We start from the raw sequence: 144179 nt of genomic DNA on the forward strand, positions 1-144179 counted from the left end.
AAAAATTTGAAGGCTAATGCCATAGAATGTCATAACCATAGAGTCTTAATATAAGGACTTAGATTTACCATAAAGGTGATGCACTATTATTGCATTGATCAAGGGATGAAGGGACTTTCCCAAGAATTGACAAATATGCCTTAGCTTTTGCCGAAATGCAGATCCCTCAAAGGGTGAGATATGACTTTGCTAGAAAAACTAACAAGATCTACCAAAGAGAATAGAAGAGAGATCAAGGATTTTGCTATTGATCAAGATGATATGTCAAACAATGTCCTCCCTTTGACTAGGTTGAAAAAATTATATTAGGATTGTTTGTAAAGGAGTTTAGAATTTTAGATAAGCATTCAATGATTGCCATCAAGTTTAGAAACAACAAGGTTGGGAGTGAGTATTTCGTCATTTATGGGACATCCACCATTCTAAGCTCACCTTTGAGGGAAATTCTAAGTACTCAAATTCGAGCCAATAAACAAGGAAAAATACAAGAAAATGGAGCAAAAACTTAAGAAAAATCTCGATTGCATATCTAGAGCCACATACACTCCCAAAAGTGCCAAAAATTATACCCAAGTCTCTTTGTAGTACCATTATCGGTAATATGGTGCATAGTAACCACTCCTTACAATGCCAAAAGTATATTTTCCTATGTACCATTAAAATCCACATATAGGTCCAAATTTTTTAGCATTCATGTGGTCGAGGGTTTAGGGTTTAGTTCTTGGTATTATTTATATTATCCCAGCATGCTAGGGAGTACCAAAATTGAAGCTCAATTGCATAGCTAGAGTCACTTAAAGTCCCAAAAGTGCCAAAAATTGTACACAAGACTCTATGTAGTACAATGATAGGTATGCTACATTTAAAAACTCTGTACATTGCCAAAGTACATAAATATTTCTTAGGAATTCCCATATAACATTGGACTCCACATAGATGTAAAAATGTTAGCCTTCGTATGGTAGAGGGTCGAGGTCTTAGTTTTGGTACTTGCCAAAACATGGGACTTGAGGGCTAGATGGTTAAGAGCCTAGAAGCAAGGCTTGGTAGATAAGAGCTATGTGAATAGTGCCTAGTATAGAGTGCTCCCAAAAATAGGTTGCCATGGATGCCTAAGAAGATGGTTGGGTAGAGATTCCAAGCACAAGTTCCTTTATTCTCTCAATGGTATTAGAGCTAGGCTGGGAGTCACAAAAGTGCCAATCAATTTTTTTTTTGTAAGAGTGATTATTTTGAAAATATACCCATGTGAGATGCAAAAAATAGCGCTTTGTGTCATTTTGCCTCTCATGTGCATCGAGTAATTCTGCACCATTTGGAAAATATTTGCATTTTTGCATAGCGGCAGGAAGAAGGAATGCTTCCTTTCTCTCTTCCTCTCTTATCAAGGATCCCAAGTTCTACCAAGGACTTTACAAAAGTGTGGCAGTGATGTCACAACACTTTTATGACAACATTAAATGTCTTGGATTTCAAGTTCTTGCTATACCCATTCCAAAATGGTAACCATATATTTTTCTATCTATGAGACAACTTAATGGAATTGATTTTAGAGATTGTGGACAATTTTTTTTTGGGTATTTGTGAGTAAATATTGGAGTTTGGCTCTTCATCATCTTGATATTTGTGGCAATTCTCACTATTTGGAGCTTTTTACGAGTTTGCAATAAAGATATAAGTGCTTTGAGACATGGCAAGTATAGGTAAAACCACCTATTATGTTCTAACTCTTATACAAAATTATTGCTATATGTAGGCATGACATCATGCAAGTATGCAACATGATGCAAAGCATGCATGATTACATATGATGCATACACAAACATATAGATAATATGTATGCACCTATACAAGACATACATGAAAGCTTCAAAATCATACATGGTACATCCACAATTTGACAAGCAAGGCTCGCTTCACATTAATTTAGCTATCAGTCATGGTATTAAAAATTTTCAAAAAACTCCAAAGCTTTTGATGTATCACACTATAGTTTTTTTCTCATCATGAATGTCCACTCCAATGTTTGGTTTGAAGGTTATCTTTAATTGCTATGCACATGGTTGCAAATCTGGTGAAACACACAATGTTTTCTCATCACATGCACAAAATGTTGAATATTTTTGGCACATGGATTCCAATAGATCTAACAAAACAAGCATCTCATATCCATTATAGCATCTATTTTGGTTGGTCTTTTTTGGAACATGGACTCCAAAAGATCTGACAAACAAGCATCTCATATCCATTATGGTTGGTCTATTTTACCCAATCAATGATCATGATTTTCCATGGTATTTATGTTATTGTTTTATGTTTTTGATGCTCCTTTATGATTGAGCTTATCTTTGGCTATTTTTAGATATTTAGTAACAATTTTTGGCACTTTTTTGAATATTTTATGATTTGATGCGAGGCATCTATCTTCTATGGCAATTTAGTTATGTCATTATTTTCTTCCTTGATGGATTTTATGCAAGGCATCTCCTATCAATAATGATTAAGTTATGTCACTTTTATTTTAACCGATGATAGTTATTATACTTCAATTTGACATCTCACTACATAAATATTTGTCAATCATGATCTGAAACGCTGCAATTTCTCTTAAACAAAAGTTGTTCATCTAATTATTTTCTTGACGTTTCTAGTGAAAATTTGTTGTTTGCTCATATGCCTTAAACACAATTTTAAGGAAAGTGTCCTTAGGAGCCAAGGCTAGGAATTGAGGACAAGTCAAATACAACTCTAATTCATAGAATTTCAGTGCAAAAAAGCTTAAATTCAAGGAATTTTAAATTGGAATAATTTATGAGATTCTTCTAACTCTTGTTGTTGTAGAGTGTTCGTGTATCTTTCACACACTAGTACTTAATTATACTAATGGATGTTGCAATTTTTCCATCCATGTTAAGGACATATTGCACAATGGAAATGGAGATATTTGAGAATGACATTGGCAACTTTCTTCTAATTATGTGTCGCAAAAAAATCTTTTTGTGCTAGTCAATATATCTCTACAACCATAGTTCTTGTATTTGACCAATTATACTGACCAACAATGATCAAATACACAAACTTATTAATGTAACATATAGATATAACTTCTAATGGAGAGTTGTAGACGTATTTCTATATTTCACAAACTAGGATGAGTGTTTGTTGATGCATGGATATGTGTATAGGTTCTAGTGCAATAAAAAAGCTCTTATCCAAGGTGGCATGAGAAAGCAACACTTCTTTATCTACTATTTCAAAACTGAAACCATCTTTTTGTAGATGCACATATGCAAGGAGCATGGCTCAAGTTTTGAACAAATATGCTAAGAGTATAGCTTAAGTGCTATGCCTAAATACTAAAGTGTTAAGCTAAGAGCATGCAAGATATGCTACAAGCAAATGCAACCTTATGATGCTAAGTTATTTATCTTGAATCTCTTTATTATGAGGAATCAAGTTTTCTCAATTTAATATTCAAGGACAAAAAATCTTCTCCAAGGGAGGAGTAATGCCAAGAAATGGGTCTTGAGGGCTAGGAGCTACATGGCTAAGATCCTAGATGCAAGGCTCTACATCTAAGAGCCATGTGAATAGTGCCTAAATAAAATTGGTCCTAGGAATAGGTTTCCATGGGTGCCTATATAAGGAGATGGTTGGATGGAGAGTCTAGGAACTAGTTCCCTTGTCATCTCATACTCTTGATATTATCCTAGCATGTAGATGGGTAGTATGATTGCACAGTAATCATTCCATACATTGCCAAAAGTACAAAAATATTCCTTTGGTTTTCCCTTATCACATGTACATTATGTCCTCTTGTTCCTCGCACCAATTTTGTAGAATGAGTGACTTTGTGGGTGATGGGATGCTATATATGTAGAGGCTCAAGCCCAATATCATGCCTAGTTTTCTCCACTAGGTTTTAGCTATTTAGGAGAGGCAAATCCATATGATGTCGAGGCCACCTTGCATGCATGGTGTCATAGGTTAAGTATTTTGGAGAGTAGAACTGGTTAGGCACCAGGCCCATTGCTATGAGATATATGAGATGAGTAAAGTACATAATAGATACAAGATATTGAGACAATTGTAGACCTAAAACATTTATCATTGATTAATTTGACAACTTATTACAACTTCTTGTATACACCCTTTCAGTGTCTCTGTGAACTTAATATCTATGGTACACACTAGAGATGATTACAGCTCCCTATGTAGCTCAATAATGGCATGCACCCAAGAATCAATACCCTTATACACCAAGAAACTTTTAGATATGTCTTGTTCCTTGGTTCCTTGATCCCCTTTTGTAGCATCCATTGGTACTAACTTATAACCTTCATAATCCTCAAAATCATATTTCATTGTATCGTCCCAATATTTCCCAATATTCATTAATATTAACAACATATTAATCATACATGTGTCCTTCATGAATGTCTTGGATACTATCTTAAAAGTCTTTGATAACCATCCTCTTGAAATTGTCAAACATTATTTTCTTCATGATCTCCTCATAACATTCTACATATCTTTTGGGATCATATCCATCAAATACGTTGCATGTGTCATAAACTGATTGAATAGAACTTCCTATGATTTCTTGAATCATGTTTACTTTTTTATTCTTTTTGTATACTCTAAGAAATATATTTTTTTGAGTGCCTCCTTGAAGTCATGCCAAGAGACTTCATATTGTTGTATCATTTGTTGCATAGCCACTTCTCAAGGTGTTTCCATCTTTAGTCCTTCACCTAGCTCCAAGGTTTTGCATCAAGTTCACCAAAGATGTCACGAATTAAGCAATTTGGAGAGAGTGGAGTTGGTTGGGCACTGGTCCCCTTGCTATGAGCAATGCAAGATGAGCATAGTAAATGAAAAATATTGATGTATCATTTGTTGCATAGCCACTTCCTAAGGTGCTGCCATCTTCAATCCTTCCCCTGGCTCCAAGGTTTTGCATCAAGTTCACCAAAGATGTCACGAGTTAAGTAATTTGGAGAGAGTGGAGTTGGTAAGGCACTGGGCCCCTTGCTATGAGCGATGCAAGATGAGCATAGTAAATGAAAAATGCAAGATACTAATATAATTTGTACCCAAAACCTTTATCCTTGAATATTTTGAAGACTTATTACAACTTCTTGGATACACCCTTTTGATCTTTATGTGCACTCAAAATCTATGGTACACACTAGAGATTATTACAACTCCCTAATATACCTCAACGATGTCATAAACTTGAGAATCGATACCATTATACACCAAGAAACTTGTAGATATGTCTATTCCCTTGCTTTATTTTGTTTCTTGACCCCCTTCTTTGTGGATATTCTTGTTGGGATATCCTCTAGGCTTACCATGGAGTTATTTTTATGTTTCTCTTCTTTACTTTTCTTTCTTTCCTTTTGTTTTTTTGCTCTTCTTCAATTTTCTTTTCAAAAACTCAAAAATATCTCAAAACAAAGCCAAAATAGTGATAGCACATGAGAGACAAAAAGATGCAAAATGTGCTTTTTAGGGTCCTTTATGCACAAATCCATAAAAATAGCTTATTCATAAAAAGTTTCATGATTAGGAAATTTGTGTATGTAAAAAAAATGTATTAAAAATTAAAACTTAATATCTATTTCCTAATTATCCTTATCACAAAATTTAATTCTTTCTCTTGTCACCCTCGCTAACTATTATTCAAAATATCTAAAACCTATGTGATTGAATATAGTTCTCTTTGCACTTGCAAAGTGGCACAATAATAGGTAGAGTGAGAACGGACCACAATGTTGTTGTTTGGATGGTCAAAATATCTAAAACCTATTGTTAGAAATCAAGCTCACCGTCAGTGTGTCTTCATCTATGACCGACATCTATGACAGCTAGTGTGTACAGCTATCTACATGTGACTACATTAAATAAGTCGGGTTAGTAGTCAGTCAGTGACCTGACTAGAGTTAGTCAGTCTAATCTACATTTACACTAGGTCACTTTATCTTGTAGTGTGGGTGTGTGCTTTTCAACAGAGTGTGTGGAAATGAAGGAATGAGCTTGAGAGCCTGAAGGCTCATGGATATGGAGTCTTTCCCTTTCTCTCTCTCCACTCTTTGAACATGGTATCAGAGCTTCATCCATGAGGCTGTGGGAGAATGGGCATGACAACCTGCAGTGCAAAGGAGATGGAAGTAAGGAATGAGGGAAAAGCTGGACACTTGCAAATGAAGCCATAATCAAAGGAAGGAATCAGCGTGGACTGCCTTCTGAAAATCGTGGACTGCCTCCTGAAACCTGTGTCTGAAAATCGTGGACTGCTTCCTGAAACCTGTGTCTTGAAATCGTGGACTGCAACCTGTGTTTGAAAATCGTGGACTGCCTTCTAAAAAATAGCAACCTGTATCTGAAAATCTGCGCCTGCTGATCTAAATGGACAACAACCTGTATCTGAAAATCTGCGCCTGCTGATCTGAGTGGACAGCAACTTGTCAATCTTCAGTGGGACACCTGGACAAGGTTCATAGAGCATGTATGCTCACTATTGAAGGTATTTGAAGTGTGCAAGGAGTAAATGCTTGTGTGGGAGCTTTGTTATGAGCTGGAGTAACAGACACAGACCTGTAATCATTTTTGAACTACTGTAAACATGAATGGACAGCATGCATTCAGTCATTACTGTCACACAGGAGCCTTGTACTATACTCAGAGGCATCTTTGGAGCACAAGAATGTAATAAAGCATGTATACATTGGATCAAATGTCTTGGAGCTCAGATCTCTTGCTCAGAATACTCAGATCTGAAAATCAATGACAGGCTGAAAACTGTCATACACAGTTGCTCAGAATACTCAGATCTGAAAATCAATGACAGGCTGAAAATTATCATACACACTCAATGACAAGTACTGTGCATTACTGAAGCAATACAGGTCATCTTGGGGGTTCCATCATCTATGTGAACTGGCCTATACATGCTGAATGCATGGAGAATTGAAGCAAGCAATGAGCATCATTGAAAACTAAATTTTGAAGCTGAAGTAAATGCAGTTACACTGTCCTGGTTAATTACAAACAGCTCATGTATTGAACTTGCCACTACAAAGTAAATGTATGACATGATTACCACTCAGTTTTGGATTTGAAATTGCTGCTGGTTACTCACAGTTTACAGTTTTCAAAATGCATGTATGTATCCTGGCGCAGTGAGGTTACATAAGCTTAAGCTGAAGCAAACACATAGCTTATGTATTGACAGTTATATCTACAGGTGAGACCACTTGTTTGAGGGTTGTTTTGGGGTGTCAGTGGGCTGAAATACCGTGGTTTTTTTCTGCAGTTTAGTGCAGAAAACTGTCATAAACTATTATAGACTGAACTTAGTCAGTCATACTTATTGGACTGCAGGGAGTCAGGCACTTGATAGACAGTCTATTGCATCATGGCTAATGCACATGGGACTGACAATATCACTCAGATAGTTGGAGAGAAGTTGGATAATAAGAACTTTACATTATGGAAATTCAGAATGAAAAACTTTCTGGTTGGCAGAGGTTATTGGGATTTATGTACAGGAGATGAAGTTGCTCCTGAATTGCCTGCACACAATCCAACAAATGAACAGAAAAGAGCCTACAGGCTATGGAATGAAAGAGCATGCAAGGTGCTGCATTGGTTTTCCTTATGTATATCTGATGCTATGGTAATTCAAATCACTGGATGTGAGACTCCAAAGGATGCTTGGGACATACTGATGAAAAATTATGGAACCATGACACATGCAAGAAAGATCCAATTGAAACAACAATTCAACAACATGTCTAGGAATGGCAAGAGCATCCAGATGTATACCACGGAGATTAAGACCATAGCTAATCAACTTGCTACTATTGGCTCAAGTGTATCAGAAGATGATATGATTGCTGTTGCTTTGAATGGCTTAGGCAAAAAGTACAAAGCTTTTGACACTTCCATTTCTGTCAGAGAAGAGCCCCCTAGCTGGCAAGAGCTAGTTGCTTTGTTGCTGCATGAGGAAGTCAAACTTGGTTTGAATATAGGTTCTAGTGCATCTCAGAGTAGAGACACTGTGTTGTACTCTAGCCAGCGTGGCAGAGGATCTAGAGGTCGTGGTTCATTTCGAGGTCGTGGTGACACTCGTAATGCCTATGGACAGCAACAACAGCAAGGAAATTGTCATGGTGCCTATACACAAGGCCAGCGAGGATCTGGTGGTTTTAGAGGCAAGGGGAGATCACCCCGAGGTAGAGGAGGTGGATCTAGATCTTGGCAGTCTACTGATCAGTCCAACAAGGACAAGGACTGTCATTATTGTGGACGGTATGGGCATATTGCAAAATATTGTTACAAGAAGCAAGGAGATATGAAGGCAAAGGGCAGACAGCATGGGCACTATGCATCTTCCAGTGGTGCTCATGATGAGTCAGTTGATAGACTCTTTGCCATGCAGCATGTATCTAAAAATGCATCGAGACATGATAGAGATGACAGATGGTATATTGACTCTGGAGCGTCAAACCACATGACCCCGCATGGAGAGTGGTTTGATGAGATGGTTGCAGGTACACATGGTCATGTATGTACTGGGGATGATACCCAACATGACATAAAGAATAAAGGGATTGTTCCATTGATGATGCCTGATGGCAAGAAGAAAGGCCTGCATGATGTCTTACATGTACCGACCATAACAAAGAATTTGTTGTCTGTGGGTCAAATGGTAGAATAGAATCTGCAAGTGAGGTTTAACAAGGATGGATGTTTCATTGAGGAGTATGGAAATGGATGCAAGCTAATTGCCAAGGGCAGAAGGGATGGCAGTATGTTTACTTTGGAAGCAACCATTCCTGAACTTAAAGCAGCTATGTTTGCTCATGATGAGAGTGCCATCAGAGATGTAGAGATTTGGCACAAGCAGATCGGACATGTCAATGTACAAAAGCTGAAATCTATGCAGCAGAAAGAAGTAGTACTTGGATTACCTAAATTCAAGTATAATGATTTTGGTCATGTATGCCCTGCATGTCAGTTTGGGAAGCAGGCACGGTTTCCTTTCATGAGACATGTAAAAAATAGCACTAGGCCTTTATAGTTGGTACATTCTGATGTCTGGGGTCCTTCACATAATGCTTCTTTTGGCGATGCACGATATTATGTCTCATTTATTGATGATTTCAGCAGGTACACTTGGCTTTATATCTTGAAACATAAGGATGATGTGTTTGATGCATTCAAAGACTTCAAGAAACATGCTGAAAATGAATTGAGCTGTTACATATCATGTTTGAGATCAGATGGAGGAGGTGAATATGTCTCAAACTACTTTGACAGGTATCTTGCTAAACATGGGATCAGAAGACAGCTCACATGTAGTTATACACCGTAGCAAAACGGTGTTGCAGAGAGGAAAAACAGGGTTTTGATGGAGTCAGCTAGAGCTATGCTGAATGAAAAATGTCTGCCAAATGGTTATTGGGCTGAAGCAGTGGTGACTGCTGTATATGTGCTGAATCAAACCCCTACAGTAGGGATTCACGATGTCACTCCGTATGAACGGCTGTATGGTCATAAACCTGATATTTCACACTTGAAGGTATTTGGCAGCATTGCATAAGTGCATATACCGGATGAGAAGAGGAAGAAATTGGATGCTAAGGCAGTGAAAAGTGTGTTTATTGGATATGCACAGGAACGGAAAGCTTATAAGTGTTATGTACCTTCTGCGCATGAGACACTCATAAGCAGATATGTGGTATTTGATGAGTTAGCATCTTGGTATGGGAATCCTGTTGCAGTGCCTACTGATGGCTCACCCAATATGAGTCATACTAAAAATACTCCTGCAGAGAGTACTTCCATGACTGGTCAGAAAGGTGATGTATCATCTACAGTGAGTCCTTGGACAGGACGATTACGGAGTCGCACTACTGCATCCACTGACACAGATATGTCAGTGAGGGGGAGAACAGATAAGGGAAAGAAAAGGTTTTTGATCTATCTCACGATCACTAGACCTGACTTGAGTTATGCTGTGGGGCTGATCAGTCAGTTCATGTAGAAGCCTCGCAAACCACACTTGGATGCAGTCAGAAGAATTGTGAGATATGTAAAGGGTACCACAGATCATGGGCTGTTTTATGCATATGGAAAAACCCTTGACTTGATGGGGTACACTGATGCTGACTGGGCTGGTTGCACATATGACAGGAGGTCAACCAGTGGCGATGCATTTGGATTGGGTAGTAGCATGATCAGTTGGGCAGAGTAAGAAACAGCCTACAGTTGTTTTGTCCAGTATGGAAGCAAAGTATCGTGGTGCGGCCTTAGCGGCCTGTGAAGCTAAGTGGTTTACAGAAGTTACTGAATGACTTGGGAGTACACTTGGACAGCAAAGTCAAGCTGTATTGTGACAATTTGAGCAGTGTTATGTTAGCAAGCAATCATGTTTATCATGCAAGATCAAAACACATTGAGGTTCACTACCATTTCATTAGGGAAATGGTTTTAGCAGATCAGATTGACTTGGAGCATGTGAAGACTGAAGACCAGGTAGCAGACATCTTTACCAAATCACTTGGTAAAGATAAGTTCATTCACTTTAGACAGCTACTTGGAGTGATGCAGATTATTTGAGTTTTGTTTTTGAGCTTGAGGGGGAGTGTTAGAAATCAAGCTCACCATCAGTGTGTCTTCATCTATGACCGACATCTATGACAGCTAGTGTGTACAGCTGTCTACATGTGACTACATTAAATAAGTCGGGTTAGTAGTCTGACTAGAGTTAGTCAATCTAGTCTACATTTACACTAGGTCACTTTATCTTGTAGTGTGGGTGTGTGCTTTTCAGCAGAGTGTGTGGAAATGAAGGAATGAGCTTGAGAGCCTGAAGGCTCATGGATATGGAGTCTTTCCCTTTCTCTCTCTCCACTCTTTGAACACCTATGTGATTGAATATAGTTCTCTTTGTGCACGCATAGTGGGAATGGACCATGATGTTGTTGTTTGGATGATACACTCTCGAGCAGCTTATGGCCTATGGTTTCTACCCTGCACATCCCTACAGTGGCTCTTCATATGGGATCATGCCTCTCATCTGGAGTGTGCCACCATTAGCATCATCCTTCATGCTCCCCTCACATCAATCGCCTCTTTGCCCTCATAGACCCCCTCTACATTTCCCTCACATTGACCCTTGTCATTGCCCTCACAAGCTCCCTCTCCATTTCCCTTGAAGTGACCCTCTGTCACGGTTTTAGCTCAAACATCTCCTAGATGTGGATTCTTCTTAGAGGAATATCAATGCTCAATTGGCACAGTGGTGGTGGCTTCTCTAGTGGCAAGGAGGCATTCATGCTACTCTAGTAGCTCATGTTGTTTTAGTACAGGATTATCAACTCTCCTTCTTGCCCAACACTCCCCATTTTTATAGAACATAATAATGCCAAAGTTGGATACACAAGGCCTCTACAATCATATCCACCAAGGCAGAGGTGGATCTAGCTAATTCTAATAGCAGGCAGGGGGCTATGCACATACCTAAATAATCTGATACATTCAATGTATCAAAATTCTTTTAGCAAATTCAAGAGCTAAGATGTAAGTCTCCTTGACTACATCAAGAATTGCATGTACATTTTCTATTAATATTCACCATATCATCAATTCTCATGGTAGTATCTCAAAGAGCATGTGAAGCTTTTCCTCAAAAACTAGAAGTCTAGTGTGCAACAGATGGTGGGAAAATAGGTGGATGATCCAAAAACTAGAAGTCTAGTGTGCCTTTGAGGTCAAACCAAAACACTTTTAAAAATACCAATCTTTCTCTCTCAGCTATTCTCTTTCAGAACTCATGGGTGCTTACACTGCTCATAGCCTTGAAGTTTGGCCTTTGCTCAAAATTCTCCTCACTTATGTGACTATACCTAGAGGACTGAGAACCATGGGATGACCTTGATGAGTGTGAACATCTTGAGGAGCCTCTTGAGCATGTTGAGTGACTAGGACACCAAGATAGTCTCACGTTGAGACTCTACATCATCAAAAAATCATTAGAGAATTCATTGAACACTTATGCAATTAAGTATTTTACATACTACAAGTACAAGATGAGGCCACACAATGATATATACTTTAAACACACTAGATTTCTATAGAATAAGCATCACAGAAAGACAATGCTGAAAATACACCAAGAAAATTATTGTTCTTCATTCCCTGTCTAAGGTAATGACTAACTTCCCAAAACACCTTCTTGATGTTTCTAACTTCCATGGAGATTCCAAAAGACACTTAAGTGCTTACAGTAAGACTTCCTAAAAATAACAAAACATAATACTCCTTAAATGACCCCTAAACACTTGGCACAACTTGGTGGCTTGAGCCCCCAAGCTGACCTTGGACTCACAATCCCTTAATATTTCATCCAAAAATCTTCTACACAAGTACTTTCTCCACAATATCTGCAACAAAAACATCCTTACTTTTATAGACTTTGGCTCTCTAGCTAACTCGTTCATCAACATCCTCTTGTAGTTCCACCGTCCATGCTACTTCTTTAATTGTGCATTCTCTTGCTTTAGCTTTTGAGTTGAAATTACTTTAAACCAAATATTAAATTTATCAATCAAAACTGTCATATGCTCAGTCCACATCCTAGTTGCATGTTCCCTCAACATCTAAACATACTCAAAGACTTCCTTATGCAATACCTCAACATTAGCTTCAACCATTAATCCTCTAGACATAGATTGATCTTCCAAAGCCACGTTGTCCAACTTGATGTGAGTGGAGTCAACCTGTTTGGCAAAAAATATTCTCATAAATTACTTGAAAAATATGTTCTTCAATTTCCATAAATCGGGCATCCGTTGCTACTTTAAATCATTTTCCCATCTTCCAAACCCTTTAACTGCATTTAGTACTTCCACATTTTGAGTATGGGCTTTAGCTTGCAATCTTCAACACATCCTCTTGCAACTTGTTGAATTTGCAACTTTTGAACTTTCTTTTCCAAAATTTCATCATGCTTAGAATCTTCCTTATCTTGCAGCACACTAATCAAAGGTTTTTAACTATTCAAAACTTAGTCAGCTCACTCATACTTTCCATTGCTTCCTAAATAGAAAAAATACCCACGACATTGCAATACTTTAACTTCCACTCTTGGCTAATGACTTCTAAGACACAAATCTCGGAGTTTGCTCCACTGACATCTCATGTTTTTTCTTAAGAAAAATCATGATCTTTTTCACTTTGTTGCAATTTTTGTGCTTATGGAAAAAAGAAAAATTGACTAGCATATTTCAACTTCTTGGGCTAAATAAATTCATATGAACTATTAGAAATACACATAGCCAACTGTTGCTTCTCTAATGCAAAAATCTCAAATGCCAATTTGTGTTTCATCACTTCCTTTTTTGGTAATATTTCCATGGCTTGAATATCCTCAACCATGGGTACCACAAGCATTGTTGACACATTTAGTACATACTCAAATATGGCTACCAAATGTGATGCAATTTAGGCACTAATGGTGATTCCCGCTTATCTTTGGTTTCACTCACTTGCAACCTATAAATAAATGTAGCCCAATCCACTTTAAGACCACATTCCACATGATGTAATGGTGCAAAAGCCTCTTTTGACATATAGGGTGTCTTTGCCAACAACCATACCCGTTCCAAGTATCAAAACAAGTTGATACTTCTCAGCCTACCTGCATTCCTAATCATGTAATAGCACCTAGTACACTCTTCTGTAGGCCCAAACTCCACCTTCATTTGCACATCCAAAAGTTTCCTCAACTTGATAGGTGATAAGAGATATGACACCTTAAACACTTTTGCCACCAATTTTGGTGTAATTGGCATATCCTTAGTAATGTATCCACCTTTCTTTCTCAGGTGAGACAATTGTTGCTTTGCAAACTTGTTTTGCTCCCAAATTGCCCACGGCAAACATGAGAACTCAAAAAGACCAATTTTCTTGCATTTCCTCCTCTTGGGCATCAAAGTCCCCTTCTACATTATAGTCCCTATGATTTCTATTGCTTGCTAATTCAACTTCCTCACTATCCTCCAATAACTACATAATAACTTGTTTTGGCCTCAACAACTCTTCCATAGCTGTCTTCATTGATCTAACCTACATCATGAATTTTGGCGTGAGATGGTAGACTTCATAAACTTCCTCTTCAAACTCTCAGAAAACATACTAGCATATGCAAAACAAAAATGCCCCCAACTTGTGAAGTAAAAAATGTGTCAATGTGAGATGATGGTCCCCTACATATAAGATCATGCATAATGACCTTTTAAAGCATTTGCCATGCATGAAAAAATCCTTTCATTCTAACTAATGGTAGTGCCTTGACTTGCATGCCCCCACTCATGGGTATGTATCTACCAATTCTGCCTTTTTGACTCCCTAGATAACTCAATGAAAAATGAGTTTGACAATTTGAGTGACAACTACATGGCCCCTGATAGTTTCTTGCACAAACTAACTATTGATGAATGTCATAATCCTAATTTACCACTTTGGATTCTTCTTGGCAATAACATTCATCACACAATACAACTTTATGTACAAAAACTAAATCAACTACTACACATCTTATTACAAGATCCTCATCCTTATATAGCATCCACTTTAGAATTTCAAGAACCGTCCCAAAAAAATTCTTCAATATAAACCCATTAACATATTTTGAAATTGGAGTTCCAAATGCATCTTTCAATTGAAATGTTCTATGGCCTAACTCTACCACAATCTAATGTGGTCCAAAGTACCTTAGCTTTAACTTTCCTAGATGTAATTGTACAAAATAACTCAATATCCTTTGTAGAAGATTTTAAACTTAACTTATCTAGCCATCCAAACTTTTCTTCAATGTTGAGCAACCTCTGTTCACATGGCAAATTCTATCATCCTCCAATTTCAAAAAGTCCCTTTGCCTATGCAAAATTGAATCCTTTGGGCTTAATCAATGATGAACTACTAATCTTAATCTGTGTATCACATACCTCATGGGGACCATTACTAATCTCAAATTGGGCATCACATACTCCATGGGGACCACTGCTTCAATCCCATACACAAGTTTGAAAGGTGTCATCCTAGTTGCCACTTTATATGCCATTTGAAATGACCAAAGAGCAAAATCCAACTTGTCATTGCAATCACTCCTGTTTTTGGTAACAATCTTCTTCAAAATCCTAAATAACACCTTATTTGTACTTTCAGCCTTTGCCCATTTGCTTGTGGGTGATATGGAGTAGATTTTTTATGAAGAATCATATGCCTAAATGTCAACTCTTCAATGATTGAATTCAAAAAATGCACACCTTTGTTAGACTTAACTCAGAGTCCGAGGCCATCGCCTAGACTGGACCCTAAAATTGTGTGTGCGCGGACGAGGGCCAAGCTGGCCAAGGTTCGCAGCTCGGGGGCAAGGAAGTGTTGAAGGGTCGGAGTGAGAGGAGAGACTAGCTCATCCTTTTTTGGGTGGGAATCCTCTCTATTCTAGGCCCCCCCTTTTTGACAATTCAAGGCTATAAGGTTGGGTGGAGAGAAAGCCACACACGACCATTTGTTCATTATCTTCTTAGTGGAAGGGGAATGTTGGTGGTGAAGTAGGAGAGCTGAGCGTGTAGGGTTCTCTAGATAAGCAAGTTTAAAGAGGGTTTTCATCTAACAATGGTATCAGATCTCCTCTTTCAAGGGCCTAAGATAGCATGTATGACCCTCCCTCCCCCACCACCGATGGGGGGGGGGGGGGGGGTCAAATTAGGCATCACATACTCCATGGGGACCAATGCTTCAATCCCATACACAAGTTTGAAAGGTGTCATCCTAGTTTCCATGGGGACCATTGCTAATCTCAAATTGGGCATCACATACTCCATGGGGACCACTGCTTCAATCCCATACACAAGTTTGAAAGGTGTCATCCTAGTTGCAACTTTATATGCTGTTTGAAATGACCAAAGAGAAAAATCCAACTTGTCATTGCAATCACTCCTGTTTTTGGTAACAATCTTCTTCAAAATCCTAAATAACACCTTATTTGTACTTTCAGCCTTTGCCCATTTGCTTGTGGGTGATATGGAGTAGATTTTTTATGAAGAATCATTTGCCTAAATGTCAACTCTTCAATGATTGAATTGAAAAAATGCACACCTTTGTTAGACTTAACTCAGAGTCCGAGGCTATCGCCTAGACCGGACCCTAAAATTGTGTGTGCGTGGATGAGGGCCAAGCCGGCCAAGGTTCGCAGCTGGGGGGCAAGGAAGTGTTGAAGGGTCAGAGTGAGAGGAGAGACTAGCTCATCCTTTTTTGGGTGGGAATCTTCTCTATTCTAGGCCCCCCCTTTTTGGCAATTTATACCCCTTCTCTTTATCCTCCCACAAACTCTATGGGATGAATCCCCTTCACTTGAACCACTCCACCTCTTCACCACTTTCTTAAAACTGAAGTTTGGAGGTCCAGACTCATCCAAATTGAGTGCCGGTCGAAGCTAGAGGATCGCGGCGTCGAACACTACAAGAACAAGCCTTTAATCTTGACCCGGCGAGAAATTTTCCAGCGAGTGAAATCATCCTCCATTTGGCTCCAGATGAGTTTGTGTGGTTGCTAGACATGCTTGCGTTGATTTTTGGCATGCTAGGAATCTCGTTTGTGCATAAATAGTTGTGCAGTAGTTCGTTTACTAGTGCTCATAGTTTGCCAGTAAGTTTTGGAGTGTAAACATAGTGTGTATAAACAAGCTTGAGAGTGGGATTTCAATTTTAAAAAAAAAAACAAAAAACAAAATAGAAAATTTGAAAACTTCTCAAAAATGGAGACCAAAACCTTTTCACCACATAGTTATGATGATCCTATGTTGTCTGAGACCGAACCCTAAAATTGTGTGTGCGCGGACGAGGGCCAAGGCGGCCAAGGTTCGCAACTCGGGGGATAGCAAGGAAGTGTTGAAGGGACGGAGTGACAGGAGAGACTAGCTTATCCATTTTTGGGTGGGAATCCTCTCTATTCTAGGCCCCCCCTTTTGGCAATTCAAAAGGCTATAAGGTTGGGTGGAGAGAAAGCCACACACTACCATTTATTCATTATCTTCTTCTGAGTGGAAGGGGAATGTCGGTGGTGAAGTAGGAGAGCTAAGTGTGTAGGGTGCTCTGGATAAGCAAGTTTAAAAGAGGGTTTTTGTCTAACAACCTTGCTCTGATACCAGTTCAATTAGACATCCAAATCTAGCCATAATATTTTTATTAAGGAATCTAGCCACACTTGCTAATTTGCTATTTCTCCAGGCAACTGCTTCCACCCGCTTTGTGGAAAAATCAATTGCAACCAGGATGTATCTTGCTCCTAATCTTCTAGCTCTTGGCTTAATATGCCCAACAAAATCCAATTCTCATTTTTGAAATGGCTCTAGTGGTAACATTGGGTGATCTTGCATTTGATCCATCTGTGTTGGTTGACCCATTCTTTGGCATTGAACACATTCTCTAGAAAATTTTGAGCATCTCTCAATAGCAATGACCACCATAGACCTGCTTGCAAGATCTTTTGCCCTGTTATTTCTCCTAGAAATGGTCCTCTAGATGTTCCGTAGTACGCTTCTTGCAAAATTGCCTTCTACTCATTATCTAGAACACACGTGCAAATGATTTGATATGCTCCTCTTTTATGTAGTGCTCTAGAAATTATAAAAAATGGCCTACTTCTCAAGGCAAATTTCTTCTTCTAATCTATTGTCATTTTGGAACATCTATCAAAGATTGCAACATTTGGTCATCACATTTTTTATATGATTGTCCTTCCACCAAAATCAATTCTACATTTGGCAATTGATTTGACACACCTAGTGCCTCCCACAAATTCTCCAACCTACTGAGATAATCTACCATCACATGCTGATTTCTAGGAGTATGTTGTATAGCGTAATCAAACTCCTATAGTAGCAAGAGCGCGCACCCTACAAATCTCTCTCCCAGCTTACGTTTCTTCACCAAAAATAGTAGCACTTGATTATCAATATGAAAAATGACTTTGTTTCCTAAAAAATAATACTAAAACTTTTCCAATGCAAAAATCATCCCCAAAGCTTTCCTTTTTGCGATAGTGCAATTCTTTTTAGCTACTTTTGGCATCATGCTAGCATAATACACCATTCAAAACCATCCTCAAATCTTCTCTTGCATCAAAAATGTTCCTACTGCCATATTGGATGCATCTACATATACATGAAATGCAATTTCCAATCTGGTGGGCTGAAGGATAGGTGACACTACCAACATCTTCTTGATATTTTGAAAAGTTTTTTCTTGTTCTTCTCCCCATACAAATTCTACATCCTTCTTTGTTAAATGACTAAGAGGTGCCATCACATCTACCAAGCTCCTCAAAAATTGAATGTGCCTTTTCGTTTGACCTAAAAATTGAATAATTGCTTTCAAATTGTCACGTATCATTGCTCTCTAAAATGGCAATAATCTTGTTGACATCAATCAATATACCTTCGTTTGAAACAATATGGCCCAACACTTTACCTTTCTAAACCACAGTAGCAAATATGTGCTAATTAGAAGACATCCTAAACATCATGCATCTTTCCAAACATTTCTCATATATTCTCGATGCTTCACTTTGTCCCCAAATACTAAAAAATCATCTCATAAAAGTTGTCAAATAGGGCACAACATTTTTAACAGATGCTTTTGGAAATGAAGGTGGCACATTCTTCAATCCAAAGGTCATCATTGTTGCATATGCAAAAGCTCCCCATTCGGCTATATAGGATTTTTTTTTGTATATCCTCCACTGCCATTTGTATTCATTTATACCCTAAAAATCCATCCAAAAAACTATACATCTCATGCCCTGCAACATCATCCAAGATTGAATCAATGAGCAGTAATGGGAATGGATCTGCAATAGTTGCTTCATTTAGCTTCCTATAATCCATGTAGACACAAAGTTTGCATGACTTCTTTGGCACAATGACAATTAGTGATAACCACTCTGCCTGGTCCACTAATATAATAAAACTTGCATTCAAAAGTTTATCCAACTCCTCCTTCACCCGTTTGTCATAATTAGGATTCATAAGGTACCTTTGTTGAATTATTGGCATTGCATCTTCCTTCAAATTGATTTTATGCTTGTAACCTCAGGATCCATGCCCTTTAATTTAGAATAATCCTAAGAAAACACATCTATGAACTCCTATAATAATAATTGCAAATTCACTTTAAATGCTTCCTCTAAATTGACATTTATTTTAAGAACTTTGAATTTTTTGTGGTTCCCAAATTAAAATCTTGAAATTCATCCTCTTTGACCCTTGAAACCTTTCCCATCAACTTATCATATAAAAACTAAGCTAGCCAAATTGCCTCCTATGGTGCAATATCAGCATCCCTATCAGCCAAATCTTTTGTCACTTTTGTTGCATCTTCTTTGACTTGTGAGTTTGCAAATTGAGATGACACCTTTACATGTCCATTATTCAAAACATATCTATCCATAATGCATATCAAATCCACTTCAAATATAGGAACAATAGTTGAATTTGCATCCAAAAACAAGCCTCTTCATCATCCTTAATGCCATCTACAAAATTTATTGTTTGCAACAACATTGGCTTCACAGATCTTGACAACTTTTTTTGCCCCATTGATATTGTTACCACCTTCTTTCCATTTTCTAATATCACTTCATTTTTCCCCCAATCATGCTTTAACTTTGGAATGTTTAACCATGATCTACCCAACAACATTGTATAGGTAGGCATCACTTGCATCCTACATCCATAAAATGACAAAATTAACCTAGGATTGCAATCAATGCACCATGGAAAATTGACGTCATAGCATCCCAATTGGTTGAACCCTCTTCTAATCTGCCATCCTCACTTTAAATAGTGTTGGCTCCAATTTAGCATTTTTCATCTTAACACATTTAGATTCTAACAAAATGTTGATACCCGATCCACTATCTAATAAGACATTGGAAATTATCCGACCATCAAACTGCAACTAAACTATTGGGATAGTAAAATTTACATCTTGAAGGCTAACTTGATGACTTTTTGCACTTTGTTCCAGATCATCCCTACTTACTGTAGCTTTTAACTTCCCCATTTCCAAATATAATCAATCCCTAAATATTGGAACCCAAGGAGGAAAATGAACCGATGAAAAATGCATTGGGGTCTCCAGTAGCTCTCAAAACAATGCATTTGACTTTTTCTTAGTATAATAAACCTTCTTCACCAACTTTTGCTTACTCTTCTAGATTTTCTCTTTGCCTTGTACCTTCAAAATTTTCTCTTCTACCTCATCATGAATATCATTCTAGTTTGTTCAATCCAATGGTGGTTTTAATTTTGCTTTCACCCTAATAACCACCATCACCTCCAAATTTTGCATGCTACATTGAGAAAAATCACATTCAAGAGGGCAATTTGACACTACAACATTTATGTCATGTCTCTAGGAAACTTCCACATCTATCAAATTACTCTTTTGCAATGCTCTATTTGCTGAACAAGTGGTGCGGGCAACTTAGATAAATGCTCCATAGGCACTGGTTTATTCCACCCTTGTAGATTCCAATCAAATGGTTGTTGCCAATTTTGTTGTTGTGGCTAACACTGTAGCTGAACCCAATTTCCTCCTCATGGTGGTCTAGAATTTTGCCAATCGTTAAAACTTGGTCATCCACCTTGATTGAAATTTCCTCTAAAAGATGGTCCTCCTTGATTAAATATAGTGGTCTCTAGTTTGAATACTACTGGTTCTGCCATCCTTGATTATTAAATGGCTTTGATGCTCGTGATAACTCCAAAAAATTTCATGAGCCTATGTCATGTTTTGCTATATTTTATTGTACTCTTTTAGGAACCACTCCCCTATAATTTGGAATATACCAAAAATATTTTGTTACATGACCATTCTTCTCAGTTCATAATGAGCTAACTTATCACCTCATTCTTTCTAAATTCCCAACTTTTTCAATTGCTTTTCTGCCATCCTTTCAACTTCACTATCCTTCTCTTTTTCCTTTTATTGCTTAATTAACTTTTTCTTATGCTTCTTTTTCATGTTATCTTCATCATCCAAATTTGAATCAGTATCCAAAAGCATCATCATTATTAGATTTTGAATCTCTATTCATATCCATATGTGAATCATTATCTCTTGACCTCTTCTTTTTCTTTCCTTTTGATTTTTTCTTCTTCTTATCTGTAGAATGCTTCTTTGATGATCCCAAATGTGCCACTCCAAACCTCTTTTTTGCTCTTGTGGCTGTATTGACCAATGCATCCAATTTAGTTGCAACATCTACACCTTCTATACTACATTTTGTAACTCCTTTCTCAACCCCTTTAAGAAATATTTGCCAACATTTCATCTGTAGGTCGCTATGCCATCACGAGCCTATGTACATGCTAATTGAATTTTTGAGCATAGTCTTCCACAAACATCCTTCTTTGTTTCACTGAATTAAGTCTAAGAAATACATTATTTAGAGTCTTCTCCTTTCAAAATTGATTTAAAAATCCAACCCTTAATGCCTCATGACTTGCACAACACCTTGCAAGAAAATTGCTAAACCATTGCAAAACTTTGTGCTCCAATGTTGGCTCAACTTGGTGCCTCTTTACTTGAGCATCATATACTCCAACAAATCCTCTAGCCTACCATCTCGTCTCAAATTGAGCTACATGGAAATCAGGGTCTTTCTTTAGAATTTCCTAAAAAGGCCTTAAATTTGATGTGTAAATCTGCTCTAGCCAATGCCATGATTAGAAGTGCGCTTGGGGATACTTACCTTGGTGGTCCTCTTCCTCTTAATACAGGATCAAAGTGCAACCTCCTTCTAGGCCGTAATGCTCCTTGCACCACTATTACTGCAAGCAATTGTGCTAATATCTCCAAATTAACCTCTATCGCATCATTCTTTGGTTCCACCACATAATCCTTTTCTTCATCTAAATTCTTTGCATTGTGATCTAAATCCTCTTCTAAACTATCACTTTGCATTCCACATTCAACACCTTGAAATCTTTGATTTTGGTCATTTTCCCTTGGCAAACCTAAACACCATTCTATTGATCTTGTAAAATACAAATATGATGAATCTCCTAGCTCCTTTAGACTAAAAAAAAACTTGTATCAACATAACATTCTTGATTTACAAATCTTGAACATTCACCATCAACAACCACATCATTGTCTTCTACAGCACTCATCCTTCTAATAGGAGGAAATCTATGAGACCATGACATTTTGTCACAAACATTGCGATCATTAGTGTTTATTATTTGCCTCCATTGCTAGCAAAACTGCCAAACTATCAAAATGTCAACACTCATGACTTCTAAATTAGACTACATTCGTGTAGAACAAGCATCACAAAAATACAACACTAAAAATACACCAAGAAAATTGTTGTTCTTCATTCCTTGTTTGATTCTTACATACGCACAAAAAAGGTAACAACTAACTTCCCAAAACACCTTCTTGATGTTTCTAACTTCCATGTAGATTCCAAAATACACTCAAGTGCTTTCAATGAGACTTCCTAAAAATGACAAAACATAATAAATTAAAGGATGATACCACTTCAATAAACCTTGCACCTGATTAGGTTGAAATATTGCAAGCAAATCAAGCTATTGAGGCCACAAGAAAAAGGTCTCTTCTTAACATCAAGATAGTGGTGTCCCATCAAATGAGATACCCACAATAGTGGATAAGGACTTGGAGGAGATGATTGAGGCTTTAGTGTAGGATGTGGTGCTAGAAAGTGAGATTTGCAAGAAGACTAGTGATAAGATGGGTGAATTTGTGAGATAGACATGCAAAGTGCCACTCTTTAATGGATCAAAAGTAATTGAGGTCAATGCTTTCAATTCTTAACCTACAAGCAAATTTGGGATGATCTAATGCAAGAATAATAGCTTTGTTTTGTTTGCTACATGAAACGTTGCCTGAAGGAAACTCAATGCCAAAATATCAAACAAAAGCAAGGAAGCTCCTAGCAAGTTTTGGGGGATTAACTACAATAATATTCATGTTTATCCCAAGGATTTCATCTTGTATTATAGTGAGTTTTCCCCCCTTGAAGAGTATCCAAAATGTGGTGTTCCTAGGGCATCGTCAAGAGCTGCAAGGAAACACAATCCCATGCAATGTACTCGTGCATTTTTCCCTAATTTCTCATCTAAAACACACTTTTTGATACAAGTCAATGGAAAATTTGATGACATGGCATGCAACAACTTGCTCTTGTGATGAAAAGGTAGGGATCCCATGCAATTCAAGTTCTTGGAGACACATATATGCAATATGGCCTCCTAATTTTGGGAATGAACCAAGAAACTTGTGATTAGAAATTGCATATGATGGAATCAATGCTTATAGCCAAATGTCAACAACTTGGTCCACATGGCCAGTGACGCTTGTCAACGACGATATGCCACCATGGACTACCCTTAAACAGCTTCAAACATTTACAAAAGTCATATATGAGGAACACAAGGTGTATTTTGATGAAGATGATCCTAAACAACATCACCATAGAGGCTATGCATTGAAGGTATGGAGAGCATGATATTGGCTTGAAAATTAGAGGGCAAATTCCAATGATGGAAGAGGAGTTAAGACAAGGAAAAGGTCCCAATATTGAAATGCCTAAATGTTTTTCATGCCTTTCCATATTGGCATCAGCTCATGATCAACCATCTCCTATAATCAATTCATATTTTTAAGAATGTGGGAGAATTACTATGGGAACATCTAGTGGGAAAATGTGAGAAATTGGGTGCAAGAAAAAAGTTGCAAATAGTCAAAAACATATGCCATCTCTATGGGTGGGTTCACATGGCACAATGCCCTCTATCCATTTCTTAATAGTGTTGAGTTAAAAAGTGAAGCAAAACATGGAGGATTTCAAGACACTAAACTAGTATGATGTGCTCATTAAAGGGATGCATCACTTTGGTTGACAGCTTATCTAGATAAAGACAAACAATTAGCATGAAATATTGCAAGTAAGGATGAAACACACTTGTATTTAAACTCAATATCTGTTGCTTGGCTCTCATACCACTCTCTTTTATAGTTTTTTTGCCAGCCCTGGCAATCAAAGATTGCTTGTTGATGCCAAATATTTTGAAGGTGCATATTCAAGCTCAATGAGTTTCAGAGGTAGACTTCTTGGAGCACTTCATGAAAGTTCTTAAGGGTCTTGTTAGATAGAATGTAAGGCGTGAAGGATCAGTCATCAAAGGTTGGCTAGTGCAAGAGTCATGCATTTTTATCACAAAATAAACAAGGCAGCCTCAATTATGGAGCACTAGAAATGATCAAAGGGTGGTGGAGGAGATGCCCTAGGGGAATAATGTGAGGATGCAATTCACACATTTTTATCACAAAATAAACAAGGCAACCTCAATTATGGAACACTGGAAATGAGGGTGGTGGAGGAGATGCCCTAGGGGAATAATGTGAGGATGCAATTCATACATGAAAATATGCTCCAAGGTTCACGAATATTGCTTGACAAACTCTCCAAAGATGGCCAAGTGTGGATATCAAGGTACAAGTGTCTGAGAACAAATGCAAGAGATGGTGAGGATTGGATGAAGTGTAGACCACAAGCTCCTTGAAGGAGCTTCCCTAGAGACTAGCTCAGGTGCAGAATTTTAGAGGCTTATGCCAATGACACCCCCATAAGCAAAATTGAGTGTACAAATTTGCATATGGTCTTGGTTGGTACATAAGTATGGATTTTATCAATGTATCATGGCAACCTTTTCTCAAGAGAAGAGAAGAGTGAGATAGATAGTACCGAGCTCCACATCAAATACTATGGCATGATATAAGACATAATTGAAGCCAACTATAGGGTGGCATCCTTCAAATTTTTTTAATGTAAATGGTCTCAGAGAGCTAAAATATGATGTGTGAGGAATTGTTTTTGTTACCCTTGATTCCATGTCAATGTGAGCAGCAGATAATCTAGTCATATTACTTTGTGTGGTAAATTTTTATTCCACATGGTATTTTTTCTAATCAAGGCTATTTGATGCTTGACAAGGTGTGTTCCTTCCAACACAAGGAAATCCATAGTGGTGGATATGTAGTTCAGGTGGAACATAGATCATATCAAGTTCTAGATGGTGAGATAGAATATCTAAATCTAGGAACTCATATAGTGTAAGATGCACCCATGTTTCCTCCAGAGAGCACTAAAAAGCTACATGGGGAAGCTTCAATGTCATCCTCACTGGGAGCAAGATCCTAAAGCTTCAAAGATGGCATAGATTTAAGCAAGAGATTTAAGCAACAATACATCAGCTAGTGATAATAACTTTAGATATCAACCCCAAGGTGATGCTAGGCATGTTGGGGAAAAGGCCATTAATGTGCGACCCTCTTATATGTACACTCACTAACCCTATACTAACATTAACCTATCTTTTTATTATTAGAGACTAGCGTTCCTGGCGCGCTTCGTACAAGGAACACTATCCCGCTTCGCGGCAGCTTCGCTGCCGCGAAGCGAGGGAAGTGAAGCTGCCGTTATCGCACGGCAGCTTCACTTCCCTTTCGCACAGTGGATAATGCTATCACAAAAACATCACATGCTTTACTCTCCTCTACTCACAATCCCTCTATCTCCCATCCCATTTACACCTCCCCTGTTTGTATCCACACTCACTCAATCACTCACACACACACACACACACACACACACACACACTCTCTCTCTCTCTCTCTCTCTCTCTCTCTCTCTCTCTCTCTCTCTCTCTCCAATTCTCTCTCTGTCTCACACACACACCAAACTTAAAACTAAAAGTAATTTGAAACCAATGTAACACAAAATGCCAGACATAGAAACAATCTCTTCAATGCACCATACTTACAAACATTCCTCTCGACATCAATGTAAGCAATCATATGCTTGCACACGTGACAATTAGAAACAACAACGTAATATTGAAAACGAAGCCACAAAGGCCAAGTATAAGGTACGCAAGTGTTTTTAAACACCATAAGTAAATGGCCGATGCCAACAAAAAAAGACAATGTCTCGAAGATGCCTAATAGAAACAAAGCTTTTTGAGTAATCATTAACAAAATCTTCCTCGTTGAGAAAAACATGAGAAGGCAAAGCCGGGAATGATTCCATAGTTTCCAATGGTAATCACATGGGCAATGCAACGATATAAGTATGTGGAACAACAATGTTACACTAAAGAGGGTCATAATTGAGGCAAAGACCAAGCACCACAAAATAATTTCTATAAGAGACCTAGTCAAAATGAAGCCACAAAGGCCAAGCATAAGGCATCGACGTGTTTCCAAGTACCATAGGCAAATGACCGATGCCTACAAAAAAAGACAATGTCTCGAAGACGCCTAATGGAAAGAAATCTTCATTTTCTTCGAGGAATCATTAACAAAATCTTCCTCCTTTAGCAAAATATGTGAAGGTGAAGCAGGGAACGATCCCATTGTTTCCATTGGTAATCGCATGGGCGATGCAACGGTCCTACCTCTCTCTTCGCCACCTGCATTAGAACAAAAATTACAATATAAGTACATGGAACAACTAACAAAGATCATTCCATCCCAACAATAATAATACCTGGTCGAACATTTGTGAACCACTCCGTAGGTACTGACAAACGTTGATGCAACGTCACAAAACAACCCAAATCTTTGAATCCATACTTGAACCAATGCCTCGGTATCTTATCAGTATGGGAGCGTTTAAATCTCTTCTTATGGTCAACCTCGTACATATGCACCCGAAAACATTGTGTGTATCCACAATGTACAACTTCAATAAAAACTGGAAGCTTGATGTTGATATTAACATCATCATATAAAGGCTCGATGGCCCTTGCAAGTGTCCTTCTTATAATATCATCAGGAGCTATAGTGAGTAATGTGCATTGCAGCTCCTTTTGATAGTGAGAAGCTGGGTAATAGTGCCACTCTAGGGTAGGCATCTGCAAAAATTAAATGAATAGTAAAATATGAAAAAAGTATATTTCCAAGAGTATATGCCAACCAAACAGGGCATAGAGAGCAATTCACACATATGAAAAACCAACGTCCCTGCATGGTCATCAATAACTGTATCTCCACAAAGAAAGCAACAGAGAGTAATTCACATATATGCAAAACCAATGTTCCTACATGGTCGTCAATAACTACATCTCCGCAAAGAAAGTAATGTACACTACTGCACCTTTCGGAGAACATCCTTGTATACAATGTTTGTGGTCATACCCCCATCCTCTTCACCCAATAACACTTTCACACCATGTGAAGATTTTACCGTTGAAAATGCAACATACAGCTGACCATGTGTAAATACTGGTGCCTTTAGATAAAGCCCAACAATGAACAAAGTCTGCCCCTGTGACTTGTTGATTGTCATAGCGAATGCCAACCGAATGGGAAACTGTCTCCACTTCATAGTAAATGGCAAATGTATAGCATTCGAAACAAAAGTAATCCGGGGAATAAAAACTCGTTCGCCCGCATTTGCCCCTGTTATTATCTAAGCATCTATCACTTTCCTATTAAAAGCTCTACATATCAATCGCGTACCATTACACATATCCCTTCCTGGATTTAGGTTTCTAAGAAGAATAATAGGTGCATTTATCTTCAGCAGCAATAAATGAGGAGGAAATCCACCTCCAAGGTCCAATGTATTTAAATACTCAACAGAGTACAAAAATGAGTCGTCGGTCTCTGCAATTGAATCTGCACTATAATACTGCCTGACCTCCCCTGGAATTAGTTGCAATGCATGATCATTCAAAGTAGCCACCTCTGTATTCCACGAGGTAAGTATAGCTCGCTCACTAAAATACGACGTGTAGTCACCCACATTGGACACGTCACTGTAGACACTATCAATCAGTGTTTCGATAGAGTGCCCTTTTAATATCATGCCAGGTGGGACACACAACTTATCACAACTTTCGGTAACACCCACTCCATCCCCTATTCCTTGAATCCAACAGATGAACCCATTGTCCACCACACTACCAGCTGTCGACACTCGCATATTGCCAGATAGCCTTAACACCCTTATGTAACACCACAAATCAGAGTAACACAATGCAGCATTAACAATATCCTCACGTGTTCCCTTTACCACAACCGGCAAGACCTGTCTAAAATCCCCCCCAAACAAAACAACTTTTCCACCAAATGGCTTATCACAGCTCATAACATCTCTTAGAGTTCTATCAACCGCTTTGAAAGCATATCGATGGGCCATAGGAGCCTCATCCCACAAAATAAGACTTGTTTGTCTCAATAACCGAGCAAGGTCACTTTGAACAGGAATATTGCAAGTGGATCGATTATTTAGTTCTACTGGGATTTTAAACCACGAGTGAGCTGTACGACCACCTGGCAAAAGCAAGGCAGTAATGCCACATGATGCTGTTGCCAACGCTATGTGACCACCACTACGCACCTTTGCAAGTAAACATTTGTATAGAAAAGTTTTCCCAGACCCACCAGGACCATCCAAAAAGAATACATCCCCAGTATTTGTATCAATAGCATCCATGACTGCACCAAAGGCAATTCTTTGTCCTTCATTCAACATTCCCTCCATGGATTTAGAAACCCTATGTTGTTCTGATATGTTGTATGCATATTCATCTTGCAAAAGAGGGTTAGCATGCAGTTGTGATTTTGGTTGATGAGATTCAGGGAACCCATCAAAATCACAAAGTCTTCGTCCTACATGACGTAAAAGGTCTTGCAGATGCAACAAAGCCATGTTAGATGCCTCATGCTGCAGAACACCGAGAGAGGCATTCACGTGCTGTAGCTGCAATCTATACATGATATCCTCTACCATTGGCACCAAAAATCTTTCCCATAGATGGCCAAGCCGAGCTGGCTCATAAAAGACCAAAATTGCAACAAATAAAGTTCGGAGTTGAGCACCAGTTTGCACAGAGGTAGCTTCTTCTAAACACTCAACATATTCATCATCGCTCTCCAACATGCCCCTTGCAATGCAAGCATCCCTAAAAGTATCATAGATCACGCTATCAACAGTACGCAAATCTTCAAAAGAAGTACATCCCCGACACTCTGTTAAAAGCATCCGCAAATAATAGAGCTCACCACAGGTAGGCGCCACAAAATACATCCGACCACATTTATTCCCACGCTTCCTTCTAGTCCACATCTTATGTCGTGCATTCCACACCCAATACACTGGAAAGTCTTGATAGCGAATAGTCCTAGCCTCTGGATGAATGCGGTTGCACACAAACCATTCAGTAAGAGTAGTTTTCTGGAGGTCTTCATTCTGCACAACATCTGGTATACTATCTGTATCCCGAAACACCACATAGTTCTCACCAGGTAAGTGTACCTGCAAACGTTGTATATCAGGCTTTTCATCATGCAATGCATAATCATAGATCCGCCAATACGCCTCAGAGGCAGAAACATATCGTGCATCCAAATAACTTTGTATCTCGTACCTCGTGAGCATCGCCACCATTCCGGACTGAATCAACCCCAACAGAAAATTTGATGGTTGCACGATCATGCCCCTTGTACACATACTTATACAAATACTTCACAGCCGCAATTGTCGAGCACACCTCCACATTTATGTGGGCATTGTATTTTTTACTCAAGAATGGATTATATGGAACAATCCATCGATTATCAATAACATTACCATTTATGATAACAGAGTTTCCATCATCTCGTCTTCGATAAATGGGATAGCCAAAACTATCAACTGTTGTCATGCCCACTAAATTTCATGAGTAATCTTTAGTACATCTACCCTTGTCCATACATGGACTCTTAGGGTTCAATCCTCCTCAAGGGCCATAAATGTTGCACTTTGAAATTGTCTCAAATAAGGTTGGAAACTTAACTCTATTGGGTAACTCAACACAAACCAGTTCTATCATAGTGACATGCTTCAGAAGGTTTGAAAGACGGCTCTAAAATTAGCAAAGTATGAGAATGTGGTAGCCCCCTCTTTTGGAATTCAATCACAGTAACATAGCCAGCAACCTTCCCAAAGAGATCCTTCCGCAACAACGTATACATTAAGTCAGTATGCTTTTTATGAAACACGCGAGCAGTCAAATCCGGATGATCATAAGCACTTTGCCCAGGCAATAAAGCATTAGTTATCTCCAACCACTTTGGATTGCATGTCATTGTTATAAAAAGGTCAGGTTTTCCCTTACATCGCACTATAGCCATGGCATCCTGATATAATTGATACATGTGCCTTGGTCCACCTATGAACGATGACGGTAAAACTATCCTCTTGCCAATAGAGGCACCAACAATCGGCATTGTCCCATTATCGTTTGCCCCCACCATGTCTGCCAAGCCTTTGTAGGCCTCCGATCGTAACACTGATTGATTCTGGCGACACCAAGTTAACCTGCATTGCTCTATACTACAATAAGCATCAACAATAAATTGCTGCAAGAGTCGACCAGCACGCAATATGCACACCTCAGTATCTTCGCGCACTTGAAGACGAAATGCATAAAACTGCATCTAGGTAACACAATTTTTATTGGACAATTCATATATGTTAACAGGAACACTAACATTACTGTAGGGAACCTTTACATGCCAACCATCATCCCCCATAGGAAAAAGGAGGACATATAGCATTGGCATATATGCTCTATGCAAGTTTGAAATAGCGACACATCGACCACCCCGAGTGTAAACATGAATATCCTGACGATCAAGAGTACCCTCGTCACCCTGCCCTGGCATGATAGCTGCAACCTCAGTTGCTGCAGGAGCAGAGTATTGTTTACTAGTTCTTTGAATACAAAAAATACTCATTCTTAGTTCCTGCACAGGATTATTTTGCAATTGCAAACCCACTGACCTAAAAGCACGTGCATATATATTGTGTTGATGCATCATACATTGAAGCTCCCCTAGCAAGTTTGGTAATAAATCATTCATAACTCCCAGCCTATTAAGCAACTCATGCTCGGTATCATAAACATACAGTTGTGCAAATCTTGGCCTTTCTTGACGCTGTACATTAGGAAGCAAAGTACCTATACGGTGATAAACAGAGCCATGCACTCTAAAGTTGTAACCATTCCTGATAACAGGTAGCTCCTCAACATTAGCTCCGAGTGATACAAATGCAAGAACACTATTGTATGCTCGTATGTTATTTTTAAATATCCTACTCTAAGGGTGTATACCATGCAACAAATCATGCAATGGCTATGGTGGATGTTGCAATGGTGGCAACATTACTTTTCCATTTCGACAACAGTGTCTTCCAAACAAAATCGACCCTTGAACCCGAGTCTCGCATCTCCACAACTTAGCTGAACACCTTTCACACATCACACAAAGACTCCCCATGGAATGCACATCCCGCTCTTGAAATAGTAGTATTGACATTGCTGGGTGAACATCCGTTGCAGGCAAAGCATTTAAAATGGAGCACAATCCACCACTTTGGGGATAAAAAACAACAATATTATGAACACGTGACTCATTAGCAACGGAATTTTCTACATTGTGGTGATTTCCAAAATCTAAACCAACATGCTGTTCAACTGGCTCATTATCCTCATTTACAAATTCAACACGACGAGACACACTCTCACAAACCACTCCACTAAGATTTCCCCCATGTTGGCACTTAGACATTGAAGCATTATTAATATGTGACTCGAAAGTCACATGATTAAGACCATTGCAACCACCCACTGATGGCAAAGCATTCCTCAAATCCACACCAAACTGTCGCAGGGCTTGAAATCCCCTAATGGTTCTATCCGATGATGGAAAAACATTAGCCACATCTATACCAAACTGTGGTTTGGCCTAGTTCATGATGACCATTTAGAATCTCCTCATGGAACGTCAAGTTTTCAATGTCTCTTTGAATGGATCCACCACGATCTAAAATCCCTTTTCGAGCCCTGAGTCTAGCAACCTGTCGTCGCTCATACCTCGTGGAAGTAAGCATGTCCCTACGAACACGCAACACATGGTCTCTGCCTGTTGCTCGATGCGAACACCCCATATTGATCAATTGGCCACAAAACCTATTATCAACGTATACACACATTTAATATTTAAATATCAAGACCAGTACAACCCAGTCAATGTATCTATCTAAAAAGATACTGCGCCCGCCCATTAGAGAGAAAGAGAGAGAGAGAAAGAGAGAGAGAGAGAGCCTGGTTGCTAAGATAGAAGTAACCTTGGTAATAAACACATGCACAATTAATGGTTATTTTAATTAATTAACAAAAGAAAGTAAACATGCAATTGCAGAAACGACTATCAATATACTTTATCAAAGGCATGGTTTGATTTCTAAACTAAATGTATTGCGTACATTCAATGCACACAATATATCAAATCTAAATATACCAACCATCATTGGACTATCAAATCTGCTCCATGTAAATATCAAGAAAGAGACATCACGTCATACACACTCAATACATTTTACTCAAATACACTTTGTTATATCAAAAGTCTTACACATCTTAGCACTTTCCACGTAGGCTTTACAAAAAAGAAGCAAATATTATCATAAAAAGTGCTAGCCCATGCACTTTAAAATACGCAACACAGTTTGAACCCATAAGTTCCAACCTAAGTAATTTTTGCATTATACAAAGAGATCCTTGCGCAACACATACACATAGTCTTCTTAGATGCGGCCATTCATCTGACGGCTCAATTGTTGCAACAAAGCATTAAACCTACTAACATTCATTTGAAACTGCAAGAACGGCAATCGACAACCCCTCTGGCAGATCACAGGTTCATGGTCATCTCCAAGCCCCCAAACCGAAGCCCACATATCATTCACTAGTAGATTCATTAATCTGCTTGTCTCAGAAATAATTGCTGAAAGTGCCCTTACTTCACCACCCAGATCAGTCGACACTTGCTGGAGAACACCCTGCATGTGCTTTGTCTCGCACACAACACCATACAAACCTTTAGCCTGTTCTTGTAACTCCATTGAGTACATGGCAAGCGCACTATCAACACGCGTACATAAACTTGTCTGCATTTCCATCAACTCATTCATCTTGGCCTCAAGTTTTTTAAAGTCTGAAGCACCCGAAGTAGCCCTTGTGTTTCTTCGAATCTTTGCAGCTCTTGTACATTTAGCAACATGCATCTCTTGTCCCCTTGCCACCTCTTTCATTTTTCGCACATTCATTCTATTAGAGCCCATACGTTGGCTACAATGAAACATATAAACAATCATCTCCAAAAATATAAATAGCAGCACTTTGATGCAATCACAATTAACAAAACTATCTTCCGTACCCATGCGAATGAACCCAAGCTGGCAAGCGTCGAAGAGATGATGTCGTAGCCATTTTGTTTAATTCAATTGAATCCACTACATTCAATGGAGTCGAAAGCACTACGTCGAGAATATCTCCTATGGCTTCGCTTTGTTCCATGGCTACACCAAACGTCAAGACATAAGTGATAGACACATTCACAACCACAAAACCTAAATGCACGAAACAATATATGTACACTATGCATGAGTGCTATCGTGCACACATGGCACTCACCAAGTACATCTGCACAATCTTCTTGAGAGTAAAGAACATGTCCTATACATGAAGGTATTCCCAGTCTCGAAATACTTATTGGTGCCAATCCCACAGGACACACAATAACTTACCAACTCACATTTGCAACCACAAACCCTAAATACTTATATGTACGCTACACATGAGTACTATCATGTACACATGGCACTCACCAAGTTCCAACCACGCATTGCCTAAAGGCCCTGCCAATGGATCTTCATTCATGTACATCTGCACTATCTTCAGAGAAAAGAACATCTCCTATATAGAAAGGTGTCCCCAATCTTGAAATACTTATTGGTGTCAATCCCATAGGACACACAGTAGCTTACCAACTCACATTCACAACCACAAACCCTAAATGCATGAAAGAACACATAAGCCATCTAAGTATGAGAGAGAGAGAGAGAGAGAGAGAGAGAGAGAGAGAGGAGTGAGGGAGACAAACTATACAAAACGTCGCAACATATCAAAGCTATAATCATTCTATGTATCTAATCCAATATAAGTTACAAAAGTACATTAGCCAAATTGCTTAGTAATCGAGAGAGAAACATAGAGAAATAGAGAAAAAGAGGGCCAGATAAAATGGTTTAAAAGACACATACGATGTGTTTCAAAATGAAGATTTTCATCAAACAATTCATTTAAGAAGTCTTGCAAGAATTACATATACCAAGCAAACCACGACAAAGAAGCACTGGTTAACATTACCAAAAACCTATTGTGAACCACTATTCAAAGATGCAACGTTATCTAGTGCATATTAAGGGCAATGATCTCCAGTGCCAGAAGATGAGCCTGCACGGCGATTCATTTGTGTTAACATTGCTAAAAATCTATTCAAATAAACTTTCAAAGAAGTAAGTTGCACATCAAGAGCAATGTTCTCCGGTGCAACTAAGCTCTCTATCTTGTGTGCAATCAGCTCACATACTCCATCCTCTATACGACCTGCACTATCAAGAATATCTTTCAGCTTCTCTTCTTGATCGTTCGAAGATCTAGCACGTGGCCACTAATTTTTCTGGATATGTTCATAAATGTCACCTATATAACCCTTGATCTCTTCTAACTCGCCCTGTATCGTTACTACATCAGCAAGGTGCCCTTCATATTTCTCGTCCAACATTCTCTCAATCCTCTATAGACGATCACCAATGTTCTCAGAAATTGAAATCGAAGCTTTTTGACGCCGAAATAGTGTCTTCACTTGCTTTTCAATCCCATCCAAGCGACGAATAAACCTTAAGGAACCAACGGAGCTATCATGCCCAACAACATGCTTAAGTGCACGACGAACAACCTTTTTCCTCGTGGCCTCCTTTATTTTGTCTGCATTCATTTGCACGTTAGAAGTGCATTGTATAACATCTTCTATAGACATATTCTTATTTGCTGTAGAAGTCTCCATACTGGACAAAAAGACGCGTTAGCCTTGAGGGATACATAAAATAACTAAACTAACTAAACAACCAAAACTAACTAAATATCTATATAAAATAACTAACTAAACTAACTAACCACAAACAACTAAAACTAAACTCTCTCTCTCTCTCTCTCTCTCTCTCTCTCTCTCTCTCTCTCTCTCTCAAGTAACTAACACATATATAAACTAAAACAAAAAAAAAACTAACCCTAAACTATACCTAAAGTAACTACTACCTTACTAACCCTAAACTATAACTAAGTAAACTAAGTAAACTAACCCTAAACTTTAGATTGTGTGTTAAATAATAATGTAACTAACTTATCTAATCAGCTAACCAAATAAACTAACTAAACTAAATAAAGTAACTAATAAAGTAACTAAATAAAGTAACTAAATAAAATAACTAAATAAACTAAATAACTAAACTAAATAAACAACCAAAACTAACTAACCACAAATCTAACTAAACTAACTAAAAACCTATTTAACTAACTAACTTACTATATTTAACTAACTAACTTACTATTTAAACCTCAGAGAGAGAGAGAGAGAGAGAGAGAGAGAGATCACCGACCTGAAATAGCAATCCTCACAAACAAACTGCACAAAATAAACCAAAATATCAATAAATAAACTAAACCAACACATATATAAACTAAACCAAAAAAGCAAACTAACCCTAAACTATATCTAAAGTAACTACTACATTACTAACCCTAAACTATATTTAAAGTAACTAACACACAATCTAAAGTAACTACTAACTTACAATTTAACTTATCTAATCAACTAACAAAATAAATTAACTAAATAAAATAACAACCAAAACTAACTAAATAACTATATAAAATAAGTAAATAAACTAACTAAACTAACTAACCACAAACAACCAAAACCAAACTCTCTCACTCTCACTCACACACACACACACACACTCTCTCTCTCTCTCTCTCAAGTAACTAACACACGATCTAAAGTAACTACTACTTACTATTTAACTAAATAAAATAACTAAATAAACTGAATGACTAATTAAATAAACTAACTAAATGAACTAAACAATCAAAACTAACTAAATAAACTAACTAAATAAAATAACTAAATAACTAATGACTAATTAAATAGACTAACTAAACGAACTAAACAATCAAAACTAACCTCTCTCTCTCTCTCTCTCTCTCCACAAACTAAAACTAAAACAACAAACATATATAAACTAAAACAAAAAACAAACTAACCCTAAACTAAATAAATTACCAAAATACTAACTAACTAAACAAATTACCAAAACTAACTAAATAACTAAATAAAATAACTAAACAACCAAAACTAAATAAATAACTAAATAACTAAATAACTAACTAAACTAACTAACCACAAATCTAACCAAACTAACTAACAACCTATTTAACTAACTAACACACACACACACACACACACACACACACACACACACACACAGATCACTGACCTGAAATACCAATCCTCACAAACAAACTGCACAAAATAAGCCAAAATAAACCAAAATACCAATAAATTAAACCATACCAAGCAAACCTCTCTCTCTCTCTCTCTCTCTCTCTCTCTCTCTCTCTCTCTCTCTCTCTCTCTCTCTCTCTCTCTCTCTCTCTCTCTCTCTCTCTCTCTCTCTCCAAAACTAAAACTAAAACTAAAACATTAAAAAAAAGCTAACCCTAAACTAAATAAATTACCAAACTACTAACTAACAAATTAAATTACCAAAACTAGCCAACTAACTAAACAAATTACCAAAACTAACTAAATAACTAAATAAAGTAACTAAATAAACTAAATGACTAATTAAATAAACTAACTAAACGAACTAAACAATCAAAACTAACTAAATAAAATAACTAAATAACTAATGACTAATTAAATAAACTAACTAAACGAACTAAACAATCAAAACTAACCTCTCTCTCTCTCTCTCTCTCTCTCTCTCTCTCTCGCTCGCCAAACTAAAACTAAAACAACAAACATATATAAACTAAAACAAAAAAACAAACTAACCCTAAACTAAATAAATTACCAAATAAATTACCAAACTACTAACTAACTAAATAAATTACCAAAACTAACTAACTAACTAAATAAATTACCAAAACTAACTAAATAACTAAATAAAATAAATGACTAATTAAATAAACAAACTAACTAAATGAACTAAACAATCAAAACTAACGAAATAACTAAATAAATAAACTAACTAATCACATATCTAAAGTAACTAACACATATCTAAAGTAACTACTAAATCTAAAGTAACTACTAACTAACTAAATAAATTACCAAAACTAACTAAATAACTAAATAAAATAACTAAACAACCAAAACTAAATAAATAACTAAATAACTAAATAACTAACTAAACTAACTAACCACAAATCTAACCAAACTAACTAACAACCTATTTAACTAACTAACACACACACACACACACACACACACACACACACACACACACAGATCACTGACCTGAAATACCAATCCTCACAAACAAACTGCACAAAATAAGCCAAAATAAACCAAAATACCAATAAATTAAACCATACCAAGCAAACCTCTCTCTCTCTCTCTCTCTCTCTCTCTCTCTCTCTCCAAAACTAAAACTAAAACTAAAACATTAAAAAAAAGCTAACCCTAAACTAAATAAATTACCAAATAAATTACCAAACTACTAACTAACAAATTAAATTACCAAAACTAACCAACTAACTAAACAAATTACCAAAACTAACTAAATAACTAAATAAAGTAACTAAATAAACTAAATGACTAATTAAATAAACTAACTAAACGAACTAAACAATCAAAACTAACTAAATAAAATAACTAAATAACTAATGACTAATTAAATAAACTAACTAAACGAACTAAACAATCAAAACTAACCTCTCTCTCTCTCTCTCTCTCTCTCTCTCTCTCTCTCTCTCTCTCTCTCTCTCGCTCGCCAAACTAAAACTAAAACAACAAACATATATAAACTAAAACAAAAAAACAAACTAACCCTAAACTAAATAAATTACCAAATAAATTACCAAACTACTAACTAACTAAATAAATTACCAAAACTAACTAAATAACTAAATAAAATAAATGACTAATTAAATAAACAAACTAACTAAATGAACTAAACAATCAAAACTAACGAAATAACTAAATAAATAAACTAACTAATCACATATCTAAAGTAACTAACACATATCTAAAGTAACTACTAAATCTAAAGTAACTACTAACTAACTAAATAAATTACCAAAACTAACTAAATAACTAAATAAAATAACTAAACAACCAAAACTAAATAAATAACTAAATAACTAAATAACTAACTAAACTAACTAACCACAAATCTAACCAAACTAACTAACAACCTATTTAACTAACACACACACACACACACACACACACACACACACACACACACACACACACACACACACACAGATCACTGACCTGAAATACCAATCCTCACAAACAAACTGCACAAAATAAGCCAAAATAAACCAAATTACCAATAAATTAAACCATACCAAGCAAACCTCTCTCTCTCTCTCTCTCTCTCTCTCTCTCTCTCTCTCTCTCTCTCTCTCTCTCTCTCTCTCTCTCTCTCTCTCTCTCTCTCTCTCTCTCCAAAACTAAAACTAAAACTAAAACATTAAAAAAAAGCTAACCCTAAACTAAATAAATTACCAAATAAATTACCAAACTACTAACTAACAAATTAAATTACCAAAACTAACCAACTAACTAAACAAATTACCAAAACTAACTAAATAACTAAATAAAGTAACTAAATAAACTAAATGACTAATTAAATAAACTAACTAAACGAACTAAACAATCAAAACTAACTAAATAAAATAACTAAATAACTAATGACTAATTAAATAAACTAACTAAACGAACTAAACAATCAAAACTAACCTCTCTCTCTCTCTCTCTCTCTCTCTCTCTCTCTCTCTCTCTCTCTCTCTCTCTCTCTCTCGCCAAACTAAAACTAAAACAACAAACATATATAAACTAAAACAAAAAAACAAACTAACCCTAAACTAAATAAATTACCAAATAAATTACCAAACTACTAACTAACTAAATAAATTACCAAAACTAACTAACTAACTAAATAAATTACCAAAACTAACTAAATAACTAAATAAAATAAATGACTAATTAAATAAAAAACTAACTAAATGAACTAAACAATCAAAACTAACGAAATAACTAAATAAATAAACTAACTAATCACATATCTAAAGTAACTAACACATATCTAAAGTAACTACTAAATCTAAAGTAACTACTAACTAACTAAATAAATTACCAAAACTAACTAAATAACTAAATAAATTACCAAAACTAACTAAATGATTAACTAACCCTAAACTAATCGCATATCTAAAGTAACTAACACACAATCTAATCTAAAGTAACTACTAACTAACTAAATAAATTACCACAACTAACTAAATAAACTAAATAAATAAACAAACTAAACGAACTAAACAATCAAAACTAACACACAATCTAATCTAAAGTAACTCAACACGCTTCTCTCTCTCTCTCTCTCTCTCTCTCTCTCTCTCTCTCTCTCTGACAGAGCAGCGAGCTTGGATCGAAAAGCAACAAGCGTGTGATCGCAGGCGCAGCATCAAAAAGCCATGTGACTGTAGGCGCAGCATCTGTGACCGCAGGATGAGAGAGAGAGAGAAGTAATTCTCTCTCTACCACACTTTAGAGAGAGAGAGAGAAGTAAAGGTGCTTCTCTCTCTCTCTGACATGTCAGACGACAGGTCAGAGAGAGAGAGAAGCGCCTTTACTCTCTCTCTCTCTCTCTGACATGTTACGACACGTCAGAGAGTCTCTCTCTGACGGACGTCAGAGAGAGAGAGAAGCGCGTTTACTCTCTCTCTCTCTATCTGATGTGCCACGACGACACGTCAGACAGAGAGAGAGTAAACACGCTTCTCTCTCTCTCTCTGACGTCCATCAGAGAGAGACTCTCTGACATTCGTCAGAGAGTTGCGCTTCTCTCTCTCTCTCATGTCCATCAGAGAGAGACTGCTGGGCGACTATTGGCAACTATTGGCGACTGCTGGGTGACTGTTGGCGACTGGCTACGACTGGCGACTACTGGGCGATACGTCTACTACTGGGCGACACGTCGACTACCGGGCAACTGGCGACTAGTGTAGAGAGGAAGGAAGCATGTCAGATCGACGCTGCGACTGGCATACATGTCAGAGAGAGAGAGAGACTCTCTGACGTCTATCGGGTGACTGGGCTGCTATCGAGCTGCTGGACTGGCAGTGGTGACGACGCTCAAGCACTCCACATGTGTGGAGCTGACACCAACGGGTGCAGAGATACTCCAGAGTCCACGTACTCCAGAGATACTCCAGAGAAGCACGTCAACGTGAGAGAGAGAGAGAGAGAGAGAGAGAGAGAGAACGAACACAAAAACGCTGAGAGAGAGAGAGAGAGAGAGGACTGACCTCTTGCTTGCTGCTTGCACCTGCTGCTTGTTGTTGGCCTGCCTCCTGCTGCTTGCACCTGAGTGAGAGTGAGAGTGAGAGTGAAAGTGAGAATGAGAGTGAGAGTGAGAGAAGAAGAGAAGGTGGTGAAAGGAGACCACATTCCATTCTGTTCCCAATCATGTGATATTAATGGTCACTTACCTTTCATTCCGCTCCCAATCATGTGACATTAATGGTCACTTTGGTTTGGTTTGGGAGCTAGGTTCGGGAGCACTGTGGTGGTTCGACACTTTCCCGAACCTGTAGCTCAAATAATAATGTAGTATAGATAATAGAATAAGGGGAGGCTCTCTCAGAGACACACTCTCAAGTTTCCCACCAACAGCTCTCTCTCTCTCTCTCTCTCTCTCTCTTCTCTACTACATCTCCACACACACACACATGCTCCCGTAAGCGCACACACTTGTATCAGAGCAAAGAGCAAAGCATTGCTTCTTTGCGACATCATGACGGAGAAAGAGTGAAGAAGGGTGTTGTCTCAGGTGTTTCTCCATAGGTGTTACTCCAAAGGTACTTTGTTGTGTAGGTGCGTGATAGGTTCTCGCCAGGGTCTTGTTTTGGTGCTACAAGTTTCGTAGGAGGTGCCAGTTTGTGCTTCTTCTGGTAGGTGACAGGACAGTGAGTTGGCTGAGACGTATGACTATTGTGGAGCTCTTGAGTGCAGCTGATTGGACAGGACGAGCTTGGAGTAGTATGTGAGCTATTGGAGATCGAGAGGAGTAGTTCTTAGTGTTGACACTACAAGTAGCCAAGTATTGATGCACAGTACTTGTTGAGATGGCTTATGCTCTTTTGGATAGTGTTTTGGTGCTTATTTTATGTGTTTTGGGTTGTTTCAATGTACAAAGGAGACTTTGCCGAAATTTTTCCACGAGTGTTATGTGCATTTTTGGCAATTAGTGGCATTGTTTATGCATGATAAGCATAGATTTTGATTAACAGATAGCCAATTTTCAAGGAAAACTCTGCCAAATTTTTGCCAAGAATTTTATGCGTAGTTGCCATAAGTTTATGCATGCTCTTAGAGGCACTTACAATCACTAGAGAGAATTTTAGGCTTGTATTTTGCAGCGCACACAATTTACAAGCAATATGGCATCTTCTAGTAGCACAAAAAACACATTATTTAACATTGAAAAACTTGATGGTTCCAACTACATGTATTGGAAAGAGCAATGTTACAATGTTCTAGTTCAAAAGAAGCAATCTAAACCTATTCATTTACAAGGCGTAAAGCCGGAGGACTTTGATGACGAGGAGTGGTGAGAGCTAGATGAGCTAGCCAGGTCTACTATTCTCTTGACTCCTCATAAATCCATTTACTTCAATGTAAAGGATACCATAGGTGCTTACACAAGGAGTCCACTCTCGTGAAGAACCATCTAAATGAGTTCAATACCATTTTGAGTCAGTTGCAGCCATAGAAAATTGAGTTCAATGACTCATTGAAGGCAATGTTCTTGCTAGCTTATGGAAGAGGTCAATTGCAAAATGGTGGATGAATCAAAGCCTACTAGTGCTATGAATGTGCGAAGCAAAGGTAGATCAAGGTCGAAGTCCCAAAGTGCATCTAAAGAGTCACAGGAGAGGAGAAGGAGCAAGTCCAGAGGGTGTAGCAACATTGAGTGCTACCACTGCCATAAGAAGGGTCACATGAAAAAAGATTGTAGCATTTGGAAGAAGAGTCAAAAATCTCATGAAGAGAAAAGGAAGAGCAAAGCTAAGGATGCTAGTCATAGTACTAATGGCAAAGATGAGGAGCTCAATTCTACTTCTCATCATGATAGTGACAGTGGAAGTGACGTTCTCCTTGCTAGCACCTTTGATGCATCATTTTTGGTTGCCACAGAAAGCTCTTACAAGCAAGACTAGATCGTGGATTTAGGGGGATCATTTCATGTTACTCCACACAGGGAGTGGTTTACTTCTTATGATAATAAGAGGTGTGGGGTGGTGCATTTGTGCAATAGTTATGCATGTGATATAGTTGGTGATGGAGATATCAAGCTTGCCTTGCCAAATGTGTCACACTTTACACTTACAAATGTGCGGCATGTGCCAAAGCTTTCAAAAATCTTAATTTCCATAGGTAAGCTTGATGACGTTGGTTACCACACAGTGTTTGGTGATTAGTCTTGGAAATTGCATAAGGGTAATCTATTGATCATGAGAGGGATGAAGAGTGGGACTCTGTATTCGTTACATGTATCAGGTGTACATAACCATGTTGTCACCATTACTGAGGAGCCGTCTATTTCTTTGTGGCATCATTGGTTGGGACACATGAGTAAAAGTGGAATGGAAAATCTTTCTTGTTTAAAGTATATTCCTGTGTTTGACTACTCTACTCTTGAACATTGTGATCACTGTATGTTTGGCAAACAAACACAAAAGTCACACTCACGACGTGGTTTACGCAAAGAAGATTGTTTGGATCTTATTCATAGCGATGTGTTGGACCCATGCCTGTTATGTTGTTAGGTGGAGCGGCATATTTTGTCACATTTATAGACGATGTGTATATCCAATTAGGAAGAAGGACGATGTGCTAAAGACATTCCAAAAATTCTTGGCTATGGTAAAAAATCAGACAAATAAGAAGCTTAAGTGCTTGAGGTTTGATAATGGTGGTGAGTATATCTCCCGTGAGTTCCAAGAATTTTGTGATGCTTGAGGCATCAAGAGGGAATTGATAGCACCTTATAGTCCTGAACAAAATGGTGTAGCAAAAAGAATGAACCGGACCATCCAAGAGAGAGTTTGTTCTATGATTTCCAATGCTGGTTTAGCACAATCATTTTGGGGAGAAGCTGTGAAGATAGCAACTCATTTGATTAATAGATCTCCGAATAAAGTGCTAAATGGGGGAGTTCTCGAGGAAGCGTGGACATTAAAGCCTCCCTCATATTCGCATCTGAAGGTCTTTGGATGAGAAGCTTATGTCTATGTTCCCAAAGATAAACCGAGTAAGCTTGACCCTAAATCAAGCAACTGCATATTTGTGGGATATGGAGATAGTGGTGAGATGGGTTATAGGCTGTATAATCCGTAGACTCACACTATTGTGTGTAGCACTGATGTGGTATTCTTAGAGAATACTATGTATACACCTCCTGTGAAAATAGTGGAGTTACGCAGAGTCATCTTTGAAGAAGATGGACTATAGACCAACAACTAGAGTGGATGGTGGTGATCATGCATAAAATGATGGTCAAGGTCAAGGACCTAATGGTGAGCAAGGTTCTAAACAACCAGTGGAGCCAGCACCATTGTGGAGGTCAGCTCATGTTTTGAGGCCTCCAGAATGTTATGTCCCGTCTATGGACTTTGTGATGCTCACAGATTGCAATAAGCCATCATACTATGATGAAGCTATGCAATGTGTTGATCATAAAACATGGGAAAAAGCCATGAAGTTTGAAATGGATTCACTACATAAGAATGACACATGGGATTTAGTTCCACTTCCCAAGGACAAAAAGGCTTTACCATGCAAATGGGTGTACAAGCTAAAGGTCGTCTCTGATGATCACAAGCCCAAATATGAGGTGCGTCTTGTCGCCAAGGGCTTTAAGCAAGAATCTGGGATAGATTTTGATGAGGTCTTCTCACATGTTGTCAAGATGAAAACACTTTGTGCTCTTCTTGCTTTGGTGATCAAAGAGTATCTGATTCTAGTTCAGATGAATGTCAAGACAATGTTCTTACATGGTGATCTACATGAGGTCATCTATATGGTGCAGCCAGAGGGGTTTGCAGTTAAGGGGAAGGAACACCTTGTGTGCAAGTTGCAAAAAATCCTTTATGGACTAAAGCAAGCTCCAAGGGAATGGTATCTAAAATTTGATACATTTATGCACTCTGAGGGTTATACTCGGAGAGAGATAGATCACTACTTGTACACAAAGAGGATGTCGGATGGATCTCTATAGATTCTAGTTCTCTATGTGGATGAAATGCTAATTGTAGGCAAGGATACATATAATATTGATGCATTAAAACAAAAATTGAGTGCAACTTTTAAGATGAAAGATTTGGGCAATGCAAGTCACATACTTGGCATGAGAATAATCCGTGAAAGACAGAATGGTCTATTGTACTTGTCTCAACGTCATTACATTGAGAAAGCACTCCAGCGTTTCAATATGGAGAAGGGGAAAGTGGTATCTACACCTATGTCTCCATCTGTGAAACTCAGTAAAGCGGATTGTCCCAAATCTAATGAGGAAAAGATTCGATGGTTGAAATTCCATATGTATCAGCTTGTGGCAGCTTGATGTATGCCATGGTTGCTACGAGGCCAGACATTGCATTTGTAGTGGGAGTGGTTAGAAGATTTATGTCTAATCTTGGCAAGAGGCATTAGGAAGCAGTAAAAGGAGTCTTGCAGTATTTGAATGGCACAAAATATATGTGCATTTGTTTTGGGAAAGGTGATTTAAAAGTTAGTGGTTACACTAGTTCAGATTATGCAGGAGATGCATACAAACGGAGGTCTACAAGTGGATATGTTTTCACATTCCCTCATGGTGCTATATCTTGGCTCTCATGATTGCAGTCATGTGTGACATTATCTACCACTGAGGCAAAATATGTGGCAACTTCTGAAGCTTGCAAGGAAGCCATATGGCTTACACGTCTAGTGGGAGATCTTGGCATAGTGGGAGAGGTTCCAATATTGCATTGTGATAGTCAGAGTGCAAAAAGTTAGTGGTTACACTAGTTCAGATTATGCAGGAGATGCATACAAACGGAGGTCTACAAGTGGATATGTTTTCACATTCACTGGTGGTGCTATATCTTGGCTCTCATGATTGCAGTCATGTGTGACATTATCTACCACTGAGCCAAAATATGTGGCAACTTCTGAAGCTTGCAAGGAAGCCATATGGGTTACACGTCTAGTGGGAGATCTTGGCATAGTGGGAGAGGTTCCAATATTGCATTGTGATAGTCAGAGTGCAATACCATTAGCACAGAATCTCGTTTTTCATGCAAAAACAAAGCATGTGGATGTGAGACACCACTTCATCAGGGAAGTACTTGAGGATAAGCGTAGAGCTTGTCAAAGTTCATACAGATGATAATCCCGTGGATCTTCTTGTGAAGGGTTTACCTCTAGAGTGATTTGCACAATGCAGAGAGCTAATGGGTATAGGGTGAAGCAATCTCAGAGCTTCATGTAGTGTACAGGTAGGCTTAAGCTTACAGGTACTTCGAGTCAGGGCACATTGGCCTTTTAGTAGGAGGTTGTTTAGTGCCTGACCCTTTGATATGTACACTCACTAATCCTATACTAACATTAACCTATCTTTTTATCATTAGAGATAATAGAATAAGGGGAGGCTCTCTGAGAGACACACTCTCAAGTTTCCCACCAACAACTCTCTCTTTCTCTCTTCTCTACTCCATCTCCACACACACACACACGCTCCCGCAAGCGCAGAAGACAGTGATCCATAGGACATGGCTTTGGATTACATATGTATGCAATGGTTATTAACTTCGTCCTATAGTATTACATAGTGATTGAAGCATATTTTTATTGAAAAATATTGTGTTCTTTCTTTTGGTGGCTCGTTCTACTTAATGCTAATTTTCTCTAAAAAACTATTATTATTAGCAGCTTAAAGAATTCCCTGCTATTTTTTGTGCTATTTAAAATCCTTATGGAAAGACGCCTATTATTTTCTTTCTAATATCAACCCTAGAAAGGTTTAAATAAAAAGTTTTGCTAATAATAATTGAAAAAATACCCTACTGTTCTCCCTACTAATTGCAACTATCCATGGGAGACCCCTGTTATTTTTCTTACTATTAGGAGCCCTTTGGAAAGCATTTAAAAAAAATGTTGCTTGTAATAGATGATGTTTTACCCTACTATTTTCTCTACTTGATGCAGCTTTCAACTAGCATCCCTACTATTTCCCTTCCAACTTTCTTTCAAACTTGCTATTTGTAGCATTTACAACACTATTAACTATAGCAATTTAATTATATAATTAAGTGTTTCTATTTGCAATGTTAAAAATGTTGCTATTTGCAAGGCTCTAAAGTGCTACTAATTGTAGTGATTTTTTAAAAATATTCAAAAAATAAAAAATAAAAGTGCTACAATTTACAACATCAAATTCTACATTAAATAGCATTGTTTTTTGTCATTTTTTAAAAAGAGATGTATATTTACACACACACACATACACACACACACACACACACACACACACACACAGATGTGTGTGTGTGCGTGTACAAAATAAAAAATATTTACACAAACATTGCAAATTGCAGCATAAAATTGCAAATTGCATCATAAATTGTTTATACAAACATTGCAAATTGTAGCATAAAATTTTTACACAAACATTGCAAATTGCAGCATAAAATTGGCACCACAAATTGCAACGTTAAAACATTATAATTTGCAACATATTTTGAAGGCTATTAATTGCAACATAATAGCACTACAATCTAGTGCTACTATTAGTAGTGCTTAAATGTTGCTATTTGTAACTATGGGTTTATTTTTTTTAAAAAAAAATCAAATTGCATCACCACAATCGATAGAAATAATCAAAATGAAGATATAAATGCAAGGATAAAGAACCTATACATAATTAGACCCTAAAAAGAGAGATTATATAAATAAAAAAGATTATATTAATAAAAAAAGATTATATTAATCAAAAGAGAGATTATATTTATCAAAAGAGATTGTACGCTTATTTGTGTTTTCGAGGAAGTGAAGGAGGAGTACAAGTAATTTTGTACATTTGGGAGAGACTATAAGGATATAAAGGAGGTGTAGAAGAACTGAGCAAGAAAGAATAAACCCTCTACATTTGATTGGGGTGGAGGATGGCACCCTCACAAGAAAGGGAGTGTATAATTGAAATCTCCATCACCCTTGTTGGTTATCACATCTTTCACAAGCACCTTGCCATGCACTAGCACATGGTGGATGTAATTGCCATTAGGATGCCAATGAGGATTCCAACATCTTGTACGGTTCACATGTCAGATATCCTATGAACAAATAGAAAACAAAAAAGTTAGCAACATTTCAATGCAATGAAACTCTACAAACATTACAAAATTAAGCACTATGTTAAGGTCTAAAAAAGGGTGGTCCACTAATTTTGAGCTATTTTGAGGTCCATAAAATGCTGGTCCACTAATTTTTAGCAGTGCTTCATTGTCAATGAAATAGGTAACAAAATGTGAAGCCATTATGATCTTATAGCAATTTGGAGCATGTATTAATATGTGTAATGAGCGGGGATCACGAGAACATGGCATAGGAACATACCAATCACACTGACGGTATATAAGGTGTAAGAGGGTATTTTGAAGGCATCACATAAATTATCAAGAAACTCTATTTTCACCTTCTCAAGCTTCCATGGCTTCTTCTTCCTCTTCTTCTTCTTCCCTTTCCCCTCTTTCTCTCTCTTCTTCTTGTCTTTCTTTCTCCTCTCCCTCTTCTCCTGCAGCCCTTCTCTCTCTCCTTCCCCTTAGTTAGGACATTTAGGTCTCTTTCCTTACAAGTGGTATCAGAGCTTTGTCCTTGATCCTTCTCTTTTCCCATAGATTTAGGGCTCTCACAGTTTTCCCATAGTTAGAAAACCCCAGTTACATCTCTCTCACAGGTACACAGGAGTACTCAGGTAGGCTGTCAGCCCTCTTGAAGACTATGGCAGCCTTTCTTGGAGCTTTCCCAAGAACCATGGACACATCTAGAGGCAGGCAGACAAATTTGATAGGTCGTCACTAATTTTCATGTAAGTTTCTTGAGGGTTTTGGGCAAAAAGGAGTGTAGCACAGTTAGAGAAGACCAAAAGCACAGTTACTTTTCAAGAGGACCTTCTCTCTCCTCCTTCCTCCAAGATGCCATGGAACCTTCAACCCAAGAACCTCAGAGATCTTGCTCCCTCCTCTTCCTCAGCAGGAATGGTTGGTCCCAGTGCTTCCCCTTCATCTTGTGCAACATCTAGAGCAGCATAGAGCCTGGCCTACCTTGTGTGGAGCCTCCAGGGAGCAGCCCGAAAATCATGGCACATTTTGCGCTAGTCTTCCTGGCCTACTCCCTCTGCTCTAGCTCAGTCTCATCCCTCCCTTGCTTCACTCCTGAGCTTTGGCACACCCTGGGCAAGATTAAGCATGGGTATTAACCCCCCCTCCATCAGTTCTTGGCAGCACCTCAAACCCTACTGTGGGTAGCAGCCATGGTAGCCACCATTGAACCTTCAGCCCAGCTCATAACACTCTGAATCTCCTTCAATTTACTCTTCTCGAGAGCCTTGGGAGCAGCCACAAGCTTCTACAAGTGAAGATATATGACATTGAAGACCCCCATACAACCATGGGCAACAATAGGAGGGACAACCACAGAGCTCTTGAAGGAGGTAGCCAATAACTCTTGCCCAGGCTTGAACAAGGTATGTCAATCAGTTCTTCCTCTCTCTTTCACATCCAATTGTTGAGCTCAGCCACTTGATGAGAGAGATGGAAGAAATGCTTGGGTTGAGATTGCCAATGGGATTCCCACCCTTAGTCCACACTCTGGGAATGCATGCATAGCTGGATAATCTTCAATTTCTTTGCCATTGATCAATATTTTACTCTAATCCTTAACCGTGCTCTTGTTTGATTCCTATTGATAAAAAATTGTAAGAAGGGTAAGTCATGCAATCAGTGAGTCACTGAATTGCAGAGGTAATCCCCTTCCCCATCCCATTTCCTTATTGATCATGCATATCATGAAAAGCCCAATCATCAATTTGTAAATGCATATCATGCTGGTTTCTTAATAATAAATGCCTGCCATGTATATTCCAGGTGAGGAAAAGCCCGATGTCAGGCAAGGTGGCAAGACAAAAGAGGGGTTACCCCCCCTTGCCATCAAAGACCCTAAAGGGGTGCACAACCCGGCCCTGGGGGGAACTTTTTCCACCTCCCGGTGATCCGAAGCCCAAAGATTATTAAGGTGCAGATACATTGGATGGAATAGCTTGAGCCCTGATCATTTGAGTCTACAGCCCTCTACATGCATTGGTAATGTCATGTATCACTTGGAAATGTATGGTGGATGCATACAAGAAGGGCAAGGTATGCAATCATGGAAATGGTCTCATCAATAGAACTATGGATGCAAAGGATGTATGCCTCTTTGTGGCATTGAGGACCACCGTTGAGGCCTTGGATGTCTGGAATAAGCTCCTCACCATTGGGATAAGATATGCTCCTTGAGGGAGTCTTTGCAGGGTATTACAGACAGTCAGTCCCACATAGTCAGCCCGCAAAAGTTGATTACAGCAAAGCCTTCTTGTGTGTTTGAGTGTGGGATCTATATCTTGATTCGAAGAGGGAATTCCTCCCTTCGATTTGAACTAAAAAACTCCCCATTCCGCCCTACGGTTTGGGATACACGCTCAGTTTTGTGCTTAGAGGTACTGTGGGATAGGCAGCATTCCTACACAGTCAGCCCACAAAAGTCTATTACAGCAAAGCCTTCTTGTGTGACCAAGTATGGTCCCTATAGCTTGATTCGAAGAGGGCATTCCCCCTTTGATATGAACCAAAAATCTCCCCATTCTGCCCTACAGTTTGGGAGATAAGCTCAATTTTGTGCTCAGAGGTACTGTGGGATAGGCAGCAGTCCTACATAGTTAGCCCACAAAAAGTGATTATACAAAAAAGCCATGATCATTTATTGTCAGAGATATTTTACATAGCCTCGTAGAAGGGATCGAGGGCTTTCATTTGAATCAAAAAGTTTGGCGATTGGAGCTTCCTAGCTCAAGATATTGTCATTTCTGTAACAAGGGGTCTGGTGGACTGCACTTGGGATGGCAGGCCACAAGGGTAAAGCAAAGGCCCAAGAGGACTTCCAGCGTGAAATAACGGACTCCCGTGCTTCAATGAATGATCTTAGCTTAGCCTAAGAGGATCGTGAAGACATTTTGAAGAGGGTTCCCCTGAGATGGACTACTTATCTATGCTCAACCAAACCTTATGCCAACATGAGACCCCTCATGATGAACGACATCGAGAGATGGAACAACGCCATAGGGAGATGGAAACCCACCAAGATCACCGTCATTTTGAGATGATGGCCAAGATGGACTTACTCATAGAGCACATGGGTGCCCTCATCCCCGTCATTGCCTCCCCCCCCCCCCCCCCCCCCCTTGTGGATTGACCCAAGGAGTATGTCCCTCCCCATGAGGCTAACCACCCTTCCCCCTTGGAGACCGAGCGTAGCCCACAAGGTCTTGGTGGTACCCATGGCATTCCCCATAGCACTTATGAGACAGGTGAGCCTTCCACCCGACATGATGAACCCCTCCTTCCCTCCCCCGTTACAAATCCTTTAATCCCATCCTTGGCACCACAACTCCCCCGTAACGGAAGCTATTTGCACACTCAGGGGAATGGCTCCAATGCAAATCTTGGGCAGCATGGAATGCAAGGAGTACATGAACAGCATGCACATGGAAATGGGCAGCATGCATATGGCAATGGGCAGCATGCATATGGCAATGGGTAGCATGCACATGGCAGTTTTGGGCAGCATGGCCATTTTGGACAGCAAGGTCCTAATGTACAATTTGGTCCTCATGTAATGCATGGACAGCATGGCCCCCATGGAAATTTTGGACAGCCAGGGATTGGATAGCAAGGCATGTATGGGCAGCATGTAGCACATGGCATTCATGGACAGCAAGGCCTAAATGAGCTGCGTGACAAGATTGTGTTTACTAAATTTAATGGGCAGTCCTCATCCCCAGTTGAATTAGAGGAATGGACCTCTAAATTAGAAGCCTATTTTCTCATCTACCCCCATACCGATGAGGCGAAGATCATTTTTGCCTCCCTTCATTTAGAAGGTTTTGCCCACACATGGTGGAGATTCGTTCAAAGAGAAAATCAACAGTTTCGTGATTGGAAAGAGTTCAAGATGCATATGATCTAAGTTTTTGTCTCCCCGGTAGAAAAAGAACGCTTGGCTAGGCAATGGTATCAGTTTGATCAACGAAATCTCATCGTGAGGGAGTACACCAACCAATTTATGAACCTATCCATGTATGTTGAGGAAGTTAGTGATGAGGCCAAATTGCATAAATATATTTATGGGCTAGATGCGCATCTCTCAGCTGATGTAATGGCTCAAAAGCCAGCCACCCCGTTTGCAGCCATAGAATTGGCTGAATGCTATGGTCGGAAATACCGTCACAATGAGGGCATGCAGTCCATTGCAGGGCAGTAAAGATACCCTATCACACAACCCCCATATGCTGGTAATTATCGCAGCAACAATATAGGGAATGGCAGCCCCAAAATCCCCACTTACCCCACTTTTAATGCTGAAAGGAAATATGGTAGTTTTGGGACAGCACCCCCCTCCAAAAGCGACCCAAAGTATGCTGAAAATAAAACACGGAATGGCTTCAGTCCTAACGGTCAAAAATTCATTCCTCCTGAAGTTGTCAAGGATCAAAAGGCTAAATGCTTGTGTTTTAAATGCAAGGATAAGTACACGACTGATCATGCATCCAAATGCCCCTTTAAGAATGCCATTGTCAAGTTTAATAGCATGTATGTGCTAGAAGATAGTGACAAGTTGGAAGAGGACTTGCATGACAACTCTCCCATGATGACACTTGCTCAAAATGCTGAATATGAAGAGGATCTTGATATTGATCAGTTTTATGACTCACCAGACGGGTTCCCTTTTGACCTCGGTATGGCTGCCCCATAGATGACATGCTTGGGAATGACCCTTGGCACCCCTCATTCACCACTATATCAGCTTGCTCGATCTCCATGGATGCATGGACCGACTCTAGGAGCTCGAACACCCTATATGTACATGGTAACATTGATGGCAAGAGTGTATACATTCTCATAGATAGTGGCAGTATGCACAGTTTTGTGAATAAATCGACTCTTGGTCGTTTGACATGTGTTCCTACTGAATTACAGCAACTTCTTAGGGTTCAAGTGGCCAATGGAAATGAGGAAGTGAGCTCCCATGTATGCACACAAGTGTCTCTTATGCTGGCGGAAAATTATACAGCAAAGGTGGACTTAATTACCCTTGATATGGGCCCCATGGATGTTTTCTTGGGATGTGATTGGCTTCAACAGTTGGGAAAAATCTCTATGGACTTCTCTCAGCTGTATATGGAGTTTGCAATGCATGGGCAGCTTGTATATTTGGAGGGAATCAAAGAAATTGCAGATTTTCAGCTTATAACAGCAAGACAACTCAAAAAGGAATTCAAGAAATGCTCCCATATCTTTGTCTTGCATTTGCATAAGGATAATGATGATCAACACACCTTGGGGAAGGAAAATGCAGCACTTAAAGTGGTTTTGGCTGAATATGAGAACCTATTTCAGCCCCCCACCACCCTCCCTCCTCAGAGATCGGTGGATCACCCTATTGACTTGGAGCCCCATGCCAAGCCCATCAATAAACCCCCATATCGGCTCTCTAAATGTGAGAGAGATGAAGTAGCTAAGCAAGTCAAGGAGCTCACTGAAATGCATAGAGCCTAGCTCTTCCCCTTATGCCTCCCCAGTTGTTCTATTGGTTAAGAAAAAGGACGGATCCTTCCGATTGTGCATTGACTACCATGATCTCAATAAGATCACCATCAAAAATAGATACCCCATCCCTCGAATCGATGACTTGCTTGATGAACTCAAGGGAGCACACTACTTCACCAAGATTGATTTGTGATCCGGTTATAATCAAATCAGAATGAGGGTGGGTAATGAAGTCAAAACAGCTTTTCGGACTAACCGTGGCTTGTACCATTTCCTTGTCATGCCATTTGGGCTCATTAATGCACCCGCCACGTTTCAGAGCTTAATGAACAAATATTGCAGCCATGGCTTTTCCAGTTTATGTTGGTATTCTTTGATGATATACTCATTTATAGCAAGTCACTGCATGAGCATTTGAAGCATGTTAGACAAATTTTAAATGTACTAAGAGAGCACCAGTTATTTGCCAAAGAAAGTAAGTGTGTCTTCATGCAAACAGAGGTTGAGTATTTGGGACACATTATTAGTGAAAAAGGCATCCAAATTGATGTGTCCGGGAGTGGCCCACCCCCACTACCACTACCTCCTTGCATGGCTTTCTTGGCCTCTCCTCTTTTTATCAGAGATTTATTTACCATTATGCCACAATTGCAGCCCCGTTAACAGACAGGCTGAAAAAAGAGGCTTTCCTATGGGATGATTTGGCTAACCGCAGTTTTCAGCAGAGCTGAAAGACTTGCTCACTTCAGCCCCCATCCTCGTATGCCTCAACTTTTCAAAGGATTTTACCATCCAGTGTGATGCTAGTGGATAGGGTATTGGTGCAGTCTTGCTGCAAGAACACGGGGTAATAGCATTTGAGAGCCAAAAATTGGACGATAGAGAGAGAGAGTTGCATGTCTATGATCAAGATATGTTGTCAGTCATTCATGCTATCAAAAAGTGGCATCACTACTTGTATGGCAGTAGATTTAAGGTGAAAAGTGACCACCGTGTGCTCAAATACTTCTTGACTCAGCCCAACCTCACTCCCAAACAACGTAGATGGGTGGCTACCCTACAAAACTATGACTTTGAGATTACCCACACTCGTGGCAAGGACAATGTAGTGGGCTGATGCACTCTCTTGCATGTGGGCATGCAAGGTTTCATCCATCACTGAACTCCACCATGATTGGATTGAAGAGCTCCAAGAGGCATACTTGCTTGATGCTGAATTCAGCCCTCTTTTCCAGAAAATTACAGCAAGGTGTCATGGATGACAACTCTCAATATCAGCTCCACAACGCCATCATTTGGATCCATGGCCATATTGTGATTCCCCATGCGTCTCCTTTCACCCAAAGGATCCTTGAAGAGCTGCATTCTTCACCGATTGATGGCCACTTAGGGGTCTTTAAAACATATGACCGAGTTTCAAAAAGCTTCCATTGGAAAGGCCTATGGCAGAATGTTAAAGACTTTGTGTCTAGATGTGTGCCTTGTCAGCAAAATAAAGATAGCACTCTTAAACCGAGTGGATTGTTGCAGCCCTTACCTATCCCCGAAGGAAAATGGACCCACATTACCATGGATTTCATCACTGGTTTACTTACAACCAAGAAGGGTTGGGATAGCATCTATGTGGTAGTTGACCGACTCACTAAAGCAGCCCATTTCATCCCTACAAAATCTCAGTTTAGAGCATCTCTAGTTGCCACTCAGTTTATGGAGCATGTTTTTAAGTTGCATAGCTTACCCCACGTCATAGTACATGATCGGGACACCAAATTTATGAGTCAATTTTGGCATACAATTTTTAGCTCCATGGGGACCAAATTGGCTCCGTCTACAGCCTATCATCCCCAAACGGATGGGCAGACCGAGCGAGTCAATAAGTGGCTTGAAACTTATTTGCGACATTTTTGTCATGATGTGCAAAATTCTTGGGATGTATGGCTGCACTTGGCTGAATTTTCTTACAACAACTCCACTCATTCGAGCATTGGAGTCTCTCCCTTCGAAGCATTGTATGGTTATCGAGTGCCCCTTCCTACCGTGATCTTCAATGAAAAGCTCAACCTTCTTGGAAAAGAAGAGTTGGACCGCATGCAAGCTTTACTTCAACAATGTAAGGCAAACTTCAAAAGGACTCAAGAGCACATGAAGCTCCATGCTGATGCAAAAAGAAGACCTGTACATCATTAATACATCATGCGTAAACCTGTAGCAGCCTGTCGAAGACCTGTACAAGGCTGAAAATCCCTGTTTTTGACCTCTTTTCACTATGTCATGCAAGATAGAGCATGAACAAAAGTACCTACAAGTTATGACAACAGTTCTCCACTTATAGATGGCTAGTTGAACCTGTTTTCACCTGTATATGACCTTTTTTGGCTGAAATTTGCAATTTCGGAGGCTCTTTCTTGCCCAATAATGAAGGTTTATGCGATGGAAAAGCAATTCTTTGTGATAGAAGGCTTTTCCTTGCTGAATTTAAGCATGCACAGGTCTTAGCTTGAACCCTAAAAGGCTCTGATACCAATTGTAGAGTGAGAGCGGAAGGTGCACAAGTGATAGAGAAGGTGCACAAGAAGTAAACGATGGAGCTTTGTCAAGCGTGCAGGGTGTAGGAAGATAAACACAGGTGTTCGAGTGCAGACGTTGCATGAAAATGAAAGAGAGAGAGAGAGAGAGAGAGAGAAAGAGGACTCGTACGATTTGGGGGAATGGGCTTAGTCTAACGTTTGGACCAGCCCTTCCTTTATTAAGTTTATTAATGTGACCTTTTAAAACAATGGGGAGTTCAATGTGACCTTGACCAAAGAATAATACTATACAAAGAGGGGTCATTTAGGGCCTTTAGACCCACCATGCAAATTGGGCAGAGAATTGTGTTCTTCATGTGGATGCTTGCACATGCAGTTTTAGCCATGGGCACTTGGGCAACACAGATGGGCTATGATGTGACTTTGTCTGAGATGCAGCACTAGTTTGGTTGAGTCCTCGAGACAATGTTTGTGGACCTGCACATCGCAGGCTATCTGGTCAGTAGTAGTTGCTTTGCTTTCCCGAAGAGGGATGCAGTTTGGCTTTTTGACGTGGGGATCGACTACATGGCTTCACCCCTTTGTAGGCCCACACCTTTTCTACAAAGGGACATGCTCAGATCCAGTTTATATGTTATGAGGATAGGTTTCCATCGTGATAGTCTCAATATGATACTACGACTTGCAGACTAGGCAGATGTTCACACTCGACAAGAGATCTTCTCGGTTGTGGTCAGCACGACATTGTGGCAGATCTAGAAAGCACGATGTTCGCATGTCCTAGGCACCTCACTGTTGAGCACTCAGGACACGCTTTCCAAGATCTGGTTTGGACTGGTGCATACACTCAACTCTTAGTGGGAGGATGACAATGGTTCCACTCATTCAGCACATGGAGTAGACGCATAGCTTTCCTCAGGACTTCGGGGGTTTCAGGACTCTTTTTCAGTTTTAGTGGGGGGGATATCATATGGGAGTACACTCCATCGAGATGGTTTATTCTTGACTCGTCTCACAGGCCACCTGACGGGTACACAGGCTACTCAGTTTGGTATACTCCTTGAGAAGGCTAGTTTTTGGCACTCAGTGAGCTCTCTTATACCCAGTTATGCAGTTGCATCTCCCCCCCCCCCCGGCGCCCCCTGCCAAAAAAAAAAAGAGACACAGAGAGGAAAGAGGGGGAGGTGGGGAAGGAAAATCAAGACTCAAGTTCAAGCCATGTGGAAAATCCAAAACCATGCACATGTCATATATCAAGAGTACATATGATATAAATAGCAATGAGCATGATACATGAAAAATAAAAAGGTGTCTGTGTCAATGGCCTAGGTAGAGCCATGCTTGGGTCCATACGACATACGAACGGATCCGTACGGTACGGTCCATATGGCACCGTACCGTACGATCCGTGCAAGTTCGTATGGTTTCTTCCCCCCCCCCTCCCGCATGTGCGCAAATCTCTTTGAGGCTTATGTCATGCAAACAATGTTATACGGGGTTGAATTATGGGACGGAAGTATTTCAACGAGTATGTGAGATGATATCGAGAAACTACAGAATAGCTTCATTCGTTGATATTTGGGAGTGAGGACCACCACTCGATACTCTACATTACTAATAGAAGCTGGTTGTTTACCGATTGAATATCATGGGCTCATCCGTGTGTTGAGGTATATTCAAAAAGTAAAAGGGATACATGAAGATCGCCTACCGTGACAGGCATGGGAAACCAAAAACCCCAAAAAAGAACTACAAGAGCAAGTTTCTGGCCTCCGGGTGGATGTTAGATATCAGGAAGTGGTTCAAGAAATGGAACCTAGAGAAATACTTGGAGGAAGAAGAGATCTCATGGGAGCACATGGAGAGGGACTTCAAAGCCTCACTATGGCAGAAATGAGTTACAAATGAAAAGCATAAAAAGTTCACATACTACTGTGAGAAAATCATGTGCTACAGCAACTCTAAACCACTTACTATATAGGAAAAAAAAGAGAAATTTCTAATTAGATTTCCACATAACTAGAAAGAGTCTAATATAGGAAAAATCAAACTTTACTAGATTGCCAATCTAGAAAGATAGTTTCCAATATAGAAAGATTTTTCTAGTTAATTTACTATATAGAAAGCTTTTTTTGGTTAGCTTACTATATAGGAAGTTGATTATCATAACTATCTATATAGTAACTTTCTAAAAAATTTACTATATAGTAACTTCATAAATAGAAATAATCTATATAGTAACTTCATCGAAAAAGTTACCATATAAGAAATTATAACATATAACATCTATGTAGTAACTTTATCATACAACCTAGCATATAGGAGGCATATAATGATATAACAAAATCTCATAGAATGACATTTTTATATCTTTGATATAAATAATAATAGAAAAATACTTTATTTTAAAAGTGATTTTAATAAAGTAAAAGTGAATAATAGATTTTTTTGCCAATGTCCACAATACAAAAGTGGCATACTATAATGTGAAATCCAAATTGTCCTTATTCTACTACATTAACATCATCTAGGCTTAAACTTCCAATGATTGTATCTTTGATTATAACTTGTTTTTGAACCACCAGCCATTGTACTATAGCCTTTCTCATGGCATCCACATTATACTCTGTACGATTTGTAGTGAAAGTGGGATCTCTCTTAATGATGTTAAAAGTGGATTTTAATGATGTATATAGCTCATCCACCGTAGCAATATCCAAGTATTTTAACAAGATCGTTTCTTCATCCACCTCACTTAACATACTCTGCAATTCCACAAAAATGATTTTAGTAAAAAAAATTATATTTACATATTTAACAATACACACATATACTAAATAAACACAACACATATAACCTGAGAGGATTGGCATTTATCAAGTGTCTTAGCATGGCTCCTAGCTAGCCGCACATTGGAGTTTTCAATCCCCTATTAAGCATCATAAAAGGGTTAAATTACCAAAATAAAGACATCCATGTTTATCTTAAGATATACTCAAAATACCTTGGATTTATTATGACTCTCTATATCCCTTGAAGCTTTTTTCTTCATTTCCTTCATGTTATCTTTCATCTTTTCACTCCACTATAAGATAAAAATAAATTGATTAAACAAAGATAATATTTAATTTAATACAAACTATAGAGATAAAAAGAAAGAGAAATATCTTAGTACCTTTGGGATTCGCTTGCTTTTTCGATTTAGAACTATAACATTATTTGCCAACATAGTGTTCTCCTCAATCTATAATTTTTGAAAAATAATATTATTAAATTATAATATGATATATATTAATATTTAATTTTTACAAAGCATTGAAAATAACTAGCATGTGTAGCATGTACAAGAAGGTTGGTAAAGGATTTATATTTCTTGAGCATGTCATCCTTAAAAGAAAATGAAACATGTTAGTAAAATTATCCAAAGTTTTTATTAAAAATAATTACAAATATCATGCTCACCGTATCAAAATTCTCGTCATTTTTTGTGTGATTTGAATCATCTTGTGTATGTGAAGGTAGTTTTGGACGACAAACATCCTCTATCTCCATCTTGTTTGAAAGAAAACTCAGTATTCAAATAAAAAATATAAATATTTCTAAAAGTAATGATTAATGAGGTACATATCATAGTTTTATTGACAAACCTCTATTGTGCCACATGCATTATGATCCAAACCCTCATTTTCTTCATTGTTAAAAGCTTGTTTTTTAAATATAACAAAAAAGTGCAATTTATGTCAGTATATTTATGTAAACCAAATCATAATTTAAAAAAACATCACTCTAAAATGAAAATAAAATTTTTGAAATAAACCTGTTGAACTTCTTGATCATCTTTAGCATCCTCTCCAACTATAGAAGTAGTCGATTTCTGTAAAAGACATTGAATTATAAGGAGTATAAAAAATAAAGTAAGTTCTAATACATGTAAAAGAGTGTACCATAGAGGAGCTCTCTGACAAGTGTCTCATCTTTTGTTTCTTGAATTTTCTATTTGTTTGCATATTTCGAAGGAAATATAGGTAGATGTCTTCTTTTCTCCAAATATAAGTTGCCCCTGGAAACTCAAGTGGCTTAATCTCATGATGTTTAGACTCAATGTAATCTTTTATCTCTTGTTGCAAGTCAAGCTTATGTCACAGATCTTTATACTTTTCTTCCACATATTTCACCCAACGTCTTACAGTAGCTTGATTTGCACAATAAATTTGGTTTTGTGTACTACGACAATATGCTATGAGATATTTTCTTCCATATTTCTTATTAGGATTGCGATTGTTTGATGGTGGAGGCAAAAATATCTGCTCATATGTTGGTGTATCTACAGCCATGACTTCATTAGACGGCATCGTAAAATATAACCTGAAAAAAAAACATACAAGTCAAATAAACATAATATTTAAGACGAATAATCATTCATAAAATGGTAAATATTAGTTTTAGAGATATATGAAACTTGGATTGATCTAATAAAATAAATGTTATAAAAAATACTTACATTTATAAGCATGTATATAGTCTATATAGACATGTCTTTTTTGCATAAATTTAGGATATCCATGACACTCGAAAATCACATAATTCTCCAGAGGGTAATATTGCTCTCCTCCTTTTCGTTATCAACCATCCATGTATTATTGTGATACAAGAATTCCAGTCCCTTGTGCAGTTATCCTCCATAGAAACTTTCCATAAGTTATTTTGATTGTGATCTTTCTCCAACCATGCTAATTTGCATTCTTTTTTTTCTCTATCCACTTCACGTACCACCGCATGTTTGGTTAAATTGTTATTCATATCCATATATGCCAACACAATATCATTCTTCTTTAGCCATGGAGGAATACATCCAACTTCACCTACTTGAAGCAGTCTTGTCCTGGGTGAGAGATCTTTTATTTCATAAGCAATAAGCTTATTAGTGAAAGGGAGAAGCATACACTTGTGCAATAATGAGCTTACAGGCCTTACACAATCCCAGTCAAATGGAAGTTCTCTTTGTAACACATGACTCATTCCTGTAGTTAGTTCGATAAGTAAGCACTCTTTATTATCTTTTACTGTGATACATTGTTTATAATACTCTGCCCCAAAGAAAAACATGATCTCTCTATTCCATTGAACTGAAAAAAATGATGTAATACGAGCCTTCCAATGACCCATGCTTTCAACAGTAGTGTTAGGCTCATCAACTTTAACTACTACATCATCCCCAAGCTTATAAACATCCCCATTGAACACTAACTTTTTATACATTGTCACATGTTGGGATTGTAGAGAATTCTCTTCAAGCGACCAATAGTGCTCTACATACTTTTGTTCCTCCTGAATAAGTGGTCTAATTATTCCTCTCTTTTGTCGTATTGCTATACCTTTTTGTTTTATCATTCTCCAACATGAAATATCTTGATTTATTATTTCAAGCTCCCTCCATAGCTCCTTCGCCCTCTTGACTGATGAAACCTCCAAGATTCCTTGTTCATGTGTTGCGTTGCACGATGTGCTGTCACGACTTCTTATCTCAAAAAAAGAAGGAAGTGACAAACACATATGAACACTTTTTAATGTCCTCTCATGTGGCAAAAGGCTATCCTTGTCTTGCTGTAATATTGAGAAAACCTCTGTAAATAGTATTCTTCTATAATAATGAATGTACGATATCTCCATGTCTTTTTTATTGGTCTTGATACCAACATATGTTAGTACCTTACGTTCAAATTCATAACACCAATAGATATCATGCATTCCATGCCTGCAAACATCATCAAGTATTTCTCCAAACCGTGTAAATAAAATAAGTTAGTAGACATTATTAGAGGCTATGAGAAACTGATATATTGAATTAATAAAGATTCATACCTGCAACATGCTCAAGAGGAGAAGAATTTTCCCCCATAGACTCTTCCTTTCTTACTCTCCATGAAAGAAGCAAGGAACGCATAATTTCTATGCTTTCCTTTGACCAGCCTTTGTCGCGACTGTAATTATAAAACCCATGGGATATATCTACTAGAAGAATCCCCAAGTCATAGATTTCTCTATGTAAGTCAGAAATTCTTAGTGAAATATATGGTAAACACCACTGGATGAACTTTTGATTCTTCTCTGCCTTAAAAATATCATGGTATTTGCTTGGAGTGGATGGCCAACAACCATTTCGAATGGATTGTGGAGTGAGGGAAAATACCTTTTCAACACAAGCATCTATTTCTCTCTTTGTCTCATTGGATGTAGCTTGCATAAGAGCACTTATATATTTTTTAAATACATTCAATGCAAAAATATGCATTGAATCATAGACTAAATCCAATGATAAATTGAAACCATATAGATCATGCAATCTCCACATTATAGACTCTCCTGATAATCCTGCTTCCTTGAGTATACATTCTCATTCAATCTGTGTGAATGCTTTTTTGGATTGTAAAAGTGTTTCTTTCATTCTTTCTATGGTACATTTTTCTGGAGGATACCGAGCTTGATATCTATTTCCATCATAAATATAGCGACCTTGAAATGATGAGTTATTACTATCCAAGGTAGCCTCAGCTTTACCCCTTTGACAAAAGGATTGTCCTCCATCTTTAAACATTCCAAGTTTGCATTGGGCTGGATGATCACCTGTGACCATCATTAACATTACACGTATCTTGCAAAATTGTGTTTGTTGAGCGGAATTATCAAAGATACGTTCAATTGGATAATTATAAAACACATTTACTCCCTCAATGAATAACTCCTCAAGCTCTTTTATTAATGGTCTCAAAAGGATCCTGAATGCAAAGCTTGAATTGCGAATCAATTTCTTGCTACTTAGTGGCAAAAATAATACAGGAAGAATCCCAATCCTAGACCTTTTGCCACTGTTTAAAATCATAATTTCTACTGCTCCACAATCCTTTTGAGTTGTTCGAGAAGCTTGGAATCCATCCCAATGTAGAAGTAGAGTGAAGTTTCGAGGCTCTCCCTACATAAAAAATTAATTTAGTACAAATACGCATAGAGCAATAACTAGTATGATTCTATGTGTTCACAACTAGATTTGGTATACATATGATTCTATGAAATATAACTAGTGAAATATAACTGTTATTTTGAAAAGATAACTAGTGAAATATGTACCTTGCATAGCTGCTGATGGTGTTTATTCAAAGCACGACACTTATTGCATATAAATATATACTCCTTGGTAGATTCACTCCATCCATACTGAAGTGTTTCTAATTTTCTTGGAAAGGTGGAAAACACAGTATTACACCTTGAGTTTTGGCAGATGATAGGTAGCTCGTACTCAGCATTTGGATTCCAAAAATATTGGACCTCATGACATTTTGATCCATCCCAAAATTCAAAGGATGAGTTTGGATGCATAGAAACTGCTTGTCCAAGCCATCTCTCCTTATGGCGCCACATTTGTAAAAATCCATGGCAAAAGCTTTGACTTTTTACTAAAAGTTGTAGCTGATTCTTAACAGGTAAATAGTCAAATGAAAGCATATCTTTTCGTGTCTTTTGACACCTTGGACACTTGGAAGAAAAAATCAAGCAATCACGTTTCAAGATGCTTTGTCTTCTATTTCCTGAACAAGAACACTTTTCAACATTTCCCACATACAGATCTTCTCTACTAGGCTCAAAAAGCTCTATCTCATGAGGATTATCACGTGTACCTCCACAAATCTTATAGCGTTGAGATTGAATCATTCCAAGTCCATTGTACATTGTAATCAATTGCTCCCAACTGCAGGAATCCTTACTCCATCCAAGGTCCCATCCCATGTCTCAGGAAATTGAACTAAGAGCTTACTCAAGCTTGGTTTCAAAGGCTCATTATCTCATTTTCCAACTCTGTGGCCACCCATATCACCAAACAAAAGTTGAAGCATTTCATCCTGAGCTGTGATAGATATTCTATGTTTATCCCAAAGAGCTTGTAACTCAATTACTTTCTCAAGTATCTGGATGCATAGTAAATACTCTGTACTTGGATCAATGTCTTCATGCATATCCATATGTTCATCATGTTCTTCCAAGTGCTCAACATTGTTAGTATTATCCTCACAATGTTGATCTGGGTCAGTATATGCATGATCTCCATGATCATGAACATCACTTATTATATCATCATTGCATTGTGGTGTTAATCCTATCTCGAGTCCCAAGTCTCGATATTTCAACCTCAATTGTTGATGAATAGCAAAGGTAGAAGGAACAACATATCTTCCACCATGACAATATAAAATGCAATGGCACCAAACCTGTCTCCTCTCTGTGGGCCCATCTATAGTTTCAGTTAATTGTTCCTCATCTTCGGCCATAGTCAAGTTTGGATTTTGTAAACCAACTCTCCTATGCATATAACCAAGTAAATCTTGGCGGCTATGATGGTAGAAAGTACTTCGACTAACCATCTGCCATCCTTGATTAGTTTTTGAACACTTGTATAAGCATGAACATCTTCTCATATCACTTGAGGAACTTGCCATCTGTGCCACAAGAATACCATTCAATTAAAACTTTATATAATCTCTTAACAATTATAGTTTTCAAGCTTACTTTTCCAAGCATGGTTAAACATCTCATCAAACAAGTGATACTTGGAGCTTACTATAATAAACTTATGCTTGAGAACATGAGGCACACATTTGGCATAGTTTAATTTCTTTGAAGAACATGAGGTCTACTCATAAGCATGTACGTGTTAAATATTTATCCACTATATTAAACAATTGCCCTTCATTTCATCAACTATTCCCTATTTGAGTGTAATAAAATTGAATGGAATCTATGAGTAACATAGCACTGATCTCAACATTATTGAAGGTGTTTGTTCTCAAGCTACGTGACATATGCTTGTACTTATTGGTCCTAGTAGAGGTGTTTCTACAAAAAGGATGGTCCTAGTAGAGGTGTTTCTACAAAAAAGAGTTACAAAAAAAATATCAAGGACAAACATATTCAAATCATGTAATTGACAATTGGACCACAAGTCACAACAAATTCAACAACCTCGATTATGCAAATGCATCCTGCAAGTATCGTATAAGAATATTTAGTGAAAGAACACATTGCATGAGATGCACATTCAGCCTGCAAATATAGTGCACAAGAATGTATGGTGAACACACCTAGGTGACAATGCATGGTGCAAGAGTGTGCTATTATGAATATGGATGTGTCCTACTATGTACATGAGTTGAATGTAGAAATGCACACAAAGTATATGCCTTTTCACAAATCAAGAAATGGTCCCAATAGTTTCTAATATAACTAACATGAGCTCATCATGATCCATTTTGATAACCTCATTTTCAAACATTTATATGCATTTTTCAATTTTGTAATTTGCTTGAAATTAAACCTCTATTTTTCATGAAAATTATCCTATAACCAAAACTTAAGGAAAATAAGGATTACAAGGCCTCAAGCTCACTCATGCCTAATCCATTGTGATAATATCAATGGTATAGGATTGAGTAGGAAAATAGATGCTTGTTTTTGCATATAGATAGGAGAGTGCCCTTGTTTAAAATGCACATTGCTTAAAATGAATCTATCACATTGCTTAAAATGCACAATTAGAAAAATCATGTTGCTTACAATGTCCAATTAAAGAAACAAATATGGTGCCTTATTGCCTTTCTCCCCAAAAAGAGCTATAAGATATTGACTTGGGCCTTCCCAATAACATATTATGAAAAAACCATTAAACAACAAGAATAAGGCTAGAATATCTTTGTAGATTGAGATTGAGAAATTTTATAATAGTGCTTTGTCGGAGACTTGAAAGTTAAATGCATTGGTGGTTTAAGACAAGGACAAGAGCTACATGTTGTTTCCTCTCTACCTACAAGTTGAGAGAGTTTCCCAATCATAAAGCAAGAAAGCAAGGAAATTAAAAAAGACACATCCCTCATTACACTATGGCTCTCAACAAAGATCACTGCCCACAAACCCAAATGAGAGTGCAAGTGGACCCCTTTTCTTAAACATTTTCATTTTGCACCTTGCATGCTAAAATGCAAATAACAAATATGCTTCTTCATTTGCACATTGTCTTTATTAACAACATGGCTAATAGAAATAAGACTTTCAAGCAATATCAAAACTACTTTGGAGAAAATAGAGGTACTTGGTATCAATCGATAGTTACGCGGGGGTTGGGCGCTGACCGTCGAAGGGGGCACTGACTGTCGAAGGGTTGGGCGCTGTGATTGTAAAAGGGCCGTTGACTGTCGAAGGGGGCGCTGATTGTCGAAGGTTGGACACTGACTGTACTTGAAGGGTTGGGCGTTATCACGTCGACGGGGCTAGGCGCCGGCTGGGTGACGCAGGCTTGTACTCAATACATGCAACGGTCACTATGGGGATCGAGTATCATGCCAGTATAACTGTGCAAGCAGGGATCCCCCTTGTTGCGGAAGTGTCAGGAGAGTTTGGATGGTTGGTGATCAACGTCTGATCAGGAAGCTACACGATCACTCACGAGGAGACTTGATCGAACCCTCAGCTGGGACCAATCCGGAACCCTTCAGCCGGGTCAGTGGATCTCCATTCGATCCAAGCCACCTGCACCCGGAGAGGAAACATCACACTACCGGCCTACCAGACGACCATGGAGATCAGCCTCCAGTCAGGCCGCCAAGTGTTTTCATACCCCGTCAGCCCGTCTACGTGGCATCGAGGCTGCAGGCCGGACGCAGTGATGGGGCAGCGCCTAGCAGCGATGGGAGCTGAATGCAGGGACGGGGCTGGGTGGCAATACTGAATGCAGTGACGGGGCTGGGCGGCAGTACTGACATATAATGGGGTTGCACGCCGGGTGTAGTACTGACATATATAAATGGGGTTGGGCGAGGACCTTCAATGCTACCGCCAGCTAGTGGTGCTGCTAGCTACAGCTGTCGGCACTGCTAATCAGGTGCAGGCCGTTCCCAGCTCCTCCATTTAGCTAGTGCAGGCTAATGCTCCAGGTCTCCATTTATAATAGTACGATTAAAGGAGAAGGATAGTAAAGCAGCGTTGAAGGAAAGAAGGGAGATTATATAAAAGAGAGGGAACTTGGAAGTATCCGTTGGCGGGAATTAGGGGGTAGGTAGGGAATTAACCATCCTCTTCTTTTACTTCATCCCCTAGACTAAGGGCAAGATCACCCTCGAGGAGCTCTCCTTCTTCTTCGACCATGACTTTGGCCACAAGAAGAGGTCGGTAGCAGTTTATGATCAATGCCGGGATGAGCTGAACTAGGGCACTCGTGGTGATGTGAATGCTTGTTGAAGCTGCATTAATATTGAATCAACGCATAGCTTCTAAGGCTTAAGGTTTAATTTTAATGTTGCAATGTTGAATCAATATTTTCACCATCAAATTGCATTCGAATCCTAACTTAAGAGATATTCCCTCCTCTCACTACCAAATCGGTAAACTTTACTTACCCTTGTTGTACTTATATTATATAGCCTTAAGAGGTGAGCCGCACACATAAGATGGTAGTCACAATAAGCGTAACCAATTAACTTGGTAGTTCCAACATGGGCACACATTTGACATAGTTTAACTATCCCAAGGTTTAATTTCTTTGAAGAACATGAGGCACACATTTGGCATAGTTTAATTTCTTTGAAGAACATGAGGCCTACTCGTAAGCATGTACGTGTTAAATGTTTGCATGTATGTGTTAAATGTTTATCCACTATATTAAACTTTCATAATGCAAGTATGGGTGACCAAATTTGTAGACACTCACCTTTGAGATGTTGCCAAAACATCTCAAAGCTTCGGCACCATGTCCATGCTTTGCCTATCTCTAGTGATCAAGGCACTTCAAGAGACTTTGTTTGGTACTGGGAACTTGTCAAACACTTCTTTTCCTTTTGCGAGTGCAACACAGTTTGAATACACATAGAGCTAGGCAACACCAACACAGATGTCCTTTTTAAGAAACCTTATGTTGATGATATCTATATGCATCATGCTGTCTCAATGGAGGTCTTACAAAGCTTCTTTGGCTTCACAGCTAATTAGGTAGAAAACATGCAAAACCCTACTAGTCATTACTAAAACCTCTTCTTCCACACTGTCTTTCATGTGCTATATACCCTTATTCTTCTAATCCCCACTAAAATCAATAGATTGCATGCTATCCTTTTTCCTATAAGATTTGCTAATGTGAAGGGTTCCTAATCTATAAGAGAGCTAATTCATATTCAAAGAACCACATAGAAGCTTGAAGAAGAATTCAAATAAAATAAAAGTATGTTCTACACAATGCATACTAGATGTTCTATACAAATGTACTTGTGTGTCCACACTCGCACTTCAATTTCTCCAGACACGATATGTACATGTGGACTAATGTATTGCATCTTACTCTCACACATGTACAAATTGCCCCAAAGACCTTGTACCCTAGTTCTTATCCTAAGGTACTTGAAAGTGTGTGTACAAATGCATCTACAATGTGTGAAAGTATTTGCACTCTTGTCCAAGAATCGTACAAATTTGGCCTTATATATTACCTAAGTGCATAAGGTAATCATCTGCTTCAATATGTCTAAGTAATCGAGTGGATAAGGTGTTCTTTTAGTAAAATTCTATGAGCCATAATGACATGGGATGGCCATTTTCTAGCTTGCCATCCTAGACCTAGCTTATCCTCAAACCAACCCACATCCCAATCCCATCCACTTATAAGAGCCCTCTTTGATGGTGACAAAGGAGGGAAATTCTAGTCCACATCCCCATTCCCATTCCCATTCCCAAAACCATCCACATCACTATGCTATGAGCACTAAGTAGTAGAGTGTGATGGTGGTATAGTATCTAAGTATTATATAATCATGTGCTAATGCTACCTAGAGTGATTCATGAGTGCCTAATGTGGCCTAAATTGCTAAGTGAGGTTATTGTCATAAAAAAATGAAGTTCTCAATGTGGTCAGAGGGTGCCTTGTGATCAAGGGTAAGAGAGTGGAGATGGTAAAGTGAGTTGAAATAAAGTGCATGATTGTGCAACTACGTGACTATGTGATTGAGTATGTGCACGTGGAAGAGTGTGCTTGAATTTTTGCTTAATTAAACATGTGGCCAAAGTGCTCCAAGTAGTTAGGACGATGTGCTTCAAGTGATCGAGTTCTCCAATGTGGCTAAACAATCATGTGGCCTATCTACATAGTAGTTGAGTGGACTAAGGTGCTTAAGTGGTTGGGTGAAAAAGGCAATGTGTGGTCCGCTTGATGAAGAGGGAAAAGACAATGTGGTTCAAGGGTACTAACCAATGTGGTGAATGCTCATGCATAGCCATGGTTGATGCAAATATATACCCATACAATATTGATAGCTTGTAGATATGTTGCAAGATGAGACTCATGTAGGTACTTATGATATAGGGGAGATGCCATGTACACCTCAACCTATAGCCAAGTGAGAAAAACGCTACTCGATGCAATGGGAACAACATTCCACTCGTCAATAAGCTAGTTACTTGTGCACAAGTGATAGATCAACTTCTTCAACTAATCTTGCTAATTCTCAGTCCCTTAAGATAATCTATGAAGTATGTGGTTTAGTGGTTCACTACACCAATACTTCAACCATTACTTTGTTGCTATGATCATAGACCATGTGTAAGAATCAACTCCATGGTATCAAAGCGATGATTGCAATGGAAAATTGAGCCAAATTAATTACAAAAGCATATTATAACTAGCAAAGAGTGTAAATGAGGACGACTCAATCGCACTCAAAATGATTAATTCTAACATAAGCCTCAACTTAGCTCTAATATTTTATTTTTAATATTATAATTACAATTAATTAATGAAAAATTTAATGAATATGAATAAATTAAAAGAAAATAGAGATAACAATGCACTCTAAATAGATGAGTACAATCGCTTTAAAGCTAAAGCATATAAATAGCTTTATGTGATAACAGTCTCCATAATAGTAATAATTTCACATTGCACTCCACTAGTGATCAATATTACAATCATTACATCTCTATACTTGTCTAGTTATTTGCTCACCAAAAGTAAAACAAATTAATTGCCTATTATCGTCTATTTAGCACAATATGATCATCATCACGCATATAAAAAGTTAGAATTGTACTACAAATAGGTCAAAATTAATGAGAATCCACAAAATGACTAAATACAACTTATTTTTATAGAAGTAACACATGATGTATAAGCCTATCTTACTCTCTATATTCTTTACCTTAAATTAGAATTAGACTCAATATATACTAGGCTTATACTACATTAAAGGTTAGTGTTAGGGCTAGGCTCGTAGTAAGGTAGAGCTTAAGCTTAGGCTTAGGTTTAGATTGGATTAGTTATATAGGCAAGGTATATGCATAGGCTCCTCATACAGACAAACTGATAGAGGCTATAGAGTGGCTAGACATAGGTATGTCTAACATAAATACACAAGGGGTAGGCATAGGGTACACATATGGCAAGTTAGGAAAATACTAGGCATACTATAAGCCAATCCTATGTGTATACATAGTCTAAGCATATTCTAGGAAGAGTTTAGACATAGGGTAAGCATATGCTAGGAGCCAATGCCTAACGCAACCCTATCCTATTCTATGGTTACCTTGTGCCTAGAAAATACCATATATAAGTTGTATTCTTATGCATAGCATATAATGTTCCTACTTTATATTATCGAGCCAATGCCTAACCTAGCATGTGCTTATCCTATGCTTAATGTATAAGCTAGGCTATATATAAGCTATGGATAGGCTAGACTAAGCAAAGGCTACACAAACTAGTGAGTATAGCTATAAGTGTGGAATCGAAAGCTTAGCTCATAAGTGAGTAATATACAAATGTAAATTTCAAATAAACTAATATTTATTTACTAGTTTTACCTAGCAAAATCGTGAGTTTACGTTGACTTGAAAGACTATCCATAATTTCCTAGATAGATGATAGTACTTGCTAGTTATGACTAGTGAAAAAAAAATTTTCCTAGTTATGTTGATATTGTTACTAGATATACAATAACTTACTAGATAATGTTACTAGATAAGGCTTCAACTTTCTAGATACTATCTAGAAAAAGGGATTTACTAGTTAGAAGAGATTCGTGATGACAAAATTATCTAGTTATAGCTAGAAAATTCTACATTCTTTCTAGTTTGATTGCTATTCTTCCTAGTTATAGTGTGAACTTTCTATATAGTAAGTGGTCTAGAGTTTGTTGTGAAAGAGGCTTTCATCGATGCAAAAGAAACAAAACAAGCCTACTTTACCATCCCTATGACTTGGGCGCAGAGGTCCAATTTAGCCAGAATTCGTATGCGATCCCACTCCCTGGAAGTAGAGAAAGGAGCATGGACAGGCATTCCAAAATCAGCCAGATGCTGTACGCTATGTGCTGATTTATAGGCCATTGAGGATGAAGAACATGTACTTCTTAAGTGCCCCAGCTACACGCACATCAGAGCAAGATTTGACTCTCTCATGAGGACGCAAGATAACATATGCAGTCTCCTGAACAAGTCTAACAAGAAAACACTAGGCAAGTATGTTACAGAGGTGCTCACACATCGAGAGCACTTGCTAACCTTAAGAGGATGATGTAACTTTATGGTCCCATGGGCCTTTGGCCCCGAGAGGACACTAATACAATCTCTCTCTCTCTTTTCTCTCTCCATCATGAAGGAAAAACATGAAGCCTTCGAGTTGAATGCCATCTATGTGGAGAGAGATACCAAGAAGACCAATTCTCACCATTGGACGTGCAAGTATTGTGGAAAGCGGTACACAAGCAGCTCTACAAGGCTTCTCCAACACTTGTCCAAGATAGGTAGGCAAGAAAAGTAATGCAAGGAGATTACTTCAACACATTGCGGATGAGATACGTAGCAAAATGCCGCAAGTAGACAAGCATCAAGTGTTTCCCTCTTCCATGAAGAAGCCTCCAACATCTCCACCACCACTCAAGTCTCTTTTGGTGGCTCGGCCTCGGGTGAAGCATCTATGAGTGGCTCCGAAAGTGGCACCGGCAAGAGACAAAGAGCGGAATCCCAAGGGCATGCACCATCAGCAAGACAAAATTCTCTCACACAAGCACCCGGTAGTGTGGGAGGATCGGTGGCTTTCCTTAGAGAGCGCCAAGAAACTTGCAGACATAAAGATTGCACGCACCATCATTGAGTGCAATCTTGCTTTCAATGTCCTCAACAATGAGCAATGGAAGAGGATGGTGCGTGCAATTGCCAGTGTCGGTCCATGCGAGGGGTGGAGTGGTGTGAGCTATAAGGAGATGCGCACCACAAAGATAGATGAAGAGAAGGAGAGATCATTGATAGAGCACTCTCTCCCATAACAGCCGCATGGTCAAAGTATGGATGCTCCATTCTCTCCGATGGATGGAGAGACCGCACCAAAAGAGGCATAATCAACATTTTGGTCTCTTGCCTCCTTGGCTCTTACTTCCTATGCATAGTTGCCACCCGAAACAGAAACGGAACGGGAAAAACCGGCGTTTGGAGAAACGGCCCAAGGGGAAAATGGTCGAGAAATGAAGTTTTGTTTTCATACTACTCAATTGTATCAAAAAGTCATGATTCAAACTTTAAAGTGTAGACAACATGTTTCATAATAGACATGACAATTTACAAAACACCTAGACAAGATACATCACGACACCACCTGCCCAAATTTCAATCATCAATGATCGTACAAAAGAGTCTATATACATGTATCATCAATGATCTATTATCAAACAAGAAACATCAAGCTGAAGATGCTGAGCCCTTGGAGGCACCATCCTCAGAGTCCTCATATGGTGTATACTCCTCCTCCACGGAACTAGTCTCGGACGAAGAGGACTCTGCATCTGCTTCTGCTTCCATTGCAGCGCTCGTCCCAACATCTGGAGCTCTCCTCCCTCTCCGTCGCGCTGACCTTGTGTCGTGGGCTGGAGCAATAGCTTCCTCATATAACATGGTGTACAAAGCCCACTCCTCTTATGGGATATCTGGAATATCCCGCACCTTTTCAATGTCAATCTTATCGACATTCACCTGAGAGAGCTCCGGGGAGAGCGACAACTTGTCAAGCAACTGCAAGTTGCAATGACAAAATACTAGCTTCTCAAGCTGTGCTGTGGTGAGCTTGTTTCTCTTCTTGGTGTGGAAGAGAGCCCATGTACTCCAATTCCTCTCACATGGACCTATAGCACAATCCACTAGGTGGGAGCTAGTCCATTGAAGGAGTTTGAAGTCTTGAAACTCTGGAAAAAAGATTGAGAGATAGTCCACCAAAGAAGATTGAAGTCTTGAAAGAATAGGAGCTCTGCTCATGTCCCATTGTTGAGTGCATGGGTTGATTTGCTATCTAAGATATAAGCAGAATCAACCAAGTAGGGCCCTTGCTTTTCCATTGTGCTTAGGACTAGGAGTTTGTGAGGTAGGCATCCAAAATAAGCATGGCTAGATGAGAAAGGACTAGAATGTGGATAGTGGATCCCATTTTATCTAACGACATTGTTCCACAATGGATGACTAAGCCATTGGGTGCTTGAGAGACTGAGCTACCGTAATCATGCCTACCCTATAGTCCATATCATCTTTCCACAGTAGAATGACAAGTTCCACTGGGGGCTTGGGAGACGTAGCCGCCACAAGCATGAAACTAAGTATGTGTACATTTAACATTTAAAAACAAAGACTTTGCACAATGCAGAAAAGTTTCATAGATTACTCAATTGAGTCATTATAAGCATTGACAATGTGTTGGCTATCTTTAAGTTGGATACCTTGCATCCAATGAGCATCTTCAAAAGGGTAAATTTTAAATTTAACAAGATATCGTTGAATATGCTTACCATTGCGCAACACTTTGTCTTCATGGCATAGGATAGACTTTGGCTGGAGTACTTCCTCCTGACCTTCGAATTCCGGTGGATCTTCAACAACCAGTTCCTTGGGTGGCTCTCCTTTGTAAGGCTTAAGTAAGCTTACATGAAAAGCATTGTGTATGAGCCAGTGATTTGGTAACTTTAATCAATAAGCCATCTCATTGATGGGCTTAATGATTTGAAAAGGGCCATAATAACGCTTTGCTAATTTAGCATAGTATTTTTTATGACCTGTAGGATTCTTACTCGAGCGATACTTGGAGCGGGCCTTGGGAAACTTAAGTAGTACCCACTCATTTTCTTTGAAGGTCAAGGCTCTTCTGTGCTTATCAATAGAAGCCTTTTGCTTTTGTTGCGAGATGAATATAGCATTTTTGATCTTTTGAAAATAATCTTGAAGATATCTACTATATTCATCAGCAGCAAAAATTTTATCATGTGTCTTAAGGAGCAAAGGAGGTTTACTTTTCCCTTCAATTATTTCAAAGGGAGTATTACCTGTAGATGTATGCACAGCATTATTGTAGGCATACTCTACGAGAGAGAGGTAAAAATTTCTCCCATTGAGAACGTTGATCTACCTCCATGACATATGCTTTGAGTAGATCAATGATAGTAGAGTTAGCTATTTCACTTTGGCCATCCATTTGAGGGTGATAGACCGAAGAGAAATTAAGCTTCGTCCCTAAATTCTCAAATAGACCCTTCCAGAAATTACTGGTCATTCTAGGGTCTCTATCTGACACTATTGAAAGAGGCAAGCCATGATACTTAAAAATCTGAGATATAAAGAGGTTTGCCATTTGATGGGCCTTAATTGTCTTTTTGACAGGTATGAAATGAGCTTATTTGCTAAACCTGGCAACAATGGTCCATATCCCATTGCTTTGGAGAGACTTGGGTAATCCAAAGAGAAAATCCATGGATATACTCTCCCATGGTGCATCGGGAATTGGAAAAGGTTGAAGCAATCCATGTTGCTTCCCTCTATCATATCTTATCATTTGGCAAACCATGCATCGTGAGACACAATCTTGTATGTCTCTCTTCATGGTAGGCCAATAGAAATATGTTTCTATAGCATGCAAAGTAGTTTGAATACTTCTATGACCAACATATGGAGGAGCATGAGATTCAAACATAACTTTATCACGGAGAGAGTGAGTTACACAAAGTTGATTGTGATAGAGAAGATAGCCATCTTGAAGAGAGTATGGCTCTTGGGTCTTCTCTAAAGCAAGTGCAGATATCACATCCCTAAAGTCTACATCAGTAGCATATTCATGTATCATACTAGAGATATCATTATGAGTAGCATAGAGACAACATTAACTTTTGGGTCTATGCGATAATGCATTAGCTACTTGATTATGCTTGCCTAGAATGTGAGCAATATGAAAATGAAATTGAGAAATGAAGTTTGCCCACCTCATTTGTTTGTCGAAGAGCTTTGTTTGAGTCATGAAATATTTGAGGCTTTGATAGTCCACCCATAGGGTGAAGGGAGTACCTAAGAGATAATGCTTCTAAACTTCTAGAGCATGTAGAACTACTAGAAGTTCTTTTTCATAAATGCCTAGTGTTTGTTCATGGGCATTTAATCTCCTGCTTTCATATGCTATGGCATGCCCTTCTTGAAGCAACACAGCTCCAAGAAAGTCACCACAAGCATCACAATGAACCTCAAAAGGCTTGGAGAGATCTACTAGCTTAAGCACATGTTGAAAGATAAGCTTTTGCTTAAGCAAATCAAATGCATTTTGCTCCTTATTGGTCCATACATATTTGACCTTTTTCTTTGTAAGGTCATGGAGTGGACTAGCAATAGAAGAAAATTTCTCAATAAAGCACCTATAATAGGCACACATGCCTATAAAATTTCTTAACTCATGTAGATTCTTGGGCTCATGCCATTCTTTTATTGCCTCAAGCTTTGTAGGATCCATATGGATTCCACTTTGAGAGATAATATGACCTAAGTACTGAATCTCTTTCAAGAAGAATTCACTTTTCCTTTTATTAATATATAACTTGTTATCTCTTAAGGCTTGGAATATTACCTCCTGTAAATGGTCCTTACGATCTTCAAGTGACTGCGAGTAGATGATGATATCGTCAAAGAAGACTCCCGTGAATTTGCGGTAGGGCTGAAAGATCTTCTCCATCATTCGGTTAAACATGGCTGGAGCATTGGTTAATCTGAATGGCATTACAAGATATTTATAAAGACCAAATGTGGTTCAAAAAGTAGTCTTTAGAATATCTTGGTCCACTATATGCATTTGATGATAGCCACTCTTGAGATCTATTCTACTGAAGTAGAGAGATCCTTGTAGCTTGTCGAATATGTCTTCTACCCGTGGAGCGGGATGTTGAGATATCGAGCTCCACTCGTGATACGCCAGGGTGACCGTTGTGTATTTATGTCACCGACTTGTCAGTTGCAGACGCGGTTGGTACACCGCCCATGAATAATAGCTACATGATAGCTATCCTTATCTACTCTAGTTCGTGGCTCAGTTAGTATGCCACCTTAGTTAGTTGAGTTTGGTTTGAGACCCATATATAGGGTTCTCCTATTTCTTTGTAAGTGAGTTCTTTTGGCTTACACAACTAAGAAGAGGAAAACTGTTTTCAGCCTCCACCCTTGTGTGTATTTCCCCATTGTGCAAGCAAGAAAGCTACAAGTGAGACTCCTTCCTTCTCTCCCACAATCTTGACATGGTATCAGAGCCTTGTTCGTGGTAAGGAGCTCAAGAAAGCAAGCCAAGCTCGCGGTGTTCTGGTAAGAGGAGCAGTGTTGCTTTCATTTTCTATTTTGGGAGCAGATCTCTACAGGTAGCACAGCCGAAAAGTGCAGGAGTGCATTGTCTCAGGTTGAGACGCTCTTTGCGGTGAAGCAAGAGGGCAGTATATGCTGCGGGAAAGGGCTTTAGCCCTTGGCGACCTTGTTTTTTTGATTTGAGGCCATTTCGGGGCCTGTTTTGGAGGCGGAAGTTTTATGCTGTGCAGCCACTATTCTACAGGTTGGTGAAAAGTTACTGTAGAAATTGCATCGTATGCTTGTGCGCAGAGACATTGGGAGTTACAGAATCATCCCTGTTGCATGTTGATGCAAAATCGTCACTAGGAAGTGACTGTGTGGTCAAATACCACTTTCGCCAGTTTTGCAGATTTTCCCTTGTGAGGGTGAAGCTGTGTTTTTTGCAGTGACAGAATTTTTTGCAGTGTTCTGTAATGGCATCTGATTCTCTTTCATAGATTGTCACTGAAAAGCTTGACAAGAACAACTTCCAAGCATGGAAGTTTAGAATGACGAATTTCCTTATGGGAAAGGAATATTGGGAATTTGTTGCAGGAAATGAAGAAGAACCAGTTCTTCCTGATGTTCCCAATCAACAGCAAATGCAGGCATTTAAAGCATGGCATGAGAGAGCCAGGAAAGTTATGTACTGGCTATCTATCACCATTTCAGACTCTATGATTGTGCATATTCAAGATGCAAGTACGCCAAAGGAGGCATGGGATACTTTGTCAAAAATGTATAGCACAAATACGCAAGCCAGGAAAATGCAGCTCAAGCAAGAGTTGCATAATGTGCAGAGAGAAAATATGAGCATCAATGACTACCACATGAAGGTGAAGAAGATTGCAGATGCACTTGCTTCCATTGGGTCGCCAGTGGAAGATGATGATTTAGTTTCTGTGACCTTGAATGGTCTAGGAAAGGATTATGCACAGTTTCGGACATCCATTTCAGTTCGTGAAAGATTTCCTGACTTTGAGGAGTTGATTGCTCTTCTAATTTCCCAGGATCAGAGAAATAGTGGTGCATCTTCTTTAGGAGGAACTTCAAAAGAAGCTATCTTCTACTCAAATGCTGGAAGAGGTAGAGGCAGAGGTAGAGGAGGCCGATTTGGAGGCCGTGGTAGAAATCAGAATATGTAGCAAACTCAAGAAAACTAGTCCTATGGAGGAGGACGTGGTAACTCTAGAGGTAGGGGAGCCAAAGAGGTCGTGGTGGATGGCAAAGAGGCCAAAATGCAAACAGTAATGTTGAATGCTACTACTGTGGTAAAATGGGTCATATGGCTAAAGACTGCTATAAAAAGCAGAATGACATCATGAATGGAAAACTGCAACAAGGGAATTATGCATCTTCTAGTAGATAGGGTGATGACAGAAATGAGCATTTGTTTATGGTGCAGCACATGAATAATTCTATGACAAGTGCAGAAGAAAGCAATGATGTATGGTATGTTGACTCAGGTGCATCAAACCACATGACAGGTCATGCAGAATGGATGGAGGATGCAAGGAAAATGGAAAAACCAGGATTTGTGGAGACTGGTGATGATACTACACATCCTATTGTGAAGATTGGAAAAATTCATTTGTCTATGCAGGATGGGAAAAAGAAATACCTGTCCGATGTATTTCATGTCCCAAATATCACCAAGAATCTGGTTTCTGTTGGTCAAATGGTTGAGCAGGGCTTGCAGGTCAGATTTAATCCTCATGGATGCTTTGTTGAGGATATGAAAAATAAAGGTCGCTTGATAGCAAAAGGAAAGAAGAAGGGTAGAATGTTTACATTGGATGCAGACACACCTAAATTGAGTGCAGCAATGTTTGCACATGGGACCGGTGTAGTTGCAGATATTGATATCTGGCATAAACGCATTGGTCATGTTAATGTACAGCGACTTAAATCAATGCAGGCCCAAAACATTGTTACAGGATTGCCCAAATTCAAGGTTGCAGAAATGCATAAGGTATGTGAAGCCTGTCAGTTTGGAAAACAGGCAAGGAAACCATTTCCTAGACATGTTCAAGAGAGTGAGAAGCCATTGGAATTAATCCACTCTGATGTGTGGACTACTAAAGCTGCATCTCTTGGAGGCTGTCATTATTTTGTCACTTTTATTGATGACTATAGCAAAAAAGTTTGGGTGTATTTTATGAAAAAGAAAAGTGAAGTTTTTGGGCATTTCAAAACCCTTAAAGCTATGGTTGAAAAAGAAACAGGCCTGCAAATAAAATGCCTAAGGTCAAATGGAGGGGGAGAGTACCTCTCAAATGAGTTTGTAAGGTTCCTGCAGGAGCATGGCATAAAGCAGCAATATTCATGCAGTCATACCCCACAACAAAATGGAATTGCAGAAAGGAAAAATAGGCATATTGGAGAGGTATGTCGTGCCATGCTCAATGAAAAAGACTTGCCAGATTTTTATTGGGCTGAAGCAGTTGCCATAGCAGACTACATAATGAACAAGACTCCCACTGCAGCAATACATAGAATGACTCCAGAGGAGAGGTATACTGGTAGGAAACCAGATATTTCTCATTTGAAAATTTTTGGTTGCATTGCCTATGTACATGTGCCAGATGAGTTGAGATCCAAGTTGGATCCAAAAGCTGAGAAGTGCATCTTTATTGGTTACTCTCTGTAGCAAAAAGGGTATAGATGCTATAACCCTTCTACTCGTAAGTTTACAGTGAGCAGAGATGTTGTTTTTTATGAGATGAGTAGCTAGTATAAACCAGTAAATGTGATTGATGATGTAGATGCACAAAATGGTAATGCTGCATAGAATTCACAGCAGCAATCACAAAATATTAGTGGACCTGGAGCGTCCTCTAGCAGTGGTTCACATTCTTCGCCATGGACAGGCAGATTGAGATCAGGAGAATCTTCTCAAAGTAATGCAGATAGTGGTATGCAGGTATCACGAAAAGGAAAAGAGAAGGTTGATCAGCCCATGTTTGATGTGAATGCAGGTCACTCTTATGTGGATGGTGAATCCAATGGCTCAAAACAGAGCATTGATGATGAGTTGGGTATTCCTTCTATTGTTATACCTGGAGTAAGGAAGACCAGGGATGTTTTGAGAGCACCTGGGAGTGAACCTACTTTGCGCAGGTCTACGAGAGCTAGGTATCCTGTGGATAGGCTGAAATATGATGGATTTACAGCCATTCACTATGCATATATGGTCAAAGTGATACAGGAACCAGAACCCACTTCTTTTGAGCAAGCCATGGGAAAAGAAAAATGGGAGAAAGCCATGGATGAAGAAATGGATGCCTTGGAAGCAAATGCTACATGGGAATTGGTACCTTTGCCTAAAGGTAAAAATGCAATTGGCTGTAAGTGGGTTTATAAGGTGAAGCACAATGCAGATGGTTCTGTGAACAGATACAAGGCAAGATTAGTAGTCAAAGGCTATGCACAAACATATGGCATTGACTATGAAGAAACATTCTGTCCGGTTGCAGGGATGGCAACCGTAAGAGCAGTCATTGCTATGGCTGCATCAAAGGAATGGTCTTTACATCAGATGGATGTAAAAAATGCCTTCTTGCATGGTGATTTGCAAGAAGAGGTCTATATGGAGCAGCCACCAGGTTATGTGCATGTTGTTCATCCTGAGTTTGTTTGCAGGTTGAAGAAAGCCTTGTATGGCTTGAAGCAAGCACCTAGAGCATGGTCTGACAAGATAGGACAGTATCTTGTCACTATTGGCTTTCAGATTTCCAAGGTAAATTTCTCACTTTATGTGAGAAAAACAGAGAAAGGTATTATGCTGCTTGTCATTTATGTTGATGATTTGATTATGACATGTGACAGTGATGAAGATATCCTTCATGTGAAAATGCTATTGAAGTAGAAGTTTGAGATGAAGGATTTGGGAGAGCTGCGTTATTTCTTGGGCATTGAGGTGATTAGATCACCAAGTGGGATACAACTCTTGTAGAGGCAATATGGATTGGACATGTTGTCCAAATATGGGATGACAGGCTATAAGCCTATTTCAGTTCCTTTGGAGCAGAATGTGAAGCTGAGCACAGATGCAGGTGAGCTTCTAGAAGACCCTACTATGTACAGACGCATAGTAGGAAGCTTGATTTATATGACTATTACCAGGCCATATTTGAGCTATGTTGTTGGATTGGTAAATCAGTTTATGCAGGCTCCAAGGAAACCGCATTTGGATGCGGCTAGAGGCATACTCAGGTATGTGAAGTCCACATTGCAGTATGGACTATTTTATGAGACTGGGGTTCAGATACAGTTGCATGGATATACTAATGCTGATTGGGCTGGTAGCATTTCTGATCGACGATCTACCAGTGGATATGTGTTCTCTTTTGGGAGTGCTGCAGTCACTTGGAGCAGCAAGAAACAGCCTACAGTTGCCTTGTCCGGCACAGACGCTGAGTATAGGGGTGCAGCAATGGCTGCATGTGAGGTAGCTTGGTTGCATAAGCTACTTTATGATATGCATCAGCCTACAGATGGGCCAGTTGTCATTTATTGTGACAACATGAGTAGTATACACTTGGCAAATAACCCAGTCTATCATGCTAGAACAAAGCACATTGAGGTGCATTATCACTATGTGCGGGAGAGGGTTTTACTAGGTCTTATTGATCTAGTTTATGTCAACACAGAGGATCAGGTAGCTGACATATTCACGAAGGCATTGGGCGTAGAGAAGCTGCGCAAGTTCAGAGACCTGCTTGGTGTGCAGGAATTGGGATTGAGCTCGAGGGGGAGTGTTGAGATATCGAGCTCCACTCGTGATACGCCAGGGTGACCGTTGTGTATTTATGTCACCGACTTGTCAGTTGCAGACACGGTTGGTACACCATCCATAAATAATAGCTACATGATAGCTATCCTTATCTACTCTAGTTCGTCGCTTAGTTAGTATGCCACCTTAGTTAGTTGAGTTTGGTTTGAGACCCATATATAGGGTTCTCCTATTTCTTTGTAAGTGAGTTCTTTTGGCTTACACAACTAAGAAGAGGAAAATTGTTTTCAGCCTCCATCCTTGTGTGTATTTCCCCATTGTGCAAGCAAGAAAGCTACAAGTGAGACTCCTTCCTTCTCTCCCACAATCTTGACACGGGATACCTATTCTTAATAGTGAGTCTATTTAGTGCTCTATAGTCGACACACATGCGATAGGTGCCATCCTTCTTTTCCACTAATATAACTAGTGAACAAAAAGGAAACAAGCTAGGCCTTACCATTCCTTTGTCCACTAATTCATTCACCTGCCTCATTATCTCCTCTTGTTGAGCTTGTGAAACTCTATAAGGAGGCTTGTTAGGAGTTGAACTTCCAGGGACTAACTCAATTGTATGGTCATCATCACCTCTTTTAGGAGGTAATTCACTTGGTATATCATCTATAAAAATATCTTAGAATGGTTGAAAGAAGTTAATTAGTTTAGCTTCCTCATCCATTGTACTATTAGGTTCCTTTTGGTTATGCTTGACATCTTTGACAAAAATCATGTAACCACAAACAGAACTCTTCATTGCTTTATCAAAAGCCACGTTATCTACAAGGGGTATAGTGCTCCCCATGTCACTAGCATCTATACACATATCTTTTTCTCTATACTTGAAAAATATCCTCCTTTTGAAAGGGAGCGACAGATCGAAGGTTGGACTTGAGAGCTATGGCGGGAGAGCAAGAGCAAGAAAGGGAGAGATTAGAAATGGAAACTCCAACGATCACAATGTGTGACCAGGCCTTCCCTTATTCAAACTGTCACTAAAAGAATAAAGAATAAAGTGACAATGATGGGCGCCCGCCACCTATAGTGTACAATGGCGGTGACTGTCAGTGTAGTAATACACGGACAACTAGGCCTTTACCCCCAATAACCTCCCACTTAAAGGTGAATATGCCCTAGTGAGGAGTGAAAAGAAAAAGAAAAAAGACAGTACAACATGTACACATGTACAACAGGATGAGGAAAGACGTCATCTCATATTCCCACGCTCATCAATGTCCTGAGGAAGGCAAAGCTCTCTATAGAGAGGCTTTTCATGAGCAGATTTGCAGGATTCTAGTCAGTTGAGATCTTGACAAGATCAACAGACTTGTCCTCAATGACCCCATGTATGAAGTGATACCTGAACTCAATGTGTTTCGTCTTCGCATGGAAGACCGGATTCTTGGCTAACTGAATAGTACTCATAGAATCCGAATGCAGTGTAGGGATAGTCAGACTGCATAGCCCTCTCCCAAGAGTGACTGTCACCCCTGCGCATAGCCTCATCATAGGTGAAAGGCTCTCCTGCATCTGTAACCAAGACATAATGCATCGAGGGCTGAAATCTATCAGGTGGACGTCTGTCTCTAGTAAACCGTCTCATGGTAGGCTCTGTTGCCTACCCAACTGCCTGTCCAACACCATGACCATGAGCATCTATTGCAGCTGTAGGCTGTCCAACTAGTTGTGCGGGAGCTCTCGGCTCCTCTTGAAATATAACCCTATGGATCTCAACAACTCTCTCAGGCTGCCTATGCATTTTGTCTTCATGGAAGACTACATCATGACTGGGGATGACTTTCCGCGCATGCCGATTCCAAAGACGGTAATCCATCTTTCTTGCATCCCCATAACCAAGGAAAATGCATTTGACACTCTTGGGATCCAGCTTATTTCTATTGTCTCTGGGCACATGGCAAAATGCCTCACATCCAAAGACACAGAGATGCGCATAAGAGGGAGGTTTTCCAGTCCATACCTCCTCTGCAACCTGGAAATCCAAACCACTAGAGGGTGATCTATTTATGACATGCACAGCTGTACTAACTGCCTCAGCCCAAAAGCTCTGTGGTAGGCCTACATGGCTAAGCATACTGCGTAGATGCTCTTGGATGGTTCTATTCATTCGCTCAGCCAAACCATTCTGGGGGGGGTGTAGGGGGCGGTCAACTGACGCTTAATACCCCTCTCATCACATAACTGCTCAAAAGCACGTGAGACATACTCACCCCCATTATCTGTCCTTAGGCATTTTAGCCTATACCCAGATTGGTTCTCAACCAATGCAAGCCATCTCTGAAACACAGCCAATACATCGAATTTCAGCTTAATGGGATAAGCCCAAACTTTCCGTGAAAAATCATCTATGAACGTAACAAAATATTTTGCACCACCCATAGACTGACAAGGCATGGCCCACAGACATCCGAATGTACCAATGCTAAGGGCTCACTCATGAGTGGTCTACCAGATTTTTTATGCGTAGACCTAATTTGCCTGCCACAAAGACAATGCTCACATGAATCAAAACATGCATAATCAAGGGGCGGTAAGTACTGCAAACCAGAAAGCATTTTCATTCCCTTCAAAGACATATGGCCCAAACAGGCATGCCAAAGAGATACATGTGGGATAGAACCCACATACAAAACATGATCAAGGGAAGAAGCTGATATAATCGAGGGGTAGAGACTGCCAGCCTTGGCACCTCTCGCAATCACAAGTCTGCCACAAGTGATCTTCCATGAAGAGTCTCCAAAACATACATGATATCCTATGTCATCAAGCTATCCAGCTGACATGAGACTCCGTGTCAAAGCAGGTACATGACGTACATCCTACATAACAAAACTACTACCAGAAGGAAACTGCAGCCTAACATCACCAATGCCCACAATATCAAGAGAGCTGTCATCACCCAAGCACACAGAACCCAAAATAGTACGGTATGAATGAAACCACTCTCGGCAAGGTGTCAGATGAAAGGATGCACTTGAGTCTAAGAGCCAACACTGTGCATACATAGAGTGTATCTCTGTCATCTATGAAGCACTAGAAGAAGCTGCAAGGATATAATCATCATCATCAACATTCTCAGGCTGCATAACATTGATCTCTTCAATTTTAACACTGGACTTTGCATGTACTATACTGCGATCAGAAGACTTATCCTACACTTTTTCTTTCCCCTTATCTTTGTACCTTTCATTGCGTAATTCATGGTGTTGTGGCCTAATATGGCCATTTTTCCCACAATGGTGACAAGTAATATCTGCATTCCTGCCATGCGATTTGCTATGTGACTTCCCATGAGACTTGGACCAAGATTTCTGAGAATCCGGTCCACGGCCACTACCACTACCATACTTTCCATATCCATCATTCCTGCCTCTAACTGTCATAGCATGAGACACACGAGAGGCATCCAAATTCTTATGGTTAACCTCTTCCTGCAGAAGAGCACTCTGAACATCAGATAATTTCAAGGTAGTAGTAGAGGCACATAATGGAGTGCAGAATACATCCCATGACTCATTAAGAGTACTAAGCAAGAAAAGAGGAGTGACATCCTCTGTAAAAGTGATGTCCTATGAAGTCAAGTTCTTGAGTATAGGATGGAACTGGCTCAAGTGAGCAGACATAGTCACATTCTCCTTCATGTGCAGATCCATAAGCTGCTTCAGCCAATACATCTGACTCGCTGGACTTTTCTTATCATAGAGATTTTTTATCTTTTCCCACAACTTCCATGCACTTTGTTCTTCCTCAAAGACATTATAGTGAACCTGTTCTGTGAGAGACAATAAAATAGTAGACTTGCATAACTCATCAAGCTCAAGCCATTCCTCATCAGGCATAGTTGTAGGTGGATGCCCGCTTAACTTCAAAGGTTTGATCTGCGATTTTTGCACCAACACCTGCCAAATCTAGCTCTTCCAATAAGAGTAATTCATACCATCAAGCTTAGTGATGTTGAAAATAGCATGATCAGTGGACAAACTCGCCATAATGCATGCTGGAAGACTGTAGACAGTTCAAAACTGCTTGCTGTTTACTATAGAAAATGACCCAAAAATCACCAAAATCGAGGAAAAATGGCAAAGAAAGTGGAACCAAAGCTACTGCCCACCAAGTACTAGTGAAAGTACATCATTTCAGAGTGTTTCAGCATGAAAAATGCATGTTAGTCCATACATATATGCTTGTTGTAATAAATTTCAGATTTCAGTAAAAGAGAGCTAACAATGCCAAAATCAAATCCCAAGGCAATCAGATACTGCCAAGACCAAAGCCGGCATCATGCGGTCATAGCATAAGCACATGACAGTTGATAAGCATGAATCCAACACCCAAGTATGTCATATAAACATCTGCCAGTGAGTAGGCACACCCCCCAGGCAACGGGGCAAAGTGTTCCTACCACTACTAAAACTTGACACAAGTAGGTGTCAGTTCACAAAGATACGGATCCAAAACTGAGACTTAGCTCATAAGCATACATTGAACCAAGACATATGATGTATCAGCCCAAAATGTAAGAAGTCCCAAAGTCTCAAGTATCTATAACTTCTCAATAGCATGTAACGGCTCAATACATAAAAGTACCACCTCCTCAATGTCTGATAAGTATTCAAGAATGCTCCCACTGGCAAAAAATCCATATGTACGAGCTCAAGATCTCAAGCCAAGGCAAGACACAGTGCCAATGACATAAGTCCAAGACAATACATCAATAGTACATCCCAAACATGTAGGCGGTAGAGCATCCGTATGTAACATCCATAAGCATGTAAGACATCAAGTACATCCCAAGATACAACTCTGACAAGCCAATAAATAGCTCAAGTAAGCTCCGAGCATCCAAGGTCAAGCCAAGACTGAGCTCCAGTAGCAAAAGGCTCCAAACAATGTAACTAGCATGTAGTAATGGCATAGGCTAAGCATGTCAAGACCGGTCAGACATAAGCAACATACATGCCGTAAGTACATCCAAGACGGAGCATCCAAATGATTTGCAAAGCGAGCTCAAGCTCAACCAACAATCCCGAATCAAAACCAAGCTCTATGTTGAGCTCCAAGTATCAATACATCACCATATATGCCCGAAACATAGCCCGAAAAGCATAGGCATAAGCATACATGAGTAAAAATGACTTCAGACCAACTATGTACAACAGTGATTTACTGTTCAAAATTGAGAATTTCAACATGAAAATCAGCTCCAAATGGTTGCCAAACAATAGGCATACATTCCCCTAACATCCGGGCATCAAACGGGACCAACCGAGCATCAAATGACAATGCCAAACAAGTTGTAGCATCAAATGTCAATGTAACACTATCATAAACTGCCTGTGGACTGTTATGACAGTTTCAAAACAGTGTTAAATTAGTCCAAATGCTATGCCAACACATCAACCATCAAAACCAAGCATCAAAGCATATTCATATGCCCGAAATGGAGCCTTTCCAAGTGCCAATGGAGGGGGAGAGCTATTGTTGTGACTGTCAATGCTGAAGACACATATGGGAGGGCTGCGTGATTCCGCCAACTGTAAATGGTGGTCCTAGGGCTGCAAAAAATGGTGGCCAAGCTTCGGAGGGGTTCGATTAATGCCAAGGAAGGCCTCAAACAAGCTCCAGCAAGTCTTGTTCAAAGGCAAGTGAGATATGAAGCAAGTGAGCTTCAATGGTGGGCTGCCCCAATCTTGTTTACAGCCTGTGAGACCTGAGAACTGAAGTAAACCCTGAAGAAAATGATCAAATACCTCTGATGTAATGCCCTGAAGGTGCCCAACAATATTGGGAAGGTGCTCGAGAAGCCGGGGAGTGATGGGAGCTCGAAGGAGTCGGACATGGCTACCGGGAAGGAGACCCAATGCAAGTAGCGAGTCGATGGGATGCTGAGAATGCCACAAACCAAGCTCAAGAGTCAGAAATCAAAGATCTGATACCAGTTGAAAGGGAGTGGTGGATTGAAGGTTGGACTTGAGAGCTATGGCGGGAGAGCAAGAGCAAGAAAGGGAGAGACTAGAAATGGGAACTTCAACAGTCACAATGTGTGATCGGGCCTTCCTTTATTCAAACTGTCACTACAAGAATAAAGAATAAAGTGACGGTGACGGGTGCCCACCACCTGCATTGTGTAGTGGCAGTGACTATCATTGTAGTAATACACGAGCGGCTAGGTAGAGGCGCCTTTACCCCCAACACCTTTCAAGGAACTTAAGGGTGGCAGCCATACGGGTAAACCATGGTGTCCCCAAGGTAACATCTTCATGCTATAAGGGAGAGATATAAAAGTCTTTTTTATCCATGTATCCTTGGATATGGAGATATAAAAGTCTTCTTTATCCAGGTATCCTTGGATATGGAGCCTTAACTTTCCAATCAAAGGAGTGACTAGAACATTTTGTCCTTTGAAAGCTCCATCAGCATGGATAATATCTCCCATCTCATAGTCTTGGACTCCTAGCTTGGTGGCCAACTCATGTGATATAAAGTTATGAGTGGAACCAGGGTCAAAGATCATTAAAACATCATGCTCTCTCACCTTTCCCCAAGCATACGTAAGGTGTGAGTCAAGATGATGACCTTCCACCTTAGATGCTTCCACCATTGAAGCTCTTGGAGGTGGATTATTTCATGAAGCATGCTTTTGAGGACAAAATTTGTAAACATGCCCTTGCTTCCCACACTTAAATCACTTTTTATCTTTACGATACTGCTCCAACTCCTCATTGGACAAGTGATTTTTACCTTTGAAAGGTATCATTTCCTTGTTGTTTTTGTTGTTGATGATGATGTTTCCTTTGGCAGAGTTTTGTGTCTTCTTCCCTCTTTGCTCCTCCTTGTTTTTCATAGGCTTGAACTTGTTAGCCCCTTGTTGAAAGTTGCTTTTTCAAGCAACTATTGAGTGATAGATGACTGCCATAATAGATCTAGGCCTTTGTGAATTTACATATTCACTCATCTCATCGGGCAGTCCTGCACAAAATTGTTGCTTTTGCTCTGCAAAGTCTATCTTTTTATAGACAGTGGCTTTGAGATGTAAGTCCCAAAAATTATCTATATACTTATTGATAGACTCATTGGACACCATTTTTTGACTTCTCCACTCAGTAAAAGTAACTTATCCTTTGCTTTGCCTGAGAGAAACTCTTTCATGATGGTGATTCTTAGATGTCTCCATGTCTTTGGAGTCGTACCATTGGCTCGCATGCTAGCCCACCATTGTCTAGTGGACTTTTGAAAATACATCACAACATGACATAGCTTGAAGGATTCGGTAAAGCCTTCATCACCAAAAGCTGCATCAAATTTTTGTATGAAGGCTAACACCTTATGTGTTGCTCCAAAAGTGCCATCATAGGTAAGGAAAGTGATGTTCTTTCCTCCCTCTTTGAACTTCCTAAGCTTATGAGATCTTTTCCATGCAGGATGGGACCTTCGATGCCCTCTCTTCCTTGGCTCTTTGTCATAGCCATCTTCACTATCCTCATTGGAAGAAGGTGAAGAAGATGGAGAAGAGGGTGACTTCTTTCTCTCGCTTCTCTTTTTTACGATTATCCTCTCACCTTTGGCTTCATGATGAGGGGAACTATGCGGTGACCTTCTCCTCTTGGGAGGAGAAATTGATCTTGGGTCCCGCCGCCTCCTTGGAGCCACATCATCACTCATGTCCTTGGGAGATTCACTCCTTTGTCGCTCTAAAGGCAGTAGCTCTTCATGTGGATAAGAGTTTCTCCTCTTAGGAGAAGATTCACCTTGACTTGAAGAGTGAGGCTCTCCATAGGTATTCTCCTTTTTACCAGTAGAGGTTTCCTTTTTGGAGGTCTCACCAAAAAGCCTCATTGGAACTGTCTCTTTTGGGGTATTAGGGAGAATACCATACTCTTGAAGTTGGGAGTAGCCTCCTCATGCAAAGCACGGTTCTTCATGATGGTTTGAAGCTTCATGACTAAAGACCATATAGAATCATCATTGCTAACGCCACTTGGGGTAAAAGTAAACGTGACTACACTATCCCTACTCTCTTTATTGTTCTCTTTCATGTTAAGAAAAATGTTTGTATGGTTTTAATGCAGACTAGTTCCACCCCTTTTGTCCTCACACAACTCTAGAGAGACCCTTGGTTTTCACCTTTTGTATTCCTCAACACTCAAGTACTCACTCTTTGTGGTGAAGGATTTGTATATTACAAAGTGTAGTGGAGTGGGCTTAACATTGCAAGATTGACAAGAGGTGCCTGCCAAGTTTTCTACTAGCTCAATAATGGTAAAGCCAAAGGCAAGTCTTACAAAGACTCCATTATTAAGTCTAGAGCTCTCGATGGTGAACCATGCGCCACTTAGTGGGCTCGTCAATCCCGTTAATAAATCCCAAGCCCACTTACCCTTCTAGTAATGCACAAATATTATTAAATGAGCAACTTAAGGACCTCTCTTCTTGGAGAAGAAAAGAGTTAACCTAAGCTCCGATACCAATGTTAGTTTTAATACCCATAATGCTAACTAAAGTGAGTAACTTGGTTGCAGAGTTTGAAGAGTAGATAGCATCAAAGACAAGGCCTAAGTGCATGGATGGAGTCTAGCATAAAACATCACACAAATTAGCTTAATCATGAAGAGTCTAGCTATCGAGAGAGAGAGAGAGAGAGAGAGAGAGAGAGAGAGAGAGAGAGAGAGAGAGAGAGAGAGAGAGAGAAGAGAAAGCAATGTAGACACTGTTGAGGACCAAACTTGTGTGGAGCCGGTCCCCCCTCCAAAAGGAATTTGTATTATAGGTTCTCCTTGAAGGAGACTTGTTTACAATACAATTTGCTTGATTGCATGAAGATGGCAAGCCTCATGCAACATAACTGCAACAAAACATGAAATTAACATGAGTGGCCTCCATCCCAAGACCTCAAGTACCTTCAAAGGTGAAGGGAGCTAGCATGGAGGGAGTCAATTCGAGGTGAAGAAGTAGTTTACGAGAAAGAAGTACTTGCCTAGCACATAATCACTCATCTTGCTTAGCATAGTTTGATACATAGATTAAGAGTGATGTAGATAGAGAGAGCTTGCAAAGCTTGCATGATTAGCATGGCTCTTGAGTGGATTTTGCTCTCCATCACAAGAGTTGTTGAGGTAGGCTCTCCACTTCTCACCTTGGTTTCTAGAGAAGGAGACTTGCTTCATGAGAATGAACATGAATGAGGGCTCTCCTACATGCCTAAGCAAGGGAAGGACTCAAAAATGCCTTCCAAATTGGTCCTACAATGCCATTAGACCCTTATGAGGCCATTCAATGGCCTCATGACAAGTGTCCTTGCACCATGTTCCAAGAGGGTGATGTGAGAGGTGTGAGGAGGCTCTTCTACAAGAGAGGAGGCGTGTGAGGCTAGTCCACACTCAAATCCACATGCCTCATAGGTCCTAGCACCTCATTGGACCCCTATGAAGCCATGCAATAACCTTATGACAAGTGTCCTTATCCCATGTGCATAGAGGATGGTGTGAATGGGTCTTTCTACAAGAGGATGCATGTGAGGCCCCTTCCTTACTCGAATCCACATGCTAATGTAGTCCTAGGCTCTCATTGGACCACCTTATGCAGTAAATGGCTTCCCTTCATTGGACCTCTTGTAGACTATCCAATAGCATTGGTATTCTTCACATGGGAGCACATGGGCAAGAGGAGGCTTTGCCTCGGATGAAAATAGGAAGTATATACGAGTTCCTCTTGTGGCTTTGAGGTGGCAACGCCCTACCTCACCTTGGACAAGCCTTTAGCCTTAGGTTTTTATGATTCTAGCCTATAACCTAGCCATAGGACCATTGACATAGACTATTTACTAGCTTGAGCAATCAAAGCTAAATCTCCTACTTTCTAGGACAATCATTTACTTGGAATTGGCTATGTTCCAAGTCAAATTCTCTATAGCACATGAAATATGCCCTTAGCTTAAGCTATTGGTCATGTTACGTCCTTGGCCTATTTTCTAGGAAAATCACCTATTTTTTAGGACAGGCAATTCCAGTGCTCCAACTGCCTAGAAACTTGAACAACTAATACTCTAAATTAAACTATTCATATTTATAAATAAAATGCTCCCTTCTCTAGCTATTTTCTAGGAAAAATAGCTATTATCCTGGATGAGCATGATTCTAGCTTAATCTACTTGGAAACCTAAATAACTAGGTTCTTAGTTGTAACCTTCTAGCTTGTCATTAACCAGTCATTAACCGAGCTTTCTGTGGGAATCATTTGCAACATCTTTTGGAGGCTAATGAAACTTCCTTTATAATCTTTTTAAGTCTCATAGACTTTGCTCTTGATGGATTATTTCCCATGGATACATTGGTGGAAATAATCCCAAAGCTCATAAAAATAGCTTGACCCTTGTTCCTTTGTTATCTTCCACATTTTAAGTGGCCAGCTTAAAATGAGAAAGATCATTTTGAATTGTCAAGTATTAATTTTTGTGACACCTTAGGTCATAGAGAAAGCACATAGTTCATTACTTGTAGTCCCAGAACCTTGTCCTAAAATAATCTGATAGTCAGTGATACATAAGAGCTTGTACCTTATCATACTACTCAACCATCATACATACATAACATCATATTATAGCTAGCCAAATCATATACTTGTGAGAAAAAAGTCATAAAGATAAATGTTCAAGTGGTTGATATCACTTGAATTCTCATGCTGCTTACGACACCTCCTTATTGAACACTTCGGTCCCATTCCACCTAGTGTGCACAAGACAGAAGAGTAAGAAAACAGAAGAACACTGCAAAAGAGGAGAACTCGGAGATGTGCTTGAGAAATGGAATCCATATACCAAACACGAGAATGATGCATACAATAGTGAGTCACAAGCTACGTGGGCATCGGCACTAGCTCCTCTCTCCAACAGGAAGACCATCTGAAGAATATTGAATAATGAATGTGGAGGAGAAGCCTGAATAAATAGGCAAAAATAATGTCATAAATCATGTCAGATCGGCTAACAATAAATACTAAAGTGACCATTATAAAATGCCAGGAAAAATGCCTAAATAAGGATAATTTAGTGGTAAGAAGACATCCTAGCCTTGTAGAATTCCTAATATTAATCCAAATCCCCTAAAAGTGGGCATCCTAATCTAGGATCAATATATGAAAATATGAAATAGATGATGTCCTTCAGTAGATGTCCTACATGAGATTGCCAGTCCTACATGAGATTGCCATTTTGTTCCTCTTGTCTAGTGAAATAACTTATCCTCATAGGATACATCTACCTAGGCTTCCAAATATCAAAAAGTGAGAAAAGTAATCCATTTTTAGAAAGCAACAAGTAATCTTAAGGCATAGCGACATCATATGTCACCCCTTAGTAATCTCATTAGCATAGTGCAAGCTAGATAAGAAGCAAACTTGTATTGGTGTCTGGTGAGAATTGTCTCAAATAGCAACATACATGTAGATAGAAAAAAGAATTCACTATGGCTAGCAACATACTACTATGTACTGTACATTGCATTTTCCCTAAGTGAATATGAAGCTCTGAACTATTGAATGCATATGTGTAGCCATACAGAACACACCATGTGTCTCGATATCGTGACCATCTTGACTTCATAAAATTGATCTATATACCATCATATGGCATTAAGAATAATAGAATATCAAGCGTACTAGAAGCTGTAAGCGTGGCTAATCTCATTAATATAAGAAAAATTAAAATTGGCCAGCTCAAAACCATAAAGATAAACAAGTTTGAATGTAAAGAGTCCTGGTAAAATATTGCACTACTCCTAGCTCATAGCCATAACAAGAAGCAAAGTTGATGATGTACAGTCATCAAAATAGGATAAGAAGGTATGTGGGCTCATAGCCAATCATCAAAATATGTGCTAATCCATAAGTGCACAAAAGAGATGGACCAAAAACCATAGAGATCTAGCAATAATATATGGCTTGTTAGCCATGACCATAATCACTATTATCAGCTCATATCATAGCTACATATAAGAGGTTGACCATAGGTAATGTTCATAACCTATGACTCATAGTCATCATAAACCGTAAGATCTGATTGATAACCATAACAGAAGAAGAATTCCAATAAAAACTTGAATCTCAATGTATAAGCCATCGATCATAGCTTGGATGGGTCATACCCATGCATAACAAAACCATATATACTCCATATAGACATCGTACGTTGAATATGCCATCATAAGAAAAGACATGGCATCATAAATTGAGTCATAAAACTTTCGTGGAGATTTGCAAAAACCAAGAACCACATAGACCTTTAAACAAGAAGCATAAAGTAATATATCTGAGAAACCCGTGGCAAAAATTGGATGATGATAAGCCAATAGAGAGATCTAGCAAAACATGAGAGAACATCCCAAAATTGAAGCCATAAAGGATTAGTAATTGATAGTCTTTGCAACCTGTGGCTGCTACACATGCCGTGCATGTTATTTGTATCCTCTTTGCATCCTTGCAAAGGGGCCATTATTGTCGCTTGTATGCATGCCTGCATGCTTTCATACTTTCAAGCCATAAGTACCATATCTTGCATGCTTGAAGTACATATATGGTTTGTAGATTGTGTACATATACATTGCCATGAGATCATCTTATCAACATGAAAATCATTGCACCCTTGACATCTCCTAGATGCCATTTACATGATTATCTTGTGGGTGTCTTGATGATAGCACCCGTCTTAGCATGCCGTGAGCATTACAATTACCCTTCTTGGCCTTAAGGAACACACATGAAGTTGCACACATAGTTGTGCATTGAACACCTCTTACATGGTTGTGATTCTCTATCATGAGCATAATTCCGCCATGGAAGCCATTAGTCAAAGGACATGCATAATTCCACCATGGAACACCTCTTACATGTTTTTGATTCTCTATCATGAGCATAGTTCCACCACGGAAGCCATTGGTCAAAGGACATGCATGACCAGCACCATACTGCTTCATGGAGGCATTGTATGTTAAGCTCCAAACATAGGCATGTTCAAAGGCCATGGGACAATCAAGACATGAAGCACCACCATGGCCATCTTGTCAGGCAGCTCACACTAGCCACCATCAGCTCTTGCCATAATCCACACACATGCTACCAAGGGGCATGCCTTCTGAAGTGCAAGATTTTCCAGCCCTTAATGCCCATGCACACATCCAAGGTCATAGCCTAAGGGGCACACCACCAAGGGGTTGCCTGGCTTGTATCATTTGTGGATATGTACCCCTACCAAGCCTAAGGCCCAAAGGCCTTTAGGCCTTAGAGGCCAAATGCCTTGTAAAGGCCTTGTGGTATGAAATGTCTACGACACAACTATGGTGACTCATAAGCAGTAGTTGTGCAAAGAAAAAAAGCATTCATTGAGAACAAACTAGCTTGAGGCACAAAAGAAAAAAGTAGAGAGCTTGCTAGAGCACTTTCGTTCATACTAGGCATGGCCCGAGTTCAGCTCTTCATAGTTCCCTATGTAGTTCATGCCCAAAAATCACACCCACAAAGGGAGGGAGAAAGGTGCAAAAATCTAGAATCAGAACCCATTCCCATGCCGATAGTAGCCCAAAAAGTGCATGACCTTTCCCTCTTCACCTAGAGAGAGAAATATGGATGTCCCTAGGCTTTGATACTAGTGTAAGAGAGGGGGGAATGGGCATACTAGTCTCCACCTTGCTATGCCCTCATATAGAGTCCTCTCTATCCACACTGGGGGGCCCTAGCCGTATGCCCAAACATCGAGTGCCCATAGGAATCTTGTCTTCATAGCCTCCAACTCAAAAGATCACAACAAATTTCTACTTATTATGATGCTCAGAGAGAGGGAACAAGTTCAACTAGAAGAAAGGAGAGAAAGAGGTCACCCTCTTCTCCATGTGCATCCTCACCCTCTTTCAATGAAAGTAGCAGTTACTCTTCTGAAAAACCCAAAAGGAGAGGACACCAAAGGTTTTACACTCCTTGGAAGAGGTCTTGTAAGCTCAAAAAGCTTAAGGAAAGAGGAAAGGATATCATTTTCCTCACTTATGATAGAGCCTTTGGAGCAAGGGCAAGGTATTATCCTTCATACAAAAATTTGATGCTACTTGTGGAGATGAAAGCTTTATGGAGTCCTCAAAGCTAACCAATATTGCTATGTACCTCCAAAAGTCTACCAGATAATGGTGGGCTAGCTTTTAGGCTAATAGAATGGCTCCAAAAACTTAGAAGATGCTAAGAATTGCTATCATGAAGCAATTCGTTTCAAGTGATGCTGAAGATAAAGTACTCATTGGATGGAGAAGCCTCTAAATGATGCCCTGTGAGTCTATCAACTAGTATATAGGCAAGTTTTAGGACTTCCATATCAATGCCATTGTTTAAAGAAGGATAGGCTTTACAAAACAAAAGCAAAAATTTTGTGTCGAGCTATCTTAGGATATAAATATGTCACCTCACAAAGGCTTAAATCCATCTCCGTAGTCATCCATCATTCCATAGTTGCTTCCAAGATTTACTTCCAACAAGGAACTAAAAAGAATACAAGGTCCATGGATTCTAGGGATGAACACAAGTGGAAGGGTAATACTATGAATACAAGGTCCATAGATTCTAGGGATGAACACAAGTGGAAGGGTAATGCTATGAAAAACCCTTCCAAAAACAATTCCAAAAACAACAATAAAAAGGAGAAGGAGTATATAAAGGTAATAAAAAACTAACACTTGAGTAGCTTGAGTGTTATTGAAAAGATAACAAATGCTTCAAATGTGGGGAGCAAGGACATGTGCATAGAACTTGTCCCCAAAAGAATGTACATAGTGCACCACCTAGTGCTTCAATGGTTGAAACTCCAAAAGAGGATGGTCATTACCAAGGGTCATCTCTTTTCTATGATTGGCACAAGGTGCGGAAACATAATGCACTCATAATCTTTGATCTAGGCTCCACACATAACTTCAACTCTAATAAGTTGGCCACCAAGCTAGGAGTACTCGCCTATGAGATGGGGGAAATTAACAAAGCAAATGGAGCCTTTAAAAGTCAAGATGTTCCAGTCACTCATAAGCTCCACATTCAAAGCCATGTAGATAAATATAATTTCTTTATATCCCTTCTCAAACATGAGGATGATATCCTACGTTGCCATGGTCTACTTGCATGGCCGTTGTCGACAAGTGGTGGCATGGCTATTGATGGAACCATCACTCAAGCACATCATCATTATTATTTTTACTATTAAGAGATAGCCACCACTATATAAATTAAACATTAATTATTTTATATCCATATGGGCTTATCCATTTATTAATTATTTTATGTCCATATGGGCTTATTCATTTATTATTATTTTACTACTGCTCATTAAACATCCATAATTACTATTATTATCATTATCAACATTATTATTATTATTATGCCAAATTATTATCAAATGGTTTATTTCACTATCTCAAACCTTCCTACTAATTTTCATTATCATCCATCACTATTATCCTATTCAATTATCCTAATTATCCTATTTTAGAATAATCTTTATCTTCATTATTATCACTCACATTATTAGTCAAAATCATTATCATCCTTATTCCCTCTTACTTCTTAACGTATCCCATCCTATTCCACTTGAAATATTCCGAACTTTCTTCAAATATCACCATTTTTCTTCATCTACTAGAGACTAGGTCTATTTTCTAACTATTCCATTATTTAACATCAATCTTGGCAACTCTAGCATGAATTTTGGCATGAATAAACTTTTTCTCATCAAGTACGTGCCCCTCTCATCCAATTGCAACCCTTTATCATGCATTGGACATATACGCACTTGACCTATGTCAAAATTGGCCAATATCTTGTGAAAATGAGGCTTCTTTTAATGAATTCTTTTTGCAAACTTGGGTTGTGTAGGGCTAAGGAGAATATCAACCAGTCACCATCTCTCTTCTTGTGGACTACTAGGGGGTGCAAGGATGAGATATGACAAAGGCAAGAAAGAGTAGATGAATGAAGACTAATTGAAGCACATGACGAAAATAAGCCTAGCCTTGCCACCATCAAATGATTACTAGCGTTTGGATTTTCCTCAAATAGAGCTACATCGTACTGTTTTTAGGCTGTGTTTTGGATAGCCAGCTTGTGTTCTATCAATCCCTCAAGGAAGTGATTGGTTAGTTCATGCAAAGCTATCCGCCAAAGTGCATGTGATTCCACCACAAGACTAGTGTTGCAGGAAACAGAAGGTAGTGAGAGGAGAAGGTAGAGGCCTAAAACTGCAAGGGGATTGTGAAGAGAATGGACTAAAGGAAAGGTGCTGCTAGACCAACTCAAATGAGAGCAAAATGAGGCTAGTGCTGGAGACTAGCACATAGCATTGCTAAAGGTGGACAAGTGAAGAAAAAAATGGTGAAATTAAGAAGGTGGTGAAGGCATAGGAGAGAAGAAGAATTGAATGGAAGATTTGAAGTCTCATCCTATCAAGCAACTCAAGGGACTAAAGGAGGAGAAAGTTCTTGCATTTCTAGCATTTTTGACAAGAGCATTATTATTGAGTAGCTATGCATCAAATTCAAGCATTTCTCATTAAGCCTTGAGTTGGGTCAAGCATTGAGGTGGACATTGGATTTTGAAGATTAATGAGACCATATTTGAAGTCAAATATTGAACTATTTGAAGATAGTATTTGGAGTTTAAGCCTTTCCATCTGAGAGGACAAGGGTAATGGGCAATACTACTCTCCACCCTGCTCCGCCTTGCCATGCCCTTATATAGGACTCCTAGTCCACACTGGGCCCCCTAGCCATATGTCCCATGGCTCATAGCCATCCGTGTTTGCCTTGCCCTCGTCTCATAGACTAAGATTGACTTCTCAGGACCATTGTCTTGACATTACTCCCCCCTTGGAGAAGAGTTTTTGTCCTCAAAAACCATCATGAAAATTGCCTAGACATAGCTGTGATTGTCTAAACAACATATATAACTGTGCTAATCACAGTGAAAAATACAGTCTCTAATCTGGCTCATAACTTTATTTCATAGTAGAGAGAGTACAAACATTCATAATTCGTAATTATGGGACCTTGCGTAAGAGTCAAACACTCATTAACTCTTAACTTTAAGCTTGTACTTAGCATAAGCTCGTAGCTCTGGACTGGAAATCTACGTCTTGACATAATGTAATAGTCGAAGACACACATAAGCTCATAGCTTATCTTACTAATTGACCATCATATGTATTGTGCATCTTATGCTCTAGTGGCTAGCCAAACATAAACAATGAGACTAAATCGTAATAATAGTCTAAATGGTCGACATCATTGTGAATTCTCATGCTGCCTTAGACATTTCCTTATTGAACACTAGGGTCCCATTCCACCTGGTGTGCATGCATCATCAAAGAAAGGTCCTAGCCCTGTAGAACTCCTTGATATTGATCTAGATCCTCTAAGAGTGGAAGTCCTAATCTAAGATCAATATATTTAGTTAGCATATTTAATAATATAAATTGCTAAATTTTAGCAGTAGATGTCCTCCGTGAGGTGGGTCGTCTTACTTCCTCTAGTCTACTGAGTGAACATATCCTCGTAGGATACCTCTGTGTAGGCTTTCAATATTGAAGAGTGAGAAAACACTCTGTTTATGGAAAGCTATAATCCAAGATCTAGTGACATCATATGTCACTGGCATGAGGTTTGAGTGACATCATATGCCACCCTCTTACTATCTCATCAGTAGAGTGTAAGCTAAATGAGAAAAGAAAGTATCCTTATAGGACACTTCTTGTGTTCTATTATCTTAGAATAGGCCTATGTGTAATCCTCTTAGGATACACAGACATGTAAGCCTGTTAGGATACGCTTATCTTTGGTGAGACATAATTCACTATTTTTTTAAAAAAATTCTCTTAGAATACATCTGTAGCACATTCTTCTAGGATATATGCATGTTGTAACCTCGTCGGAGACATTGGTGTACTAATCCACGTACCATCTATTCATCATGGCTAGTAAGAAAGTACCTCTATACTTTACTATACCCCATGTGAAAACTGATTGCACTAAGTGAAAGAGACTCTTAGAGAGAGTGCTAGCAATCAGATAGCACATAACTATTGGTCACTTGACCATCTACTAACATGAATACCATCGTATGGCATTATGAGGTTGATTGACTTCTAGAAGTGCAAAGAGAAGAAAATTGGAGTGCAGCTTGTCTTGCAGAGAGATTGTAAGATGCTTGGCTCATGGCCATCTGCATAAGAAAGATGCTAATCCATAGCTTCGTGTAAGCAATGGATCATAAAGAGTAAAAGAGAAAGAAAAATGTCCATGCCTTGCATGTCGTGTGCAAATATGTGTGTCGAACATGCATTGCACTCTAGATCTCTATGAGATCATCCAGATATGGCCGTGCCACATATAGTCATGTCATGCATGCATCATGATCCACATATGCATATATTTGAACTATATGTATGCCGTGCATGCTTGATTTCCATGAGAGCATTGTAGAAATTATGCTCCCGACATGCCTTGCATGTTTCCAAAGCATAATCATACATAGTTTAGACATCTCAAAGATGCCATGTGCACTAACTCATGCATATTCTCATGCATGAAAGTCAAGGAGAAGAGCATATCAAAGCTATTTTATGCTAACCTAATCGATAAACTATAGGACTAGAACCATGTCGTACAGTGTTTGCGCAACACCACGGACCCCATGTGTGGTGAGGTCAGTGTGTCCTTGGAGATCCAGGTGGTTGTCTTGGGAGTGTACCCGTTTGTATTCGATGTCTATTGGCATCCCTTGCGAGGGAGATATATTTTGTGCGGTTGCACTCTTGTGGGAGCGCACTGTGGTGCGAAGCTTTGTATCTATCTTCTGATATATACAATGATGATGATGCTGTTGCTGTGTTATTTTGTTTGGCGGTCTTTCATCTTATGTGTGTGATGGTAGTCTATTGTGCGGTATCCATTCCCGTATCTGCCGGTGTTTTGTGCGGATACACATGGTGACCAGGATGTTTTGTGGAAATTTTCTGAATGAGTGCGCATTCGTTCACAAGGACCTTTTGTGGAGAAGGTTCCTCATACTCGAAGGTCACGTCATCGTTCGTCAGTTACGGAGGTGCGGACTACTTCTATTATTGATGCTGGTTCGTATGATGAGCAGCAGACAAGTACCCCCTATGAATATGCTATTGTTCAGCGTTCTTCTTATTCTCCACCTCTGGTTGCTCGTGGGCGCAGACAGTTGGTGATCCCGGATTCTGCTGCTACTCTTCTGACTTATCAGTTGTTTTCCGCCTCTCCATCTGGTCTTGCGGTGCCTGCTATTCTGCAATTACCGCTACTTCCGGTTATGGTGCATCATCAACCATATGTTAAATATCATAAATTCAGGGGCCGTTCTTCGGAGGACCCGGATGCTCATGTTCGGCAGTTTGATAAAGTTTATGAGCTTAATCTTCTGGGTCCGGTGATCCAGTTCAGAAAGAGGGTGTATTTGAATCTACTTTAGGGGGATGGGCTACTAAATGGTTATCAGAATATGCGGTAGAATCTGGAAAAATTGCGCCCATTGGAGCAGGAAAAACATCATCAAGTGGAGGATTATGCGGTTGGTTTTCACTCACTATTTTATAGAGAGTGCCTCCGCACAACATCCTGTCCAAGAAGTGTTGAATGATTATTTTCTTAAAGGTTTGCGGGAAGATCTTCGTACAGATTTGGCTATGGTGGATAAGATTAATACTCCATTGGAGAATGTTATTGCTCAGGCGGTGTTGGCTGGAGAGTCTCTTGAGGATGATGCTTCCCATCACAGTCGTAATCGGCCGCTTGGGCTTGTTAAAGGGGTGGCTATCGCAATTTTGGGGATTCTTTTTGTTATGTCTTTTGTTGTTGTTAGTTTGGAGGATGCCAAGGAGGATTATAATCTATAGTTGCGGCAAGCTCGTATTCATCATAGTTGTGAGCAGAATCGCATTTCAATTCATCGCGGTCGGAAGAAGGTTCAAGTGGCTTTACAAGATATGCGGCTGCAAAAGGTCAGTGGCCAGTGGTGGCTGAGACGGTAAATACGATTGATGGCTTTTCGAATGACGAGGAGGAATCTTTTTTAAGGGATAATTCGGATTTGATACATCTTTGTGAGATTTATGTGGCTCGCATTGCAGTCAATTATGTTACTCCGTACTTGCCTCAAGTGGATGTTCATTCTCTCATTGTTTTTTCTGGCCTTATGGATGTAGAGGATGCAACAGATATTAGTGATGTGCTTGTTCAGGAGCATAAGTTTGATGAATACATGAGTCGTGTTACTAGGGTCCAAGAGGATGTCTTAGAAACTATTTTCTTGGATGCGGTAAATAAAACAAAACCCATAAAAATCAGTTCATTGCTTTACTCCTGAATTTTACGGGTCGTTGCATATACTTTTATCAAAGTTTATGGATATTTTTGCTTGGGATTCACTACAATGATTTAAGCCTATAGCGATGGTAGGTAGCGACGTGGGTAGGGCGTCGCTATTTGTGTCGCTACTATTTGCGACGCAAATAGTGACGCCCCACATGAAAAAAAAACACGTTGAAATCGAGCGCTGGTTTATTTTGCGTTTTTTCGTCTACTGTTTTGAGAGAGAGAGAGCGATCGTCGTGAGAGAGGGAGATGAAGAAGGCTTGCCGTCGCCGCCGCTGCCGTCGCCACCGCCGCCGCTATCGTTCGCAAAGGAGAGGAGGAGCCTTCATCGTGAAGAGGAGCCACCAAACCCTCGTCATATCTCATCAGTGAGTCTATTCTCTCCTTCTTTTGCTTGTTTAGGGTTTAATTCTCTTTCTCTTTTGCTTGTTTAGGAGATGAAATGAGAGAGAAAGAGAGAGAGAGGAAGAGGGAGGGAGAGAGAGAAACATAAAGAGAGAGAAAGAGAAAGAGAAAGGGAAAGAGAGGGAGGGGGAGAAAATGAGAGAGGGAGAGGGAGAGGGAGAGGGAGGGAGAATGCATTCTCTCTCTCCCTTTCCCTTTTGCTTTAATAATTTGTGTATATATATTGAGAGAGGGAGAGGAAATGAGAGAGAGAGAGAGGGAGAGGGAGAGGGAGAGGGAGAGGGAGGGGGAGGGGGAGGGAGGGAGAGGGAGAGGGAGAGGGAGGGAGAGGGAGGAAATGGAAGAGGTTGTGGGCAAAACTCTCTATTCACTTTTTTGAAGTGTTCAAATTAACATAGGATACATGCATAGATCATTCTTGTGTGTGCAAACTTGAGAGCTCTCTTCTCTCTCCTTGTATCCTATCTTCTTATGCTTCACATTGAGGGTGAGGGTGAGGGTGAGGGTGAGTGAGAGAGGAATTAAGTGAGGAACTAGAAGAGTGAAGCTTCTCTCCTATCTTGCATTCTTCTCTTCTTCCCCTTCTTCTTCTACAATTTGGAGGGTGAGAGGTGGAGTTGAGATGAGGTTGGGATATCTCTCTTTCTTTTCTATGCTTCCTCTCTTTGTTGGAGTACTTGAGGAATGGATGGATTGCAAAATGGAGTGGCATAACCAATTGAGGGAGCCATGCTTAGATTGTGAGGCTGAATTGATTTGAGATGATGATTTGATTGGTTGAGTATATTAGAGTAGATAGAAATTAATAACTCAATTTTTTATAAAAAAACTCTCTAATCATTTGTAGTAGAGATTTGAATTGCATTGATTGATGATTGCTATGGAGGATTAGTTATGTCCAACGTTTATCAATTGCATTAGGAAAGAAATTAGTTATGTCTACTATTATGTCTAATGATTGCTATGGAGGATTAGTTATGTCTAACACTACAAGATATAGACCTTATAGCGACGTTTAAAGCGACGAAAATACAAACAACAAAATTTGCCCCCGTCGTCGCAAAAAGCGTCGTTATTGACGACGCCATGGAATCGTCGCTATATGCGTTGCTATTTACGTCGCTATTGCGACGTAAATAGCAACGCATATAGCGACGGTTACAGAGAGTTTGCGACGCTGATAGCGACGACAATAGCGACGCCTGCAGTAAATTTACGACGCAAATAGCGACGGTAACAGAGAAAAAAAAAATTTTGTGGCAGGGCAGCAAGCTGCCCTGCCACATATAGCACTGTGTGCTGTATGAGAGCCATACAAAATAGTTTCTGCACTGCTGCATACAAAGCGTTTGCAAACAAAAAGAATCTATACTGAAATCATAAAACTGATAGATGAAATAAATACATGATATCGCATAAAATGCGATTGGTACAATCATAAAACAATATCACTAATACATAGAAAATGTCTACATAGATCGGGCGACTAAAAACTAAAGGTATGTGAGCGCTAAGGATCCGAGGGCGAGCTACAAATCGTCGTCCCCCGAAAGCTCGCCCCTCTGCAAAGGAGCATCAAACGGATTCTGCAGAAAAAGAAACAACATATCAATCCACCATACAATAATGCATTCAAATATCTCATGGTAACTACGGACATGAAAGATGAGAGACTTACTGGGCCGCCGCGTCTGTACAATCGGTCGATCAATGATCTGAGACCGTGCCTCTCTGCATATTGAGTCTCAAGGCCTTGCGGATCACGATTTGTAATGGAGTGCTGCAAAGAAAACAAAATGCTAACTGTTAGAAACATGATTGTCAGTACAAATAATATCTCAAAAAAACAAATAAGCAAAACAAAAGAGAAACTTACAAAGTCCTCCAAATATGTCCTGTGGCCGCCACTCCCAAGATGATGTATCGATCCGGCCTCGATTCGTGCCCTCGCCGCCTCCCGCTGCTGACTCCAACGTCCTGGCGAATTTGTAGCCTCCTCCCTCAGTCGGCGCCAGTCCTCTACATCTAACCACTCGGGCTTTGGAGCCCCACTCTTGATTGCCTTGCGTGCGTCGGATCGTCTATGTGACATGTATGCACGCATGCAATCCATCATCCAGCCCGTAGAGAATCTATCCACTGCGGCTGGCACCGGGAACTCCTCGTGCAAGGATGCTACTATGTACTCCTTGCTCCCCTCCGGTATGTTCCTCCAATGATCCAGGACGTTGTGCCGAAAAACTTGTTGGCACAACTCCCTCATGCGAGCCATCACCCTCCTCCCCTCATCATTCATGATGATAGCTCCTGACCTGCCATCCACTAGGTATCCATAATCCCTAGGAGTGTGCCTCCTATGGGCCCTCTCCCATATCCGTCCACGCTCCTGGGCATATCCAGGAGACCCCTGAACATCCGGTGTACCGACGGGGGTACCCTCTCCCGGAGTGCCACTGAAAGGGGTGCCACCAGAGGGGGTGCCACCAAAAGGAGTGCCACCAGAGGGGGTGCCACCAAAAGGAGTGCCACCAAAAGGCGTGACATCTGCCGACGGCTGCGCAAAAGCCGGAGTAACTGGAGTGGACGTCCCCACAGGTGTGACAAATCCTGGAGGTGACCGAGCTCCAGCTGAACGACGAGACGGAGACACCACGTCCGTGTCTCCACAGCAGCACCCCCCCGATCCTCCTGCAGTCGCAGTCCCTCCCTCTGGCCCAAGTCGCGAGCGTCGAGATCGTCTGCTCGAAGCTGAAGCATCTGATCGCACTGAAGCTGATCTAGCAGAGCGCCCTGACGAAGAACGAGACAGCTCCTGATCTGCTATCTCTCTGAATCTCGCGAGCTGATCTGGAGACATACGTGCCATCATCTCCTGAAACTCCTCATCGCTCATCCCTCGACTCATCCTGAAAATATCGATACCTGCAGAGATAAAAAATAATGTTAGAATAATCAATTGAAACTATACAAAGCGCATTAATATAAATCATTTTTGAAAAATCCATCTTAAAATGCATATCTTATCTACCTTTATGGAAGATCTAAACAACGAATTGAGTAATACAATTCTCCAAGAATGAAGTATTCTATGGTCCCATGTTAATCTCCTGACATAACTCTGCATACACTGGAAGGTCGATAGACATGTCACCACAAAAGAACGAGTCTGCCTCGTTCTCAAAAAATTCTACGACTTCTGTATTTCCATCATTGTTAGCTGATGCGGGCTCCAAGCTTGCGGTGGCCTCCACCCCTTGTAATTTCGATCCCTCTATTTGCATATATTCTTCATCTATCCCTGGAACATCGCTTTGATCGTATACTCTCGCACCTTGAGGAGTTGAAGGTATAACATACCACCATCGAGGTTGTCGGGGATTTGGATAGAAGATTACCTGTTCACAAACACTTACAAACCGTCTTCAAACCATTGTGACATAAAGCATGTCGTATTACAATTAGCAAGCAAATGACTAGAAGATTACCTGTTCACAATGTGCCGGCAACACAAAGGTGTCGCGCAAATCCATCCATTTTTTTTCGGAATCTATTTCGAGAAATCCTGATGGACCTCGTCGAACCGTTGCGCCAGCTCCTCCAAGTACCACTTTGAACCACTGCACATCGAATATTATCATGGAGAAGCTACGGTAATCCACCGTAATAATACTTTGCAAATTCCCAAAATACTCCATCTCATCCACAACCGTGTTCGGATCCGTTGCTCGTCGCCGGCTCTCTTGCTCAAACCTTGCCATGACACCACAGTCCATTGTGGAGCGCATTTTGTCAATACGCTCCACCCGAAAATGCCGTCCACGCGACCACGGTGCACTATATATTTTGTACTGCACATTGAAACACTCAAATTAGATGTAGCAAACAAATTCAGATACGACACATTCTAAACCCCTCATTACCTTTGGACTACATCCCCTCGAGAACTCCCACTCCTCCATTGAGACCTCTGCCCCTTCGCTGGATGCTGCGATCAAGGCTCCATGCAACCATCGTGTTGACATAAACCGCGGCATCTCCTCCATGCCTTCGGGATATCGAATCGGTCGGTGACGCGTACTGCGTCGAAATTCAGCTCGCGCTTCCTCTCGATCTTGCCTTGCAATCTGGTACTTGGCGAGCCACGTCTCCATGGAGGCATGGTGCAACATACAAAAGCGATTCACCTTCTCTTCCATTGAGGCATCCATTCTTTTTTCTACCCCATTTCCAACCACCACATCTCCAGTCAGCCTGTCATCGTCCTTGAGCGTCCATAGCATTTCATTGTCCGGTTCCACCGTTGGTAGCCATTGTGAGATATGCACTAATGCCTCTGACACCAACCAACCCTCCGCCATGCTACCTTCCGGACGAGCTCGTTGTCGCACAAAGCCTTTTAGGGTTTTCATGAAGCGCTCCAAGAAGAACATCCATCGCGTATGGACAGGTCCGGCAATCTCCACTTCGTCCACAAGATGCACAAGAAGGTGAACTTGTATCGTGAGCATGCTAGTGGGCAGGTATTTCTCAAAGAGACAGACCGTCTCAATTGCTCCCCGCCTTGCGGATTCAATAGAGGACGTCTTAATCTCTTTCTGTGAGATCCATTGCACCAAAGTTGACAGCTTGTAATGGCCCCGCGAATTTCTGGAGTTAGGCATCCCGCAATCGCGATCGGTAGGACAAACTGCCACAAATGAGAAAGCATTAAGAATAATGGTCACTTTTCAAATTTCAAAATGTCCACGCTAATTAAAATCCATTCTGTTCACAAACTTGGCATATCTTATGCCAATCATGGGATTTTAGCCCAGACATTTGGTCATATTTAGAAAATGCGGACCTGAGAGAACGCATCATACCTGTCGGAGTGCGGATAGACTTGATTACTTGCTTCACAATGCGCTCTTCTTTGGTAGACAAAACCCAGGGAGCGCGAGGAAGCTGCACTCCCCCTTCAGCACTCGACTGCGGCCAAAGCGCCTCCATCTTACCTACCTCCTTTAAATCCATTCGTGACCCTATAGTGTCTCTCTTTTCTGTGATGTGGTCCCATAGCAAGCTGCCCACATTTTTGAAAATATGCATGGGATCCAACAAGTGGTTGACCTGTAAGTGGGTCCAATATGGCAACTCATAGAAAACTGAGAACCGTCGCATTCCATTTGGATGTGATTCCGGGTTTACCATTTTCAGCTCGTACCAGCTTGCAGCGTTCATACGTGCTGGAGGTCGTCCAAGAAAACCTTCCCTGAGTTCATGATCCTCCGGCAAGAAAGCGGCGTGTCCTTGATATACCATCTTCTTCATGGTTCGTGACCTTCGGGAGTCTAACTGTGGCCCACACAATGGACATGCATGATAACCTGAGGTAACGAGACCTGCAAGGCGATCCACGACCTAGTGAATACTTGATTGAATGAAATAAAATATAGATATTACCGGCGTGAACAAAGGTCTGCTCACCTGAGCACTCTCCCAATCCCGGAAAGTCATGCATCGTCCACATGAGAATGGCTCGAATGTTGGCTGACCGCCGACCATCGCGCCTGCTCATATCTTGCACCGTGACCCCCTCCTCCCACAAAATCTTAAGCTCATCGACTAATGGACGAAGATACACGTCCATATTTTTTACTTTGTAGCGGCCCGGGACGAGCAAGCTAAGGATGAGATGTCCTTTCTTCGTAGAAAGCCATGGAGGAATGTTGTAGTTGACAAGCACTATAGGCCACACACTGTAAGAAGTCGAGCGCAGACCGAATGGGTTCACACCATCCATGGCGAGACCGAGCCGAAGATTCCTTGGCTCTCGCGCAAAGCCTGGGAAGGTAGAGTCAATGTGGCTCCATGCGCGCGAATCTGCTGATATTCGTTGCATTCCATCCGTAGACCTATTCTGCACATGCCACGTTGTCAAGCTTGCCATGGCAGACGTGCGAAACATGTGGTTTATGCGGGGGATGAGCGGAAAGTGTCTGAGGACTTTTTGAGGGATGGTCTGCCCTTGCAAGTCCTGTCGATACCTGTGAGCACCACACTTTGGACATGTCTCCATAGTCTCGTATTCATCTCGAAACAATATGCAGTCGTTGATACATGCATGGATGTTATTGTAGTCCATGCCAAGCTTCCGTAAAACATGTCGTGCATCATCACGAGACTCAGGCATGGTGTTTGCAGGTGGCAATATATGATATTTCAATAACCTGAAAAAATCATAAAACACCTTGAAAAATCCATCCATATTTACAATAATACTGTTTTTAAAAAAAACAATGAAGTCTGTGTGCAAGGTACCTGAATAACTCAGTCACACTCGTATCGCTCCAACCGTATTTTGCTTGCACACTTAAGAGTACAAGCAATGTCTTCAACCGAGACACTCGGCACCCATCATATAATGGTATGGATGCTTCCTCTCTAAGCGGGTCAGATGTCTCAACATCCATGGGAATCAATGCATCGATCATTGCCTCCATCTCAGGCTCCAAGATTGTAGGCAAGTCGGGAAGGTTGTCTGTCTCCTCTAGCATTGACGATATAGATGGGCCTTGCGAGTGGTCTATTGGCTCCTGCCATCCATCCATCGCACGTCCACGAACTCTTCTAATTGGCCGCAAAGGGTGCACTCCCCCTTGGGTCGAGACATCACCCCCCTGGACACAAAATTTGCCAACAAGACCCAATCTTATTGTGTATGGTTTTCAATTAGCTTGAGAGTACAATGCATGAAAAATGCTAACTTGAAAATACCGTTTGCTGAAAATCTGCAATCGCCTGATCAATAATCTCAGGTTGAAACTCGCCAAATCGTCGTATGTGTTCTATAGACAATCGGCGTTTTCGTCTAATTGCCAACTTGCATTGAGAGCAAGGACATGGGACACGTTGATTAAGATACGACTCGCGGTCTTGAACAATAGGACCTTCTTCGTTTGCCATCTTATCTACATTACAGCAAACGAGGCTTAAATGGATAGCTTTATGGAGATGTACGTCAACTTGCAAGTTGACCATAAACCTTGCATTGTATATAGTAGTCGAGAGATTTTCCGATGTTATATCTCGGCCTTGTATCATGCTCAACGATTTGTTTGTCCCGGTAGATAATTTTTTGTTATATCTCGGCTTTGAGTATAAGTAATCCATTTTAAAATTAATGCGCGCCATCTATGAAATTTTACAACTATAGTAATAAAATTTATTTCAATCAATTCTACTCATAGTCATAAGACCTGAGAGAAATTATCCTATACTCAATTTAAGGGATCTCCACTTTTATAACAATAATTTTGGGTTAATTTTGATGAAGTACGTGGCCGTATGCAAAGCACATTGCATACCATTATCGATACGTATATTATCTTAAATTTCATTCCCTTCCCTCTCCCTCTCCCTCTCTTCCTCTCTTTCTCTCACCCTCTCCCTCACCCTCTCGTTCTCTTTCTCTCCCTCTCTCATTTCCTCCCTCCTCCTCCCTCTCCCTCTCCCTCCCTCTTTCTCCCTCTTTCTCCCTCTCCCTCGCTCCCTCTCCCTCCCCCTCCCTCTTTCTCTCCCTCTCTCATTTCCTTCCCCTCCCCCTCCCTCTCCCTCTCCCTCTCCATCTCCCTCTCTTTCTCTTTTTCTCCCTCTCCCTCTCTATCTCTCTTTCTCTCTCATTTCCTAAACAAGCAAAAAATAAAGTGATTTAAACATCCTCCAAGCAAAAGGGAGAGGGAGAGATACAATGCACTCTCCCTCTCTTTCTCTTTCTATCCCTCTCTCATTTCCTTCCCCTTCCTCTCCCTCTCACTCTCTTTCTCTCTCATTTCCTCTCCTAAACAAGCAAAAAATAAAGTGATTCAAACATTAAACAAGCAAAAGGGAGAGGGAGGGAGAGAGAGAATGCACTCTCCCTCCTTCTCCCTCTCTTTCTCTTTCTCTCCCTCTCCTATTTCCTCCCCCTCCCTCTCCCTCTCCCTCTATTTCTCTTTCTCTTTCTTTCTCTTTCTTTCCCTTTCCCTCTCCCTCTCCCTCTCTTTCTCTCTTACTCTCTCGTTTCCTCTCCTAAACAAGCAAAGAAGAAAGTAATTTAAACATTAAACAAGCAAAAGGGAGAGAGAGAGAGAGAATGCACTCTCACTCTCTTTCTCTCCCTCTCCCTCTCTTTCTCTCCCTCTCTCTCCCTCTCACTCTCCTTCTCTTTCTTTTCCTCTCCTAAATAAACAAAAGAGAACGATTTAAACCTTCAACAAGTAAAAGAAAGAGAGAGGGAGACTCACCAATGAGATATGGCGAGCGTGGGCGGCTTCTCTTTGCAACGAGGGCTCCTCCTCTCCTTTGCGAACAATGACGGTGGCGGTGGCGGTGGCGGCGGCGGCGGCGGCAGCGGCGGCAGCAAGTCTCTTCCTCCTCTTCTCTCACAAAGCCTTGGCTCTCTCCCTCGCTCTCTCCCTCGCTCTCGCTCTCAAAAGGCGAAGAAAACAAAATGAAAACGGCGCTCTGGTTTCGGCCGCGCTTTTTTTCCCTGCGGCATCGCTATTGGTGTCGCTATATGCGTCGCTATTTGCGTCGCATTTGCGACGCAAATAGCGACGCCAATAGCGACGCCAATAGTGACGCCAATAGCAACGTCGATAAACGCCGTCGCTAATCGGCGTCGCTATTGCCCCAGTCCCTTGTAGTGTAATGTTTATCAATTGTATTAGGAAAGAAATTAGTCAAATGTTTTTGCTTACGACATGAAGTTAGTTCTCTAGATAAAACACCCTATGGGTTGCATTCAAATTGAACTCACAATGTAACTCATCTAAATGCAACTCATTAAAGAGTGTTAGGAGCATTTAAATGGAAGGACCTCTTGAGTGAAAGCTAGTAGGAAGAGAGGGAGATATTTTTCAAATAAAACATTTAAGGAAGAAAATGAAATGAGAGGGAGAGAAAGAGAGAAAACGAAATGAGAGAGGGAGAGGAGAGAGAAAAAATGAGAGAGAGAGAGAGAAGAGAGAGAAAAGGAAATGAGAGGGCACTAAGGCTCAATACATAACCTAGAAGCATATAAATACCACTGACAACATTATGACAGATATAAGTACTAGATCCAAGAAAAAATATCAAACCATCCTACGACAGGGGTACTGCATCCAATGAGTATCAAGAGAGCATGTACATGTCACAATTAGTCCTATTGTCTCACTATAATATATCTAACAAATGGCTCATGTATCATCCAATGATAAGAGGCATGAAGTGTCTTAAATTAATGCTTGATGTGAGAAGTGACAGTCAAACTCAATGAGACTAAGATTCAATCTCAATCTAAGTGCATTCTAGAAGCATGGCCAAGTATATGGCATCAACCATAGACATTAGTGTAGCATGTAAAGTAATCAATAAGCAATAAGTATGAAGTTTCTCTGACAAAATAGCATTCAATCCTACTTATTACAGAAGTGAAAACCTCTATAAAATTGAGTAAATGAGTGCTCAAATTAGTCCAATAGCATGCCAAGACATTGACATAGCATCCCAAGTGATCTCACATCAAATAGACATCTCGAGATGCATAAGTGACCTCCAATAAACAATGAGTGAAGGGTTTTCCCAAATTGTATTACAAGTCATTAAATTGTTTGTTGTAACATAGACAAGATGGAAAACAAAGAAGGTCTTATTGTTCAAGATCGCGAGGCGTATCTTAATCAGCGTGTCCCATGTCCTCGCTCTCAATGCAAGTTAGCAATTAAATGAAAACACCGATTGTCTATAGAACACGTACGACGATTTGGCGAGTTTCAATCTAAGATCATTGATTAGGCGATTGCGGATTTTCAGCAAACGGTAATTTGAAGTTAATATCAATCATGCATTGTACTCGCAAGCTAATTGAATACCATATACAATAAGATTGGGTCTTGCTGGCAAATTTCTATCCAGGGAGGTGATGTCTCGTCCCAAGGGGGAGTGCACCCTTTGCGGCCAATTAGAAGAGTACGTGGGCGTGCGATGGATGGAGTGTAGGAGCCAATCCACCACTCGCAAGGCCAATCTATACCGTCAATGCCAGAGAAGACAGGCAACCTTCCAGACCTACCTACAATTTTGGAGCTTGAGATGGAGGTAATGATCGATGCATTGATTCCCATGGATGTCGAGACTTCTAATCCACTTAGAGAGGAAGCATCCGTACCATTATATGATGGGTGCCAAGTATCTTGGCTGAAGACACTGCTTGCACTCTTAAGTGTACAAGCAAAATACGAGTGGAACGATACGAGTGTGACCAAGTTGTTCAGGTACCTTGTACATACGCTTCACTGATATTTTTTTCGGCACTATTATTACAAAAATTTGTGCTTTTTCAAGATGTTTTATGATTTTCTTCAGGTTATTGAAATATCACATATTACCACTTGTAAATACCATGCCTGAGTCTCGTGATGATGCACGACATATTTTACGGAAGCTTGGTATGGACTACAATAACATCCATGCATGTATCAACAATTGTTGTTTGTTTCGAGGAGAATACGAGACTATGGAGACATGTCCAAAGTGTGGTGCTCACAGGTATCGACAGGACTTGCAAGGGCAAACCATACCTCAAAAAGTTCTTAGACACTTTTCGCTTATCCCCCGCATAAATCACATGTTTTGTACGTCCGGCATGGCGAGCTTGACAACGTGGCATGCGCAAAATAGGTCCATGGATGGAGTTCAATGAATATCAGCGAATTCGCGTGCATGGAGCCACATTGACTCTACCTTCCCAGGCTTTGCCTGAGAGCCAAGGAATCTTCGGCTCGGTCTCGCAATGGATGGCGTGAACCCATTCGGTCTGCGCTCAACTTCTTACAGTGTGTGGCCTATAGTCCTTGTCAACTACAATATCCCTCCATGGCTTTCTACGAAGAAATGACATCTCATCCTTAGCTTGCTCATCCCAGGCCGCTACAACGTAAAAAATATGGACGTGTATCTTTGTCCATTAGTCGATGAGCTTAAGATTTTGTGGGAGGAGGGGATCATTGTGCAAGATATGAGCAGGCGCGATGGTCGGTGGTCAGCCAATATTCGAGCCATTCTCATGTGGACAATGCATGACTTTCCGGGATTGGGAGAGCGCTCAAGTGAGCAGGCCTCCGTTCTCGCTGGTAATATCTATATTTTATCTCATTCAATTAAGTACTCACTAGGTCGTGGTGTTGGAATAGGTCTGGTTACCTCAGGTTATCATGCATGTCTATTGTGCGGGCAATAGTTAGACTCGCGATGGTCACGAACCATGAAGAAGATGGTATATTAAGGACACGCTGCTTTCTTGCTGGAGGATCATGAACTTAGGGAAGGTTTCCTTGGACGACCTCCAACACATATGAATGCCGCAAGCTGGTACGAGCTGAAAATGGTCCATGTGGAATCACATCCAAATGGAATGCGGTAGTTCTCAGTTTTCTACGAGTTGCCATATTGGACCCACTTACAGGTCAACCACTTGTTGGATCCCATGCATATTTTCAAGAATTTGGGTAGCTTATTATGGGACCACATCACAGGAAAGAGAGACACTATAGGGACACGAATGGATTTGAAGGAGGTAGGTAAGATGGAGGCGCTTTGGCCGCAGTCGAGTGCTGATGGTCGCGTGCAGCTTCCTCGCGCTCCTTGGGTTTTGTCCATTAAAGAAGAGCGAATTGTGAAGCAAGTAATCAAGTCTATCCACACTCCAAGGGATATGATGCGTTCTCTCAGGTCCGCATTTTCTAAAGACGACCAATTATTAGGGTTAAAATCTCATGACTAGCATAAGATATATCAGGTTTGTACTACGAATGGATTGTAATTAGCATGGGCATTTTGCTATTTAGAATGTGGCCATTATTCATAATGCTTTCTCATTTGTGGCAGTTTGTACTACCGATCGCGATCGCAGGATGTCTTACTCTAGAAATACGCGGGGCCATTTACAAGTTGTTGACTTTGGTGCAATGGATCTCACGGAAGGAGATTGATTTCTCTATTGAATCTGCGAGGCGGGGAGCAGTGGAACCAGACAATGAAATGCTATGGTCGTTGAAGGACGATGATAGACTGACTAGAGATGTGGTGGTTGGAAATGGGGTAGAAAAAAGAATGGATGCCTCAATGGAAGAGAAAGTGAATTGCTTTTGTATGTTGCACCATGCCTCTATGGAGATGTGGCTCGCCAAGTACCAGATCGCTAGGCAAGATCGAGAGGAAGCGCGAGATGAATTCCGACGTAGTACGTGTCATCGACCGATTCGATATCCCGAAGGCATGGAGGAGATGCCACGGTTTATGTCAACGCGATGGTTGCATGGAGCTTTGACCGCATCGTCTCGCGAAGGGACAGAGGTCTCAATGGAGGAGTGGGAATTCTCGAGGGGATGTAGTCCAAAGGTGATGAGGGGTTTAGAATCTGTCGTATCTAAATTTTATATGCGACATCTAATTTGAGTATTTCAATGTACAGTACAAAATATATAGTGCAACGTGGTCGCGCGGACTACATTTTCGCGTGGAGTGTATTGACAAAATGCGCTCCATTATGGACTGTGGTATCATGGCAAGGTTCAAGCAAGAGAGCCGGCAACGAGCAACAGATCCAAACATAGTTGTGGATGAGATGGAGTATTTTGGGAACTTGCAAAGTATTGTTACGGTGGATTATCGTAGCTTCTCCATGATACTATTCGATGTGTAGTGGTTCAAAGTGGTACTTAGAGGAGCTGGAGCAACAGTTCGACGAGGTCCATCTGGATTTCTCGAAATAGATTCCGAAAAAAAATGGACAAATTTACGTGACACCTGTGTTGTCGGCCCATTGTGAACAGGTGTATGGACTCATTTGCTTGCTAATTGTATTACAACATGGTTTTTGTCACAATGGTTTGAACTCTCTTGTACGTGTTTGTGAACATGAAATCTTCTATCCAAACCCCCGACAACCTTGATGGTCGTATGTTATACCTTCAACTCCCCGAAGTGTGAGAGTATATGATCAAAGCGATGTTCCAAGCATAGATGAAGATAATATGCAAATAGAGGGGTCGATATTGCAAGGGGTGGAGGCCCTCGAAAGCTTGGAGCCAGCATCGGCTAACAATGATGAAAATATAGGAGTCCAAGAATTCTTTGAGAACGAGGCAGACTCATTCTTTTGTGGTGACATGTCTATCGACCTTCTAGTGTATGCGGAGTTGTGTCAGGAGATTAACATGGGACCATAGGATACTTCATACTTGGAGAATCCACTTACTCAATTTGTTGACCAATCGTTTATAAGGTACGTAAGATATGCATTTTAAGTGAGATTTTTTTTAAATGATTTATATTACTGTGCTTTGTATGATTAAAATTGATTATTCTAACATCATTTTTTGTCTGTGTAGGTGACATTTTTAGAATGAGTCGAGGGATGAGTGATGAGGAGTTACATGACATCTTCGCATGCATGTCTCCAGACCAGATCGTCAGATTCAGAGAGATGGCAGACTAGGAGCTGTCTCGGTCTTCATTAGGGCGCTTTGCTAGATCTGCTTTAGTGCAATTTGATGCTTCGGCTTCAAGCAGACGATCTCGATGCTCACAACTTGAGCCAGAGGGAGGGAGTGCATTGTGATCAGGGGGATGCTACAGAGATACAGAGGCAGTGAGCCCACGGTCGACATGGGATAAATGTGTGACTCCTCACTCTCGTGGCTCAGGTGGATGCTGTGGAGACACAGACGGGGTGTCTCCATCTTGTCATTCAGCTGGAGTTGCGTCACCTCCAGGATTTGTCACACTTGTGGGGACGTCTACTCCAGTTACTCCGGCTTTTGCGCAGCCATCAACAGGTGGCACCCCTGTGGATGCCACTCCGAGAGATATTACCCCCGTCTATACATCGGATGCACAGGGGTCTCCTAGATATGCCTAGGAGCATGGACGCAGATGGGAGAGGACCCATCTTAGGCAGACTCTTGGGGGTTATGGATATCTAGTTGATAATAGGTCAAGAGCCATCATCATGAATGATGAGGGGAGGAGGGTGATGGCTAGCATGAGAGAGTTGTGCCAATAAGTTTTTCGGCACAATGTCTTGGATCATTGGAAGAACATACTGGAGGGGAGAAAGGACTACATAGTAGCAGCCTTGCACGAGGAGTTTCCGGTGCCAGCCATAGTAGATAGATTCTCTACGGGCTGGATGATGGATTGCATGTGTGCATACATGTCACATAGATGATCCGACGCACTCAAGGCAATCAAGAGTGGGACTGCAAAGCCGAGTGGTTAGATGCAGACGACTGGCGCCGACTGAGGGAGGAGGCTACAGATTCTCCAGGACGTTGGAGTTAGCAGCACGAGGCGGCGAGGGCATGACTCGAGGCCGAAGTGGTCCATCATCTTGGGAGTGGCGGCCACAAGACAGATTTGGAGGACTTTGTAAGTTTTTCTTTTGTTTTGCTTGTTTATTTTTTTGAAATATTCTTTGTATTGACAATCATGTTTCTAACAGCTAGCATTTTGTTTTCTTTGCAAAACTCCATTACAAATCACGATCCAACTGGCCTTGAGACTTGATATGTAGAGAGGCATGGTCTCAAGGCATTGATCGATCGATTGTATAGATGCATGGGAGTGGCAGCCATAGGACAGATTTGGAGGACTTTGTAAGTTTTTCTTTTGTTTTGCTTGTTTATTTTTTTGAAATATTCTTTGTACTAACAATCATGTTTCTAACAATTAGCATTTTGTTTTCTTTGCAACACTCCATTACAAATCGCGATCCAACTGGCCTTGAGACTCGATATGTAGAGAGGCATGGTCTCAAGGCATTGATCAATCGATTGTATAGACGCGGCGGCCTTATAAGTCACTTATCTTTTTTGTTTGTAGTTACCATGAGATATTTGAATGCATTATTGTATGGTAGACTGATGTGTTGTTTCTTTTTCTATAGAGTCCGTTCGATGCTCCTTTGCGGTGGGACGAGCTTTCGAGGGACGAGGATGTGTAGCTCACCCTTGGATCCCTGGAGCTCACGCACTTTTATTTTTGAGTCGCCTGATCTATGTAGACATTTTCTATGTATTAATGATATCTTGCCATGATTGCACCAATCACTTTTTATGCAATCATGTATTTATTTTATGTATCAGTTTTATGATTTTAGTATACATTGTTTTTGTTTGCAAGCGCATTGTACACACTAGTGCAGAAACTATTTTGTATGGCTCTCATAAAGCACACAGTGCTATAGCTGCCCAGCCACAAATTTTTTTTTCCCTGTTGCCGTCGCTATTAGCGTCGCAAATTTTACTACTCGCGTCGCTATTGGCGTCGCTATGCACGTCGCAAACTGTCGCTATCAGCGTCGCACTAATAGTGATGCCAATACCGACATTGATAGCGACAGTTTGCGGCATGCATAGCGACGCCAATAGCGACACTGATAGCGATGCCAATACCGATTGTTCTATGGCGATGTTAATAACGACGCTTTTTGTGATGATGGGGAAAAAATTTGTTGTTTGTATTTTTGTCGCTTTAAACGTCGGTATAAGGCCTATATCTTGTAGTGATTATTCGGAGATAAAGGGTTTGGAGCCCAGGTTTTATCAACATCATATTCATTTGAAATTGGATGCTATTTCTTCCCGCTAAGAGCGTTATCGCATAAACCCGCATGTTGCTAAGCAGGTCAAAGAGGAGTTGGATTAACTTTTGCAGGTGTGTTTTATTTCTCCTTTTAAGGATCCGGAGTAGATTTCTCCAATTGGTATTGTGCCTAAAAGAATAAGAAGCTGCGTATTTGTGTGGATTATCGAAAGCTGAATGCGGTCACTATTCTTGATTCTTTTCCACTGTCATATATTGATACTATTCTGAATGATGTTGCCGGTCATGACATTTATTCTTTTTTGGATGGTTTTAGTAGCTACAACTAGATGAGGATGGCTCGGGAGGATCAAGCTAAAACTGCTTTTATTACCGCATGGGGAGTCTATTTATGCACAATAATGTGGTTTGGCTTGCGGAATGCACCCGCAACGTTTCAAAGGATTATGAATTTTATTTTTGGCACATATCTTATTGATTTTATGCGTACTTTTTTGGATGATTTGAGCATGTTTGGGTCGCAGGATCAACATTTACATCATTTGCGGTTATGTTTTTCACATTGTCGAGAAGTGCCCTTTAGTCTTAATCTGCTGAAGTGTGCTTTTGCGGTGAAGAGTGGCAAGTTATTGGGGCATGTTATTTCCAAAGATGGTATTGCAGTTGACCCGGATAAAGTGGCCGCAATTATGCAGTCTCTGCCACCTTCAAGTCTATCAAAGTATTTGCGATTTCTAGGCAGATTCGGTGGCATGGACGTCATTTGCGGTTTTTTACGGATTTGGCTATTCCCTTGAATGTGGTCGCTCACTTTGCTAAAAAGGATTTTTTGTGGACTAGTGCCTATGATTTGGCTTATCATTGTTTGAAATTGCAATTGTCTAAGGCTCCTGTGCTGATGTTTCCCGATTGGGAAAAATCTTTTCATGTGTTCGTTGATGCTTCTGATATTGCGATAGGCAGTGTACTTATGTAAGAAAGTCAGAAGGTAGGCTGGTTTCACCTTGTGTGCTAGTTGTCACTTGTCTTTGGCTGAGAAGAATTATTTTGTTACTGAACGTGAATGTTTGGGCATGATTTATTCTGTCAAAAATTCCGCCACTATTTACTGGGTCGTATGTTTTATTTCCATGTGGATCGCGTTATTATATTTGGTGTAGCAAACAACAAAATCTTACAGGATGGTTGGCCCGATGGGTTATTCTTTTACAGGAATTTGAGTATGAAGCTATTCATAGACCGGTCAAGTATCATGCAATTGCGGATTACCTTTCTCGTCTTGAGTCTAGTGAAGTGGCTAGTGGAGTTAATGATTGTTCTGCGACGTTGATTTGTTTGCGGTTTCTGGTGTTTCTCTGGATGATGGAAAACATTCTGGTTGGCCACTTGTGGATCTTCCTTGGACATGGTATGAGGAATTGTATTGTTTTCTGGATACGGGGATTATGCCGAATCATCTTACTCGTGATTAGTGTTGTCACGTGGCCTTATGTAGTCACTCTTTTGAGATTATTTTGGGGGAGCTTTATTACCGCAATTCTTTGGATGCGTTGTTGTGGTGTGTTTTACAGCAAGATCAATGTGCGGTTCTCCAAGAAGCTCATGAGGGTGCTGTAGGAGGACATTTTTTGGGAATGCCACGGCTCGCAAAGTTCTTGAGGCTGGTCTTTGGTGGCCTTCTATGTTTAAAGTTGCGCACAAGTTTGTACGAAGCTATGATGTTTGTCAATGATTGGGACAACCTTTGTCCAAAGACCGCTTACCGATGCATCCCATTCTTCCCTTGGAGCCTTTCCAAAAATGGGGATTGGATTTTATTGGCCCTTTCAAACTTGCTGCAGCTTGAACATGCCAATAAATACATTTTGATGACGACGGATTATTGCACGAAGTGGGTGGAAGCCTGGGCTTTGCAGGATAACACTATGGTTTTAGTGGTGCAGTGTCTCTACCAAGATATTTTTACTCGGTTTGGCTGTCCGGTCAAGCTGGTGAGTGACCACGGTGTGCATTTTCTCAATAAGGTCATTCACCACATGACGCGGTTTTATTTGATTCTGTTGGGGGTAAAGGCGCCTTTGCCTAGTCGCCCATGTATTACTACACCGCCACTACCCACGACAGGTGGCGAGCGCTCGTCACCCTCACTTTATTCTTTATTCTTTTAGTGACAATTTGAATAAAGGAAGGCCCGGTTACACATTGTGACTGGTAAAGTTCTCATTTCTTGTTGTTGCTCTCCCACCATAGCTCTCGAGTCCAAGCTTCGATCCTTCTCTCCCTTTCAACTAGTATTAGAGTTCATCTTCTCGACTCTTGAGCTTGGTTCATGGCATTCTCAGCTTCCCATTGACTCCCTACTCGCATTGGGTCTCCTTCCCGGCACAGCCATATCCGACTTCTTCAAGCTCCCGGCACTCCCCGGCTTCTCGAGCACATTCCCGACATTTTTGGGCACCTTTAGGGCATTACATTAGAGGTATTTGATTATTTTCTTTAGGGTTTACTTCAGTTCTCAGGTCACATAGGCTGTGAACAGTTTGGGGCAGCCACCATTGAAGCTCCATTGCTTCATATCTTCATTGCCCAAACTCAAGAACCCTTGAGGCTTGGTGTGTGTCCCCTTGGGCACCTACTTGAGCCCCTACTCCACCACAGGTGTGCCACGTGGGTTGGAGGCCCCTCAGGACAGCAGCATGCTATTTGCGTCTATTTTTAGGCTGCTCTACATCTGCTCCACACTGGTCCTCCTCAAGCTCCAGGCCATTGGGCACTTCCATAGGCTTCATTTGAGGCATTTGCACATGTTTTGATGCTTGCTATTGAAGGCTAAGTACTGACATTGCTTCTGGGCTGATTTAGCACTATTTTGGGACTATCATAATAGTCCACAAATAGTTTATAACAATATTACAGTAACATTTGATGCTTATGCTTGCTTGGCATTGTCATTTGATGCCCAGTTGGTCATGTATGATGCCTACATGTTAAGGAAATGTATGTCTATTGTTTGGTAACCATTTGTCACTGATTTGGGAAGAAATTTCTCAAATTTTGACAGTCATTTCATGCTATAATAAAAGCGGGTTGAAGCTATTCTACATGCTTTGGGTTATGCTTATTGGTTCCGGCCTATGTCTTGGATATATGCCATGAAGTATTGATCTTTGGGGTACGATTTCGAGCTAGGATTTCATTCTGGATGCTTTTGGAAGAGCTTTGACATTACACACTCATTGCCATGGTTCGTGCTTGATAGTGGCATATGCTTTGACAGTGATGCTCCTTGGGTTTATGCATACCCGTTGCCTACGACTTGATGTTTATGTCACGGTTGATTACCCTATGCATACGTTGAGCTTGAGTGCTCATTGAAGATCTACCTTGGATGCATTTTGGATTATCTGGAGTAGTCTTGGATGTTACTTAGCTTGTCAGAGTTTGGATTGGGATGTATTTGCTGTCTTACATGCTTATGGATGCTACATACGGATGCTCTACCGCTTACATGTTCGGGATGTACTACTGATGTATTGTCTTGGACTTATGTCATTGGCACTATGTCTTGCCTTGGCTTGAACTATTGAGCTCATACATATGGCCTTTGTGCCAGTGGGAGCATTCTTGAATGCTTATCAGACATTGAGCAGGCGGTACTTTTATGCTTTGAGCAGTTACATGTTATGGAGCAGTTACAGACACTTGAGACTTTGGGATTTCTTACCCTTTGGCATGATACATTATATGTCTTGGTTCACTATATGATTATGAGAGCCGAGTCTTAGTTTTGGATCCGTATCTTTGTGAACTGACATCTACTTGTGTCAAGTTTTGGTAGTGGCAGGAACACTTTGCCCTGTTGACTGGGGGGTGTGCCTACTCACTGGCAGACGTTTGTATGACGTACTTGGGTGTTGGATTCATGGTTATCGATCGTCATATGCTTATGCTATGCCCACATGATGCCGGCTTTGGTCTTGGCAATATCTGATTGCCCTAGGATCCTATTTTGGCACTGTTAGCTCTCTTTTATTGAAATCTGAAATTTATTACAGCAAGCATATATGTATAGACTGGCATGGATTTTTCATGCTAAAACATTATGAAATGATGTAGTTTCATTAGTACTTAGTGGGAAACAGCTTTGGTTCCAATTTTCTCGCCATTTTTTCTCGATTTTGGTGATTTTTTTGTCATTTTCTATAGTAAATAGCAAGCAGTTTTGAATTGTCTACAGTCTTCCAGCCTGCATTATGGCGAGTTCGTCCAGATCATGCTATTTTCAACATCACTAAGCTTGATGGTACGAATTACTCTTATTGGAAGAGCCAGATTTGGTAGGTCTTAGTGCAGAAATCGCAGATCAAACCTTTGAGGTTGAGCGGGCATCCGCCTGCAACTATGCTAGATGAGGAATGGCTTGAGCTTGATGAGTTATGCAAGTCCACTATTGTATTGTCTCTCACAAAATAGGTTCATTACAATGTCTTTGAGAAAGAACAGAGTGCATAGCCATTGTGGGATAAGATCAAGAATCTCAATGACAAGAAAAGTCCAGTGAGTCAGATGTATTGGTTGAAGCAGCTTATGGATCTGGGCATGAAGGAGAATGTTACTATGTCTACTCACTTGAGCCAGTTTCATGCTATACTCAAGAACTTGACTTTGCAGGACATCACTTTTGCTGAGGATGTCACTTCTCTTTTCTTGCTTGGTACTTTTAATGAGTCATGGGATGTATTCCGCACTGCATTATGTGCCTCTACTACTACCTTGAAATTATCTAATGTTGAGAGTGCTCTTCTGCAGGAAGAGGTTAACTGTAAGAATTTGGATGCCTCTCTTGTGTTGCATGCTATGACAGTTAGAGGCAGGAATGATGGGTATGGAAAGCATGGCAGTGGCTGTGGATGGGATTCTAAAAAATCTTGATCCAAGTCTCGTGGGAAGTCACGTAGCAAATTGTGTGGTAGGAATGCAAATGTTACTTGTCACCATTGTGGGAAAAAGGGCCATATTAGGTCACAATGCCATGAAATGTGCAATGAAAGGTGCAAAGATAAGGGGAAAGACAAAGTGCAGGATAAATCTTCTGATTGCAACATAGTACCTGCAAAGTCCAGTGTTAAAATTGAAGAGATCAATGTTATGCAGCTTGAGGATGTTGATGATGATGATTATATCCTTGCAGCTTCTTCTAATGCTTCGCAGATGACAGAGATACACTCTATGTATGCACAATGTTGGATCTTGGACTCAGGTGTGTCCTTTCGTGTGACACCTTGCCGAGAGTGGTTTTATTCATACCGTACTATTTCGGGTTCTGTGCGCTTGGGTGATGACAGCTCTCTTGATATTGTGGGCATTGGTGATGTTAGGTTGTAGTTTCCTTCTCACAGTAGTTTTGTTATGCAAGATGTAGGTCATGTACCTGCTTTGACACGCAGTCTCATGTCAAATGGACAGCTTGATGACGCAGGTTATCATGTATCTTTTAGAGACTCTGCATGGAAGATCACTCATGGCAGACTTGTGATTGCGAGAGGTGCAAAGGCTGGCAGCCTCTATCCCTTGATTGTATTAGCTTCTTTCCTTGATCATGTTTTTTCTGTGGGTTCTATCCCACATGTATCTCTTTGGCATGCCCGTTTAGGCCATATGTCTTTGAAGGAAATGAAAATGCTTTCTGGTTTGCAGTACTTACCGCCCCTTGATTATGCATGTTTTGATTCATGTGAGCATTGTCTTTATGGCTAGCAGACTAGATCTACGCATAAAAAGTCAAGTAGGCCATGCATGAGTGAGCCCTTGGCATTGGTACATTCGGATGTCTGTGGACCCATGCCTTGTCAGTCTATGGGTGGTGCAAAGTATTTTGTTACGTTCATAGATGATTTTTCACGGAAAGTTTGGGCTTATCCCATTAAGCTGAAATTCGATGTCTTGGCTGAGTTTTAGAGATGGCTTGCATTGGTTGAGAACCAGTCTGGGTATAGGCTAAAATGCCTAAGGACAGATAATGGGTGAGTATGTCTCACGTGCTTTTGAGCAGTTATGTGATGAGAGGGGTATTAAGTGTCAGTTGACCGTCCCCTACACCCCCCCATAATGGTTTGGCTGAGCGGATGAATTAGAACCATCCAGGAGCGTGTACGTAGTATGCTTAGCCACGCAAGCCTACCACAGAGGATTTCATCATAAGTGAAAAGCTCTGTGGTAGTGTACGTAGTATGCTTAGCCACGCAAAGCCTTCTTGCCCGTGGATATCATCCCTCGAGCCTTTCACTTATGATGAGGCTATGCGTAGATTTCATCCCTCGAGCCTTTCACTTATGATGAGGCTATGCGTAGGGGTGACAGTCACTCTTGGGAGAGGGCTATGCAGTCTGAGATAGACTCCTTGCATAAGAATGACACTTGGGATTTGGTTTCCTTGCCTACGGGCAAGAAGGCTTTGCCATGCAAGTGGGTGTACAAGCTAAAAAGTACCCTTGGACACCCCAAGCCGGCATACAAGGCTAGATTGGTAGCAAAGGGTTTTAAGTAGAAGCATGGTGTGGACTTTGATGAGATCTTTTCTTCTCTGGTTAAGATGACCACCCTGCACTTAGTCTTGGCTTTGGTTGCTCAGCTTGACTTGGATTTATACCAGATGGATATCAAGACGACTTTCTTACATGGGGACTTGCATGATGAGATTTATATGGAGCAGCCTAAGGGCTTTGCAAAACCTGGTAGAGAGCACCTAGTGTGCAAATTGAAGAAAAGCCTTTATGGCTTGAAATAAGCACCTAGGGAGTGGTATCATAAGTTTGATGCCTTTATGCAGTCACAGGGCTACAACAGGAGTGCTATGGATCCGTGTCTTTACACGAAGAAAGCCCATGATGGTTCTTTATTGATTTTGGTACTCTATGTGAATGATATGCTGATGGTAGGGAAAGCTCATGATGAGCTAGATGCTCTTAAGACTCAGCTCAAGAAGATTGATTTTGGTTCTTTATTGATTTTGGTACTCTATGTGGATGATATGCTGATGGCAAGGAAAGCTCATGATGAGCTAGATGCTCTTAAGACTCAGCTCAAGAAGAGCTTTGCGATGAAAGATCTGGGATAGGCCGCTCATATACTTGGTATGTGCATTAAACGCGACAGGCATCAATGACTCCTCTACTTGTTATAGAGGGAGTACATTCATAAATTCCTTGAGCGCTTTCGCATGCAGGAGGTAAAGCCTATTGGTTGTCCATTGCCTTCTTATGTGAAGATATCATAGGTTGATTGTCCGCAGATAGATGTGCAGAGGGCCGAGATGGCCAAGATTCCCTATGCATCCGCAGTGGACAGTCTTATGTATGCCATGATAGCCACTCGTCTAGATATTGCCTTTGCAGTTGGTGTTGTGGCACGCTATATGGCTACACCTGGCAAGAAGCATTGGGATGCCGCGAAGGGTATCATGAGGTACTTGAAGGGCATTGTAGATATGTGCATATGCTATGGCAGCCAAGATACAGGAGTTGTGGGGTACACTGACTCTGATTATGCAAGATATGCAGATAGTAGGAAGTCCACTTCTAGTTATGTATTCATATATGCTGGAGGTGTTGTTTCTTGGATGTCCAGGGTGCAGAAATGCACAGCCCTTTCTACTACAGAGGTTGAGTATGTTGCAGCCACTAAGGCTTGTAAGGAGGCCATTTGGTTGGGTCATTTGGTTGCTGACCTTGGTATTGATGCTATCCCTACACTGCATTCGGATTCTATGAGTGCTATTCAGTTAGCCAAGAATCCATCTTCCATGCGAAGACAAAACACATTGAGGTGAGGTATCACTTCATACATGGGGTTGTTGAGGACAAGTCTGTTGATCTTGTCAAGATATCAACTGACCAGAATCTTGCAAATTCACTCACGAAAAGCCTCTCTACAGAGCGCTTTGCCTTCCTCAGGAGGTTGATGGGCATGGGATGAGATGTCGTCTTTCCTCATCCTGTTGTACATGTGTACATGTTGTACTGTCTTTTTTATTTTTCTTTTCACTCCTCACTAGGGCAGATTCGCCTTTAAGTGGGAGGTTGTTGGGGGTAAAGGCGCCTCCACCTAGCCGCCCATGTATTACTACACTGACAGTCACCGCCACTGCACACTGCAGGTGGTGGGTGCCCGTCATCGTCACTTTATTCTTTATTCTTTTAGTGATAGTTTGAATAAAGGAAGGCCTCGTCACACATTGTGACTGTTGGAGTTCCCATTTCTCATCTCTCTCTTTATTGCTCTTGTTCTTCCGCCATAGCTCTCGAGTCCAAGTTTCGATCATTCTCTCCCTTTCAGATTCAACATCTCAAGTCCTCTCCTTATTATCCGCAAGCAAATGGATTGGTGAAATCTTTGAATAAACAGATTGTGTGAATGTTGACCAAACTTGTTAATCTTCACCATAGTGATTGGGACGAGAAACTTTTTTCATCAGTTTGGGCGTACCGCACAACTTTTAAAGTGGCTACTGGTTTTACACCTTTCAAGATGGCTTTTTGGAATGGAAGCTATTACTCCGGTGTATTGCCGAGTTATAGGATTGCGATGGCGGAGAGGCTTCTATCGGAGGATTCTGTGGTATACCGATTGGATGTGCTGGCTCAACTAGAGGAGTCCTGTTGGCATTCTTTGTATTTAATGCAAGTACTACAGAGACACAGAAAGCATTGGTTCGATAGTCATTCTCGATGCCACAAATTTCAGTGTGGGGATCTGGTTTTGGTCTTTCATTTGAAGCATGGCAAGCTTAAAGGCAAAATTGAAGCTGCGGTGGTCAGGTTTGTTTTGGGTTTTTGCGGAGGCTGGCCCAACGTCTTTTACATTGAAAGATTTGCAGGGTGCGGTGCTCTCTTGTCTGGTAAATGGGTACCGGTTGCGGCATTATAAGACCAATGATTTTTTGACGTGTCCTTTTTCGCTTTGTCTGCGGCGATACCCTTTTTAATGTGTTCTTTGTGGCAACTGCCTTCCATAAGGGCTCTCGTACCTACTCATTGCATACGATCCCGTCAATATCAACATGATCCCCAACTCGAGTCGTTTCAACCTTTGTTTATGTGGGAGCTATTTTGTTGGGTTTTATTCTATCTCTCCTTAATGCCTTGGGGATCTTACGCGTGCTTTTGTGCCTTCGTTGCTTTGTTGATTTGTGCTCTCGTCGCCATCATTGCTAGCCCACTGCAGTTCATGTTTCTTACTCCCTTGGCCTTTCCTCAACATCCTGAGGTGGCGACCTGGCTCTCTACGATGTGGTTGCAAGGTTTTGCTGCCATCTCTTGGGGCGATGTTATCGTCCATCCGTGCGCATAGTCTATTCTAGCGGATCTTACGTGGGGAGATACTGTCTTTGTGGGCAATCAACAAATTCAGCTCATTGAATAGTTGATATTTGATCGTTTATTGTTGCCGATTGATGGGTTGCATGTGCCAAATATCCAAGTACACCTGCGGAGATGGAGCAGGAGTTTGGCCCTCAAGTTGGCAGTGAATATAAACTGTTCTCAAATTGCAGGAATGTTTCTCTTTGAGAATGCTATCGATGGTTTATTGATGCACTTTGCCTACAGGCGAAGACCTATACTTTGTTAGTTTGGGTGCGTGCCATGTTGCAGTTGGCGCAGTCGGAGCCTGTAGCTTGGGCCCGTGTATTTCACGATCGTCTTCGTGCTGAAGCTGAGAGGGTCTCGGCGCAGTTGGCAAAAAATGTAGCGGTAACCACCAAAGTCAACCAGATATTACAAGTTTTGTTTTCGGATGGGTCGGCTGGGATGTCGCGCCCCTCATCTATAGTTTCTGAGGGTTTGTGAGCGACTGTATCAGCTTCTTCTTCTCGGCCTATTCCTTGCAATCCTCGCAAGCACACATCCATGGGGGGGTTGCAGTCAAGTGTGCCCTCTCTAAGTGTGGTTTCCTCCTCTGCTGTTGCGGTTACTTCTATTTTCTTGACTTCTTCAAGTCTGGCGACCCCGACGGTCTCTGTAGCTGCTACTATGACTGTTGCTGTTGCGGGTGGTTTATCGTCCTTGGAACAATGGCGCTTCAATATGCTACAAAGGCTACCTGATGTGGAAGTGCAACCTCAGCAATCTGTTGCAGTTCTCGATGTCAGTGTGGTGTCTAGATCGGCACTGAGGTTTTGATTGCTCTTCTTAGTGTGCTTACTAAATCTACTCTAGTGATCACTGTTGTTTTCCCTTGGTCTTCTCTGGATTACACAGTGCAGCCGGAGCATGTTGACAGTTGTGCTTGGTTTTTACAAATGGTCAGTGAGTCCTTGCACCAAAGACCACAATCAAGTGCAGATGCTGAGAGGATTCAGGCGTTGGAGGCAGAGGCATATCAATTGCGGGCACAAGTGCAGGGATTGGAGGAATAGGCTCGGAGGACGCAGACCCAGTTTGCTGTAGTACAAGACCAGTACGAGGAGTACATTTGCTCCAGTACTGATGAATTGCTTCGCCGTCGCACCTCTGATGCCCTTACGGCATATTTACTTCATACGGAAGATGTCTTGGTCAACATGGAGGACTTAGAGGGCTTAGTGTTAGCCTTGAAGATGGAGGTGTACCAATACTGGCGGGAGCAATTAGCTAGGTGGCGGGATGTTGTTCGGATAGGGTTCTCTGCGGTACACCAGGAAGATATGGGCCCACTGGATGATGAGCTTCCATTAGGCTCTGCGGCTGATAAGGTTGTGGTCGAGTCGGCGGTGCCGTCATCAATTTTGTATGAAGATATATTTGTTGCGGAGCTGGCCCACATTTTGTGGGAGTGTGATACCCTTCGGGACCAACGTCGACAATTGCGGATGACGGTGCAGCGGATGAAGATGTCTGCTGCAGAGATGGCCCGCATTTTGCGGGAGTGTGATACTCTTCGGGACCAGCGTCGACGACTGCGGATGACAGTGCAATGGTAGAAGGAAATGATTCGCAGAGAGTATACTTTTGGCTGGAGCTGTGCTGTCACAGTTTTGCCTTGACTTTACCTCCATGCCCGCCCTGATGGAATGAGGCTGATGCTTTCTTGCAACGTTTTTATGCCTCCCATTCTCTGTTTGCCCCATTGACACCTCTCCAGACAAGTTACACTATTTTGGTGGAGCCTAATGAGCAGCATCGTGCTGCGGGTGTTCAGGATTTTGTGGAGTAGATCATTCCAAGGCAGGCATGGCCGGAGCATCCTGAGTTGTTCGCAAGGCAGGTTTATGACCGGTCTTGCGGCGGCGGACTAGGTGCCAATTCCTGCGGCAACGGTGGCTTTGTAGGCCTCGCCTACTACTTTAACTCCAGTCTCTGAGTCTGTTCCTGTGTCTTCTACTTCTACTACTTCACAACCACTGTAGTGGTTGCCTTATGCTATTACTGAGTTTGGGTGTTTCTGTTGTGGGTTCGCACAATCCACCGTGCGTGCCAAGTGTTACGGCGTTTGCCGCAACATTGCGGACCGCATGTGTGGTGCGATGAGTGTGTCCTTGGGGATCCAAGCGGTTGTCCTTGGAGTGTACCCATTTGTATCCCATGTCTGTTGGCATCCCCGGTGTCTATTGGCATCTCTTGTGAGGGAGATATATATTGTGTGGTTGCACTCACGTGGGAGTGCACTGTGGTGAGGAGCTTTGTATCTATCTTCTGATATATAAGATGATGATGATGTTGTTGCTGTGTTATTCTATCTGACGGTCTTTCATATTATGTGTGTGGTGGTAGTTTGTTGTGCGGTGCTGTGGCGCGATATATTTTGAGGGTATCCATTCCCGTATCTTCCAGTTTCTGTGCGGATACAATGTCTAGTTGCTTGTTGTCATTATAAGACAACGTACCACTAAAGTGTATATACCTTTCATATCCACTCATAGGTTTGATGGTGTAGTGTTACTTTGCTATGGTAAATACCACCACAATGAGTCACTACATCATCACTGACAAACTAACCTTGAGTGATTACATAGGACTCTAGCCTCATAGACTAGAGCATATCTATCGATCAAAACACCAAATGCAATGCATAGATCTTTACTTGATACCATCATATGGCATAAAGCATGTAGAGAAGTTGTTGCAGTGCATAACCATTAAAAAAACACCAAGGCTCATAATAGCCATATAGATAATGGTGTTGATGATATATCTTCATCAACAAGAGGAAGACTCCTTTGCTCATACCATTAAAAAAACGGTGTATCTCCCCCAAGATAAGAGGAGAGAGTGTTATGCTCATAGCATAGACATAAAGATATGCTTATTGACAAATCATAAACATAAACTTTGCCATAGATATATAAATACATATAACAAATCAGCATCAATATGTCCATATCTATGATGTATAATCCTCATAAAGCAAGTGCCATAACTGAGGTCCATATATGAGAAGAACAAACACTCGATAAAAATGATGCCTAATCTGGATGGATCGTATCCATATGCCAAAAAACCATTAAAAAATCTTCTTGAGATATAAACACCATCATTATAGAAGACATGGCAAGAAAAATCGATGTATGATCTACTCATAGAGACCTGCAAGAGAAGAAAAACATACAAAATTCTCAAAATAGAAGTATAAACTCTTGTACCTCATCCGTCAAAGACTACAATATGTTGTACACATTGCTAAAAATAACCATGCCATGCATGATTACATAATGGACAGAAGCGGCCTCATAGGTCCCTAATCTTGGCAAAAATTGGCTTTGCCATCAAACACGTTGCCACTTGAGAGCGAAGTAAATCATTGATTTGCTATCCGAGATCCATGAATTTGCTCCAAAATATTTTAATCAAAATGCATCGCTCAACAATGACCAAGAAATTGTCATCAAATTGCTCCTTTGAATACGTGATTCAAAGCCATGAAGATTTCACATCAAACAACTTGCTTAAACATGATCGTGCCATGCATCACATGCCTTACATGTCATGCGAAATCACTTTGCATGCTTGCAAAGTATATCAAAAGCTACACATGAATGACATGCATTTTTGTATATCATGCCTTGCATGCCATGCATGCTTGTATATCATGACTTGCATGCCAACTGTTGATGTGTGCATGCTGTGCATGCGATTGTCTAAGTTTGCACATACATGCCTTGCATGCATATGCATACCTTGCATGCACATGCATGAAGCTATGCATGAGAGATCATGAAGGGAACATGCCACGGCTTCTCATCTTAGAACTTAAAATCCACAATGTCATACATCATCACCATTGAAGTAGCTTGACGTCACTGCCACACTTCCATGAAGTCCTTGGCAAAACTGGGGATCCCTGATAAGAGAGGAAGAGAGAGATAGAGAGGAAGAGAGAAAGGAAGCCTTCTCTCTGAGCACCTCCAAGACTCATTGTTGCTTCATATCGTAAGCTCTTCCTTCTTCCCGTGGTTGTGCAGAAAAACGTAGATATCTTCCAAACGGTGTAGAATTAGCCGATGTGTATGAGACGCAAAAAGATGTAGAACATTGTTTTTGGTGTCCTTCATAAGCAGATCCACAAAAACGCCACTTTTGTAAACATTTTATTGAATGGTTACTTTCTTGACTCACAATTTAACTTTGATATTGGTGAGAGGCCAAGGGTAATGGGCAATACTAGTCTCCACCCTTCCATGCCCTTATATAGGTCTCCTAGTCCACACTGGGCTCCCCTAGTCATTTGCCCCATGGCTCATAGCCATCCGGACCATGTCCGCCTTGCCCTCATCTCGTAAACTAAGACTGACTTCTCAGGACCATTGTCCTGACAACATCAAAGAGATCCATCAAGTTTTATCATCTCACACTACTTATTGCCAATTATTCTAGATTGAATGACCTAACATTGCTATGGAGTTGATGTGTTTTCAACATAAATTTTATCAAACTAATTCCCAAAAGTTTGAAAAAGTATGAAAGTGAAGTAAAGATTGAGATTGTGGTGTGTAGAATGGCATTGCAATTGTATACTCTCCATGATCAAGTTATCATCTATCTCAAGAGAGAAAGAAGCTAATTTTTCAAAAGGACACTTGATCCTAGGGCCTCAAGCATCATAGTATCTGGAACCTCACATTGATCAGCTTTGGAGAAGCTTTTTTACCCACTTTTGCCCATTTTTATCTATCTACTTTTGCTACTAAGCCTCATCATCAACATTTTTACCCAGTTTTTATTATCACTTTACTGACACCTTTATCTAGTTTTCCATCATGTCTTTTGCAAACACATATTTTTCCAATTTTCCATCATCAATTAAAGTGTAAAGTGGTCTTATATCCTCTCTTTTCTCTTCTCTCTCTCAACCATAGGCGTGCTGCCTCTTGACACTTGCACAAATTACTTTGTGACACTACCACCATGAATTTTGTTGAGAAAAGAATCTATTTAAAGCATAGAGGAAAGATATGTTCATAGATGCAAATGAGATGGGTAGCTCCATACTACTTTGTAGATACTCTACATATTGACTAGTCAATGAAGAGGTTGTTTACATGATTTTTTTCAAGGATGTGTTGGGATTTTGGCCATGTTGTTGATAGCCAATGCCCATCACTAGTTCACTAACCCCAAGTGTACAAATATATACTTCAGCCACTCACTAATCCTAAGTGACTAGTTACCTTGTTAGTGAGAAAGGAGAATTTTGGAAGGCAAGCTCACCCTTACCCACACCATTCATCTCTCTGCCTCTCTTTCTCTCTCTCTCTCTCTCTCTCTCATCATATACACATGCATGCTTTTGCACATGTGCACTCTTCATCGTGGTATCAAAGCTATGTCATGTTTGAGAGCAACAAATATTTGTTTTTTTTTGCAACAAAGATATCTTAGAATATAGAGCTGATTTTGTTGCAATTCCCATGAACCTTGACCATTTATTTATGCTCCACAACTTTTAGAGCAATGGTTTTCCAAATTTCTCACTAATTTTTAGATACGTTGCAAATTATGAGTATAGGTCATAGTTTACAGGTTACAAATTTTGAAGATCAATTATGAGTTATGGAAAGGTAACCATTTATGTTGGCTCCTTTCATGTCTAGGCATTTTTTTGTGAAGAAAGGTTTTTCCAAATTCTCAGCAGCTTTTGAGTTATTTGCTTTAGACTGCACGCTAATTTTGTGTCTAATTTTGCAAATTGTGTAAAGATTTGCAAGAGCTTATTTACGCTCAAATGGGGTTGATGATTTTGATATTGAACACCTATCTTGACATTCTCTTATAGCCAATGATTTAGAGCTATGTGTATGCAAGATGATGCACTAGTCTATGTCTAAGTGGGAGACTGATTTTGTGGGTTCCGGACACTCCTCTTAAATCACACATAGTTGTGATCACACAATCTTCTCCTTATATGGTTGAGTTGAGCTTGTGACCACCTTGTTCATAGATTTTAGTGGGAGTTTCCAAGTGAGTGGGAGTTTACTTTATAGCTTTGAGGCTTTTTCAAAGATTGTTTGTCACTTTTATGTTTTTCTTGGTGATTATTGACATATATCAGTGTCTTTTGGTACTTAGATTGCTTTTGACTTGAGATTGAAGATTTGTCAGATATTTTGTTCTTCTTTGTTGATGCCACTTGCTTGCTTTGCTACTATCCATTGTGGAGGCATTATCACAAGTGTTTTGGGCTTAGTTGTCATGTATATGTGGACTATGATGCTTATACAACACTATGGAATAGCCCTATGTATGTTGATTCTAGCATATATTGAGACAATTTTGATTGAAATGCAACCTTTGTTGAGGTTTAAGTGAGATTTTATTGATTTTTTGGATTCTCAAATGTGGAGATTTGTTCAATGATATAAGTTTTGATGTGATCCCTCAACCAACCTCCCTTGCATTGATGATAGATGTATGGTTTGTGATCAGTTTTGGATTGCTTTGACATGATATATTGCCTAATACACATATATCTATATGCATATATCTGATAGATTGATGGCTCATGGTTATGTTTTAATAGTGTTTTATGAGCTACTTTTTGGTTCAAATTCCAAAATATAGCCAAAATGCTACCAAAATTTTATTATATTTTGACACATGCTCTATAATTAGCTTTTGATACACTTTCTCTCTTGGTTGGCTAGTTGGTTTGTTTCCAGAGCCATTTTGCTACCAAAACTATGCCAACATTTTTTCAAATTTTAGTTATAGATATTTGGTTGCATACTTTTGATTAGAGATTTCTCCTTTGCCAAATTTTGAGACATTTTGGATTAGCTTAGAGTGCCATTGTACAAAGGAGACTATGCCAAAAATTTTCAAAAATTTTGCATTTCTCTTATGGCATTAAAAGGTAAGGACATTTATGATGTCTAGAATTTTGATGGCATAGACTTTGCTCTATTATGAGAAAAGCAAATGCAAGATGGCTTTGTATAGAAGAAATAACAAGTCCCCATTCTTTATCATGAAAGGGTTGAGGATAAGTGCATTACTTAGTTGGAGTGGGAGGAGCTTGATGCCATGGCTAGGTCAATAATTTGTTTACATTTTGCAAAATTGGTCTGCTTTACAATTTTGGAATGGTGCACTGCTCATGCTACATGGATGAAGTTATGCAACACTTGTGAGAAGAACTCAACCAATAATAAGGTGGTCTTGATGTGAGCTTTATGGTTTATGCATGAAAGAGTCCATAAGTGTTGTAGCACACTTAAATGAGTTAGATTTTCTATTTGCACAAATTTAGGTATAGTAGTTGAATATAGATGATGAGATGAAAGCTATTCACTTGGTTTGTCCTCTACCTTCACTATGGGAAACCTTCTGTATAGCCACAAGTAATTTTGCATCAAATGGAAGTTGCTAGTGCCTTTTTGTCAAAAGAGACACATCGAATAGCCATGGGTGACTCTAAGCATGGCGAGACTCGTTATATGCAAGCACAAGTTCATTCAAAGTAGTGTACATGGTATTTAAAGCATTGTGAATCTGACAATGACCATAACAAGAGAGATGGTAGTCATGTGCGGTCAAAGTCTCCTAACAAGAGGAAGGTGCAATGCCATTACTATGAGAAGTATGGTCACATAAAGAGAGATTGTTGCATATGGAAGTGAGAGAAAGGGAAGTAGAAGCAAGAAGATAGTGATGATGAAGGTATGAAAGAAAGAAAGAGCTCAATGAAGATACAAGAGACCAACTTAGTCATTTATGATGATGATGATGCACAAGAGATTCATATGGTTATGGAGTGTGCAGAGGTCTTCTATGATGCTAAAGAATCTTTGTCACTTGATAGCTAGTTGTCAATTGAAGTACTAGTTACTGGTGAGACATCACATACTTGGATATTGGATTTTGGTGGGTCTCCTCATGTCACACCACACAAGTATTGGTTTACTTGATATGAAGAGATAGTTGGTTTTGTCACTTTAGGTGATAGTTACACTGGTGATATCATTGGCTTGGGGGACATACAGATTGTTCTTACGAATAAAACATGATTTTTACTTCAAAATGTTTGCTATTTTCCATGCCTGACTTAGAATTTGATATCAGTTGTTGGCATAAGGTAAAATTCTATAATTAGATTTGGCGCATATATAAAAATAATATGGTTTTATCCAATTGCTCTAAAGTTGGGATATCTTTACCCCTTGTATGTATCTTTGAGAAAGAGTCTTGTATTCATAATTGAGCTGTCAAGTGTCGCTATGTGGTATAGCCAGTTTGGAAATATTTTTAGAAAAGAAAAGAACAGTATTTCTTATTTGGGCTACTTATCATCTCTCATTTTTTGAATTTCCATTTTGTGCACATTGTCAATATGGTAAACAAACAAGAACTTCTAGAAATATGCATTTTAAGAAAGATAGATGACCCTTAGAGCTTGTACACAATGACGTATGCGAGCCCATGCTGACTTAAAGTCTTGGTGGTGCAATGTATTTTGTTATCTTCATTGACAATGCAACTAGGAAAGTTTGGGCTTATGTTATGAAGTCACAAGACAATATCTTTTCTTACTTCAAGAAATTTGTCTCTCATGTTAAAACTTAGTATGAAAAGAAGCTCAAGACTTTGCGCTCACACAACGGTAGTGAATACATTGCCAAAGAGTTTTTTGACTTTTATGTTGCAAGGAGAATTATAGATGTAAGTCACTAGGCTCCATATACTCCTACCCAAAATGGTGTTGTAGAAAGAATGTACATGACACTTTAAGAGCAAATTATGTCCATGCTTTCAGAAGCCATAAAGTTTTGGGCTAAACCATTGTATGCATCCATCTATCTTATCAATATATCTCCAAATGCTACATTGAAGTTCAAGATCCCCGAGGAGTTATGGTCATAAGACATAAGCTATCCTATATTGGCAGACTCAAGATTTTTGGTTATGAAGCTTACGTTCATGTGCCTAAAGAGCTACATGCTAGATCCATAGTAACAAAAATACACCTTTGTAGGTTATGGATTGGATGGCCAATTTGACAATCCCTTGTGAGATCCAAAAATTGATCCATACACCATAGACATGATGTGGTCTTTAATGAGACTAAGATACATAAGTAGCCAATAAAGGAAATTAAATACCAAAAAAAGTCATTCAGTGATGTCTTACCTCTTATATAAAGATTTGATGAGCCAAAATTTCCACAATTTAATGCTCATGTTAAAAGTGCTACTGAGGATGCTAGTACTAACTAGCCAAGAATATCTCAAAGGGTCTCACATTCACTTGCACGGTTTGTTTTAGGCGTTGACTTTGTCTTGTTGATTGATAGTGGGGAGCTATCTTGTGATAAAGAGGCCATGCTAGCCAAGGATAAAGCCCAGTGGGAACTTGAAATAAAGAATGAGATAGCCAGTATACATAAATATGGGACATGGGAGCTTATTCCCTTGCCAAAGGATAAGAATGGACTAGCATGCAAATGGGCTCATAAGATCAAGTATGGATCTGACAATGTTAAGCTTACTTTAGAAGGGAAAATTAGTGGCAAAAGGATTCAAGCATAACTATGGCATAGATTTTGAGGAAATATTCTATTTACTTGTCAAGATAACAACATTGGCATTCCTAATTGGATTGGTTGCTCCAAAATATCTTGAGCTCATTCAAATGGTTGTCAAAACCACTTTCTTACAGGTGATCTTGACTAGGAGATTTACATGATGCAATTCAAAGGTTTTGAATACATGGCAAGAAACACTTTGTTTGTAAGCTACATAAGAGTCTCTATAGACTTAAGTAAGCAAACATGAAATTGTATCAAAATTTTGATACATTCATGCATTCCCTTGGGTTCAAATGTAGTAAGGAAGATCCACGTATCTATGTGAAAAAGCCTATAGAAGGACAGCTCATTATGCTTATCTTGTATGTGGATGACATGCTCATAGCTAGTCATTCTATGAAGGACATAACTAACGTAAAACAACAACTACAAGCGACTTTTGACATAAAGGATATGGGCAATGCAAATCATATACTTGGTATGGAACATTACTCAAGGCCATAAACAGGGTTTGCTATACTATCTTAAAAAGAGTACGTGCATAAAGTTCTTGAATGCTTCAATATGCAGAAGGGGAAACTATTGAGTACTCTGTTATCTCAATATGTGAAGCTTAGAAAAAAGGCTTGTCCAAAATCCCCTAAGGATAAATCTATGATGGCAAAGATTGTATATGCTTCAGCTAGTGGTAGTCTCATGTATGCCATGGTGGCTACTACGAGACTAGACATTGCATATGTAGTGGAAGTAATTAGTCATTATATGTCCACTCCATAAAAGAAGCATTGGGAAGCTGTCAAGTTGATCCTCAAATATTTGAGTGGCACAACAAATTGACAGCTATGCTATGGCCGTGGAGAGTTATCCATAGTTGGATGTGTGGATAGTGATTATGTAAGTTGTGTCAATAGTCATAGATCTACTATTGGATGGATCTACATGTTTGTTGGTTCTGCAATTTTCTTCGAGGTCAACTCTTCAAGATTGTGCATTCGTTTATAAAGGCAAAGTATGTTGCAACTAGTGAAACTTTCAAGAAAGCTATATGGCTTAGTCACCTAATGGGAGATCTTGGACTTTAGAAAAAGATACAAGTTTTTCACTATGATAGTTATAGTGCAATTGCCTTGGCACAAAATCCAATGTTTCATGCAAAGACAAAACACATTGATGTGCAACATGGTCATGATATGGATTTTGAGAATTCACACCTAAGTCTATGAGATGAGGGCAAGGCCAGGCAGATACTACGAGCCATGGGAACCATGGCTGTGGAAACGGACTTCTAAGAATAGGTGTCTGAGAGAGCCTATATAAGAGCATGGTTGGGTGGAGATTCTTAAGTCTATTCCCTTTGCCCTCTCAATGGTGTCAGAGCCTACAAGAGGCATGCACTATTGAGAGCTCCAAAAATAGACTCAAAGTGAGCTATTTTTGGACAAAGAGGGCTCACTTTCCTCTTGTGGTTGAGAAACTTTCATTTTTTGAAAAGACTCTCTATTTTGGGAGATCATTGTGTAGTGTACAATTTCTATTGTGCTTGGACATTGTGCTTGGGCTTGGAAAGAAGCTCTTGGGCTACTCGTCCTAATCCTCAACTCCAATCACACACACACACACACGCACGCACGCATGCACGCACGCGCGCGCGCGCGCGCACACACACACACACACACACACACACACACACACACACACACACACACACACACACACACACACACACACACACACACACACACACACACACACACACACACACACACAAAGCAAGCTAGCAGTACCAACTGACATAACTCTTGTGTGCTATTATCTTAGACTTAGAATTTTTTATTTTGCCTTTGTTTCATAGTTGGAAGTCAATTGAGAACTTGAACAAGAAAGTAATCAACTATACACTAGTTTTTTATTTCTAGGCTATCAAGTTGGTGAAGCAAGTATATGATGGTAGCGATTCGAGTCAAGTTGATTTTTCTTACTATCCACATCTTCATAAAATTTTGCAAAAAATCAATGAGGGTTCATGGTTTTAAAACTCATACAATAAATTTTGGTTATTAATTCTTATACGCTTGTGAACTGGATTACTCAACAATCTTGTAGATTCAATCCTATTATCATTAATTTTCAATGCTATTATCATCAATTTTCAACATAGCTAGTCTTTCAAACTTTTAGTGACTGCAATTTCATAATGTGATCTATGAAATTGTTCATCATTATCCATATACAAGTTTGAGGTTGATTTTTGGAAGTGATTCCTCTATGAATTGCTTCTTCTTCCTCTTCTTGAGTTCCCTGCAAGGGTATTTATGCTTCTCTCTATATGCACATACACTTGATCTTCATCATGGACTTTGATGTGCCTTCAACTCACATGTCTGAATTTGAAGGACTTGATTTGGAGTGTGAAGTGCCTTTTATTGGCAACCCTCTTCCTACTGTAATGTCCAATGATGAAGAGATCATGAACACACATGGACTTTTAGACTATATAGAGTTTAAATAACTTTAGACATGGTTGTTTGCATTAGAAACAACTGTGCAGCATATGAGTATTAATTTATCTAAAATCATGGAGTTAGTTAATACATTAGTCTCTTCACAAGCGGCTATGATAGATATGCCAAGGGCTAGCTGTCTTGCACCATCTTCCAACAAGACTATCCACTACAGATCCCATTGGCTCAACTAAAGAAGTTGATTCCTTGAAGAACTTGAAAGCACCAATCTTCTAGGGGGAAGAGAAGGATTGCAATAAATATGTAGTCAATACTTTTCTAAGTAAGTGGCATGATATACATTGGCTTCATTGTACCATGGGTGAGATGGCGCCAATGCAGACTAGTTTCTTCCTCTAAGGCAAGGCCTACAAGTGGTGGATTACTTTTAATATGCCACCACACACCCTAAGAGTTGGGGTGCAATTCGAGAAGTTGTCTCACAAGGTATTCCTACCCTCCAACGGGAGGAAGTAGAAATGGGATGCCTAGGATCGGTGTCATCAAAAGCACAGTTCTCTTACACATTATATATCTCACTATTGAAACTTGATGATGGTATAAATGAATTTTACAAGGTGAAAGGCTTCTTATGCAGTGTAAATCCTGAATTGTAGAAGGAAGTTGAGATCAAGGCTCCAAAAACTTTGGAGAATGCTAATCAAATAGGCTTACATTTACATTGATTAAGTTTTTAATCTTGAGGTGACTTCTAAGGGTTCTTTTTTCTTTCATAATCACAAGTGTAAGCATCCTCTTGGTGTAGATGTTATAGCTTAGAAATCCAAGGACTTTGATGGTCGACTTACTCCATAGGAGTTTACTTGTGCTAAAGTTGAAATCCTTTGTTTCAATCGTTTTTAGGCGATCATTCTTAGAAAGATTGTTGTCATAAATAATTGGCAAGGCTAACAATATCTCCAATAATGTATAAGTGTCATTATTTTGGCTCAACTATACTTTCACTTTGTATATGAGTTTGAGAAATCTGCTCTCCATTATACACTTAATTTACATGCTACTTAAAGAAAATTTTAAAGTTAAGTAATCATTAATGAAATTCCTAAATCCCAACATTATTTTCTCTCTTTTTTAATATCTCTCTATATTATAGTTGGAAAATTTTCAAAAGTTATATACTTTATGATTGTGGTACAACCACTATGGTATAACTTTATGAGCCATGGTGCTCTATGATTCATCTTTAATGCTCTCTCATGGGCATTTGGATATAGACACATAAGTATGCAATGCTTTTTCAATGATACTATTTTGAGTAACTATGCATAGACCCTGTAAGATATTTGCAAGGCCTCACATAAATTTGCATGCTAGCTTGTCTAACAAGCTTATGATATATGTCCACCAATTCAAAGATGATCCTTTACTTGGGCCACCAAAAAGTGCAAGTATCTATATCAAAAAATGGTCAAGAAACCATGAAATTGATGATTGTAATGACTCTATCTATGAGTACTAATTCTTGTCTCACATAACTCACTATGCTGAAGTGATAATAAGGGGTGACATATGATGTTGTTATGCCTTAAGTTTTGGGTATTGCTTCCTAGAAATGGATTTATTTCCTTGATTTTCAATATTAGACGCGTAATCAAAAGTATCCTATGAAAATAAGAAATAGAGATATTTTACAAGGATAGGTTCTTTTAGTAGTAGACAAGAGAGAAGAACGTCCGTCATAGGAGGAAGTCTACTAAAGGACATAAGCTATTTCATAGTTTTATACATATATTGATCCTAGATTAGAACATCCACTCTTAGAGAATCTAGATTAATATTAGGAATTCTTCAAGGCTAGGATATCTTCTTGTTGATGCAAACACAGTACATGGAATGGACCCTAGTGTTCAGTAAGAAGGTGTTTGAAGCACCATGAGAATTCAAGAGATATTGACCATTGGAACACTAACCTTTAAGACTTTTTCTCACATGTATATGTCTTGGATAGCCACCATATGATGAAATGTATGAATGGTTGATTATTATGATAGATTAGGAGTTTAAGTGTCACTAATTTTAAGGTCATGACAAGATAATGTAAGCTAACGGTACGATGATCTCACTTTTGAGCCAAAATAATATTTAATGGCTATTTATGAAGTTCAAGATGACGTTAAGAGTCACTATTTTCAGGAGTACCATGTTAACCTTATGATATTTTCTACTTTGACATATGTTACAATCAACTACATGAACATTCACTAACAAGTTGAGTATAGTTTACGGGTACCCCTTTTGATGCTAGCATTTACCATGCTTAACCCTTCATAAGTCATAACTACATTGGGTAGACTCAACTCTAACTAACCAATTGCTCTTTCAAAATCACCCTAATCAAGTGATAGTAGTTGTTGAGAAACTTATGATGTTTTCGAGATAAAAACTCTTCTCCAAGGTAGGAGTAGTGTTAGGACATGGGTCTTAAGAGTTTGCCCTAACTTTATGAGATAATGACAAGGTGGGTATGGCTCAAGTGGCTACAAGCCATGGAATCCATGGCTTAAGAAGGAGGCTCTACCACTACAACAAAAAGGCTCCATAGACGCGCTTGTAGACGCAATATTTGAACTGTGATAAAAAATGTCGGCCGCGTTTATTACCGCGTCTACTGTTGCGTCTACAATTTCGCATCTAAAAGCGTGCTTATGGTCAGAGTTACACGCCCATGTAGACGCGCATATAGACTCCCGTATTGACGTGGTACATAAATATATAATCATATTTATAAAAAAGTGGATATATTCATATTGTGCGTCTATATACGTGTGTATCTACGCATCTAAAAAAGCTTTTACTCTGCAAGTTTTTGACGAGAATAGACGCGCATTTATCCTGCAATTTAGACGCGCTGATAGACGTGCAAAACAGAGGTATGAAAAAAAAACCAGAGAGCATGTGGCTTTGCAAGCCACATGCTCTCTTGTTTTTTTCCCCCCATCAACATCAAATTGTATGCTTAGGGAAAATAGAGAAAGATTATTTCAAAGATTTTTGTACTGAAAACAAAACAATGTATGTAGAACACGAAATTTCATATATATAGATGAAACGTTTTTACATGATGAGTTCTAGTGCTTGTGACCTCAAGCATGGTCATGGTCGCAAGCACTAGCTAAAAGTAATACATATCAAAAATGAAAATTACAAGCCAAGGGGAGGCATGCATGCATGGGACTCCTCTACATCTCCTCAGAAGAGGCATCATCATCGCTACCACCACCGCTGCCTGTGCCATTGCCATTGCCGCCACCGCTACTGCTAGTCCCCCTTCGCTATCCTCAAATGCATCAGGATTCGCCTACACAAAGGATTAAGGTATATAAATACCATTACAAACAATAAATTAGAGTTATATATACTTTTCATGTAAAAAATAAAACATACCTCTTCTGGTGGTGGAATCCTCATGGCACGATTATATTGCTCCTCCGTGATGAGTCCCTCCTCGTAGAAATGCTGCCAAGTGGACGCCGGGTTATGACCTCGATGGTAGTCTACCTCTCTAGGAGTAGGCATCCTACCAACGATATGATACTACAAAACAATTTGAATATACAACGTATTAGAACACACTACATAATGAAGTGAAACAAATTAAAAAATTTAATTTAAAAAAGTAAATCAAATAATACTTACAAACTTAGCCTCCCATGACTCGCTGCCACCCGATCCATAATGCAACAATCCCATGGTTTCCATCTGGATACGTGGCACCTCTGCATGCTGGCAACTTTTCATTTTCTCCGCTGCTCTCTTCTTGGCCTCTTTCCACTCCTTGTGGTGGCAATTGGGTGGTTGGCCATATCCAGGGCGCCCCTGCTTTTGTCTCCACAATGACTCCTTGGTACGCATCATAAATGAGACCTCTTGTTATGAAGCGTGTCTCTCACCTTTGACTGTCCCTAATCATCTGAGAATCGTGAACTCTCGGGATTAGGGTACCTTCTATGTACTACCCGCAGCACCTCTTGTGACAAACCATTTTTTTTGTGCTTGAAGGGAATCATGCAATCTTTGTATGTGGCATGCACGACACTCCTCAAGTAGGCTATCACTTCCCTCCCCTTAGAGTCATGCAAGATACCACCAACATCAGTGAAGAGTAGTACATTTATGGAGGCTCACCTCTCTCATTTTCCGGTGAGGGTGATCGAGAGCCACCTCCTAGGCAACCCCCACAAAGACCTCGACCTCCTCGTCCTCCTGCACGACTCTCCCTCCTCCCTCGATGGGCACTATGCTCTACCTCACTTGATACACGTGGTTCTGCAGATACACGTGCTTCGACCGATCCATGTATCTCAGTTGATCCCCTGCATCAGCTGATCTATGTGTATGCATAGTGCGTGGAGTACCTGTTAGTAGAGGTGTGCCAAGGTTTGGTATTTGTAACGTGTCCACTAGAATCATCCAGGACACGTCTTAGCAGTCCATCGGAAAGGATGTCTAGAAAACTCCGCCCGGCACTCCTACGGAATGTTACGGGTTTTGCAATCTAGGTCTTCCCGTGTCTGCCACGTAGCGGAAGTATCCTGGCCGTTCCCACTTAGGATCGACCTGAATTTGGGTTTTCCTGTTTGGTCATTAGCTAGCAGCAACTAGCGTCAGACCCGAGCGAACTACTTTACGCAGAAACGCCAGGTCCGAAGCGGATTCACGCTGCACTTGGTTCAAAGAGAATGGGAAACGAGAGGGATGCAAGGCTCAATCTCTCTGCCATAAGGCATAGTCCCATTCCATTCCCCTAAAACAGCGTAAATCGGGTAAGACGTAACTCTAGGTTATCGCTCTCATTATTCGCTTTGATAATGATGATCATCCCGCTGTTCTTCGAGATTTTTGAGAAAAGTTCCCGGCTAACCGGGACCACCCAACCGTAGGACGGACCCAAGGTCCATCCTCCGCACTTTCCTCGGTTTGTTTTAGTTATGTAATTATCTAACACATTTAATTTGACATATAGCAATCAGCTTCTTTAATTAATCCTGTTAAGCACTGGTTCCTTCACATAATCTTACCACGTGACATAGA

The sequence above is a fragment of the Lygodium microphyllum genome, chromosome 21 (genome assembly GCF_053477565.2).
Source record: "Lygodium microphyllum isolate KBCC chromosome 21, Lygodium_microphyllum_v1.1.10, whole genome shotgun sequence".
Classification (NCBI taxonomy): domain Eukaryota; kingdom Viridiplantae; phylum Streptophyta; class Polypodiopsida; order Schizaeales; family Lygodiaceae; genus Lygodium; species Lygodium microphyllum.